Genomic DNA, 135,479 nt, shown 5'->3' with positions numbered 1-135,479 from the left:
CAGGCCTGAGTACAATAGTTGTGTTATAAATTCACTAAGTATCAAAGACAGAGTTCAAAATAGAACTGATTTATTTGTCATAGATATAGAACCAGAGAACACTACAGCACAGTACAGGCACTTCTGCCCTCGATGTTGTGCCAACCCATATAATCCCAAAAAAAAGTACTAAACCCACACTACCCCATAACCCTCTATTTTTCTTTCATCCATGTGCCTGTCCAAGAGGCTCTTAAATATCCCTAATGTTTTAGCCTCCACCACCATCCCTGGCAAGTCATTCCAGGCACCCACAACCCTATGTGTAAAAAACTTACCCCTGATGTCTCCCCTAAACTTCCCTCCCTTAACTTTGTACATATGCCCGCTGGTGTTTGCTATTTGTGCCCTGGGAAACAGGTACTGGCTATCCACTCTATCTATGCCTCTCATAATCTTGTAAACCTCTATCAAGTCCCCTCTCATCCTTCTACACTCCAAAGAGAAAAGTCCCAGCTCTGCTAACCTTGCCTCATAAGACTTGTTTTCCAATCCAGGCAACATCCCAGTAAATCTCCTCTGCACCCTCTCCATAGCTTCCACATCTTTCCTATAATGAGGTGACCAGAATTGAACACAATACTCTAAGTGTGGTCTCACCAGAGATTTGTAGAGTTGCAACATGACCTCTCTACTCTTGAACTCAATCCCCCTATTAATGAAGCCAAGCATCCAATAGGCCTTCTTAACTATCCTATCAACCTGTGCTGCAACCTTGAGGGATGTACGGATTTGAACCGCAAGGTCTCTCTGTCCATCCACACTCTTAAGTAACTGACCATTAACCCTGTACTCAGCCTTCTGGTTTGTCCTTCCAAAATGCATCACCTCACACTTATCCAGATTGAACTCCATCTGCCACTTTTCTGCCCAACCCTGCATCCTGTCTATACCTTCTTGTAACCTTCGACAACCTACAGCTCCATCCACAACTCTTCCGATCTTCGTGTCATCCGCAAACTTACTCACCCATCCTTCCACCTCTTCATCCAGGTCATTTATAAAAATCACAAAGAGCAGGGGTCCCAGGACAGATCCCTGCGGCACTCCACTAGTCACTGACCTCCAGGCAGAATACTTTCCTTCCACAACTACCCTCTGCTTTCTTCCTTTAAGCCAATTTTTTTTATCCAAACAGCCAAGGTTCCACTGATCCCATGCCCCTTGACTTTCTGGATGAGTCTCTCGTGGGGGACCTTGTCAAATGCCTTGCTAAAATCCATGTAGACCACATCTACCGACCTACCCTCATCAATTTCTTTTGTTACCTCTTCAAAAAACTCAATTAGGCTCGTGAGTCACGACCTTCCCTTCACAAAGCCATGTTGACTATCCTTGAGTAGACTGTACTTCTCCAAATGCTCGTAGATCCTATCCTTAAGAATCCTTTCCAATAGTTTGCAGACAACCGACGTAAGACTCACCGGTCTACAGTTCCCAGGATTCCCCCTATTACCTTTTTTAAACAAGGGAACTACATTTGCCATTCTCCAATCCTCCGGCGCCTCCGCTGCAGCCAAAGAGGTTTCAAAGATCATAGCTACTGCTCCAGCGATCTCTTCTCTCACTTCCCACAGCAACCTGGGTATATCATGTCTGGCCCTGGGGACTTATCAATCTTGATGTTTTTAAGATGATCCAACACTGCTTCTTCCTAAATCTCCACATTGTCCAGCACACAGGCCTGTTCTATTTCAACCTCACCCTGATCAAGGTCCTTTTCACTTGTGAATACTGAAGCAAAGTATTTATTTAGGACCTCCCCAACCTCCTCCACCTCCAGGCACATATTGCCCTCATTACCCTTTAGTGGCCCCACCTTCATTCTTGACATAGAATAGTACAGCACAGTACAGACCATTCGGCCCACAACATTGTGCTGACCCTCAAACCCTGCCTCTCATATAACCCCCTACCTTAAATTCCTCCATATACCTGTCTAGTAGTCTCTTAAATTTCACTAGTGTATCTGTCTCCACCACGGACTCAGTCAGTGCAGTCCACGCATCACCACTCTGAGTAAAAAATCTTCCTCTAATATCCCCCTTGAACTTCCCACCCCTTACCTTAAAGCCATGTCCTCTTGTATTAAGTAGTGGTGCCCTGGGGAAGAGGCACTGGCTGTCCACTCTATCTATTCCTCTTAATATCTTGCATACCTCTATCATGTCTCCTCTCATCCTCCTTCTCTCCAAAGAGTAAAGCCCGAGCTCCCTTAATCTCTGATCATAATGCATACTCTTTAAACCAGGCAGCATCCTGGTAAATCTCCTCTGTACCCTTTCCAATGCTTCCACATCCTTTCTATAGTGAGGTGACCAGAACTGGACACAGTACTCCAAGTGTGGCCTAACCAGAGTTTTATACAGCTACATCATTACCTCGCAACTCTTAAACTCTATCCCTCGACTTATGAAAGCAAACACCCCATAATCTTTCTTAACTACCCTATCTACCTGTGAGGTAACTTTCAGGGATCTGTGGACATGTAACCCCAGTTCCCTCTGCTCCTCCACACTACCAAGTATCCTGCCATTTACTTTGCACTCTGCCTTGGAGTTTGTCCTTCCAAAGTGTACCACCTCATACTTCTCCGGGTTAAACTCCATCTGCCACTTCCCAGCCCACTTCTGCATCCTATCAATGTCTCTCTGCAATTTTCAACAATCCTCTACACTATCTACAATACCACCAACCTTTATGTCGTCTGAAAACTTGCCAACCCACCCTTCTACCCCAACATCCAGGTCGTTAATAAAAATTACAAAAAGTAGAGGTCCCAGAACTGATCCTTGTGGGACACCATTAGTCTCAGCCCTCCAATCAGAATGTAACCCTTTGCTTTCTGCAGGCAAGCCAATTCTGAGTCCACCTGGCCAAACTTCCCTGGATCCCATGCCTTCTGACTTTCTGAATAAGCCTACCATGTGGAGCCTTGTCAAATGCCTTACTAAAATCCACATAGAGCACATCCACTCTACCTCCCTCATCTATATGCCTGGTCACCTCCTCAAAGAACTCTATCAGGCTTTTTAGACATGATATGTCCTTCACAAAGCCATGCTGACTGTCCCTGATCAGACCATGATTCTCTAAATGTCCAGAGGTCCTATCTCTAAGAATCTTTTCCAACAGCTTTCCCATCACAGACGCAAGGCTCACTGATCAATAATTACCCGGACTATCCCTACTACCTTTTTTGAACAAGGGGACAACATTTGCCTCCCTCCAATCCTCTGGTAACATACCCGTGGACAATGAGGACATAAAGATCCTAGCCAGAGGCTCAGCAATCTCTTCCCTCGCCTCGTGGAGCAGCCTGGGGAATATTCCGTCAGCCCCCGGGGACTTATCCATCCTAATGTATTTTAACAACTCCAACACCTCCTCTCCCTTAATATCAACATGCTCCAAAACATCAGCCTCACTCATATTGTCCTCACCGTCATTAAGTTCCTCCTCATTGGTGAATACCGAAGAGAAGTATTCATTGAGGACCTCACTCACTTCCACAGCCTCCAGGCACATCTTCCCACCTTTATCTCTAATCAGTCCTACCTTCACTCCCGTCAACCTTTCGTTCTTCACATAACTGAAAATTACCTTGGGGTTTTCCTTTACCCTACTTGCCAAGGCCTTCTCATGCCCCCTTCTTGCTCTCCTCAGCCCCTTAAGCTCCTTTCTTGCCACCCTATATTCCTCAATAGACCCATCTGATCCTTGCTTCCTAAACCTCATGTATGCTGCCTTCTTCCACCTGACTAGATTCTCCACCTCACTTGTCACCCATGGTTCCTTCACCCTACCATTCTTTATCTTCCTCACCGGGACAATTTTATCCCTAACATCCTGCAAGAGATCCCTAAACATCGACCACATGTCCATAGGACATTTCCCTGCAAAAACATAATCCCAATGCACACCCACAAGTTCTAGCCTTATAGCCTCATAATTTGCCCTTCCCCAATTAAAAAATTGCCTGTCCTCTCTGATTCTATCCTTTTCCATTATAATGCTAAAGGCCAGGGAGTGGTGGTCACTGTCCCCCAGATGCTCACCCACTGAGAGATCTGTGACCTGACCCGGTTCATTGCCTAATACTAGATCTAGTGTGGCATTCCCCCTGGTCACCCTGTCAACATACTGTGACAGGAATCTGTCCTGGACACACTTAATAAACTCTGCCCCATCTAAACCCTTGGAACTAATCAGGTGCCAATCAATATTAGGGAAGTTAAAGTCACCCATGATAACATAGAACATAGAACAGCACAGCACAGGCCCTTCAGCCCACATTGTTGTGCCGACCCTTAAACGCTGCCTCCCATATAACCCCCCCACCTTAAATTCCTCCAATTACTTGCAAGAGATCCCTAAACATCAACCTCATGTCCATATAACCCTGTTATTTTTGCACCTTTCCAAAATCTGCCTCCCAATCTGCTCTTCTGCATCTCTGCTGCTACCTGGGGGCCTATAGAATACCCGCAAGAGTAACTGCTCCCTTCCAGTTCCTGACTTCTACCCATACTGACTCAAAAGAGGATCCTGCTACATTACCCACCCTTTCTGTTACTGTAATAGTATCCTTGACCAGTAATGCCACCTCTCCTCCCCTCCCCTTCCCCCCCCCCCCCATTCCTTTTAAAGCATTGAAATCCAGGAATATTGAGAATCCATTCCTGCCCTGGTGCCAGCCAAGTCTCTGTAATGGCCACTACATCATAATTCCATGTATGTATCCAAGCTCTCAGTTCATCACCTTTGTTCCTGATGCTTCTTGCATTGAGGTACACGCATTTCAGTCCTTCTACCTTACTGCCTTTACACCGTTTATTCTGCTTCTCTTTCCTCAAAGCCTTTCTGTATGTTAGATCTGGCTTTACTCCATGCACTTCTTTCACTGCTCTATCACTCTGGGTTCCATCCCCCTTGCAAATTAGTTTAAACCCTTCCGAACCATGCCAGCAAACCTATCTGCAAGGACATTGCTCCCCCTTGAGTTCAGGTGCAACCCATCCAATCTGTACAGGTCCCACCTTCCCCAGAAAAGATCCCAGTGATCCAAAAGTCTAAAACCCTGCTCCCTGCACCAATTCCTCAGCCACGCATTCAACTGCCATCTCCTCCAATTCTTACCATCACTGTCACGTAGCACTGGCAGCAAACCTGAGAACACCACCCCTTGAGGTCCTGTTCTTCAGCCTTCTGCCCAGTTCCCGAAACTCACACTTCAGGACCTCATCCCTCTTCCCGCCTATGTCGTTGGTCCCAACATGTATCACGACTTCTGGTTGCTTTCCCTCTCGTACCAGGATGTTGTGCACCCAGTCGGAGACATCCTTCTGTTCTTCACATACGCATAGAACGCCTTGGGGTTCTCCTTAATCCAACATGCCAAGGCCTTCTCATGCCCCCTTCGAGCTCTCCTAAGTCCTGTCTTAAGCTCCTTCCTGGCTACCCAATATTCCTCATGAGCCCCTCCTGCTTCCTGCTTCTTATATCTAACATGTGCTTCCTTCATCCTCTTGACAAGTTGCCTCATATGTTTCATCAGCCACGGTTCCTTTTTCCTACCATTTTTTCCTTGCCTCAGTGGGACAAACCTATCCTGAACCCAGCACAAGTGGTCTCTAAACTTCCCCCACATTACTTTTGGATGAAAGGAGCAAAAAACAAGCAGCTCGTAGGATGGGGGAAGAGGCAGAACGGGCTTCTTGTTGCATTTGGAGTAGGCAAGAGGAGGGGAGCTGGAAGCTAGGAGCAGACAGGCAGTGATTTGGCCACACTGCTGGCCCACCAACTGGAGAGTGTCGTGGTTAAGGGTCGAAACACTCGGTGAAGGTTAGGAACCACCTGATGACATCTGCTCCTGGCTGAAGGCTACGGTTACCTTATAAGGTAACAGGAGAATGCACCCTAACAGGTGTATGTAACAAGTGTGCTTTCACCCGTGATCATGTTTCCAATTTGCTCTCACTAGTTCCTGCCTCATCCCTTCATAGTTAGCCCTTCCCAAGTTAAGCACTTTCCTATTTTGTCTGTTTTTATCCTTCTCCATAACTATGCTGAAGCTAAGGGAGTTGTGGCCACTCTCACCAAACGCTTTCCTTCCTATTTCTGACTTCCACCCACACCGACTCAGTGGACACTCCCTCTGCAGCGTCCTCCCTTTCTATAGCTGTATTACTATCCCTGACCAGTAATGCTACTCCCCCTTTTCTACCTCCCATCCTATTGCTTTTAAAACACCTAAACCTGGGTACCTGCATCAGCCAATCCTGCCCTTCCTCCAGCCAAGTTTCAGTAACGGCCATAACATCGTAGTTCCATGTACTGATCCACGCTCTAAGTTCATCCCCTTTATTCCTAATACTCCTAGCGTTGAAATAGACACATTTCAACCCTTCTAACTGGCTACATTGATGTTTTGTCCCCTGCCTGTCCTTCCTCACCAACTCAGAACACATAGCATCATGCCCTTGTCCTACTACCCCAATCTCTGCACTCACATTCTGATTCCCACCCCCCCCCCCCGCTAAACTAGTTTAAACCCTCTCCAACAGCTCTAGCAAACCTGCCCGACAGAATATTGGTCCCTTTCCAGTTCAGGTGCAGCCCGTCCTTTTTGTACAGGTCAGATCTTCCCCAGAAGAGATCCCAATGATCCAGAAATCTGAACCCCTTCCCCCTGCACCAACTCTTCAGCCACACATTCATCTGCCATAACTTCCTGTTCCTACCCTCTCTGTCTCATGGCACAGGCAGCAATCCTGAGATTACCACCCTTGAGGTCCTGCTTTTTAACTTCATTCCTAACTCCCTATATTCCTCCTTCAGGACCTCATCCCTACTCCTATCTATGTCATTGGTCCCCACGTGGACCACGACATCTGGCTGCTCACCCTCTCTCCTGAGAATACTGAGAACTCGATCCAAGATATCACTGACCCTGGCACCAGGGAGGCAACAGACCATCGGGGATTCTCGATCTCTTCCACAGAACCTCTTATCTGTCTCCCTAACTATCGAATCCCCTATCACTACTGCTGTCCTCTTTTCCCTCCTTCCTTTCTGAGCTGAGGGTCCCATCTCGGTGCCAGAGACGCAACCACTGTAACTTGTCCCTGGTAGGTTGTCCCCACCAACAGTATCCAAAACAGTATACTTACTGTTGATGAGAACGGCCACAGGGGTGCTCTGCTCTTTCGTCTATTTCCCTTCCCTCTCCTGACAGTCACCCAGTTACCTGCCTCCTGACTTTTAGGAGCAACTGTCTCCCTGAAACTCCGATCTATTACTGCCTCTGCCTCCCAAATGATCCGAAGTTTATCCAGCTCCAGCTCCATTTCCCTAATTTGGTTTGACAAAAGCTGCAGCTGGATGCACCTTTTGCAGGTGTGGTCATCAGAGACAATTGTGCTCGCCCTGACTTCCCACATCCTGCAATCAGAGCACTGGACTGCCCTATCTACTGCCTCCATTACCAACTCCCAAGTTAAATAAATTAATTAAAGAAACTTACCCGGCCTTCCCCTACTGGGAGCAAGCTCGTCCTCCACCTCTGCTCGCCAAAACCTCAAAGCTCCGCTCCTTCACTGGCTGCTCCACTTGAACTACCCCTCTTTTTATTTGTTTGTTGAGCTTTTCAATTTTCGATTGCCCAATTGAACTGCTTGGTCACCTGACCTCGATTGCCCAATCAGCTGCTTTCTGCTGAGTCTGAGCTATTCAAATCTTGATTGACTTGATTGCACAATCCAGCTGCCAAAACCTCTCAAGCCAAAGCCTCAAAGCTCCACTCCCTCACTGGCCACTCTCCACTCCAGTCCATATTAAACTCCAGTCCCATTAAAGGATCATGGGACAAGAGGCCCAGGGAGAATGATCCTCTCATATCCCTTTTGCCAATCACCTGTCCAGCTCTTGGCTCCATCCCTCCCCCTCCCGTCTTCTCCTATCATTTCGGATCTCCCCCTCCCCCTCCCACTTTCAAATCTCTTACTAGCTCTTCTTTCAGTTAGTCCTGATGAAGGGTCTCGGCCCAGAACGTCGACTGTACCTCTTCCTAGAGATGCTGCCTGGCCTGCTGCATTCACCAGCAAATTTGATGTGTGTTGCTTGAATTTCCAGCATCTGCAGAATTCCTTGTGTTTACGGGTGTATTTAAGGCAAATATTGATAGGTATCTGAGTAGCCAGGGCATCAAAGGTTATGGTGAGAAGGCAGGGAAGTGGGACTAAATGGGAGAATGGATCAGGTCATGATAAAATGGCGCAGACTCGATGGGCCGAATGGCCGACTTCTGCTCCTTTGTCTTATGGTCTCTGCCGAGCGCCTTCAAACTTGCTCCGGCCACTGAAACATGCAAAGCTGAGGATTTCGGGGCCTTCAGCTCTGGAGATTCCGGTTACCACACAGTAGCAGCGGCAGCGAAGCAGGCATTTCAAAAGTTTTCCAGATGTCCCTCTGTACTCTCACGTCTGTGTCCATCAAATCAGAATTGTGCATGGTCCCCTACTTGACAGATTACAGATATCATTCATTCACCAGAGAGGCCGCGTGCGCTGCCGTCGTGCCACCATCTTCTCCTCCTTCATCGCACCAAACTCAGCCATTTGATTACTGACTCTATCTGAGGTCTGAACAACATCTGACTGGTGTCAAGAAAACACCCTCTCTGCCATTGTCACAATAACAAAGGAGCTGACTGTGGACGACAGGAGGAATGGAGACAGGCTAACCCCAATTGATATCAATGGATCTGGGGTTGAGAGGGTGAACACCTTCACCAAACTTCACCAAGGATCTCACATGGTCTGTACATACTGGCTGTGATGTTAAGAAAGCACAACAGCACCTCTTTCACCTCAGATGGTTGAAGATGTCTGGGATGGGGCCCCAAATCCTAAGAGCTTTCTGCAGAACACAATCGAGAGCATCTTGACTGGCTGCATCACTGCCTGGTATGGGAACTGTACTTCCCTTAATCACAGGACCCTGCAGAGAGTGGTGCGGACAGCCCAGTGCATCTGTAGATGTGAACTTCCGACTATTCAGGAGATTTACAGAGACAGGTGTGAAAAAAGGGCCCAAAGGATATTAGGGACCCAATTCACCACAACCATAAACTGTTCCTGCTGCTACCATCCAGGAAAAGGTACCACAGCAAAAGGACCAACAGGCTCCGGGACATCATCTTCCACCAGGCCATCAGACTGATTAATTCATGCTGATACAATTGCATTTCTATGTTATATTGACTGCCGTATGTACAAACTATTTATAATAAATTACTATAAATTACACATTGAACATTTAGACAGAGACGTAACGTAAAGATTTGTACTCCTCATTTATATGAAGGATGCATGTAATAAAGTCAATTCAATTCAATTCAATTCACCCTCTCAACTATCTTTTCTGTCATTCTGGCTCCCATTCCCCCTGCAATTTATTTTAACCACATCACCCCCTCCGCCCACACTAGCACTAGCAAGCCTTACCACTAGGATATTATCCCCACTTGTTCTGTTCCCCTAACTAACGAATCCCCTGTCAGCCCTTTGACTTTCCTCTGCCAGGTAATCCTGCACCCCCCCCCCCATCAGTTTCTAAAGTGGTCCACCTGTTTTTGTGCAGGATGGCCACAAGAGTATTCTGCGATGGCTATTTAAGCTCATTCCCCTTCCTGACTCTCACCCAGTTTCCTGTGTCCTGCACCTTGGGTGTAACTCACCTCACTTCATGTCATATCTATCACCCCCTCCAATTCCTGGATGATCCAGAATTCATCCATTTCAAGTTCCAACTCCTTAAAGTGCAGGTTTACAAGCTACAGCTGGATGCACATCTTGTAGGTGAGGGCATCAAGGATACTGGAGGTCTCCCCACCTTCCTACCAATATCCCCTCTAATTTGCAATGACAAGTATGCACATAAATCTTGATACTGTGCATTTTTTACACAGTGACAACATGTGCACAGTATAGAGAGGTATTCGTTTTAACAGTTAGCAATTCACTGTCGATAAGAACTTTGATCTCCTCTGGGTTCGATCAAGTTCATCTGCACTCTCACACAACCTATGCATCAGGCCTGTAACAGATAATGAAGGATTTCTCACCAAAGCTTTTGCACATTGTCCATATGTGGTTTGCTTGCTAAATTACGCTTTAAAAAGTCAGATTTCCAAATATCACTCCACTTCTTCCCACTTGTAAATGCTCCAGCAACCTTTGCATCAGCAGAGTACACACAGGTAACACCAGTTTCTATATTGGAATAAATATTTCCCTAAACCCTCTTGAGGAACTGAGGATATATAAAAAAATCATTTTGAACCTATGCAGCCTCTGGCTAAAAGAATAATTGGGACTGAATAGGAATTTTTGAACTGAAGTAAACTCTGTCTTCAGTGGTTAGCTAAGACAGGCTCATTACCAGTTCTCTGTGGCTTGCAGAGAGACACACTGAGAGCTGATAACGTTATACATTGTACCCTCGTTACTTGATAACATTATAAATTGTACCCTCATTTGAGTAAAGGGAGGAGGATTCTCCGATAAGGACAGGAATGGACATCTGTCTGTAATTAAGTCAGGGCCTTGCAAAGGGATTAACTGATAAGGCCTGGAGAGTACATCCATCTGTAATTAAAACCTTGATTTAGCGAACTCTCTTAGCTAAGTAATTAAGATTGGCACCAACAGACTTGGTGGGCGTATCAGTTCAAATAACATCTTGCAAATAGTAATGTATGGGGCTTACTATGTATAAATATACAGCTGTAACCTAAGTCAGTCCACTTGTCAGATGGTGGCAGTGCTTACGTGCCTTCCCTTTGACAACTGGGTCTCAAACCCCTGCAGGAGAATGCGCAATAAACTGTGGTGACGATAAGAAGCTGGTCTCCTGAGTTTTATTCAGATTCAACTTTAACATTTGGTGTCACGAACAGGATCCCAATATAGGGAGTGCTAAGCAGACGGGCTGAATAAACGGCTGAACCACTCTGGGGACTGCGGAGACCGACTGGGTGTCCAGTAGGTATTTTACTTTTTGTCGCTGTCCATCAGTTCCTTTGGAGGTACAGTCCTTCGCCCAAGGCTGATCGCATACCTTGACGGGATCGGGAAAGAATCTGTCAGGAGACTCGTATAAGGTAAGTAAAATTTTACTAAGTGGCAGGAGGTGGTACCGGGTAAATTTTACTAAGTGAGCAGGAGGCAGACTTGCCGTGTAAATTTATTAACTGGGCAGGAGGTGCTAGTCGGGTAAATTTATCTGATTGTTAATTGAGCAGGAGGCTTTGTGCTGGGTATATTACCTAGAGAACATGGGTCAATCGCAGTCGATTGATACGAGTGGGCCAGGAGCAGCCCTACACAATATGTGTGACGGTTTTCCAGACAAGGAAAAGATTTGCGAATGTTGAATGCAGTGCTGAATAAGAAATTGGGGAACAAAATGTGGCCGGGGTTGGGGGGGGGTGGGGGAAGAACCCGGGATATTCCCTCATGAGAACAAGCAGTAAATTTAATATGGAAAAAGAACTGTGCAAAGAAGTGGAAATTGTTGAAAAAGGAATGGAAGGAAAAGGCAGATGTAAAATGGAACACTATATTAATAGCAAGCTGGAGGAGTAATTGCATGTGACAAAGGGATAGAGGTATGTACTGCAGAAGGAACGCCAAAGGTTGGGAGACGCTAAAGGCGTAGCGTGAATGGGTTGATGGGCGTCGAAAACAAGAGCAGGAAAAACAACTTAAGCAAACCAAAATCGGCCTAGATAGGAGAGAAGGGCAGGAACATCAGTCTAAAGTTCGAACTGATACGGAAATAAGGGATCCCGAACCCATGTCTGGCATACCAACCCTGTTTGAGGACAGTGACTGTGCTGAGGAGTGAGCACCCACCGTACCCCCCCCACCTTACCAGGGGCCAAGTGCACACGGTGCTCCCGAACCCCAATCCTCCCAGTACTCAGATACAGTGGCCGCTCGGGTAAAACAGCAGCGGCTGGGAAGGGGAGATCCTTATACCCTGAGATCCAGAAAGGGAATACCGAGGATTATTCTGAGACAGGGAGGGAAAAATCCAATAAAACCCCAGAGTTAATGGCTCCACAAAGACAATTGCCCACCCGAATGCTGCCCAATCCACGAGCAGGAGGAGGAACAGCCCTCAGTGATTCCTGTGTATGCACCCTGGAAGCCTCAAGAAATGATAATGATCATGAGTCAGGCCCCAGATAGAAAAGAAAAACCAGCACAGTTTGCTCAGTGTGTCCGCAGTACTATACAAGCGTATAATGCAACCCCACAAGTTTTATTCAGTCTCTGCTGCATGATTCTCTCAGCTGGTGGGGGCGGAAATGGAAGGCAGAATTAAGATACAAAACCTATCAGGAGTTACAGGCGGGAATCCATAATGAGAACGAACAGACAGACCAGATTATTCAAGCCTTGGAAAAGGTTGTCCAGCAACCTGTAAACATCACTAAAGTACTTGAATGCAAACCTAAGCCTGGGAATCGGGACCAGACCATTGGGAACAATATGTGGCCTGCTACAGCACTATCGCAGGAGATCAAGCCTTTAATGATGGGAATCCATCCCCCCAGTTTAGGGCCTCACTGCTCCAATGCTTACCAACTAAGTTAGCCAACATGATTAAAACAAATAATATAGATTGGCCTGACAATGACCAAAATCGAAAGCGACAAGCTTTGACATTTTATTGGGATCCAGCTTTCAAATCCCGATCAACCCCGAAGGGAACTAATATTAAAGGTGAATATGTTCAGCGGGAAGAAGGACGCAAGCAGGCTATATCTGGGGATCAGAAAGGGGAACAAAAACCTTCCAAGGGACAGGTGGGGACAACAACCCATTTAGAAATTGACAAGCAAGGATGCTTCCTACCATGAGTACCCCCCCCCCTCAGGAAGAGCCCAATTGTAATATTGCAAGTTGCTGGAATTCCAGTTCGGTTTATGATTGATATGGGGGCAACCACAACCACTCTCGATCAGGAAATAGTATCGGAAAAGGGATTCCAGCTTTCAGACACTACAATAACTCTGTCTGGGTTCGAAGGCACACAACATACGTATTTACGTACCCACGTACCCAGCCACTGCAGGTGGAATTCCAAGGGAATCAGTGTGAGTTTTCATTTATAGTCACCACCAGTCGGTGGTATAATCTAGCAGGGAGAGACTTGCTCTGTCCGTTGGAAGTCGAGATTCTATACACTGTTACGTGCCCCGTAACTGGGTTGCCAAACCAGCAGAAATGGAACGCTCGTTGGAGTCTGTGATTACTAGGAACTAATAAAGTTTTATTAAAGAAATAAGTAATACAGTACACTAATCGCAAGGATATAAATGTAACAGGTTAGCAATGATAATACAGAAATATACACAGAAATAGGGTAATAGGAATCAACCAAGCTCTATCGCAGTCTAGGGGTAAAATGATCAGCCTTAAGTAAAGCAAAGTTCAGTTCAGTGCAGTGCCATTTGAAGTAATCGCTGTTGTTGTACCGTTGGGGGGGGGGAGGGGAAGGGGAAGGGGAAGGGGAAGGGGAAGGGGAAGGGGAAGGGGAAGGGGAAGGGGAAGGGGAGAGAGAGAGAGATATAGATATAGATATAGATATAGATGCAGATGGTTTCGGGCAGACCTTTTGATGTCTTCTGATCCCGCTGTGGTCACCGACTGTGACCCCTCCATTCCGGATATGATCGTTCTTCCGCGGTGAACCCGGCACCTAAGCAAGGGTGGACACACACCCCAGGTTCTCACCAATCGTACCTTTTCACCCTGTGAGCCTCTGACCGATTCCCGCAAACCGGTCCTCCAAATTCTCACCAACTTGTGGGGGCGCACTGCTCTTTCCAGGGTCTCGTACCTTAGCAAACCTGCTCTTTTTATCCCCCTGCTGGGGTATCACCTGTCCATCAAACTTCAAACAGTTCAGGTTCAAAGCAAACGGTCTGTCAATATCTGAATTGTGTTTCTTTCTCGTTAATCTCTCCCTTCTTGTTAGCATTTTGAATGTTTCTCCATTGTCTTCCGTTATCTCTCTCATTAGCATCATCCGTTCGGTAGCTCTGCTTGGCGTCACACATGACAACACGGACAAGGGTATCACCTTGGGACGAGTGAAAAGCCAACAGGTTCCCCAGTTACCGACCCCCTAGTGGCGGGCATTTTATCTGGACTCCAGTGCATTTGAACTCCTTCTACCAGCGGCCGACTCTCATATGATTCTGTACTATGACCCTACGGGGTGCTCAACTGAGGAAAGCCAATATTAATCACCCCTGGAGGGAAAGAAGTTCCCCCTAGTCTCAGTGACTGGAGAGGTTAAAGGAAGAGAGGGCAGTGCATTTCTGGCCAAAGTTCTGGATTTCCTTTGGCGACAGACAGTACTGGTGGTTCCCCATACCACCGTTAGGGTTTGCCCTGGGTTCAAGCCAAAGAGCCGAGGGTTCATTGCCTACACCCTGACGAAACAAGCGTCCAGCACCGAGGGAGACTGGCAAGACTTGCCCGCGGGCCAACTCCGATACTGGAAGGAGTCTGAGGTGAAGTCGGGACATTTAGTAAGACACTTTTTTTAATATTGACCGAACTCAAGACGTTGTACCCCCTCTCTGGGCCATTTCAGGCCATGAAGTCAGTCACACCAACTGTCCCCCCGTCCGGATCACCGTGAAAGAAGGACAGACTCTTCTATCCATTCTGCAATACCTCCTCAAGCCTGAGGCAGCGTTTTATGAGGATGGAAGCTCTTTTGTAGATCCAGCAGGAAAACGATATTCTGGCAATGCGACAGTGACGGGCAGTGAAATAGTTGAGCAGGCCTCTTTTAAAGCAGCTGTCTCCGCCCAGAAGGCTGAGCTGTTTACTCTGATTCATGCCTCTATCCTAGCAACAGACAAAAGTGCAAATGTTTACACAGACTCCCATTATGCATTTGGAGTTGCACATCACTGCGGGGCTCTCTAGGAACATGGGGATTCCTGACTTCCTCTGGCCACCCCATTAGTAATGCCACCTTTGTAAACAACTTACTCACCGCTCTACAGCTACCTCGAGCTTTTGCTATTATTAAATGTGCAGCCCACACCCACATGTCCGACCGGGTCACTAAAGGCAATGCTTTAGCGGATAAGACAGCAAAAAGTCAATCCTCGGTAGTTGAGGTCCCCTCGGGTTCCCGTCAAGCAACCCTCTGTGACTTAAGCAGAACGGTTTTCCCAGACATGTGGGAGGTACGTACTTTCAGGGGGACGTCTCTGAGGAGGAGCACAAACTGTGGTCCCAGATGGGATCCAGAAAGGCCCCGACCTCGGCCTTTGGACCACCCCAGCGGTACAGGTTAGTGTTCCTACACAGTTTTTACCAATATTAGTTGACTGTATACATAATTATACACCCCTGTAGAAGAATAAGGGGACATTTGATAGAGGTGTACAAAATTATGAGGGGTATAGACAAAGTAAATGCAAGTAGGCTCTTTCCACAGATTAGGAGAGATAAATACGAGAGGATATGGCTTTAGGGTGAAAGGGGAAAGGTTTAGGGGGAACATTAGGGGGAACTTCTTCACTCAGAGAGTGGTGGGAGTGAGGAACGAGCTGCCATCTAACGTGGTAAATGTGGGCTCACTCTTAAGTTTTAAGAATAAATTGAATAGATACATGGATGGGAGAGGTCTGGAGGTAATGGACTGGGTGCAGGTCAATGGGACGAGCGGAACAAAGTTACAGCACAGACTAGAAGGGCCAAATGGCCTGTTTTCTGTGCTGTAGTGTTCTATGGTTCTGGGAAAGGAGGGAATGGTTGATAACCTGTATCCTGCACACTGGGTACAACTCCCTTACCAGGTGAACCTTCTTCGTGTCTACAAATTGATTTTATTGAATTGCCTAGAGTACATTGCTATAGATACTGCTTAGTTATTACAGATGTGTTTAGTAGATGGATTGAAGCTATTCCAGCTACCAATAATACTGTTATGACTGTGTGAAGGTATTATTACGGGAAATAATTCCCAGATATCCAAGCATACTGCGAAAGAGACTGACAGCATCAAGAAAGTAGGGCAGGATTTACACGGGTTCACCGAAGGGTTGAAATGGTGGTCTTCGAAGGCCTGTTCAGTAATATGTGGGGCATGATATTGCATTATGGCCTAATAGTTGTACATATCATTGTTTTAATTACTGTTGTACGCTGTTTTTACCCACTGATAAGTCAATGCTGTACTTGGTTGCTTCCTCTGTAAAAAATTACAGCTTTGTTGATCATGTAATGATCAAAAGGAGGGAAAGATAAAGTATGTAAAAGGGTTAAGACTTTGTTAAACAATAGCAGCCTGTTTTTCTGAAAGAAATTGCTGATGATCAACAGATGTGCTAAGCCATGCTGAGCCATATTTCTTCTTGAGGGTAGCTAGCTAGGGTTTCAGGGTACTTATCTCCTTGTGCACTCATGTGTAGAGATAGGACAGCTTCAGTCTGTTCTGTGTGTGTAAGCCACTATGACTATTTTGTAATTTTCTTTAGGGGCGGTCATGTAGTAAATAACTTTGGCTCCAGCCTGTCTTGTGGGGGTGGGAGGAGGTATCTGGACGGAAATATCTGTGGTGTAAGGGGAATTGTTAGTCAGTTAGTGGATTGGGCAGGAACAGTCAGATACTGTTCCTGTTTGAGGGACTAACTGAGTAAGCCCCGGGTGCTTGGAGTAAAGAGTTTGTACTTGTACGGTCTCTGAGTGACTTTACCCGGATTCGACTTCCACAGAATAGGAGTGGTTTTAAATGGCTGGGCTGCTGGAAGCACATTACCAGACCTGGCGTGATTACAACTGGGTCTGACAGAGGCATAACTGGTTCTTCTGGGCACATTCAGTCTCACTCCAACTATTTCCTACCTTCCTTTGTGCAGGTATGTAATACTGTATCCAAAGGACCAGTGCTTGAGTAAATGAGACTCACCAAACTTTCTCCTGACTGAATCACTGGAATCTCCGAGTCAGATGGGTCCTATCCAAATTGAGTTGATGCTCTCAATCCTTGAGCTGGTTCACTTGCTGTTGTTCCCTCGTCTTCAGAAGTGGTTTGCTTCCAGTTGGGGTTTTTCTTCCTATAAATCTCTCACTGCAGATCTAACTTTAACCAGAGAGATAATGAAGCACATTAACAGTAAAAAGGAGAACCAAACAATTCTGCTCCATAAACTCACTGAAATTTAAACGTTGAAAGTAAATATAATGATCTCAGTGAACAATCTTTTATTGTCCCTCACATCACAAAACGATATGGTGTAAGGAGGAACTATCATTCAGTCATGGTAAGACATAAGACACAGGAACAGAATTAGGTGATTCGATCCATCTGGTCTGCCTCACCATTCAACCATGGCTGAGTTTTATTCCAACACCATATTCCTGCCTTCCTCCTGTAACCCTGAAGCTAGTTAGCAATCAGGAATATATTAATCTTTGTCATAAATATACCCAAATGGCAGCCTCAACCAACCTCTGCGGCAACAAATTCCACATATCAGACATCTTTTGGCCAAAAAATTTTTCTCATTTCAGTTTTAAAGGGAAGCATCTTTATTCTGAGACTGTGCTGTCAGTTCACAGACTCTCCGTCTAATGGAAACATCCTCTCCATGTCCACGGTAAACAGGCTTTTCAGTATTCGGTAGGTTTACTTAACCATACATCCCTCCACCACCCCCACCATCCCTCTGAACTCCTTTGAGCACAGGTCCGGAACCATTAAATGCTCCTCATACATAAAGCCGATCATTCCTGAGGTTCGTCATGTGAACCTTGTTAGCAACAACTGTGCTAAACACATTTCCAGGAATAACAAATTGGTACCAGGATAATCTACAGGGAAAAGTTGTGCTTTCTTTACTGTTCTACTAACACAGAATGAGCTATTTCCGTGTCATGTTAAAATAGGTCAATTTCAGGAAATTTAAACCATTCCAGGGTGAATGTAATAAAAAGAAACTGGAATTACCAGAAACGCTCAGCAGGAAAGGAACAGCTGTGAGGAGAGGAACAAACTTTACAATTCAGGTTAACAACGTTTTGTCAGAATGACTTCAAACATTTTTTCTATCAAAGTGTGTCAGCCAGTCACAGTTCAAAAACTAGCACACCCACACCAATGCACAACAGAACTGGTACCCGATGACCCTCTGGCGTTCCAGCTAACAAAAACCGATTCTGGAAATAACTCAACGAGGCCAAAGGTGCAAAAGAACACTTCCCAATGAAGACAAGGGTCAGAAGAAAGACTGCTGATATATAACACTGAGGTGGTTGGATACAGGGTGTATCAGGGTTGAACCAGATGGTTGATGTACATCACTGAAGCGGGGAGGGGGGGAGGTGGGGTTGGGAGACTGGACAGAGGTTGAACAAGATGGGCAGGAATTAGCAGATGAAACCAGGTGGGAGAAGGGATCAACAATCACTGATGGTCCTCCAGCAATACACAGATAATGTATGAATAGTACATACTACTGTATAAAAGATTCTAAAATGACAAAGTTGGAACAAACAATAAGAACTTTGCCATATATACATTGACCCTGACCAAATTTTTATCAACACACCATAGAAAGTTTCCCATCCGGAGACTTCACACCTTTGCATGGTAACTACTCTGCCTGTGACTGCAAGGAACTGCAGAGACCTTTGGATACAGATCAGCACATCACAGAAACCATTCTCCCCCCTAGGCTTCCCAGTCCCTCGGTAAATCAGGCAGTGAAATCAAAGATCCCCACAACCTGGGACGTTCTCCTTTCTCACCCACCCCAATTGGGGAGAAGACACAACAGCCATAAAGCTCAAGGACAAATGTGAGAAGCCTCAGAAAGCGAGGCAATTCAGGGAAGTTAACGGGATTCAGTGGCCAACTATGGCACACACCACGTGTTAAATTGCCAATACACATCTCTGTGTTCATCAGCCCTTTAGTCACTGAATTACTCGAAAAATGTGGGTGTTGTTTACTTGGCCGCCCTATTGTAACCACAATCACCCAACGTCCCAGTTCTTTGCATTTCCTCGGGACAATCAAACACATGGGTGCGAGTCGTTTAATTACTCCTTCGGGGATTAAGGGAGAGACCTTATCAGTAGACCTGGCCAAAACAATAGCCTTCTCCCATCTGACCGATCCCATCCTAATCTTTTCAAAATGGTTTTTTCCTCTTATCAGGGGGCCCCTAGCTTCATTGATTTCCACGCTAACACCAACTAGGTTTGTTAGCATATCAAAAGCCGGTGACCGTCTCAGTTCGCGTCGGTCATGATCAATAACATTTTTCCCCCTGGGCAGCCGGTAAATCTCTTTCATGATTCCACCAACTGTTTCCTCCAGCACCGCAAAATGTCCACCGGGGGGTACCTCGTGGGCCATGTTAAAAACCTCATCCCCATAACTCTTTTGCACCACCCCCCACTCCTCATCTGCGGATGCTGTACTTGATTTCCCTTTCTTCCTTAGCACTTCCTCATCCGCACAATAGCTTGTCAAGGCTGTGTCAGAGAGAGCGGTCTCGGCAAAACCCATCAGCCCCTCGCCTCGCTCCTGCGTCTGCACAAATTCTTTCCTGGCTACTGCTACGTCCGTCCCAGCTCCCTCACTACCTCTTATCTCACTACACCCTGTCTCATACAAGGTTGGCAGAAATGTTTCAGCCAAATTCACCATCGCGGGCGGGGCCTCCATGCTGGCAGGCTGACCCGTCAATCTCACGACTGGGAACACGATTCCTCCGGCGATGTCATTACCGAGCAAGACTTCCACGTCTTTCATCGGTAATTCGGACCTCACCCCGATCGTGACTAGTCCAGAGACCAGGTTGCTCTGTAAATGTATCTGGTGCAAAGGGACTGACTCTGTCCCTTCCCCAACACCTTTGACCTCTACCTCCCCAGTCTGGGTCTCTGAGCTAAACTCTAATACACTCTTCAGTATTAGTGACTGACACGCTCCCGTGTCTCTCCAGATCCGCACTGGAACTGGTTTTAACCTCTTTTTCACTGACACCAATCCGGCCGAGATAAACCTCTCGCGCCCTTCCTGGACTTTTTCAGACCTGTCCTTCCCTAGCGGTTCGCTTAACAGCTCAATACAGCCATTCAAAATTTCCGCTTTTCCTTTCCCCGTCTCCTTCCTTGGGGCAAAGCACCTGGACGCAAAGTGTCCGACTTTCCCACAATTATAACAGACGACCCCAGGAGACTTCCTACCAGACTGCTCCCGGTCTACCTTATCCTTTTCACTAGTCCCCGGCTTACTTTCTGACTTTTCCGGCGGACTCTCCCCGCCGTCCTGACTACCCTTCTGGTAGCCTTTACTCGGGGCAACCTTCATTTTATGCGTCAACGCATACTCATCCGCTAACGTAGCAGTTGCGGCTAACGTGGCTGCCTCTTTCTCATCGAGGTAGGGTCTCATACCCTCAGGGACACAACCTTTAAACTGCTCAATCAGAACCAGTTGCAGCAGTCTGTCATAATCCCCCTCTACCCCTTTCGAGGCGCACCAACGCTCACAATATGTTTGCATCTCGCGAGCAAACTCCAAATACGTGCGGTCCCACCGCTTCCTCGCATTCCGGAACCTCTGCCGGTATGCCTCCGGGACCAACTCATAAATCCTGAGGATGGCCTCTTTCACCACCTCATACTTCTGGGCATCTTCCGCGGATAAAGCTGAGTAAGCTTGTTGGGCTTTCCCTTTCAGTACACTCTGAAGTAAAACAACCCACTTATCCCTTGGCCAGTCCTGACTTATGGCCACTTTTTCGAAATGGAGAAAGTACCGATCCACATCGGTATCGTCAAATGGGGGAACCAGCCTAACCTCCTGGGTCGCCCGGAACCCTCCACCTTGGTTCGGCACGAGCCCCTGCTCGGCCCTTATCTTTAACTTCTCCAACTCAAATTCCCTTTCCCTCTGTTTCTCCTCTCTCTCCAACTGTCTGTCCCTCTCTCTCTCTTCTCTCTCCAACTGTCTTACCCGGAACTCGTGCTCGAGTCTCAGTTTTTCAAGCTGTACCTGTACCGCGTCTCCAGCAGGTTTTTCAATAGACACCTCCCCCAGCTCACCTTGGGGAAACACACCTTTAGATACATAGTGCTCTACAATAGCTCTGTGTATCTCCTCTCTCCTCATTGTCGACTTCACCTTAGCAAGATTCACCCGTTTTGCCACAGCTATCAATTCCGATTTCCTGGCATCCTCTAATGCCTCCAAGGTCGGCGCCTTTATAAATTCCTCAACCTCCATTTCTGCTGTTTGTCTTTTCTTTCTTTCGGGAATTTTAACCCAATCAATTTACTCCGTCCCAAATTTAGCGTTCAAAATCGCGGACGAGAACCCCACTTATGTTACGTACCCCGTAACTGGGTTGCCAAACCAGCAGAAATGGATCACTCAGTTGGAGTCTGGAGTACTAGAACTAAGAAAGTTTTATTAAAGAAACAAGCAACACAGTAATCGAAAGGATAATAAATGCAACAGTTCAGTGATGATAAACACACATGTGCACAGAATTAAGATAACAGCATCAATCAAGCTCTATCGTTGTCTAGGGGTAAATGACCAATTTCAAAATGACTCAAAGTTCAGTCCAGTTTGTAGTTCAGTTCGCAGTAATCGTTGCCATGGCGATGGACAAGGTGGGGGAAGAGAGACAGAATAGGAACAACTGATCATTCAGAACACTGCTTCACTCACAGACCAGCGGGATGGCTCACAGACCAGCGAGATGGCTCACAAACAGCTTTTGGGCAGGTCCTTGGTGATGTCACCTGAGGTCACCGACTGTGACCCCTCCTCCAGATGCGGTCGATCCTCTGCAGTGAACCCGGCACCCAGGCAAGGGCGGACACACACCGGGTTCCCGCTGATCGTACCTTTCCACCCTGTGCGTTGTCCGATACTTCTCACCACTCGTGAGAGGCGCACCGCTTCCAGGGTCTCGTTACCTCGGGTGGCGTGTGTGTCCGTCCCAGCGAACCTGTCCCTTTCTATCCCCCTGCTGGGGCATCGCCTGTCCATCACTTCAAACAGTTCAGGGTTCAAAGGGGGGGGAGCCGCTCCAGACAGCTCTCCCTCCCACATCCCTTCATTACACATCTCCAGACGCTGCTCCATTGTTCCTTATCTCTCCTTCCCCTGAGGGCAGGTGGCAGACCAACTGCTGATGCCACTGATGCTAGCCCAGGCCAGCAAACATCTTAATTTTATGTGTATTCTCGTAACAGGTTAAACGGGAGGGGTGAACGGGATCACGTGACCGGTGGGGCCTCCCGCCCCAGGCAGAGCTTCCAGCTACCCACCAGTCTGTGGAAAGAAACAAACTTGCCGCTCACATCTCCTCTACCTTAAATGTATTAGACGTTTCAACCCCCAGGAAAAATATATCCTCTGTCCTCTCTATCTATTCCTCTCGTAATCTTGTAAACGTCCATCCAGTCTCACACCAGCCTGCGCCGCTCTGGAGAAAACAACCCAGATTTGTGCAACCTGTCATTATAGCTCATGCCCTCTAATCTAGACAGTATCCTGGTAAACCTCTTCTGCACCCTACCAAAGCCCCGACATCCTTCTGAGAATGGGGGCGACCAGAACTGTATGAAACACTCCAGATGTGGTCTAACAGTTTTATAAGGCTGTGCGAACTGTAACATTTTAGAAACGAACCAGCAGCAATAGAGTTCACACTGGACTCTGGTTTTGATGTTAAAGCCACTATCTTTATTGGTAACATACAGCAAAGTTGCTGGTGAACGCAGCAGGCCAAGCAGCATCTATAGGAAGAGGTGCAGTCGACGTTTCAGGCCGAGACCCTTCGTCTTTATTGGTATCTACTTATTATATAGTAACTTAACGAAATAAAGGAAAGTTTACAGTGTTATGTGTATATGTGTGTAAATATAACTCCCAAACTATCGAGCCTGACGGAACAAAGCTTAGAGTCTTGAGATGGTAAAGTCGGAAAGTTCAGCAATCCAAATGATGGGAGAGGGATATTTGTAATCCAGGGTGGAACGTAGAGAAAAGGCCGTTACTTCAAAATAACTTTCGTCGAAGTTCTTATCCATTGAATCTGTCCACATACAAGTTATCAGTCAAAGTGACCTGTCACAGGAATACCGTCTTCCAGGGGTTATCACAGGCAAGGGTTAACAAATCGGTCCCCAAAAATATTCCAAAATCCATTCCTATGGATTATACGAAGTGACAGCCACACGCATTCGTTGTGGTTCCGTGTACCGATGATCAACCCACTCTTGTGGGCATAGGAGAGTTCCAAGCCTCAGCTGCGACAAACTGAAGCTATCAGCTTTTCCAGTCCCTCTCTCTCTAGACTGGCCGACTGCCTGTCTGCAGATCACTCTCTCTCTGATGGTTAAATCAGAGCCATTTCTGTCCTGGGAAAAAGCCTGTGGCTATCCATACCATCAATGCCTCTCATCATCTTTTACAACTGCATGAATTCCCTGCATGATTTTCTCCAGGCTGAATAAGACAATGAGCTCACTGTGGTTTTGACGTTCCCCAGGGCGCTGGAGTAAGGTGTTTAAGCTCCTTCTTCCCTGCTCTTTTCAACGTTTTGGGTCATTTTCACTAATTTCAAAGGACTGTGCCTCAGACAGCACCTCTAAAGTCTGACAGCAGACTAGCGAGTGAATCTTCGATGGAACAGAGTCAGAAACCAACGACTTGCCAGCCTGAGTCAGGGCTTTGGGGCTCCAGAAAGAGATGGGGCCGAGAGTTTACAAGGAGGAGAAAGAAGAGGAATCAGACCAGCAGGATGTGGCTGCAAATGAACGATCAGAAACATTTGGAAACTGGTTGATCGAAAAAAAAAAGGTGCTTACTTTCTGCAAAGTACTGGTGGAAATCAACAGATCAGGCAGAAAATGTGAGAGGAATAAATAGACAACGTTTAGGCCGAGCCCCTTCAGCATGCCTAGACTGTGTACTCCTCTGCTTAGTTGCTGCCTGAACTGCAGAATTCCTCGAGAATTTTCTGTGTATGCATTTGGAAGAAGGTTCTACTTTGGCATCAAACATGCGGAATGTTTGCTGATATTAAGTGTATCGTTTATGGGAGCTGCTTTCTGCATTAAAAGAGCTGCTGAGTTTTCTACACAAAAAAACTGAGGTATGAATATGGAATCGGTGCTTGCAGAAACTTTTAATGGCACCGTGATTGCCCAGAAAGCTCTGCGAAACAATTTTCGCAAACACGAGGAATTCTGCAGATGCTGGAAATTCGAGCAACACACATCCTTCGTCAGGACTAACTGAAGGAACAGCTAGTAAAAGATTTGAAAGAGGGAGGGGGAGATCCAAAATGATAGGAGAAGACAGGAGGGGGAGGGATGGAGCCAAGAGCTGGACAGTTGATTGGCAAAATGGATATGAGAGGATCATGGACAGGAGGAACTAGGCGAAAGAAAAGGGGGGGGGGAACCCAGAGGATGGGCAAGGGGTATAGTCAGAGGGACAGAGGGAGAAAAAAGAGAGAGAGAGAGGAAGAATGTGTGTATATAAATAAATAACGGATGGGGTACAAGGAGGAGGTGGGGCATTAGCAGAAGTTTGAGAAGTTGATGTTCATGCCATCAGTTTGGAGGCTATTCAGACGGAATATAAAGTGTTGTTCCTCCAACCTGAGTGTGGCTTTGTCTTTACAGTAGAGGAGGCCGTGGATAGACATGTCAGAATGGGAATGGGATGTGGAATTAAAATGTGTGGCCACTGGGAGATCCTGCTTTCTCTGGCGGACAGAGCGTAGGTGTTCAGCAAAACAATCTTCCAGTCTGCATCGGGTCTCGCCAATATATAGAGGCCACATCGGGAGCATCGGACGCAGTAATCACCCCAGTCGACTCACAGGTGAAGTGTCGCCTCACCTGGAGGGACTGTCTGGGGCCCTGAATGGTGGTAAGGGAGGAAGTGTAAGGGCATGTGTAGCACTTGTTCCGCTTACAAGGATAAGTGCCAGGAGGGAGATCAGTGGGGAGGGATGGGGGGGGGGAACGAATGGACAAGGGAGTCTGCTCAGATTGTTGGGATGCCTCCCATGGAGGGTCCTACTCATTCCACTGGTTAATGTTTTCTTCTATATTGATGAATCATTTTTCTGAGTTGGCCTCTCATTTAAGTTTTCTGGTCTGTACTTCTTATCACAATTGCATATACACATGGAGCATTGAATCCTTTTCATTTCTGATGAACATATAAACTTAGAAGTGTAAGGGTTTTTTTCATGTTAACTGCTATAGCTAATAAAATGGCTTCTTTGTAATATTAACTGCTGATGTAAGGGGTTCTCAATAGCAGCATATTTGAGTTATAATTATAGATAACTTGACTTTGGAATGCCGTTGCTAAGCAACAGAATAGATATTATTCTTTCTTATGTGTGAAAGCTATTGCTTTTCGTGGACTTTGGTCAGAAGGCGCGATGGGGACAGAAAGGGGAGACGCGACCCGAGAGATGCTGTAAGCTGGGCGACTGAACGGATCCCGAGCAGGAGTCCGAGGCCCGGGGTCTTCGGTGAGGAGAGGAGACGAGGACAGCCTCGTGTGGAGTGTTTTGGCCGACCACCGAGAGTGGTGCCATTCGAGGGTCGGCAGAGTTCGGAGGACATCGACTGGAGGAGAGGATATCTGATTCGTGAGTTCCAACGAATTACTTGTGCAGAGAACTGATAGAGTTACTGACTTTTTGCCTTTATTGTATTTGTTTCTACTAACCCATCACCAAGAAGTACTTATAGAGTGTAATCATTTAATTGCATATGGTGTACTGTCTGTTATTTTTTTCATGTATCTATTCCTCTTCCACCTTCTGTCCATGGTAGTGTTAATCTTAAGTGGGTCTGAGTGGAAATAGACTTTTCTAAAGTTGTCATTTCAGTTCTTATTTATCTTTGTAAATTTTACTGATTGAAATGGGACCAAGATATTTTCATTAAAAAAAGTCAGTGTCAGTATTCATGAAAGTGTTTCTTGCCTTTGTTGTATTTGTTAACTATTAAGCTCTGTTTGGCAGGGTTTTTTTAGACTTGAACTAAGTTTTGTCAAAGGTTTTCCAGATTTCGAACTAGTTTCTATTTGCTGGTTGGTACGTGGGTACCGAGAGTCCCGAAGAAGGTTCTTGGCCCGAAATCCTCCAGCACTTTGTGTTTCTCTAGATATCCGGCATCTGCAGATTCTCGTTTCCCAGATAATTATGTCTCTTGAAAGAACAAGCTGGTAATAGGGTTGTATGGCTCTGCTGGTAAAATATTAAATAAAATCATTAGAAAGAGGTGGCATAGGGTTGGAAGGTGTTGTAGAATATCTGTGGGTAGAATTAAGGAACAGCAAATGTGAAAAAAATTCCCTGATGGGATGTCATGTACCCCGTGACGGGTTAAAGAATCAGCAGGAATTGAAAATACCTTGGAGTCTGGTGTTGTTGTAAACTAATAATATTTATTAGTAACTACGCAATACAGTAATATAAATGCAGATAAATCAAACAGGTTAGCAATGATTTTATATACATATATGGAAATATAACAACCAAGCTTCAAGCCTGGGGTAAATGGATACAGTCTTACGATGATGGGTAAAGTTCAATTCAGTTCGTGGTATTTAGTTGAGTAGTGATGGAGAGACAGAGGCGTTGTTGTTGTTCGAGCAAGCCGATGCCGTCAATTCTTTCCGTTGTCCTCCGAAATCCTTTAGAAGTCACCGGATGTGACCACAACAAGGGGACCGTTTTATGTGGTGGAGTTATCAACCCAGGCGAGGGTTGGACACATGAATTACTTCCCACTAGTCACCTTTTCCACACTGCGAGAGCCACTGACCGATTCTCCTGATCGATCCTGTAAAAACCCACCTTTCTGTGGGCACAACAAAGCTCAGCCAGTGTCCAAAATCATGTGTGTCTAACAACCAGCTGACCTGGTATTTATCCTAGCATGCTGAACACCAGCTGTCCATCAAGTAGCTCCTCCCTTCTCTTTCTGAAGGAACGCAGAAGCTGGCACTGTCCTTGCAGAAATTCCAAACTGTGAGCAGTGTTCACCTCTCTCTCTCTTAATAACAAGCTGTTTGTGCTGTACAGCTCTCCCTTTCTCTCTCTGTTTTTAAAAGCACAGTTCATAAGCGATACTTCAGGATCCCGTCACACCTTCCTCCTTTTGGGAAAAATTTTGATGAAGCAGCAAAATTTTCAGTCCAACTGTAGATTACAAAGTTTGAAACCATACATGTATAATTATCAGATAACAGCAAAACGTGTACAACTTCTAACTTAACATCTGGATAAACAATCAGCCATAATGTTGTCAGTACCTTTCACATGTTTAATTTTTAGGTCATATTCTTGCAAGATCAGACTCCAGTTTAATAACCTTCTATTCTTATCGTTCATCTTAGTTAGAAACACTAATGGATTATGGTCCGTGTAAACCACAGAAGGTTTCTGGGCAGGACAAACATAACTTCAAAACGTTGTAAAGCCAGAATAAGTGATAGCAACTCTTTTCAACAGTGGAGTAATTTTTCTGGTGCACATTAAATTTCTTTGAGAAATAAGCCACTGGATGTTTAATGTCATCCTCACCCTTCTGTAACAGTACCGCCCCAGCAGCTTCGTCACTAGCTTCTGTCGCTATAGAGAACATTTTTGAAAAATCAGGTGATTTGAGCACAGGATGATAACACAGGATGGTTTTCAGGCGTTCAAATGCCTCCTGGCAAAGGTCACTCCATACAAATCTTTCACTCTTCCCTAGAAGTTTCGTTAGGGGAAGAGAGATGTCTGCGAAGTTCTTACAAAACTTCTGATAATACGCAACCATTCCGAAAAACCTTCTTAAAGCTTTCTTGCCCGTCAGAACGGGAACCTCAGCAATAGCTTGAACCTTGGCCTGTACAAGAGCCAGTTGGCCCTGGCCTACGACATAGCCCAGAGAAACAACAGTAGCATGACCAAACTCACTTTTAGCAAGGTTCACAGTAAAATCAGCCCCGGAAAGCCTGTCAAAAAGCTTTTCTACAGCTGCAATATGCTCTTAGAAACATAGAGAATAGTTGCAGGAATAGGCCATTCGGCCCTTTGAGCCTGCATTGCCATTCAGTATGATCATGGCTCTTCCCACGTGTCACTCCTTACAACCAGATCATCAATATAAGCCCCTGTATTTTCTAAATCTTGAATCCCCGAATTGATCATCCTTTGGAATGTCCCTGGAGCATTTTTCATCCAAAAGGCTAAAACATTGTATTCATACAGTCCAGATGGGGTGACAAATGCAGATATTTCTTTAGCCCTTTCCATCAAAGGAACACCCCAGTATCCTTTTAACAGGTCAATCTTTGTGAGGTATTTAGCCTTTCCCACTTTATCAATACAGTCATCCACTCTCTTTGTTCTTTCTTGTTTCACCATTCTACTTTCCTCTAAATTCATTCTGTAGGGATGCTGTTTGATCGGCTTGGCTGAGCCTACAATGACGTCGTGCAGTGCAACCGTGCACTGTCTTGGAATGTCAGGAAATAAATCTTAATAATTGTCAATTAATTCTTTCAATTGTTTTTGCTGTGCAGGCTCCAAATAATGGACTTTATCATTAATATTTTTCAAAACAATCGTGTTTTCGAGTTTTGTGGAGACTACACTGAGTGCATTAAAATTATCTGGTATCTCGGTACCAGGCCCCACAGCTTCATTTGTTTTCATAACGGTACTCACAGGTGCTATCTGATCAAACCAGTGTTGCATTTTAATTTGGGAGTTTTGCAAATTCTGCTTTGCAAGGTCACAAGCCTTGTTAAGCCTTCCTTGAAATTTCAAACATAATTCAGCACACTGACACATACTTCCGGACCAGACCACTGTTCTCTGAGTAGTGTCAAAGGTCCTCTGGGCCTATGACCGAAAACAAGCTCAAACGAACTGCACCCCAGTGATTTTTGAATCGAATCCCTAACAGCAAATAAGAGTAGGGGAACCCACCCCACATCCCAGTTTTTTCTTTCATTTTCCACACAATATGTTTTAATCATGGTCGTAAGAGTGGAGGGGAACTATTCCAAGGCTCCTTCGGACTCTGGGTGATATGCAGATGACACAATGTGCTTAGCTCCCAGTTCTCCAACTATCCCCTGGCATGTTCTCGAAGTAAAGTTACTACCCTTGTCAGATTGAATTTCTTTGGGCAGACCTACCAGTCTGAGAAATTTGCTGGGTACTTTTACCATGGTCTTGGCCTGGATGTTTCTGAGAGGCACTGCTTCAAGGAACCTAGACGCAGCACACATAATTGTTAACAAGGACTGATGATCAGCTGCAGTCTTTGGACATGGGCCAACACAATCCACTATGACCCTAGAAAAAGGTTCCCCAAAAGCAAGTATGGGTTTAAGTGGTGCTACGTGAATAACGTGATTAGGTTTCCCCACAACCTAGCAGGTATGGAAACTCCTGCAAAAATTCACAACATCCTTTCTTAAATTAGGCCAGTTGAATTCCTACATAATCCTGTGCACTGTCTTCTTTACCCCAAAATGTCCACCTAAAGGCATACTATGAGCCATATTTAAGATCTCAGCCCTGCAAACCTTCGGAACCACTACCTGGTGCACAATAGCGCAAACCTCATTTGCAGGCGCACTAGGTGGTCTCCACCTCCTCAATAACACCCCATCTTTTAGGTAATATCCCACTGTCTCTTTCTGAATTTCATCCTCAGAGAGAGCTGTTTCTTTTAAAGCCACAATTTCAGGATCTTTATTTTGTTCCTCTATAAATTCCTTCCTCGATAAGGACAAGTCTCTCTCTCCTCTAAGTCCTGTTGGAATAGGGATGGTAGAAACGTCTCTGATAAATCATCATGGGCATCAGCAGACTTTCTAGACATGCTTCACCTTACTACGCAGGCAGGGTAAACATCAGTCTTTATGTGTGGGTCATTAACAGCAGCAAGCTTGCTCGTTAGCTGAACTGCTGGATAAACATTACCTTGGATAGGTGTCAACCTCTCCCCACTGTTTACTAAACTCAGCACTATCACCAGACTTATGAAAACCATGTGTATATTGTGAAAAATCCCAAACAATCCATTTATTTTATTTCTACAACCTTCATCTCGATTTGTCTCCATAGTAACCTCTTCAACTGGCTTCTCAAAACCAAAACAATCTTTTCTCTCCACATCACAATCATGAAAAGCAACTCCATAACCTTGAAGGTGTTTACATCCAAATATTAAAACAAAATTCAACAGAGTAGCACATACTTCTTCAGCAGGCCATCGTCCCAAAAGCAAGGTCAAAGATCGCGAAACCAATCCAACCTTCACATGTACTTTATTCAAAAGATCAGAAACAACACTTTTCTCAATAGCTGCAGTAATATTTACCTCACTAATTTTCATCTCATCGCTAAATTTTAGAACGCTGCCTAATACAAGTGACTGAGAATCCTCAATTTCCACTGGCACCAAGGTTAACCCCCTATTCACTGAACCAAGTCCATCTGACACAAAAGGACTGCATTCCTTATCAACCGAGTCCGACACCTCAGACCTTAACTGAGCTTCAACACAAAGTTCAGTACCCTGTGAATCCACAGGTACTTCAACGACCTGAACACAGGCAATCAGGACAGCTGCCTCTTCTGGGCTTTCATCACTTGTCCCAGTTTCAAATTCCAGGTTACCCTGATCCTCCCACCTACTCTTTGGGAAACTCTCATCCGGAGTAAACTTAACCTCGTGGGTTAAAACAAATCGTCTGCTGTCTTAGCAGACCCCCGCAGGGTGGCGGCAGCCTCTTCATCCAGGTATGCCCTTACATCATCTGGAACACACTTCTTAAAGTCTTCAATCACAACCAGCTCTTTCAAGCTGCAAAAATCACCAGGGTCCAACACTGGACCTCCCAGCTGCCACATCTCCCACATCTCCCTCTCAGACTCTCGCTGTGTTGCTGCCTCTCTAGCCTCCCTCTCGAGCTGTTTTAATTTCAATTCATGCTGCCTTTGCTCTTCCCTTAAATTTTCCAACTGAAGCTGAATCTCCGCCTCGGTAAATTTACCTTCAGCAAACATTTCCCACACATTCTCTTCAAACGTTCCCTTGGATAATTGCTGTGCTATTAACGCCTGTATTAACATCTTCCTCATTCTAGTGGTCACCATAAGGTTTAACCTTTGAGCAATTCCAAACAGCACACCCCTCTTAGCTTCATCCAATTCTTCAGGAGTTGGTTCTGCCATAAATCTTTCAATACTAGCCTCCATTTCTGCTGTTTTTCCACACAAACAAATCAAAAGGGATTTTCCCCAATCAATCCAAACAAGCCACCACACAATTTGTTCAAATCCTGGACAATTCCCAATTTTGTCATGTACCCCGTGATGGGTTAAAGAACCAGCAGAAATGGAAAACACCTTGGAGTCTGGTGTTGCTGCAAACTAATTAGTAACTACGCAATACAGTAATATAAATGCAGATAAATCAAACAGGTTAGCAATGATTTTATATACATATATGGAAATATAAAAACCAAGCTTCAAGCCTGGGGTAAATGGATACAGTCTTACGATGATGGGTAAAGTTCAATTCAGTTCTTGGTATTTGGTTGTGTAGTGGTGGAGAGACAGAGGTGTTGTTGTTGTTCGAGTAAGCCCATGCCGTCAATTCTTCTCGTTGTCCTCTAAAATCCTTTAGTAGTCACAAGATGTGACCACAACAAGGGGACCATTTTATGTGGAGTTATCAACCCAGGCGAGGGTTGGACACATGAATTACTTCCCACTAGTCACCTTTTCCACACTGCGAGAGCCACTGACCGATTCTCCTAATCGATCGTCTAAAAACCCACCTTTCTGTGGGCACAACAAAGCTCAGCCAGTGTCCAAAATCATGTGTGTCTAACAACCAGCTGACCTGGTATTTATCCCAGCATGCTGAACACCAGCTGTCCATCAAGTAGCTCAGAAGGAACTCAGAAGCTGGCAGTGTCCTTGCAGAAATCCCAAACAAACTGTGAGCAGTTTTCGCTTCTCTCTCTCTCAATAACAAGTTGTTTGTGCTGTACAGCTCTCTCTCTCTCTCTCTCTGTTTTTAAAAGCACAGTTCATAAGGGATATTTCAGGATCCCGTCACAGGGAATTGTATAGAGACCCCCAAACAGCAGTAAGTATGTGGTCCACAAATTACAAAGGGAGATAGAAAATGTGTTACAATAGTCATGGGGGATTGTCATGCAGGTGATTAGGAAAATTAGGATGGTGTTGGTGTCAAGAGAAGGAATTCCTAGAATGCCCGCAAGATGCTTTTTTGAGCAGCTCGTGGTTGAGCCCATGTGGAGATCAGCTATTCTGGATTGGGTGCTGTAATGAACCAGAATTAATTAGGTCACTTAAGTTCAAAGAACCCTTAGGGGCAAGTGATCTTATTATTATCAAGTTCACCCTGACATTAGAGAAGGAGAAGCTAAAGTCAGATATGGAATAAAGATAATTTGAGAGCATGAAAGAAGAATTGGTCAAAATTGATTTGAAAAGAACACAGCAGGGATGAAGACAGAGCAGCGACGGCTGAAATTTCTGGAAGAAATTCGGAAGGCACAAGATATACACATCACAAAGAGGAAGTAGTATTCTAAAGGTAAAGTGACAAAACCGTGGCTGATAAGAGAAATCAAAGACAACATAAAAACCAGGGAGAGGACATACAGCAAAAATTACTAGCAAGTGAGAGGATTGGGAAGCTTTTAAAAAACCAACAGAATGCAACTAAAATAATTAAGGAAAAAATGGAATATATAGGTGAGATAGCCAGTAATATTAAAGAGGATACCAAATTTTTCTTCAGGTATATATAGTGTAAAAGAGAGACGGAAGTGGATATAAAACCACTGAAAAATGATGCTGGAGAGGTAGTAATGGGGTGGGGATGCAAGGTGATGTCAGATGAACTGAATAAGCATTGTCCATCACACTTATCTGTGGAAGACCCTGCCAGGAATATGGAAGTCCCAGATGTCAGTGGTCAGAATGTGTAAAGTTATGTAATTTGGGAGAAGGTTCTTGAGGAACAGAGGTGGTCTGAAGGTAATTAGGTCACCTGGACCAAATGGTGTACACCACAGAGATCTGAAAGAGGTGGCTGAAGAGATGTGGAGGCATTAGCAATGATCTTTCGAGATTCGTTAAGGAAATTATACCCTAAGAAGTTTTTTTTCCTTTATTACTCCCTCTCTCCCAGTTTCACCTATCACCTACAACTTCTTCCACCCCTCTCACCCCCACACTTCTTCCTCTGACGTCTCATATTTTTCCCCAGTCCTGATGAAGGGTCTCGGCCAGAAATGTTGACTGTTTACTATTTCCCATATATGCTGCCTGGCCTCCTAGGTCCGTCCAGCATCTTGTGCATGTGTTGCTTGGATTTCCAGCATCCACAGATTTTCTCCTGTTTTGATAAAAGCAAAAGCTTCATATAATATAGCAAGAAAACAGTGGGAAGTTAGAGGATTGGAAAGCTTTTACATAACTAACAGGAGACAACTAAAAAAACACACAGGAGAGACAAGAATTAGTGGCTGAACGTAATAAGTACTTTGTGTCAATCTTCACTGTGTAAGACACCAGCAATATAAGACCGTAAGACATTGGAGCAGAATTAGGCCATTCAGCCCATCGAGTCTGCTCCGCCGTTCTATCATGTATGATCCCGGTTCTCACTCAACCCCATGTACCTGCCTCCTCGGCATATCCTGTAATGCCCTGACTGATCAGCAAACTATTAGCTTCTGCCTTAAATGTACCCACAGACTTGGCCTCCATCGCCGTCTGTGTCAGAGAATTCCACAGATTCACTGCTCTCTGACTAACTAAAATCCTCCTTAACTACTAAAAGGTCGCTCCTCAGTTTTGAGGCTGTGCCTCCTGTTATGGCTACCTGCACCATATGAAAAGTCCTCTCCTCATCCACCCAACACCACTCCCGTCCCCACTTTGCCCGGACCATTGGCCCCGCTTGCAGGGCAACAGTCTGCCGGTGTTTGCCGCCCAATGTGGTGAATCCCTCTGCTCGCCACCTCCGTGGGCTCAGACATTTCCACAGAGGAGCCCCTCCTGTCCCCACCGGGTCAAACATCCTGTCCGCCCCCTCTCTCACCATCTTCATCCTTTTAATAAAATATCATTCCTCCCACCCCGGGGAACCGGCATCAAACCGACCGGCCGAGCGGTCTCCTGCTACCTCTCAGCGATACATCAGACTCCGGTCGCAGGAGACGTTTCACAAACGCCCCCAACTTCCCTCGGAGGGAAATGGAAATAAATCAAAATGCGGGACATTTATTTTGGGTTTGTTCCGCTTTGACGGAGTGTCCAACGGGGTGTGACAGCGAGGTAACGCCCTTTCGGCTGATCCGCCTCCGCTACTGGGCGGAAACAGTGATTGACATCGCCTCGGGCCAATGACTATAGCGCCGCGGAGGTGGGGCGGGGTGGAGGGGTCTCGTGATCAGTAGCTCAGCCGTTAAACTGTTTCAGCGCGAGCGCAGCAGCGCGTGTGTGACGTCACCTGTGGGGAGCGCTTGTATTCAAAAACAGCTTAATGGCCGTTTCTTATGATTTCAGTGGGACAACAACATTAATCACGGGTTTCATCCCTGAATCCAGTGTTGTGAGATGTAAAGTGCCCTGTCATGTGTCCGGCTGTGCCGTGTTGTTGGTGGAGTGGGCAGCGTGGTGTTTGTCTCGATTCTGGTCACAACAGGAGAATTGCCAGCGGGGTCCACACACAGTGTATTAGTCAACAGAAAACCTCTCGTCCCTGCAGACTGTCTCCTGGTAAACTCAACACCCTGACAATGTGGACCATGAATACTCTTCCTTTTTAAAGTCAGTTATAATTCAGACCGCTGATAGCTGAGCGCTATTATATTTGTTGATCATTAACGTTCGCCCAGATTCGTTTGGATGGATTTGATGTGCAGTTCGGGGGTGTCACAGTGAAAGGGCGGCAAGACTGAACTCTCTCCGTTGTGCAAACAGTCTTTCCAGCTGAGGCAGCAATTCACAATTTACTTCCCCTGACCTTTCATTCCTCTCACCTGCTTTTCACTTCTCCCTGGGTCCACTCCTCCATCCCTTTCTCCTATTGTCTGATCTCCTCTCCTATTAGATTTTTTCCCCCCGCTCTTGAGATTTCCTACCGACCTGGCTTCAACTATCGTCTTCAGGCGAGCCTTTTCCTCACCCGCCCCGTTTTTATTCAGATATTTCCCCTTCTTTCTCAGTCCTGAAGAAGGATCTCAACCAGAAACGGCGACTCTTTTCGATAGATGATATCTGACCTGCTGGGTACCTTCAGCATTTTGCGAGGGTTGTTTTGGATCTCCAGCATCTCGGGTTTGTGATTTATTCTCCGTCGTCACTCCGGTCGCCAGTGGCGCTACGGAGACCTCCGACAACCGGTGGCGATGTGCAGACCTCCGGCCGCCAGTGGCGCTACGGAGACCTCCGACAACCGGTGGCGATGTGCAGACCTCCGGACGCCCGTGGCGCTGCGGAGACCTCCAACAACCGGTGGCGATGTGCAGACCTCCGGCCACCGGAGGCGCTGCGGAGACCTTCGACAACCGGTGACGATGTTCAGACCTCCCGCCGTCAGTGGCCCTGCGGAGACCTCCGAAACCGGTGGCGATGTGCAGACCTCCGGTCACCGGAGGTGCTGCGGAGACCTCCGACAACTGGTGGCGATGTGCAGACCTCCGGCCGCCAGGGGCGCTGTGGCAACCTCCCAGCTTCCTGCTGGACGCAGGCGCAGTGCCGACCCCAGGTGTCACCGTGGTTCTCCGGTGAGTGGGCGTCTGATGTCGAGTTCGTGTAAACCGGGGGCTGGTTGCAGTTGGAAAGAGTCAGGACCGAGCTCGGTCGAACGACTAGAGGCTTCGCCCTCTCCGGTATCGTAGCCGCGGTTTCAGCTCTGCTCTCGAGTCCGGGCTGTGGGATCAATTAGTTGTGGCTCCCAGAGCGGGGAAGGGGTTTGGGGTTTGGGGATCTCTTTGTGTGTGTGGGGGGGGGGGAGAGGTGGACGTGTGGGTGCGGAATGAGTGATCGGAAAGGTGTGGGACGGGAGGCGATTGGGGGTGAGGGGAGGGTGGTGATGTGAGAAAGTGGGATGATCGGACGTTCCGTGACCCGGGTCACATGAAGTAGGAGACAAGGGAGGATCTGGTCCATTGTATCGGACGCTCGCGTGTGCTTTCAGGAAGCAACAATTCTTCTCTTTATATCAATCACTGACTTGTTTTGCTGTTAACATTGTGTTTGTCACAAAGCCCCAGAGCTGGAAACAGTTGTCACCGTCCTGAGCTGCGAGTGCAGATCAGGAAGCTGGTGGGGAGTTGGGGGTGTCTGTGACTTCTGCGTCAAAGTTTGTACAGCGGGTTCAGATCTGTTGGCCTATCTGCAGTTACAATGGGAAAGGGAGAAAGTAAGGGGCTGAGAAGGGAGAGATTTAACCAGCGAAGCATGGTCAGGGGTGGAGGGGTACAGGAGCTGTCTGATAGATCGTTTTAATTGTTTTTGTTTTATATAATCTCACAGATGGTGGCTGAGGAAGAGGCTTGTTGAGGGAGGATACCCGGAGGTGAGCAGGTCAGACACGGTATCAGGAGAGTGACAGTGAAGTGATTTCCTGTGTCACCGATATAGACATTAGTCTCATGTGAGCAGTTGGGGAAGGTGCAATTGTCAGTTGTTTAGCAGCACTCGTTTGGTGTTTGTATTGTCCAGGTGATCTAAGGCCATGTGAAGAGTCATTGCGATCACATCTGCCGTAGACCTATTGTGGTGATGGGCAGATTGCAGTGGGTCCAGGTCTTTGCCGAGGCAGGAGTTCATTCTCACTATGACAAACCCTGCAACATTTCATCACCAGAGATGTGAGAGCCACTGGATGATAGTCATTAAGACAGCTCACACTGCTCTTCATGTTACTTGTCATCTGTAATCAGTAATTTGGCTGAGAATGTACAGTATAGTAAGTTTGCAGCAAGTAAGTTCAAACAATTCACAAAACAGTATGAATAAACACTCCCCTCTGTTTCCTTGTCCCCAATCAGCCTCACCCCCCTCCTTACTGCCTTCCCTCTCCACCCCGTCTTCCCTCTTACCCCCACATTGGACATAAGTTCAGGTGAAATATTTTAGAGGAATCTGAAAGGTAATTCACTCAGAGTTTGGTGAGAGTGTGGAATGAGCTGCCAGTGGAAGTGGAGGGTGTGGGTTCAATTTAGACACTAAAGAGAAATTTGGGTGATGACATGGATGGGAGGTGTATAGAGGCTATGGTGCAGGTAGTTGGAAACAGGCAGTAAAAACAAAAACAGGTTTGCATTGACTAGAAGGGCCGAAGGGCCTGTTTCAGTGCTGCTGGGCTCTGTGACTCTAATAATATTCTGATTTTTAATTTCCACAGTCAGTGCTTTGCTGCTAATGACTGAACCCAGAAATTTACAGTGTGGGTGAAGAGGCTGCCCAGTGACTGTCTCTGTGCTCAAAGTCACTGGGACGTCCCATCCCTGAGCAGATATTGTCTTCTCCATTCGCTTTCACTCAGTCTGTCACTCAACAAGTTCATTGTCTACAGGAAATCACAGAACTCACAGAGAAGGGAACCCCAACAGAGGATTCCCTGCTCTTCCTCAGCCTGGTGAGGGGGAAAGGCTCCCAGTCCCAGGGAGTGATGAGGGGATCCTTTGTGGAAATGAGGAATGGGTTGGCAAAGTTTGACAAAATGCTGAAAGAAGTTCTGGAATTTGGTATGTTAAAACAACACAGTGAACTGAAAATCACACTGACACATTGCAGACTGAACAATGTTATAGAATATAGATATAGAACATAGACAGTATAGTACAGGGACAGGTGAAATATTGTGCTGAATTGAATAAATTAGTAATCAAATGGTCAACTAAACTAATCCCTTCTGCCTACATAATGTCCATATCCCTCCATTTTCTCACATTCATATGTCCCTCTAAGCATTTCTCAGAAGTCTCTGATGTATCTGTCTCTCCCACCACCCCAGGCAAACTTGGGAAAGATCCAGTCTGCCAACTCTATCTATGCCTCTCATAACCTTATAAAACTATCAGAACTCCCCTCGGTCCCCACCGCTCCAGAGAAAACAACCCAGTTTGTCCAACCACGTGCCCGCTAATACAAGCAACATCCTTGTAAACCTCTCTTTGCACCCTCTTCAGTTCTTTCAGATCCTTCCTAGAATGGGGTGACCAGAACTGTGGGTAATACTCCAGATGTGGCCGAACCAGAGTTCGATAGAGTGCAACATGATTTCCCGACTTTTGAATTCAATGCCTCAACTAATAAAGGCGAGGAAGCCATTTTCCTTCTCAACCTCCCATATCAACCTGCATAGCCACTTCCATGGATCTGAAGATAGTACTGCCCCTAAGCCTGCTTGAGATGCATCACATGAGAGTTTGATGGGTCTCTCAGCATCATAGAGTTTCAACACAAGTTCTGTAGTGAGCACTTTCTTGAGATTTTGCCATGCCTTCTCCTGTTTGTGATTCCAGCTCCATTCGTTTTTCTTTTCTGTTAGCTACGTCAATGGAGCAAGCTGTTCCGAAAGATTGGGTATGAATTTTCCATGTAGTTGACCATTCCCATATACCTTTGAACATCCTTTTAACATTGCAGTCTTGGCATGTTCTCAATAGCAGAAGCCTTCAATGGATCAGGACACACACCCTCATTGCTGATGATATCACCCACAAAGCTAAGTTCAGTCACCCCTAGCTGACATTTGTCTTTATTCAACTTCAGGTTTGCCATGCATGTTGCTGCTAAGACTTGTCTGAGTCTGGCGCCATGCTCTTGTTGAGATGATCCCCAAACAATAATATCGTACATGGAAGTCCCAATGCCCTCAGTGCGCTCATATAGCATGTGAATGGTTTTATGGTGCACTTCAGGAGCTGATGCAGTTTCAAACGGAAGCCTAAGAAAACGGTATCTGGCAAAAGGAGTGTTAAGGGTACACAACTTTGAACTTAGTTCATCTAGTTTAAGTTGCCAGAATCCAGAGGATGCATCTAATTTACTAATGTACTTTGCATTAGCAAACTGTGACATAATTCCTTCACGAGTAGACAATTTGAAAGGCTCTCTTTTAATGGCTCGATTCAAGTCTCTTGGATCTAAGCAAATCCTCAGTTTTCCATTTTTCTTATCAATAATAACAAGCGAATTGACCCATTCAGTCAGCTCATCAATTTTTTTATGACTCCTAACCATTGCATTCTGTCAAGTTCTGTTTTCAGTTGATCATGTAATGCAAAAGGTACTTTTCTACAGGGATGTACTATGGGTGGCACTGTGTTGTTAATTTTAATCGTGTGCACTCCTGGAAGACAACCAAGCCCTTTGAACAAGTCCTCATACTCTTTCATCAAGTCACTGTATTCTGACTCTGTTACTGTCCAGGACTAATAGTCTTTTCACCAACTTTGGTCTCTCACAGGCAGGTAAGTCCAGTATTGACTGTACATTCCTTGGCACGACCACAAATGAAAGCGTGTGCACAATTTTTTTGCCACATATGTTCCTTGTACTGGAATGTCTGCACCTGAATACCCAGTCACTTTTATATTTGTCTGATGTAAATTTTGTCTTGGCTTTAATGCATTAAACTCATATTCTGCAAGAACATTTACTTCTGCTTCAGTACCAGTTTAAACAGAATATTGTTTTGGTTCACTGGCAATGGAATAGTCCAGTCATTCTTACTTTGTTTGTTTTCACAAAGCACATCTATATAAAACTCCTCAAGTTAATTCTCAAGCACTGCATTTACTCATTTTATTTTCTTTCTACTACTGCAACAGCATGAAAAATAATTACTCTTACCGCAGTTGCTGCACAATTTCTGATACGCTGGACACTTTTTTGGTCGGTGCTGCCACCCACAGCGATCACATGACATCTTGTTCTCTGTTGGTTTCATTGTTGCTTCATTATTTTTTCTAATGTCTTCGTGCTTCTTCACAGCATCTACGTTGTAGTTTTTAACAAAAAGTTCATTAGCCTGTGAGGTCACGGCTTCCGAAGCTTTGCAGAGCACCAAAGCCTTTTCCATGTCGATGTCTTGTTGTCTTAATAGTCCATTATCCAACAGTCTCAGACCATTATCCAAAATGCCGCAAACAATTCTGTCTTTAATGAGAGATTCTGTGAGTTCTGCAAACTTGCATGTTTTACTGTGGTGTCTCAATTCCATAACGAATTGATCAATCGTTTGACCAGGTCTCTGCTGACATTTGAAAAATTTGTACCATTCATACGTCACATTGTGCTTCGGTATACAAAATGCATCAAATTTGTCCATTATTGCTTTGAAATTTAAATTATCTCCATTTTCAAATGTAAAATGGTTATATACCTCAATTGCGTTGTCATCTATTACGTGGAGTAGAATTGCAGCTTTCATTTTTTCTGTTTTATTATCTGCTCCGATTGCCGATAAATAAATTTCAAAACGCTGTTTAAATCTTTTCTGGTTTTCAGCTACGTTTCCAGTCAGCTGAAGCATAGATGAGGGTTGCAAACCTTCAATTTTTAAAATTGTTAGCACACCAAAACAGCATGCGCGCTTTTTTTTTCCGATTATCTTTGCTTCTCTCGTGTTAGCAAAACGTATTATACTTCCAGACCGATTTCTGACACCATGTTGTGTTCTTTATACGTACCGTGGGTTACTAAGAGCAAACCATATTCTGGAAGAATTAAAACTAGAACTTCTATTTACAACAAACAAAACCAAACACGTTTTCACCATACACGTTTCTTGATCATTCTCTCATTTCTGCGCCTGCTCCAAACTCTGACCAATCACATTCTTACACATGACAAGTGATATCACCGCAGGAAAAAGGGAACAAGATCTTTTCCATCACCAGGTGAGAAAATCACCTTTGTTCCACCTCCAATCACAAACAAGAGAAAATCTGCAGATGTTAGAAATCCAAGCAACACACACAAAATGCTGGAGGAATTCAGCATTAGTACTCTTTTCCATAGATGCTGCCTGGCCTGCTGAGTTCCTCCAGCATTTTGTGTGTGTTGCTTGTTCTACCTCCTCTTGTTCTGGACTTTTCTACCCGTGAGAGCATGTGTTGACCCATTTTCTCTGGGTACATAATGATATCAAACACCTTTCACCTGAGCAACAAATAGCTTTCACATCACAAATGTGCCAGACTGCAATGAGACAGACTACTGCCCTTCCCTTCATATTCATTGGTATTGTCATCCATGAGTTCACCACCGTCAGTCACCTGGGAGAGGGTTCAGGGGAAATATTTATGTACAATATAGAAACTGGTGTTACCTGTGTGTATTGTGGCGATACAAAAGTTGCTGGAGAATTTACAAGTGGGAAGAAGTGGAGTGATATTTGGAAATCTGACTTTTTAAAGTGTAATTTAGCAAGCAAACCACCTACGGACAATGTGCAAAAGCTCTGGTGAAAAATCCTTCATTACCTGTTACAGGCCTGATACATAGGTTGTGTGAGAGTGCAGATCAACTTGATCGAACCCAGAGGAGATCAAAGTTCTTATCGACAGTGATTTGCTAGCTGTTAAAATGAATACTTCTCTCTATAAAATTCACTGTGCACATGTTGTCACTGGGTAAACAAATGCACAGTACAAGCTTTATGTGCACACTGGTCATTACAGATTAGAGGGGACATTGGTGGGAAGGCGGGGAGACCTCCAGTGTCCCTGATGCCTTCACATGCAGGATGTGCATCCAGCTGCAGCTTGTAACCCTGCACTAAGGAGTTGGAACTTGAAATGGATGAATTCTGGATCATCCAGCAGTTGGAGGGGGTGATGGATATGACATGAAGAGAGGTGAGTTACACCCAAGGTGCAGGACACAGGAAACTGGGTGAGAGTCAGGAAGGGGAATGAGGTTAAATAACCACCACAGAGTACTCTTGTGGCCATCCCACACAACAACAGGTGGACCACTTTAGAAACTGTTGGGGGGATTACCTGGCAGAGGAAAGTCAAAGGGGTGATAGGGGATTTGTTTGTTAGGGGAACTGGACAAGAGGGGACTAATATCCTAGTGGTATGGCTTGCTAGAGCTAGTGTGTTGGGGGGCATGATGTCGTTAAAATAAGTTTCCGGGGGAATAGGAGCCAGAATGACAGAACAGATAGTGGAGAGGGTGAATTGAATTGACTTCATTACATACATCCTTCATATAAATGAGGAGTACAAATCTTTACCTTATGTCTCCGTCTAAATGTTCAATGTGTAATTTATAGTACTTTATAATAGATAGTTTGTACATAGGACAGTCAATATAATATAGTAGTACAATTGTATCAGCATGAATTAATCAGCCTGAAGGCCTGGTGGAAGATGATGTCCCGGAGCCTGTTGGTCCTTTTACTGTGGTATCATTTCCTGGATGGTAGCAACAGGAACAGTTTGTGGTTGTGGTGAATTGGGTCCCCAGTGTCCTTTGGGCCCTTATTACACACCTGCCTCTGTAAATGTCCGGAATAGTGGAAAGTTCACATCTGCAGATGCGCTGGGCTGTCCACACCACTCTCTGCAGAGTCCTGCGATTGAGGGAAGTACAGTTCCCATACCAGGCAGTGATGCAGCCAGTCAGGATGCTCACAATTGTGTCCCTGTAGAAAGTTCTTAAGATTTCAGGCCCCATCCCAAACTTCTTCAACCCTCTGAGGTGAATGAGGTACTGTTGTGCATTCTTCACTACACAGCCAGTATGTACAGACCACATGAGGTCCTCGGTGATATTTATGCCGAGGAACTTAAATCTGTTCACCTTCTCAACCCCAGATCCATTGATGTCAATTGGGGTTTGCCTGTCTCCATTCCTCCTGTCGTCCACAATCAGCTCCTTTGTTTTTGTGACAATGGCGGAGAGGTTGTTTTCTTGACACCAGTCAGACGTTCAGACCTCAGACAGAGTCAGCAATCAAATGGCTGAGCATGGTGCGATGAATGTGCTCAACTGTGCATATCACAATGCAAGAAGCATCATAGGAAAGCCAATGAGCTCAGGACAGGGAGTTATGATATTGTAGCCATTATTGGGACTTGCTTGCACCCAACAGTCTGAGGGATTAAGAGGAACAAATTTGTAGAGAGATTGCAGACTATGCCAATAAAGAAAGGTTGATTCAGTAAGTGATTTTAACTTTCCATATATTGACTGGGGCACCCATACTGTAAAAGGACTAGAGGGGTAGAGTTTGTCAAATGTGCCCTTAATCAGTACATAGAATTCCTGATGTAGAAGTGTGCAGTAAACTGTTAGGAAATGATCCAGGGCTGGTGACAGAAATTAGTGATCATAATGCCATGAGATTCAAAGTAAATATGGAAAAAAGAGACGTCTGGACTACAGGTTGAGATTCTAAATTGGAGAATGGTAAATTTTGATGGAATCAGAAAGGATCTGTAAAGTGTGGTTTGGGACAGGCTGTTTTCTGGCAAAGGATTACTTGTAAGTGGGAGGCCTTCAGAAGTGTAATTTTGAGGATGTATAGTTTGTATGTGCCTGCCAAAATAAAAGTTGAAAGGTAGCTGGTGCAGGGAACCTTGCTTTTCCAGTGTTATTGAGGCCTGGAATATTTTGTTTCTCTAAATGCCTCAGACTGTTGGGTGCTACCAGGAGCCATTAATGACTACAATATCATGATTCCATGCACTGAGCTCATCTGACTTTTATTTTAGTTGTCTTCTGTTAGTTTCTAAAAGCTTTCCAATAGTTTTTGCCCTTTTGTTTGTCCTCTCTTTGACTTTTATGTTGGCTTTGGCTTCTCATTTCAGCCACGGTTGTGTCCTCCTGCCTTTCCAATGCTTCCACTTCTTTCGGAAGTATCGATCACTCAGCTCCTGAATTGCTCCCAGAAACTCCAGCCATTGCTGCTCTGTTGTCACTCCTACCTTTCCCTTCCAAACAAGTTTGGCCAGCTCCTCTGTCATAGAAACATGGAGAAGTTCAGTACAGAAACAGGCTATTTGTCCCATCTAGTCAATGCCGAAAAAAAGTTTAAGCTGTCTAATGCAACTACCTGCACTGGGACTATCTTCCTCCATACACCTACCATCCAGGTACCTATCAAACATTACTTAATGGTGAAACTGAGCTCATATTCACTACTTGTGCTGACATCTCATTCCACACTCTCACGACCATTTCAGTAAAGAGCTTTTTCAAATGTTCCTGTTAAATTTTCGCCTTCCCCACTTACCCATGACCTCTGGTTGTCAACTCACCCAACCTCAGTGGAAAAAGCTGCTTGCATTTACCCTATTTCTACCGTCATAATTTTGTATACTTCCAACAAATCCTCGAAGCAATGTACAATTTCTTTGCTTATGTTTGGAGCCTTTCTTTAGGTGTATAAGATGATGAGGGGCATTGATCGTGTGGATAGCCAAAGGTTTTTCCCCTGGGTTGAAATGGCTTGCATGAAGGGGCATAGTTTTAAGATGCTGGGAAATAGATACCGAGGGGATGTCAGGGGTAAGTTTTTTACGCAGAGTGGTGGGTGCATGGAATGCACTGCTGGCAGCGGTGGTCGAGGCAGATACAAGAGTGTCTTTTAACAGCCTCTTAAATAGGCACATGGAGCTCAGAAAAATAGAGGGCTATGCAGTAAGGAAATTCTAGGCAGTTTCTAGAGTAGGTTACATGGTTGGCACAACATTTTAGGCTGAATGGCCTGCAATATGCTGTAGATTTCTATGTTCCATGTTGAACAGTGAAATAACTTCTCTTCTTTAATCTGTACAGGGTCCACGATTTTAATGCTGCTTTTCCACACTCCCATAGACCCTTCGTCCATCTCCTGAGTAAATAGAGATGAAAAAATATTTAAGATCTCCCCCATCTGATTTGGTTCCACACGTGGATTGCCATTTCAGTCTTCCAGAGGACCAACTTTGTGCCTTGAAATCGTTTTGCTCTTAGAAAACCATAGAAAAGCTACAGCACAGAAACAGGCCCTTTGGCCCTTCTTGGCTGTGCTGAACCATTTTCTGCCTAGTCCCACTGACCTGCACACGGACCATATCCCTCCATACACCTCCCACCCATGTATCTGTCCAATTTATTCTTAAATGTTAAAAAACAACCCGCATTTACCACCTCGTCTGGCAGCTCATTCCATACTCCCACCACTCTCTGTGTGAAGAAGCACCCCCGAATGTTCCCTTTAAACTTTTCCCCCCTCACCCTTAACCCATGTCCTCTGGTTTTTTTTCTCCCATTGCCTCAGTGGAAAAAGCCTGCTTGCATTTATTCTTATCTATATCCATCATAATTTTATATACCTCTATCAAATCTCCCCTCATTCTCCTACGCTACAGGGAATAAGGTCCTAACCTAGTCATCCTTTCTCTGTAACTGAGTTTCTCAAGTCCCGTCAACATCCTTGTAAACCTTCTCTTCACTCTTTCAACCTTATTTATATCCTTCCTGTAATTTGGTGACCAAAACTGAACACAATACTCCAGATTCGGCCTCACCAATGCCTTATACAACCTCATCATAACATTCCAGCTCTTATACTCAATACATTGATTAATAATGGCCAATGTACCAAAAGCTCTCTTTACAACCCTATCTACCTGTGACGCCACTTTTAGGGAATTTTGTATCTGTATTCCCAGATCCCTCTGTTCTACTGCACTCTTCAGTGCCTTACCATTAACCCTGTATGTTCTACCTTGGTTTGTCCTTCCAACCTGCAATACCTCGCACTTGTCTGTATTAAACTCCATCTGCCATTTTTCAGCTCATTTTTCCAGCTGGTCCAAGTCCCTCTGCAGGCTCTGAAAACCTTCCTCAATGTCTACTACACCTCCAATCTTTGTATCATCAGCAAATTTGCTGATCCAGTTTACCACATTATCATCCAGATCATTGATATAGATGACAAATAACAATGGACCCAGCACTGATCGCTGTGGCACACCACTAGTCACAGGCCTCCACTCGGGGAAGCAATTCTCTACTACCACTCTTTGGCTTCTTCCATTGAGCCAATGTCTAATCCAATTTACCACCTCTCCATGTATACCTAGCGACTGAATTTTCCTAACTAACCTCCCATGCGGGACCTTGTCAAAGGCCTTACTGAAGTCCATGTAGAGAATATCCACTGCCTTCCCATCATCCACTTTCCTGGTAACCTCCTCGAAAAACTCCAATAGATTGGTCAAACATGGCATACCATGCACAAAGCCATGTTGACTCTCCCTAATAAGTCCCTGTCTATCCAAATGCTTGTAGATTCTGTCTCTTAGTACTCCCGCCAATAACTTACCTACTACCGATGTTAAACTTACTAGCCTATAATTTCCTAGATTACTTTTCGATCCTTTTTTAAACAATGGAACAACATGAGCCACTCTCCAATCCTCCAGCACCTCACCTATAGACAGCGACATTTTAAATATTTCTGCCAGGGCCCCTGCAATTTCAACACTAGTCTCCTTCAAGGTCCGAGGGAACACGCTGTCAGGTCCCGGGGATTTATCCGCTTTAATTTTCCTCAAGACAGCAAGGACCTCCTCCTTTTCAATCTATACAGTTTCCATGATCTCACTACTTGTTTCCCTTAATTCCATCGACTTCATGCCAGTTTCCTTAGTAAATACAGACGCAAAAAACCTATTTAAGATCTCCCCCATTTCCTTTGGTTCCACACATAGCCGACCACTCTGATCTTCAAGAGGACCAAATTTATCCCTTATATCCTTTTGCTCTTAATATGACTGTAAAAGCTCTTTGGATTATCCTTCACTTTGACTGCCAAGGCAACCTCATGTCTTCTTTTAGCCCTCCTGGTTTCTTTCTTAAGTATTTTCTTGCACTTCTTATACTCCTCAAGCACCTTATTTACTCCCTGCTTCCTATACATGTCATACAACTCCCTCTTCTTCTTTATCAGAGTTATCAGGCAATATCCCTTGAGAGCCAAGGTTCCTTATTCCTATTCACTTTGCCTTTAATCCTGACAGGAACATACAAACTCTGCACTCTCAAAATTTCCCCTTTGAAGGCTTCCCACCTACCGATCACATCTTTGCCAGAGAACAACCTGTCCCAATCCACGCTTTTTAGATCCTTGCTCATTTCTTCAAATTTGGCCTTCTTCCCAGTTCAGAACCTCAATCCTAGGACCAGATCTATCCTTCTCCATGATCAAGTTGAAACTAATGGTGTTATGATCACTGGAACCAAAATGCTCCCCTACACAGACTTCCATCACTTGTCCTAACTCGTTTCCTAACAGGAGATCCAATATTGCATCCCCTCTAGTTGGTCCCTCTATATATTGATTTGGAAAACTTTCCTGAACACATTTTACAAACTCTAAACCATCTAGACCCCTAACAGTATGGGAGTCCCAATCAATATATGGAAAATTAAAATCCCCTACCACCACAACTTTATGTTTCCTGCAGTTGCCTGCTATCTCTCTGCAGATTTGCTCTTCCAATTCTCGTTGACTATTGGGTGGTCTGTAATACAACCCCACTAATGTGGCCATACCGTTCCTGTTTCTCAGCTCCACCCATAAAGATTCAGTAGACAAGCCCTCTAATCTGTCCTGCCTGAGCACTGCTATAATATTTTCCCTGACAAGCAATGCTACTCCCCAACCTTTCATTCCTCTGCCTCTAGAATCATCTATCTCTAGAATCCCTGAGGATTCTCCTTCATCTTTTCTGCAACAGCAGCATCATGCCTTCTTTTAGCCATCCTGATTTATTTCTTATTTGTTCTCTTGCATTTCTTATACTCCATGAGAACCTGCCTGCCTATCGCTGTGCTGCAACTCCGTTTTGTGCTTCACCAGGATCTCAATATCTCTTGAAAACCAAGGTTCCCTACAGTTTCTATCTTTACCTTTTATTCTGACAAGCACATACCTGCTTTGCACTTCCAAAATTTCGCTTTGAAGGCCTCCTATTTACCAAGTACACCTTTGCCATAAAGCAGCCTGTCCCAGTCCACAGTTACCGGTTCCTAGTGTCATAATTCCAGGTGTTGATCCATGCCCTGAACACATCCGCCTTTCCTACACTGCTCCTTGTATTGAAATATACAGGGCTCAGCATATTCACTGCACTATGCTCAACTTTTTCGTTCCTGACTTTGTCTGAGGTCTGAACAACATCTGTCTCCACAACCCCTCCACTATCTGTTCTGTTTTTCAGGCTCCCATTCCCCCTGCAACTTTAGATTAACCCCCCCCCCCTTCCCCACCTCCCACCATGCAGCTCCGTCACCCCTTTGGCTTCCATCTCCCAGATCAATAAAAAGGAGGTGCATACTAGGTACAGGCAAATGGGAACAAATAGGGTACTTACGAAGTACAGGAAATTCAAGTGAACCCTATGAAAGAAATGAAAGAAGGCATGAGGTTGACCGAGCAGACAAGGTGAAGGAGAATCCTCACTGATTCTGCAGATATGTTAAGAGCAAAAAGATTGTAAGGGAAAAAAATAATCCTCTGGAAGATCAGAATGATAATCCATATGAGAAAACAAAATAGATGGGGGAGATTTTATTTTTGCATCTGATGGACAGAGTCTATAGAAGTGAGGCAAAGCAGCATCAACTTCATGGACAGATTATAGAGGTGGAGGTGTTCACTGTCTTAAGGCAAATTAGTGTGGATATATCCCCAGGGCCTGACAAGTTGTTCCCTAGGACCCCGCGGAAGACAACTGCAGAAATTGTCGGGGCCCAAGCACAGATAATTAAATTATCCTCAGTGACAGGCGAGGTACTGGAGGATTGGAGGCTAGACAATGTTGTTCCGCTGTTCAAAAAAGGCTTTAAAAATAAACTAAGAAATTGTACGTTGGTGAACTTGACATCAGTAGGGGAAAAGTTATTGGAACGCATGTGTAGGAACCAGATATATAAGATTTGGATCGATGTGGACTGATTAACAATAGGCAGCATGGCTTTGTGCATGTAGGTCTTAATAGAGTCTTATATCCGATCTTATAGAGTCTCTCTATGAAGTTATCAGGAAAGTGGATGAAGGCAAGGCAGTGGATGTTGTCGACATGGACTTTAGCAAAGCACTTGACAAAGTCTCATATGGGAGGTTGGTCAAGAAGGTTCAGTCACTCAGCATTCAAGATGAGATAGTCAATTGGATGAGACACTGTCTTTGGGAGAAGTCAGAGTGTGGTAGCAGATGGTTGCCTATCTGACCAGAGGCCTGTGACTAGTGGTGTGCCATAGGGATCAGTGCTGGATCTGTTGTTGTTTGTCACCTATATCAGTAATCTGGAAGATAGTGTGGTTAACTGGATCAGCAAATTTGTGGATGACACCAAGATTGGTGGTGTAGTGGACAGCGAGGAAGACCATCATGGTTTGCAGTGCAATCTGGACCCGCTGGGAAAATGTTTTGGAAACGGAAAATGGAATTTAATGCAGACAAGTGTGAGATGTTGCACTTTGGTAGGACCTAGGTCTTACACAGTGACTGGTAGGGCACTGAGGAGTGTTGTAGAAGAAAGCGATCTGAGAATAAAAGTCCTTAATTCACTGAAAGTGGTGTCACAGTTAGGTAAGGACAGAAAGAAAGATTTTGGCCCATTGGCCTTCATGAACCAAAGTAATGACAACCATTGATGGATGTTATGTTGACTTGTAGAAGACATTGTTGAGGCCTAATATGGAGTATTGTGTGCAGTTTTGGTCACCTACCTACATGAAAGATATAAAAGAGGTTGAAAGAGTTCAGAGAAAATTCACAAGGATGTTGCCAGGTGTGGAGGACTTGGGTTATAAGGAAAGGTGGAACAGGTCCGGACTTTATTCCTTGAAATGTAGAAGATTGAGGGGAGATTTGATTGTGGTAGTGGGGCATAGATAAGTTAAATGCAAGCTGGCTTTTACCACAGAGATGGGGTGGGACTACAACCAGAGGCCATGGGTTAAGGGTGAAAGGTGAGATGTTAAGGGAACATGAGGAGAAACTTCTTCACATAGATGGTCATCCGGATGTGGAATGAGCAGCCAGCACAAGTGGTGCATGCAAGCCCAATTTCAACATTTAAGAGGTTTGTACAGGTACCTGGATGGTAGGGGTATGGGAGTAGAAAGTTTAAATAGTTCAGCACAAACTAAATGGGCCAAAAGGCCTGTGTCTGTGTTGTACTTTTCCATGACAGTGACAAGAACCTTAAATAATACTAACATTCACTCGAATTCCTTTTAATAGCTGTGCGCACCAACCATTCATCTCAGCAGGAATTTTTTATATGGCGTTAAAACTGTGGCACTTTAAGTTAATAATACAAAAAAATCTCAGCTGCACGTTAACAAAGGCTATTTGTGTGAGAGTGTTTCAGTTACTGTGGGGCCAGGCACCCATGCAGCTCAGTGGGAACAGGGAATAATACCAATGGAGTCAGACTGAGCCAGGTCACAGATTGGAGATGGCAGAAATGCCCCATTCTTATAGAGACAGGAACAGCATCAGAGAATTTGATGGTCATTCCAGATACCAGCACTGTGCCCAGTTACAAGATGATTTCTCTCTCCAACTTGGATTGAACCTCACAGTAACAGTGTTATGTCAGATCACACCTTGACAACTAAAGTGATCTCATCTGAAATGTTGTCCTTCATCCATTGATGGATTTTGTAAATCTTTTTACAGGTTAAATACGAGAAGGAATTTGTCTCCGGGAATCTGGAACATGGCATGTCAGTTTTGCTGTCTCTGTCTAGATATTTAAGAAGTGGAGCAAAGGATTCAATCGACCATCCTTCCTGCTCAGACTGTGGGGAGGGATTCACTCGATCATCTGCCTGACTGGCACGCCCGTCATTTTACACAGGGGAGAGGCTGTTCACCTGCTCAGACAGTGGGAATGGATTCACTCAGTCATCTCAATTGAAGGTACATCAGCAAGTTCACACTGGGACAAGGCCATTCACCTGTTCTGTGGGTGAGAAGGGATTTTCAGTCGGTCTTCCCACCTGTGGATGCACCAGTCAGTTCACATTGGGCAGAGGCTGGTGATCTGCTGAATTTGTGGGGAAGGATTCACTCGGTCATCTGACCTAATGGCTCACCAGCGAGTTCACACCGGGGAGAAGCCATTCTCCTGCTCAGACTGTGGGAAGGGATTCACTCGGGCATCTCACCTACTGAGACACCAGTCAGTTCACACTGCAGAGAGGGAATTCACCTGCTCAGATTGTGGGAAGAGATTCCCTCACTCTTCCACTCTACACAGACACCAGTCAGTTCACACTGGGGAGAGGCCGTTCACCTGCTTAGACTGTGGTAAGAAATTCACTCAGTCATCCAACCTACAGAGTCACCAGCGAGTTCACACTGGGGAGAAGCCATTCACCTGTTCAGACTGTGGGAAAGGATTCACTTTGTTATCTCACCTAATGACACACCAGTTAGTTCACACGGGGGAGAAGCCGTTCACCTGCTCAATCTGTGGGACGAGATTCACTCAGTCATCCACCCTACAGAGACACCAGCGAGTTCACACTGGGGAGAAGCCATTCACCTGCTCAGACTGTGGGAAGAGATTCACTCAGTCATCCACCCTACAGAGACACCAGTCAGTTCACACTGGGGAGAGGGATTTCACCTGCTTAGACTGTGGGAAGAGATTCCCTCTCTCTTCCACCCTACAGAGACACCAGCGAGTTCACACTGGGGAGAGGCCATTCACCTGCTCAGACTGTGGGAAAGGATTCACTTCTTCATCTCACCTATTGACACACCAGTCAGTTCACACTGGGGAGAGGCCGTTCACCTGCTCAGTCTGTGGGAAGAGATTCACTCAGTTATCCACCCTACAGAGTCACCAGCGAGTTCATGCTGGGGAGAAGCCGTTCACCTGCTCAGACTGTGGGAAGAGATTCACTCAGTCATCCACTCTACAGAGTCACCAGCGAGTTCACACTGGGGAGAAGCCGTTCACCTGCTCAGTCTGTGGGAAGAGATTCACTCAGTCATCCAACCTACAGAGTCACCAGCGAGTTCACACTGGGGAGAAGCCGTTCACCTGCTCAGAATGTGGGAAGGGATTCACTCAGTCATCCAACCTACAGAGACACCAGTCAGTTCACATGGGAGAGGCCATTCACCTGCTGTGAATGTGGGAAAGGATTCAGGCAGTCATCTCATCTACAGAGACACCAGCGAGTTCAGACTGGGGAGAGGCCATTCACCTGGTCAGATTCTGGAAAGGGATTCACTCGGTCATCTGAGCTATTGGCACACTAATCAGTTCACAGTGGGGACAGGCCATTCACCCGCTCAGACTGTGGGAAGGGATTCACTCGGTCATCCCAACTACTGGCACACCAGTCAGTTCACACAGGGGAGAGGCCATTCACCTGCTGTGAATGTGGGAAGGGATTCACTCAGTAATCTAACCTTGTGACACACTACCGGGTTCACACTGGGGAGAAAGTTTCAATAAGCTGCATGCTGGATATTTGTCCATCACTGTGCTGAATGCGATTTTGAGAGTGACTGTCGGTGCTGAACTCTGCAATCATTGCTGCTGCTCACCACACCCAGTTCTGCACCCTGATCACTGGGCATGGGAGGAGTCTTTTCTGCTGCATATTCACCTTCCATGCGACTGGAGTGTAATATTCTGGATCTGAGACAAATAAATCAGTTCTATTTTAAACTCTGCCTCTGGTACTTAGTGAATTTATAACACAACTAGTGTACAGTAGAGAGTCAACTCAGGCCGGCTGGACCCGCCCAGTGATTCTGTTCCACGACAGTCCTTTTCAATCCTCCCCTGTTGTTCACCTTTCGCTCTCCCTGTGGCGATGGGTTCCAAACAGTCACTCTGTGGGTGAAGAGGTTCCCCTTGAATTTTCTGCAGATTGAAGAAGTCGAGTTGACTGCAGTTATGTCTGAAATGTTCTTCACCCCTTAAATATCTGGGCTGAGGAAGAATGACATTGGTAGTCAACCTCCTTATTCACGGCTCATTTCCACATTATGGGTCGTTTTCCCTGCTTCTGAAGGGTTAACATATAAAACCTGCAGCACAATAGAGTCCCTGCGGCCCACAAAATTCTGCTGAATATGTTCCCACCCTGGAAATTATTAGGTTACCCATAACCCTCTATTTTTCTAAGCTCCATGTACCGATCCAGAAGTCTCTTCTAAAGACTATCGTTTCCACCTTCACCACTGTTGCCGGCAGCTCATTCCATGCATTCATAGCTCTCTGCATAAAAAAATTTACCCCTGACATCTCCTCTGCACCTACTCCCAAGCACCTTAAACCTGTGCCCTTTTCAGCCCTGGGAAAAACCCCCCAACTATCCACACGATCAATGCCTCTCATCATCTTATATACCTGTATCAGGTCACCTCTCATCCTCCTTCACTCCAAGGAGAAAAGGCCGAGTTCACTTAACCTTTTCTCATAAGGCATGTTCCCCAATCCAGGCAACATCCTTGTAAATCTCCTCTGCACCCTTTCTATGGCTTCCACATCCTTCCTGTAGTGAGGCGACCAGAACTGAGCACAGTACTCCAGGTGGGGTATTCAATTCCACGATTGGTGAAGGCCAATACACTGTAGCCTTCTTAACCACAGAGTCAACCTGCGCAGTGCTTTGAGTGTCCTATGGATTTGGACCCCAAGATCCCTCTGATCCTCCACACTGCCAGGAGTCTTACCATTAATACTATATTCTGCCATCATACTTGACCTACCAAAATGAACCACTTCACACTTACCTATGTTCCATGCCTACACTGGTGTTACTCCCCAAATTTTCCTACGCTACATCGATGATTGCATTGGTGCTGTTTCCTGAACACATGCAGAGCTCGTCAAATCCGACTTCCACCCTGCCCTGAAATTTACCTGGTCCATTTCCGATACTACCCTCCAGGATCTCTCTGTCTCTATCCCAAGAGATAGTTTATCTGCTGTTGTCTATCATAAAGGCATCGACTCTCACAGCGACCTGGACTATACCTCTTTCCACGCTGTTAGTTGTAAAAATGCCAACCGCTGCTCTCAATTTCACGCATCTCCGCCGCTCATGCTCGCAGGATGAGGCTTCTCATTTCAGAACGAAGAAGATTTAAAGATTTAAATCCTTCTTCAAAGAAAGGGCTTCCCTTCCTCATCCATCAACGCTGTCCTCAACTGCAACTCTTCCATTTTGCGCAGGTCTGTCCTCACACCATCCTCCCGCCACCCCACCTAAGATAGTGACATCTTGTCCTCACCTACCATCCCAACAGCCTCTATGTGCAGCACATAATTCTCCATAAATTCGGCCATCACAACGGGATCCCACCAACAATCACATCTTCCCTTCCCATCCCCCCAGTTTGCACTTTCAACACGGATCGCTCACTACGTGACTCCCTTGTCCATTCTTCCCTCGCCACTGATCTCCCTCATGGCTCTACACCTACCCCTACACCGGGGACACTTCAACTTTGAGTCTGTTGTGGTCATCTATTGTGTCTACTGCTCACGGTGTGGCCTCCTCTGTATCGGTGAGACCCTACTTTGATTGGGAAACGGCTTCACTGAGCACCTCCGCTCCATCCATCAGAAAAAGCGGAACTTCCCAGTAGCCATCCACTTAAATTCTACTCCCATTCCCATTCCGGCATGTCTGTCCATGGCTGGTCTACTGTCGGGATGAGGCCACACTTATTTTGATGGCGTAACACCTTATATTTCGTTTGGGTCGCCTCCAACCTGATGGCATAAACATTAGTTTCTCGAACTCTGATAGTGCTCCCCCACTTCACCATTCCCCATTCCCATTTCCCTCTCTAACCATACCTCCACACCTGCCCCTCACCACCCTCCAGTCCTCCTCCCCCTTTTCCCTCTTTAGCCTTCTGTCCTCTCCTATTGGATTCCCCTCATCAGCCAGTACTACATTCACCAATCAACTTCCCAGCACTTTACCTCACCCCTGCCCGTATGTCCTTGTGGTTCTTCTTCTCAATCCCCCAGCTTCGAAATCAGTCTCCTCATCTTTTGTCTTCAGTCTCGATGAAGGGGCTCTTCAATCCACCTTTCCACGGATTCAGTGCTCCTCCGGAATTCTTTGTGTGTTTCTAAGGAGAATGCCGTGAAAATTTTCTGGGGGGAAGGGGTAGCGTGTAATACCCTGTTTCACATTATCACTGTTATGCTGTATTTATTCAATTTCGCAGTTCTGTAAAAACAGTCGGCATTGGATTAATGTTAAAGATTAGGGATAGTGAGGAATGTGGGCCATTCAATCAGGATGAGAAAACTGGAAGGAATCCGGAAACAGGACTCATAAGTTCAGTTGAATCTTTTATTTCTGAACTTTCTCCGGAATTAGAAACTTTCCTGCGGATCAATCCCACCTTTAAAGTACATATCCGATACCTCCATATGCAGCATTCCACCACTCCCTCCTTTGTCCCGGTTGCCAAATGGAATATCCTTCTATAATCCCTCGACGTTTTCATCCTCATCCACGCTCACGGCAGTCCTCTGTTCATTTTGAATCCTGATACATTCGGGAAACAGCTGGCGCCGATTCTTTCTTTCATGCATAAGTTCCCAATTCTGCGGGGGAGAAAAAGAAAATGCAAACATTAAGTGATGATCATCTTGGCACCTTGTTAGGCCAAATGTAAAGAGACAGTGCACTGGTAAATGCAGGACTCTGAACAGTGCTGATGAGCAGAGGGATCTTGGTGTCCAAGTTCATTGCTCGCTGAAAGTGGCTCAGAGAGATTGATAGGGTGGTTCGGAAAGCAAACGGCATGCTTGCCTTTGTAAGTCGAGACATTGCTTTCAAAACTCAGGAATATATGTTGCAGCTGTATAACACGCTAATTAGACCACAGCTGGAGAATTGCATACAGTTCTGGTCGCCTCATTCTCGGAAGAGTGTTGAGGCTTTGGGGAGGGTTACCAGGATTTGACGTCGATTAGAGGGCATGTCCTATAACGAGAGTTTGGGCAAACTTGGGTTGATTTATCTGGAGCGGCGCACTTATGGTGAGACTTGACAGAGGTTTATAAGATTATGAGAGGCATAGGTAGTGGTGACAGAGATGATCTTTTTTCCAAGTCTGAAAGGCCTAATGCAAGAGATCATGCATTCAATAATACGCACACGAGGAGGTAATTATAATTAAGATGTGGGTGCAAGTTTTTTTTACACAGAGTGGTGCGTTGCTGGAATATACTGGCTGGGGTGGTGGTAAAGGCAGATATATTGGTGATTTTTAAGAGACGTTTAGATCGGCACATGAATATCAGGAAAATGGAAGAATGTGGACATCGTGTCGGGTTTTGTTGGCCATTTGCTAGGTACTTTGATCCGTTCGGCACAATATTGTGAACTGAAGGAGATGCTCCTGTGCTACTCTATGGTCTGTGTCCCCTGTCGCGTGGTTTCGGAGTAAAATTAGTGAGTGGGAACAACAGGTTAGTTGCAACCCAATGAGAGAAATGTCAGTACATCCATTTCTGCAGAAGAGACAGCAAGGTTGGATGTGCTTAAATGGTGCAAGCTGAGGTGCGGTGGGTAGGGAGGGGGCACAAAGTTATTGTGCAATTATTGGACGAATTATTCCGGATCAGAGTGAAAAAGATGTTACCAATTACTTCGGTCATTGAAAAGTACAGAACAGAAACAGGCTCCTCTGCACATCCAGTCCGTGGAAACCCGTTTAAACTGCCCTCTCCCACCGATCTGCACCGGGTCCCGAGCCTTCAGTGTACTTACCATCCACGTACCTGTGCAAACTTCTCTTAACACTTACATACAGGGCCGAGATGGCCTGTTTCCGTGCTGTAATTGTTATATGGTTATATGGTTATACTGTTCATATTCTATACCTTCAGAGTATGATCCGGGTCAATTTTGACCCGGCCCAAGAATCCCCTCATAATAAGAGTCTATACCAAATTTTGAACCACAGATCTATTTAGAATATATAAGTAGCCTATCTGACATTAATAAATGGGTGATTAATCCTTAATTAATGTTTCAGAGAGCAGGGAGAGTGTATTTTTTTTAGGTTTTACACCACTCGTTTATAGAGAAAACACATCTACTATCACACAATATCATGTCCTATTTTACCTAAATAATGATTTAAATATATTTTATGAAACTGAAAATGGCAAGAACATTCTGGAACTGTGGGGTTTATTTTATAACCATTTATAACCATTCCAACCATCAAACACTGTCCTCACTGCTGTATCTTAAAAATCCTCATAATTACTATCTAATTATAACTATTAACTATTAATTCAACATTAATTAACATTTAACCAACAAACAAAACAAAAAGAAATTGCTATTTGCAAACTAGTCTTCACATTGAAAGCAGTGGGAGGAAACCTTGCGTGCGTGGCCCTTGCACTGTGTTTCCCACATTTGAAGCAAGTTGTCACTGTTTTGCAGTCCTTTTTTTGTAGAGCAAAATTTGCATCTCCTTCTCTTCTGTCCCTTGTGTTGGCTTCTTGTGGGACTTGTTTTTGTTCAGCGCCAGGTTCAGGTCGCTGCACTGCCCCTACCAGTGCTGCTGAGGCTACTGTGCGGAGAAGCTGGTGTCGCCTTTGCCTGAAAGGAGTTAAAAGGGTCTTTCCAGGCTACTCCAAAAAGAACCTCCTCCATTTCCTCTTACTTGCCCTCCAGGTAGGGTTCAGCTCACTCCATATGACAAAGGCATTGTAGGTCGATATGTCAATGCGAGAGGCTGCGGGCTGTTCTCCTCTTGCAGCCGTATGTGCCTGTTACTTTGCCAAGGTTGTCCGCTCCTCCTTTGTTGGCATTGTAGTCAAGGATGATGGCTGGTTTTCTGTGCTCCTGAGCGCTCATGTAAAGTGCTCATAAGGGTGATAATCTTGTTCGTCTTTTGCGTTATACGAGACAACTGTGGTGTCATAGGTGAAAGCAAACTTAAGGACCAGACGTCTCACCCCCCTTGTTGCAATCAGAGCATGTGGCAGCTCAGGTTTGTTCCGCCTCACAGTGCCCACCACGGTGATTTTCTACTTCAGGAGCGCCTGACCAAGCTCACGAAATGTGAAGAAGTTGTCACAGGTCACGCTGTGTCCTCTTAGCCCTTCCGTCATCTCTAACACGACACGCATGCCTTGTTTTCTCTCCGGGGCTCCCCCAGCTTGCTTCCCAGTATATACTTGCACATTCCCAGCATAACCGGAACGTGCATCACAGCCTGATCATAACTTTATTCCATATTGTCCTGGCTTGTTAGTCAGATACTGGCGGAAAGGACAGCGACCTGCAAAAACACAAAAAAGGGGAAACATCATTTGATATCACAACCAATAGCATTGCAGCAGTGATTAACTAGTCTAACAATAAAAGGGCAGCCATTTATTACCTTTGAATGGAACCAATCTTTCATACACTGTGACCTCAGGACCAGGTTGTACTTGAGAGGCGGCCCACTTGTGCCAGACACCCCTGATTGCTGCCAGTTTGCAAGTGACACCCCACGCAGGTCTTGTGTCACGGTTGTCAAATCTGAGCACCGCCGATATGGTACGGAACATTTCCAGGGACACGGTGGCACGAAAAATTGGTCTTCCCTTCTCAGCATTCCAAAGACTAGAAGCAGCCTCACCTCGGGACCTACACACACCAACCAGTATTAGAAGCCCCATGTAAGCATGTAGGTCAGTAACATCCATGGTCTTCTATTTTTGACCGTTTAATCCCTTCATTGTTTGTCATTTCAGTGACAATTTTTTTCAATGGCTGGAGGGAGGAAGAGCTGGAAAGTTGATCAAATGTCGGATGCACGGGAAGTAGCCAGTCTTGTGCGCCCTGGAGTCATTCGAATGACATTTTCCGCTGCTATCCTGCCTGCAACCTGATGTGGAAGTGAGGACCAACTGGTTGTGTTATCCTTGGACAAAAATGTCTCCTTTGCTGTCTGCTCCTCTCTCAGAGTCATCTTCATCTGAGGGACTGTAATCAGAGTTTTCCTCTGTGTTGTCCTCCTGCGCTGACGCTTCCTCCTCCAAATCGTTGTCTGCTTGTTCATCTTAGAAGACCAGATCAATGACCTCTTGGACACTAAGTCTTGCTGCCATAACCTCAGTCACTGAAATGGCAGCTCAGGTACCTCGTGACAGTGTCAAGCCCCCCCTTGAACTCTGTCACTACTTTCTCATAAAATATGTACACAGACATGGTATGTACGGTTTCACAGTTTCACGATTCCCTAAAAGCACCATTTTCCTTGATTTGACCCACACTGGGACCCGTATCTATTGAAAATCCATTTCAATGTATACGGGTGAAATTTGATTCGGAACAGCCTCAATGTACAAAAATTAGTAGCACCTGTACAAAAGTATAAAATTTTTAAATATATTAGTTTTTGCGCGTTTTGGTCACTTTACGAAAAGTCATCAGATTTCGGCTAAAAAATTGGTATTTGGGGTGTTTTTACTGCTGTCAAATGTCAAAACGGGCCAACAACCTATCTCTGAATGTGAACAAAACAAAAGAGATGGTTGTTGACTTCAGAGCACGTAGCGACCACTCTCCGCTGAACATCGACGGCTCCTCCGTTGAGATCGTTAAGTGCACCAAATTTCTTGGTGTTCACCTGGCGGAGAATCTCACCTGGTCCCTCAACACCAGCTCCATAGCAAAGAAAGCCCAGCAGCGTCTCTGCTTTCTGCGAAGGCTGAGAAAAGTCCATCTCCCACCCCCCATCCACACCACATTCTACAGAGGTTGTATTGAGAGCATCCTGAGCAGCTGCGTCACTGCCTGGTTCAGAAATTGCACCATCTCGGATTGCAATACCCTGCAGCGGACAGTGCGGTCAGCTGAGAAGATCATCGGGGTCTCTCTTCCCTCTATTACAGACATTTACACCACACGCAGCACTCGCAAAACTAACAGTATTGTGAAAGACCCCACGCACCCCCACCCAAACCGTCCTGCCATCTGGCAAAAGGTACCGAAGCATTCGGACTTTCATGGCCAGACTGTGCAACGGTTTCTTCCCCTAAGCCATCAGACTTGATGTCTGATACTCAATACTCAGAGTCTAGACTGACATCTATATCATTTATTATTATATTGTAATTTGTCCTCCACTGTGCCTATTGTCTTATTTATTAATTATTGTAGTGCCCTGCACTGTTTTGTGCACTTTATGTAGTCCTGTCTGTAGGTCTGTAGTCCAGTGCAGTTTTTATGTTGCTTTACGTAGTTTAGTGTAGCCCTGTGCTGTCTCACATAGTCTAGTGTAGTTTTGTGTCGTTTCATGGAGCACCATGGTCCCGGAGGAACATTGTTTCGTTTTTACTGTGTACTGTACCAGCAGCTTATGGTCAAAATGACAATAAACGAGACTTGACTTGACTTGAAATTTGACCCGAGCAGTATGTATGGGGTAATCTGTTGCCCACACTGGTACTTTATGTACATCAAATTGTAATAAGGGTCTCGGCCTGAAACGTCGACTGCACCTCTTCCTAAAGATGCTGCCTGGCCTGCTGCGTTCACCAACAACTTTGATGTGTGTTGCTTGAATTTCCAGCATCTGCAAAATTCCTGTTATTTGTGTAATAGCATTGTGCCAGTTTTGGTGAGGAACCAACTGGTATATGTAGCAGAGATCTATCTCAGTTTAATGCGTTCCCTCAGACATGGTCAAAGCGGTCAATAATCAAATTCATGGAAAGTTCAATGATGAGTTCCGACCAATTTTATTAGTCTGCATCTGATACTGATAATTTTTCCACTAAGGACTGTTTCAGGTTTTCTAACTCTGCTTTATCTAAGGAATTGACCATTGCAAATATTGATGCATAACATGCTTTCAATACTTCCACTTATTTTTCTCTTTTTTCACTTTTTGACCGACACAATCTCCTCCCTGCTTAATTGTCCTGAAAAAACTGTGAGTATATAATAGTCCGGTTCCATACAAGCGCCATTCGACTTCCCCGTTCTGCCATCTTCTCTCTTCACCTTCCGCCGAACAAAAGACCACGAATTCTTCGGTCGGGCACATAAGAAAGAACATCATCTCCCTTCATTGGCCAGCGCACATTCCAGAGCCTCGTTATCTCTAGTCATAACCCAAACAGTGCACTACAGAGAAACCATTACATCAGCACTGAAATCTTTCCCAGGTGTTACATGCAATTTATCATCTTAGTTACAGTTTTAAGATTCTATACTAAACCATCTTGTGTCCATAATTTCTCTATTCTTTCTAGTCCATCCAAGCCAGATTCTCAAATATCTTTGGACTCAAGTTATTCATCTGTTTTCCCCCTCCCATTTTCATTTCAGGATAGGGGAGGCAGGAAGCAGCGTGTTTTCCTTTCTTTTATTTTCTTCACAAAGCTTCCCTGCTTCTCAGAATGAGAGAATGAAAACATTGCTCCTTGGTCGAATCTGTCGCAATCGACTTGGAAAGCTGTTCCAATCATAACTCTTCCAAATAAGATTCGCCATGCACATCGACTGTGAAATCTCCGAAATTGGCACTATCATGTATATTAATTGTTACGTCATAGTTATAGTCATAGTCATAGTCATACTTTATTGATCCCGGGGGAAATTGGTTTTCGTTACAGTTGCTCCATAAATAATAAATAGTAATAGAACCATAAATAGTTAAATAGTAATATGTAATTTATGCCAGTAAATTATGAAATAAGTCCAGGACCAGCCTATTGGCTCAGGGTGTCTGACCCTCCAAGGGAGGAGTTGTACAGTTTGATGGCCACAGGCAGGAATGACTTCCTATGACGCTCTGTGTTGCATCTCGGTGGAATGAGTCTCTGGCTGAATGTACTCCTGTGCCCACCAGTACATTATGTAGTGGATGGGAGACATTGACCAAGATGGCATGCCAATGATGGTAACTTCCCTTTTTCTCCCCTAACAATTTCAACTAGGTGATGTGGTATATCCACTTTTAACTGTGTTTCATGTGTACTGATGGATTTGGTTTGTGTATAATTTCATAGGGCTCTGCAAACCTTGGTTACAAAATTGTGGTGGGCTGGTGTACTCTAATCATCACTCTTTGTTCTGGGCGTAATTCTCTGTAACCAACCTTTTAGTCAAGGCAAGCTTTAATCTCTTGTATCCTCTTTCCTGGTCGACAGGCTGCCACATAATTTGCCTATTTCACTGCCTCCACCAATTATTGTACACACTTTTCAGACACAATCACATCGATTTCCAGTTCTGACAAATCTAACAAAATTCTGACGAAACTCCTCTCACCCTCTCATGTTCCTTGGGTCATGAGTTTATAAGGGCTATAACCTGTTTAAATGCCACTGTATTCCTTATTATCATCAGTACATAAGGAAAACGACATGCCCTCGTATTCTATTTTGTTGGACAATTTCGGCCATCATTTGATTTAACGTTCGGTTCATCTTTTCCACAATTCCATCTGACTGTGGTCCACGGGTTAAATAAAATTCTACTTGATCTCCAAAAGGGCCAAAACCTCTTGCATTGTCTTCGCTGTTAAATATGTTTCTTAAACCGCCTCTATACTCCTAGGTAATCCCTAGCAAGTGATAACCATTTCCAATAAAATTTGTGCAGTTGTTTGGTCAATGTTTATCTCAGCCGCGAAAGCTTCCACCTGCGAGGTGTAAGTATCTACCACGATAAGGATATATTTGTACCCTCCTGGGGTCGATGGCAAACGTTAAACATAATCTATTTGCAAATTAGTGTCACACTGGGGTGCTGGGAACGGGCCAGAATCCAAGACACAGACACTGAAGTACAAGGAACAGGACTTGACTAGAGTAGGGACGTGACAGGATTCAGACCAGGAGCAGGGACAAGAACGCAGACTTGAGCTAGGGAAAGCGGGACCAGGACTAGAAACCATGGACTAGGAGACAAGGCTTCGACTCCGAGCCCGAGACTGGACAAGGACCCAGAACCTGGGTCTTGCCTCGGGCTCGGACCTCAGAACCAGGCAAGGACATGACATGGCTTCAGGACAGGACGTGGCTGGGGTCTAGAGGCCTGAGCTTGGAGACAGGCTGGGGTCTTTGCTCTTGAGGCTTGAGGCTGGGGTCTTGGATCTTGAGCTTGGCTGCGGGATCTTCGAGGCTTGGGTTCTTGGAGCTGAGAGACCGACTGGGAACTGAACATCAACATAGAGCCAGGACTTATCCTTCGACAAGCCGGGACTCATCTTTAACACGACACTAACATGAGACAGGACAGAACATAGACATAGAGCCGGGACTTATCCTAAGACAAACCGGGACTCATCTTCATCTCCACACTAAGGGGGACAGGTTCCTCCGTCAGGTAACGGCAGAACGGCCGGACTTACCTAACAGAGGCGAGGACAAGACAAGACCGATCCCCCCGCAGGGCAACGGCCAAACGGCCTGACTTACTCCACGGAGGCAAGGACAAGAAGAGACAAACACCACAGAACGACAGACAGTTCCATCTCTGCTTCGGGGTAGCTCCAAGTCTCAGTTCGGCCAGCAACCTCAGCTGGTTATGGAAACAGCCGGAGTGGCTGGCAGCCACTCAGCTGGCCCAGGAAACAGCCGAATCGATACCGCAAAGACTACTCCAGTGAGTGGCAACAAGGCTCCATGAAGCGGTGGTCCTCCAGGCCTAGAGATCACCAATGGTTTCGCTAACCTTCCATCAGCAGGTTGCTCCAAGGGGGACTGACAAGACAAACCAGCAGCCCACACTCAACCCCAAGGCTACTTATATTGCAAGCCCAAAGCTGGGAATCAGGTACGTATGATTAACTCAACCAAGCGAGGAAGACCCGGAGTCCTGAGTCCACGGACCGGACCGTGAACCGGAATGCGGACTTCATGGTCCGGACCATGACAGTTAGTCGAAGGCGCTCAGCTGGCATGGTATGTCGGAGGTCTCCTTTATTTACATATCTTCATTTTCTCCTTGTTGAAAGTTATACTTTACCGTTCCTGGCTGTCTGCATCGTCTAATTATATACTGCGCCCAGTTCTCCTCTCACACATCTGTACTGATGAGGGGCCGTTAATTTGAACATCCAGCAGTAGCTAGATAAATTCTGAAATGCCGTTTGTACCAGTCCTATATTGAAACCGAGCTTTCATTTGCACTTTACAAAACAAACCACTGGTTCCTTCAAATCTATTTTTTCAGGGAATCTGAAACTCAAAATCAATAAATTAAAAGACCTTAACAACATATGTTTTTATATATATTTTGTAAAATAAAGCTGTTTATTAGTGAAAACAGCTTTTAGTATTGTTCACCAAGTTTTCCAAATCTTCCCAATGTGTTAAATTCAAATTCAAATAAGCGATTTCCTTGAATGCCCATTTCTGTTTGAAACGTGGGCATTTCATATCATAAATGGAGATGCACAAATTTCCACCTTAACCAAGATTACATATAGCCAATGTGGAACATGCGTTCTCCTAAAGTCAATCCCATGGAAAGCAAAGAAACACAAACTGAAAACACAAGCAAAACAAAACACAAAAATCCATGCTGGCAACTGCTTTTCCTTCAGAGCCTTCCGAAAGTGACGGCAAAACTCAGAACAAGTAGTTAATTCATACCATGATAAAAGTTTTACACGTTTTCCAAAGAAAAATAATGTGCTCGAAGGGATTATGCAACCTCTTTAAACAAGCTTTGCAATCTTCCACGGAAACACAGTTTCCGAAGTGAACCCACACGTGGCCACATCTTACACATTTAAAACATAGAATTAATTTACATTTTAAACCATTCCAGAAAATCTCCTGTTCTGAAGAGTTAAGTCGTTGCCAAAATATTCAGTACCAATCCGATAAGATTGCGGAAATATGTTACTCAGCCTTTAAAAATAATGAAGTGTTGGAAGTTATTTATCATGGACAAGTAAACAATGTTCTAGAAATTTAAAGCAAGAAATCCACACATTAAGTAAAATTCCAACATATTCTGACATTTCAGTAACTCTACGTCCTGATTTTCGTTTGAATTTAAATTCCATGACCTGTCTGCTGTGCAGTTTAGAGTTGAATGACCCATGTGACCGCTTCTGAAACAGTATGTCTGAGCGCCCTGTGGCCCTCGCCAGCAGCCTTCATGATTGCGCAAAGACCCACTCCAGCGCTGTGTGACTTCCCCTTTGCAATCTCTCGGCAGGCTTCTGTCCTGACTAGAATTTTCCCCACACGATATCCCATGGAGTATTCCTAAAGTGAAAATCTAGTTCCCAACACTTCCTTATCCAATACTCTAATCAACTTCCCAAGCAGCCACTCCTCAGTATGTGGCGGGTCACTGGAGTCAACAGTTCCAGTTTCTCGACTCTAATGTTCCTAACTGACTGCGAGATGGCTGGTTTCAAATGAATGCGATCTAATTTCCATTCATACACCTCTTGAAACACCATCCGCAGACGGGACGCAAATACACCGGTCGTCCTTTCCTCTGGTAACAATTATTTGGCTCATCTATTGGGTACCCACTGTTGTCACCCAAAAATCGTGAATATTGCTTTCTTTAGTTCCACATTTGTTTCCCCAGCCTGTCGCTGTGTTTCTGGCGAAGCGGAGTAGATGGTCGGGCGCAAGCCGGGTAACGTTTCGTCCATGTATTTCTTTCTGGTAGCTAGTTGCTTAGAACAGTTTGCTCGGATCGTCCTCGGGCATATATGTCCCGATATCCTTAACAATAAACCTCAGCTGCTATACCTTGTGCGGTGAAGTGTGTTATATTCTGTTTTTTTTTATTTCTTGCCCCAGCACCTCCATCTCCATTAGTAACTAGAGGAGGCAATCGTACCGGTCAGGTTCTTTTTGAATGTTCAGTTGGCCCTGGTTACCACATCTGCTAAATCATGCCAATTCATGTCTCCATATCCATCTATCTTCCTTCTTTCAGATCCAAAAGCAAAAACCCCTCTGTGCAACAGGTTGGTCCTGTAGTTTTTGTGTCTGTTTTAAGCAAATTGTATGATAACTAGTCTTACTAGTTTCTTCGGAAACTGATTTCTGCAAGACATTTATAGCTGTTTTCTTAAAATCTTGCCACTGTTTCTTTAATTGCTCGTAGCTAGGTTACCATCTTCTTCCTGCTTTCTCCCCTCTCGATAACAATTTCCTCACACTTCACCTGCAATTGGTCCATATGCACCAAATCCATACCTCTCTGTCACTGTAAATCAGCAACGTTTCCCTTTAGGGTTTCTACCCACTTCTCTAATCTATCCCGCTCTATCTCGGTTTCCCGCCGATATTACAGCATTTCCTGTTGTAATCTATCCCGCTCGGCGTTAGTTTTTATCGACATTCCAGAAGTTCCTGTTGTAAACTTTCTCGCTCGGCAATTGCTTTTTGCCAATATACTTTTAAATCTTCAGTGAGGAAGGGTATTGCTTCTGGCTTCAGTAGCTGCTTAAATTCCTTGCCTGACAGTTTCCCTTCTGCAGCATACTCTCTGTATTGTGGCCATTTCCCCGGTGGATACCCCTAGAGGCATCTCCTCTGAACAAAATATTGGAAGTCCTGCCGCATTGTAGAACTACCCTGTACCAGCAAACTACCCATCGCTAGATCTCCCTGTTTCTCACTCATGTCGTCCAGCTCGAGTCTCCTGCTGACAAAACTGAGAATTCATTTCTAGCTTACCCAGCGACGTCAATTCTATTGTAGGGATCTACTCTTGTAATAATGATGAATTAGGCACAGAAAAGTCTGTATTTACCAACAAGTAATTTTATTTTCTCAACCCCTAATGAGTGAACTTACACAATCAAGTACCTGTGTGTGCACCTCCTATGTTTTCACAGACAAAGAGCAGAAAGAAAGATTTCAGTGGCAAATTGGATTTGATGATGCCACATCGATTCAGAGCGCGAGAGAAAGAGCTGGAAAAACGGGCGGGAGAATCGCAGATGGAACTTCTTGCAAACAATTGTGACCTTTTGCATTTTGGGAGAACCAAGCAGGGTATGACTTTCACAGTAAATGTTAGGGATTGAGGTGCCTGGGAGACAAAGGGAATCACAACCAAAATCAGCTTTACTATCACCGGCATGTGTGGTGACACTTGTTCACTTAGCAGCAGCAGTTCAATGCAATACATAATATAGAAACATAGAAACATAGAAAATAGGTGCAGGAGTAGGCCATTCGGCCCTTCGAGCCTGCACCGCCATTTATTATGATCATGGCTGATCATCCAACTCAGAACCCAGCCTTCCCTCCATACCCCGTGACCCCTGTAGCCACAAGGGCCATATCTAACTTCCTTTTAAACATAGCTAATGAACTGGCCTCAACAGTTTGCTGTGGCAGAGAATTCCACAGATTCACCACTCTCTGTGTGAAGAAGTTTTTCCTAACCTCGGTCCTAAAAGGCTTCCCCTCTATCCTCAAACTGTGACCCCTCGTTCTAGACCTCCCCAACATCGGGAACAATCTTCCCGCATCTAGCCTGTCCAATCCCTTTAGGATCTTATACGTTTCAATCAGATCCCCCCTCAATCTTCTAAATTCCAACGAGTACAAGCCCAGTTCATCCAGTCTTTCTTCATATGAAAGACCTGCCATCCCAGGAATCAATCTGGTGAACCTTCTTTGTACTCCCTCTATGGCAAGGATGTCTTTCCTCAGATTAGGGGACCAAAACTGCACACAATACTCCAGGTGTGGTCTCACCAAGGCCTTGTACAACTGCAGTAGTACCTCCCTGCTCCTGTACTCGAATCCTCTCGCTATAAATGCCAGCATACCGTTCGCCTTTTTCACCGCCTGCTGTACCTGCATGCCCACTTTCAATGACTGGTGTATAATGACACCCAGGTCTCGTTGCACCTCCCCTTTTCCTAATCGGCCACCATTCAGATAATAATCTGTTTTCCTATTTTTGCCACCAAAGTGGATAACTTCACATTTATCCACATTAAATTGCATCTGCCATGAGTTTGCCCACTCACCCAACCTATCCAAGTCACCCTGCATCCTCTTAGCATCCTCCTCACTGCTAACACTGCCACCCAGCTTCGTGTCATCCGCAAACTTGGAGATGCTGCATTTAATTCCCTCATCCAAGTCATTAATATATATTGTAAACAACTGGGGTCCCAGCACTGAGCCTTGCGGTACCCCACTAGTCACCGCCTGCCATTCTGAAAAGGTCCCGTTTATTCCCACTCTTTGCTTCCTGTCTGCTAACCAATTCTCCACCCACACCAATACCTTACCCCCAATACCATGTGCTTTAAGTTTGCACACTAATCTCCTGTGTGGGACCTTGTCAAAAGCCTTTTGAAAATCCAAATATACCACATCCACTGGTTCTCCCCTATCCACTCTACTAGTTACATCCTCAAAAAATTCTATGAGATTCGTCAGACATGATTTTCCTTTCACAAATCCATGCTGACTTTGTCCGATCATTTCACCGCTTTCCAAATGTGCTGTTATCACATCCTTGATAACTGACTCCAGCAGTTTCCCCACCACCAACGTTAGGCTAACCGGCCTATAATTCCCCGGTTTGTCTCTCCCTCCTTTTTTAAAAAGTGGGGTTACATTAGCCACCCTCCAATCCTCAGGAACTAGTCCAGAATCTAACGAGTTTTGAAAAATTATCACTAATGCATCCACTATTTCTTGGGCCACTTCCTTAAGCACTCTGGGATGCAGACCATCTGGCCCTGGGGATTTATCTGCCTTCAATCCCTTCAATTTACCTAACACCACTTCCCTACTAACATGTATTTCGCTCAGTTCCTCCATCTCACTGGACCCTCTGTCCCTTACTATTTCTGGAAGATTATTTATGTCCTCCTTAGTGAAGACAGAACCAAAGTAATTATTCAATTGGTCTGCCATGTCCTTGCTCCCCATAATCAATTAATATAGAAGAAGGAAAGAGAAAGTACAATAATAATAAAAAAAATTCAATTACAGTATGCGCATATTGAATAAATTAACATCGTGCAAAAAACAAAAATAATATGAATTAAAAAATAGAGGTAGTGTTCACGGGGTCAATGTCAATTTAGGAATTGGATGGCAGAGGGGAACAAGTTGTTCCTGAATCGCTAAGTTTGTGCCTTCAGGCTTCTGTACCTCGCACCTGATGGTAACAGTGAGCAAAGGACATGTTGTGTGTGCTGGATGTCATTAATCATGGAGGCTGCGTTTCTGAGACTCCGCTCCTTGAAGATATCATGGGTACATTGTAGGCAAGTACCCAAGATGGAACTGACTGAACTTACAGCCCTCTGCAGCCTCCTTCGGCCCTGTGCAGTAGAATACCAATACCAGACAGATATGGGAATGAAGTTCCATAATTTCTAGATAGAGGCATAAAGAAGGTTGTCCATTTTGGTCATCATAAATCAAAGTACTGTGTGTAGTCACTAATGTACAGGAACGATATCAATAAACATTTGATACTGATGTTCTCAGGAGTTATGGACCTGATTTAACGGGAAAGATTCAATGGGTTTAGTCTCAACCAAACTGAGTCTTTCCCCCTTCAGATTGGGTGGGACTAGAACAAGAGATCTTAGGTTAATGGTGAAAGGTGAAATGCTTAAAAAGAACATGAGAGAGAACTTCTTCACTAAGAAGACAGTGTCAGTGCGGAATTATTTTGCCATGGAAGTAGTGAATGCAGGTTCAATTTTAACATTTAGGAGACAGTTCGATAGGTGGATGGATGGGAAGTGTATGGAAAACTATGTCCCTGGTTCAGGTCGATGGAATAGGTAGAAAACAGGCCGTCACAGATTTTCCAAACAGCAAAGGGTCTGCCTATGTGCTGTTGTGTTCGATAACCCCACATACAATCCTCTCCAGTAAATTGCCTACTCCTGACGTGAGATTTAGCAATCTAAATATTTTCATGATTACAGATGTCGCTTCTTAAATAATAGAATAAAATTCATCATCGCGTTTATGTTTTTTTTTCCTTGTGCCTATAGAAAACACAATAATATTGATCAAGCCCCCAGGAATCTCATCTCCTGCCTCTCTCAATAATGTCCCGTACATTACACCAGGCTCTGAAAAATTATTCACCTCATGCTCTTTAAAAGATCGATCATTACTTACTTGCTGGTCCTGAACTTACACAACTTTCGAAGATATTTTGAATAACTGATGGTTAGGAAAGGCTTAGTCACAGACTCGTACAGGAGGCAAAAGTCCCTTTGGCTTCTGTGGCCATGCAAATGAGATGCACATTCAAGCTAATTCCTGTCCTAGAAGAGCTGGGTCAAACGCAGGCGGATGAAACAAGCTTGGATGAGCACCTGGTCAGCATGGAAGCGTTGGGCCGAAGGGCTTATGTTACTGCTGAAAGGAATGGTTTTCATCCGAAACGTCGTCTCCACTCCTCTCAGTAAATGCTGCGTGTCCTGCTATGTTTCTTGAAATGTTACTTTCAGTTCTGGTTAGCATTGGATACAAAGGATGTTTCATTCTGGAAGACTACAGAGAAGATTCACCATGATTGGGCGGGTTCGTGGCATGGCGCGCGATTGGAAACTGTTGTTTCCAGTGTTTTTCTGCAGAGTGATCTTGGCGCTGAGGGTGATGGGTTGGTAAAACTGGCGTAGGGTCTGCTTATCTTTAGTTGTCGAGGCACTGAGTTATAGTGTCAGGTAGTTATGTTGTAGCTTCATAAAATTCTAAGTTTTAACTATATCTGGGGAATTACATTATTATCCAAAAAATGTGAGGGTTTGGACGGTGAGTAGCAGAGGCTTAACAGGATATTGCTTGGATAAGAAGAAATTGGACAGTCTGGCGATGCTTTTTTCATGAGCGGCAAAGGCTGAGGAAGTTCTAACGGAAGTTGATAGGAATATGAGAGACACGGACAGAGTGGAGAGCTTGTATTTTACATGGAGGCGGAAATGCCTAATAACAGAAGACATGCACTTAAGGTGAAATGGGGAAGACTACCTCATTAGTCCTTTAGTTTTGCACTGTTTTTATATTTTGTAATTTAGTATAATTTTCTATCTTTTTATCCGACACTGCTCCTGTAAGAACAAAACAAAAAAAAAACAACGTATATAGGACAGTAATGTTAAACCTGACATAATTTTTTAAGGGGATGTGCGGTGCAGATTCTTTCCCACACTGCTAGTGGTGGGTGCCTGGAAAGCATGCCAGGGGTGGTGGTGAAGGCAGATGTGTTAGTGGCGCTATGAATATGTGGAGAATGAAGGGATGTGGATCTTGTGTTGTCAGAAGCGATTGGTTTTGTAAAGCAGGAAATGAAATGACTTACAAAATGACTCAATAAGTTCAGAACAGCACAGGGATCCGAGGGGCCCGTTCTTGTGCTGAAACATTCCACGTTGGTGAGACCACAGCTAGAGTCCTGGGTGCCCGCCTTTAGAGAGACATGATTAACCTATGTAACACAGGCTTCGACTAGTGGCTTAATATAGGGGGTGATAGCCCCAGGCCCGGCCAAACTTAAGAAATCTCGTTTGGGTGGATGCTGCACGATGTGTCCCCTGTTACAAATCAGTGCTCTGAAATAACAAACAGTACACAATATGCGATTGAACGATTAAGCTTTGTAATTTTTACTTTGACTATGTGGCTAGTAAAGAAACGAAAAAAAAAAGAAAAAAAAAGCCCAGTCTTATTAAGCAGTCTGTTGCGCAAAGCTGGAGGTCACAGATGCGACCATTCGTCCACCTCGACCTCCTCCGGTCGTCGCTGCCCTTCGGAACGTCGCTCCACGTCCACCCCGACCCGCCGGTCTACCCACTCTTTCCATTCGCGTCTTCTCTCCTCATCCCTCCCCGGCCAAAAAGACCGCGAAAATTCTCTCTTGCAGCTCACAAGAAAGAACAACAGCATTCCTAACCCCGTTATCCAAGCATTGCGGCTACAGAGAAACCATTACATTATCAGTGAAACCTTACAACAAGTTACACTTAGAAAGATGCAGTATGGATTCACGACTATTTTGTCGAAACTGGAGAAATCGAGTCACATAGAGATCGCATAGCGAATGTACACTGATCTCAAAACTGAGGGTAATGAAAAACCTATTATCCCCTCCGCCAGCGCAGGCCCCACTGTCACGATGCAATTGTAGGATAATATAAAGGGTGACAAATAACATAAATTGTCTGACGCAATGACGTCAGTGTAAGGTGATTGTTTTTGTTTTGTTCATAATGGAAGTAAAGAGCCGGAGATTTTGTTAAGCACATGAAATGACTACGGCACATTTTGTTCACAAAATCCAACGAGCTCAGGGTGCGCATTTATTAATGGTCAAACACCGATATGATCGGATATTTCACCGCGCTGATCACCTGCCCCCTGAATTTCGACTGCATCACCGCGTAAATAAATGTGTTTGTGCAGCAGCTGAAATTCCTCAGCAAATACCCGACGTAGTTAAAGATCCATTCAGAAACATTGAAATCGAATCCTTTTCCTGCGACCCGATAATATGTGAAATTAACAATGAAAGTCATCCATAGGAGGATGAAGCTGCCGGACAGGGTAAAAAGTAGAACCATAGACTTCTTCCTGCTTTCCATCTCCGGATCACTGCGATTGTTCCCATTGCTCTGACCCCTAAGTCCCTTACGGACCCGACTGGCCACTAAAACGTGTCTGACTGTCAGAGCGTTGAGCAGCAGGATCCCAGCGAAAGGCAGGGACAGAGTTAAAATCACATCCAACCAATCATATGCCACCCAAATGTGGTCAGAGAAGACGCTTTCCGTGGGCGGACAGACCCATGGTACGTTATTGATGATCTCCTGCGACTCCAACATGAAGTACCTGGGAACGTTTTTCAGACAGCAAAACGCCGGTTGCTGTTGGAACCACTGCCGCAGTTTTCCCGGTGCAATATTTTATTTTCCGCTTCTGGCACCAAAAGGCGACAAACTGATCAAAGCTGAAAGTGACGGTGAAGCAGGCAGAACAGTCTGTGGCGACGTAGGTCAGTACATTGATAACCCTGCACACAGGGGTGATGTCCAGAAAATTCCGAGGAAAGAAATACATTTTGATCCGATACAAAATGACCTCGGTGACAATAGTCAGTAGATCCGCCGCTGCCATGGCCACCAGGTAGCGAATGGTGCAGGTAGAGAGGCCGCACCTTCCCCGGGACAGGATCACAATCGCCATTAAATTCACTGGAGAGCGAAAAAGAGAGAGAGAGATGAGAGTTAATTGGAGGAAGAGAGAACAAACACTAGGCATTACTAAAAACATTGTTCTGAATTTAACAAGGTCGGGTTTCAACTAAAGTCTGTAGAGTCTTTGACTTGTCTTCTTCAGCAGGAAGGTAAGACGTCGTGATATAAACTGCCTGCATGAACAACGATCGGTGCCAATCCAGATTCCAGAATTGACCGTCATTGACCAGGCCTAGAAACTTCGCATCTGATGTGGCCGAGGAGAGATCCCGAGGGAAGTAACACTCACACAAAATGCTCGATGATCTCAGCAAGTCAGCATTGATGGAAACCTTTGAGGAGGGGACCATTTTCAGGACGAAGCGCTGCCCCAATTTACGACCGGTTTCAGACAGAATACAGCGAAAATTTAGTAACAACAGGCTGAGCGTCTCCATTAGTGGGTTAAATTTTCAACGCTGTTCAGTCCAAAAACATACTTCAGCAGATGGGTGGCCACTGGTTCAGGTGATCAGACCCAATCCGACCGTGACAGGTTCCACACCACCTGAACAACAGAAGCAGGGATTCACCCTGATCAATGACGCAGGAACACCGATCTTTACTCTCAGAAAATCATTTTCGCAGAGCTTCCTGTTCCTAGCACTGGGACAACATTAGACACGGTCGCATAGACTCACTCCCTGTCACCTCTCCACCGAAACCTCCTGTCCACAGCTCCGGTACAACACTCGGCAAATCCCATTAAATCTTCCCTAGTCACCGCTTGACGGAGAGCTGCCAGTGAGAAACGCTGCACAGCTCCGGACAGGTTCCCACTGAGACCCTCCCACTCACAGTTTGCAGGATAACTGCCTGTCCCCAGCTGTGATACCACACTGGACTGGGTGTCTTTAAAGGACCAATTATTCACTGTGATGAATAACTGAGAAACAGTGAACGTCACAATATAAAAGCGTCCCACCTCAGTGCCCAGGATAAAGCTGCGACACCCTACCACTGGTACAGCGCGGAACATGGTCCCACTAACACCGTCCTAGTAACACTTTTCAGGAGAGCTGATCGTCCCCAACACTGGGAAAAGTGAGACAAGGTCCCGCTAAAGTCCGTCTAATCACCCTTGTCCAAAACGCCGAGAATAGTCTTGACAAAGTCCGTTACAACCCTCCAAGCCATACATTCCTAGAAACGCTCCTGTCTCTAGCACTGGTTCAACTCTACACTCAACACTTCGACAAATCTGGACAAAGTTCGATTGAAACCTACTCTTGAAGCTTTCCCGGCTGTGGTACCACTCTGGACTAAATGTCAGTAAAGTTTATCCTTGTCTGATGATTAACTCAAAAAGAATGAACATCAGAATATAAAACGGATCAAGTCACAGCTTCCCCGAAAGCTGCCGGGCCCAGCGGCCGGTACAGCGCAGGAGCAGGTCCCTCTAATACCGTCCAAGTCACAACTTCCCCGAGGGCTGCCTGCCACCCAGTACTAGCGCCAATAAATCCCTCCCAGTCACACTTCACTGGAGAACTGCCTGTCCCCACCATTCGGACAACTCTGGGCAAGATGTCATTACTGGACAAGTTTTCCACTCTGACCTATGAGGGAGAAAGTGTCGATTGTATATTGTAGAACTCTATCAGTCACCCTTTCCGGAGAGCTGATTGTCTCCAGCACCTCTACCACTCAGGGCAAGATGTCATTCGAGAACATCGTTCGAGTGTGTTCCGTGAGTCAGAGGAGAGACAGAGGTTCACTTTCGTTTGTCATTAAATATGAAAAATCAGAATGAAGATTTGACGGGATCAATATCACTAGCGGATATTTGTGCAATGATCAGCAATTTGGAAGCTTGTAAAATGGTAATAAACAGGTTCACAGCGATTAACACTCAGAAATACCAACCACGAATTGCTCTGCTCACTCACCGGGAACTCCAATGAAGGCAATGAACACGTACAATATTTTCTCCACACTGATGTAACTGTACCACATTTCCCACGTTTTCTCCGTCTAGTGATTTGTCCTCCCTGTGCGACCGGCGATCTCTCGCAATGAAATGTTGATACAGTACATGACTGGGTTTTAATACCATTTAGCAAATCCACAGGGAGAATTTTCAACAGACTTAAAAATAAAGATTATTGCATTACATACAGACCAATTACGTCAGACAAGTGAGCAATCCCTGCGTGGTTAGATTGCGTTAATTTAGTGAATTATTTGTGAAACTGCAAACAATAGACATTGTGATGTTACTAACATATGTACGTTGTGAGTGGTACTGTTCCAGCAAAATTTGAATATTGATTCAAATGTGTCGGTGCGACCTGTTTTCCATCTATTGAGGAGATCTACTGAAATTGAAACGGCCGCTCCACTCTGATTCTCTGACCCAGCTCATTTCACTTCACTCAGATCCCTCTTTCCCGATTAGCAGTAACCGCCTTGAGATCGTTTGTGTGGTGGACTGAACCTCTACTGGGTCAAACTCATGTCGATGTTCATCACAATTGTGAGAAATACTGTATGTGCTCTCAGAAAAGAAACATTGCTGCCCTCTACCTGTAGAGAATGGAGACTGGTAAAACACAGGACAAGTCTCTTCGGTTCACAGTGTCTGTGCCAACCATGACACCACACTGAACGGATTCCATCAAACTGCACATGACCCGTCTCTTTACGTTCCCTGACTGTCCATATCTCAACCGTCAGAAACTAAAGGTTGGGCATCTAGATTCTCAGAAGCTTTTAGACCAGTAGTGTGAGTTAGTCTGCCCCAACAAATGTGTCTGAACTTTCCGTTGTGCCTTAGCAATTAAATGTGGTTTCACTGTAAATGTGTTCTTCAAAGGAACTATTTGTCAGACACAAAATGATGGAGTGCTTGTCTCTAGTTGTCTAGGCACTGAGTTATAGTGTCACCCATCAAAGTTGCTGGTGAACGCAGCAGGCCAGGCAACATCTATAGGAAGAGGCGCAGTCGACGTTTCAGGATGTTGCCTGGCCTGCTGCGTTCACCAGCAACTTTGATGGGTGTTGCTTGAATTTCCAGCATCTGCAGAATTCCTGTTGTTTGAGTTATAGTGTCAGGTAGTTATGCTGTTGCTTAATAAACTTCTCAGTTTAAACTACATCTGGGCCTATTGCATTTTATTATTGGAAAAAATTGGAGGTTTGGACGGTGAGTAGCAGAGACTTAACAGGATACTGCTTGGATAAGAAGAGATTGGGCAGTCTGGGAACGCTTTTCATTAGCGGAAGAGGCACATTACCTCATTAGTCTTTTATTTTTGCACTATTCATATATTTTGTAATTCTGCATCGTCTTTCCTACACTGCTGCTGTAAAAATAAATAAACAAATATAAAACAACGTATATTAGACAGTAATGCTAAACCTGACATTATTTTAAGGGTAAACACAAAATAATCTGCAGATGCTGTTGTCAAACGAACACTAACAATGCGCTGGAGGAACTCAGCAGCTCAGTCAGCAGCAGTTGAAAAGATTAGTCAACGTTTCGGGCTGAAACCCTTCGTCAGGACTGAAGGAAGAACTTTGGGGAGGGTTTGAAGAATGCTGGTAGTTGATAAATAACAGTAATTTTAAAGACAAAGGGGTGGGGGAGGGGCAGCAGGGAGGTGATTGGCAGAAGAACAATGCGAAGTAGAAGAAGGAGGCGGAACTATGAGGGAGGTGATGTAAAATAGGGATAGAGGAAGGGAGGGGGAAGGAATTACCGGAAGTTGGAGAATTCTATGTTCATACCAAGGGGCTGGAGACTACCTAGACGGTATATGAGGTGTTGTTCCTCCAACCTGAGTTTAGCCTCATCATGGCAGTAGAGGAGGCCATGTATGGGCATACCCGAATGGGAATGGGAAGCAGAGTTGAAGTGGGTGGCTACCGGGAGATCCTGTCTGTTGTGGCGGACGGAGCGGAGGTGCTCGACGAAGTGGTCCCCCAATCTGCATCGGGTTTCACCGATGTAGAGGAGGCCGCACCGGGAGCACCGGATGCAATAGATGAGCCCAACAGATTCACAAGGGAAGTGTTGCCTCACCTGGAAGGACTGTTTGGAGCCCTGAATGGTGGCAAGAGAGGAGGTGTAGGGACAGGTGTAGCACTTACGCTTACAGGGATAAGTGCCGGTTGGGAGGTCCGTGGGGCGCACGTCCATCCCCACGGATCTCCCACCCGGCACTTATCCGTCCGCCACAACAGACAGGATCTTCCGGTAGCCAGTCACTTCAACTCTGCTTCCCATTCCCATTCACATATGTCCATACATGGCCTCCTCTACTGCCATGATGAGGCTAAACTCAGGTTGGAGGAGCAACACCTGATATACCGTCTAGGTAGTCTCCAGCCCCTTGGTATGAACATAGAATTCTCCAACTTCCGGTAATTCCCTCCCCCTCCCTTCCTCTATCCCTATTTTACATCACCTCCCTCATAGTTCCGCCTCCTTCTTCTACTTCGCATTGTTCTTCTGCCAATCACCTCCCTGCTGCCCCTCCCCCACCCCTTTGTCTTTAAAATTACTGTTATTTATCAACTACCAGCATTCTTCAAACCCTCCCCAAAGTTCGTCTTTCAGTCCTGACGAAGGGTTTCGGCCCGAAACGTTGACTAATCTTTTCAACTGCTGCTGACTGAGCTGCTGAGTTCCTCCAGCGCATTGTGAGTGTTCATTATTTTAAAGGGATGTGCGGTGCAGGTTATTTTCCTCACGTATTGTGGTGGGTGTCTGGAAAGAATGCCGGGGTGGAGGTGGAGACAGATGTTTTTGCGGCGAAATGAAAGTGTGCACAATGGAGGGATGTGGATCTTGTGTCGTTTAATAACTTACTAAATGAAATGACTTACAAAATGAATCAATAAGCTCAGAGCAGCCCCGCGAGCCGAAGGGCCTGTTCCTGTGCTGAACGCTTGCACGCTGGTGAGACCACAGCTGGAATCCTGAGTCCATCTCTGACCGGCCGCCTTTGGAAGGACATGAGTAACCTAGAAAGGTGCTGTAAGGATTCGCCACTTCCTTTTTTGCCGGAACTGGGGAAATCGAGTCACATAGAGGTGGCATAGCGACTGTGCACTGATCCCAAAACTGAGGGTGATGAAACACTGATTATCGCCTCCGTCACCACAGGTTCCACTGCCACGATGCAATTGTAAGGTAATGCAAAGGGTGACAAATGACACAAATTGTTCATAATGGAAACTGTGCAGAAAATTGCCAAACATCGTCATCGAGTTGTGTTCGACAGGAGACCGTGTCTGACGTCATAACGTCGACGTAAGGCGATTGTTTTTGTTTTGTTCTTAATGGAAGTAAAGAGCTAGAGCTTTTGTTAAGCACATAAAAACACGATTGCACGTTTTGTTCACAAAATCCCACGAGCCAACTGTGACTGTGTACTGATCACAGAAATTATACCCCGCCACTGCAGCCCCACATTACACGATGTACAGATTACAGAACTACGTGGGTGAATGTGAATTGCGTCTCCTTCCCAACTCCAGCCCCGCTTTCGTATTTAGAAGCAAGAGGGTACACTCGATTGGAGGTGCATTATAGACCCTAATAATCATCGGGAACTTTAATTGTCACCTTGGAACTTACCTGAGCCTCTGATAATTTTAATCGTTTCCATTTGATTGTATCTCATTCTCCTATGTGCAAAGCAATAACGGCCCAGTCTGGCCAAACTTCCGCCGTATCACAGGCCCCCTAGTCCTGGCAACCTCCTCGTAAATCTTTTTTAAACTCTTTCCCGTTTAACCATATCTCTTTCTCTCTCTCACACACACACCGCACACATACACACCACACAGACAGACACACACCACACACACACGCACAGTCTTTTGCTATCTCCCCATCTCCCCTTCCCCACCCCGACTCGAGCCCAACTATCATCTAGCATCTCGCTCAGCCACTCTCTCGTGTCCCCTTTGCAAACATGTTCCTCTCTCCCTAGATCTCGATCCGATCTCCCAGATTGTCTTGTGGCCCACAGCCCTATCAATGAATGTGAGGTGCTGGAGACGCTGTGGACGCCTCTAGGTTTTTCTCAGTGTTACGTACCCCGTAACTGTGTTGCCAAACCAGCAGAAATGGACCACTCGTTGGAGTCTGGATTACTGGGTACGAAGAAAGTTTTATTAAAGAAATAAGTAACACTGTACTCTAATCGTAAGGATATAAATGCAACAGGTTAGCAATGATAATACACACATGTACACAGAACTAGGGTAATAGGAATCAAACCAAGCTCTATCGCAGTCTAGGGGTAAAATGATCAGTCTTAAGTGACGCAGAGTTCAATTCAGCTTAGTATAGTTCGCAGTAATCGCTGTTGTGCCGTTGGAGAGCGGGGGGGGGTGCAATTTGATTCAGGCAGACCTTCGATGTCTTCGCAGTTGGTTTTCGGGCGGACTCTTTTATGTCTTCTACGCCGCTGTGGTCACCGACTGTGATCCCTCCGTTCCGGATACGACCGTTCTTCCGCGGTGAACCTGGCACACACACCAGGTTCCCACCGATCGTACCGTTTCACCCTGTGAGTCTATGGTCGGTTTCCGCGAACCGGACCTCCAAACACTCACCAACTTGTGGGGGCACACCGCTCTTCCAGGGTCCCGTTATCTCGTGATCTCGTGGTGTGTCGTGCCTTAGCGAATCTGTTCTTTTTATCCCCCTGCTGGGGTATCGCCTGTCCATCAAACTTCAAACAGTTCAGGTTCAAAGCAACCGGTCTGTCAATATTCTGAATTGTGTCTCTTTTCCGTTAATCTCTCTCTTCTCTCTCATTAACATTTTGAACGTTTCTCCATTGTCTCCCTTATCTCTCTCATTAGCATCAATCGTCTGATAACTTGGTTTGGCGTCACATCAGGATGCGGCTTTGTTAAAAAACTCAAATACCGAGGTGACGGGAGAGAGAGAGAGAGAGCTGCTTTGAGCGTCCGATGGCCTCGAAACCCAAGATAACTCTGATCCTCCACACTGCCAAGAGTCTTACTATTAATACTATATTCTGCCATCATATTTGACCTACCAAAATGAACTACTTCACACTTATCTGGTTGAACTCCATCTGCCACTCCTCAGCCCAGTTTTGCATCTTATTAATGTCCTGCTGTAACCTCTGACAGCCCTCCACACTATCCACAACACCTCCAACCCTTGAGTCATCAGAAAACTTACTAACCCATCCCTCCACTTCCTCATCTAGGTCATTTATAAAACAAAGAGAAGGGGTCCCAGAACAGATCCCTGAGGCACACCACTGATCACTGACCTCCATGCAGAATACAACCACTCTTTGCCTTCTGTGGGCAAGCCAGTTCTGGATCCACAAAGCAATGTGCCCTTGGATCCCATGCCTCCTTACTTTGTCAATAAGCCTTGCATGGGGTACCTTATCAAATGCCTTGCTGAAATCCATATACACTACATCTACTGCTCTTTCTTCATCACTATGTTTAGTCAATCCTCAAAAATATTAAATTAGGCTCGTAAGGCACGACCTGCCCTTGATAAATCCATGCTGACTATTCCTAATCATATTATACCTCTCCAAATGTTCATAAATTCTGCCTCTCAGGATCATCTCCATCAACTTACCAACCACTGAAGTGAGACTCACTGGTCTATAATTTCCTGGGCTATCCCTACTCCCATCCTTGAATAAAGGAACAACATCCACAACCCTCCATTCCTCCAGAACCGCTCCTGTCCCCATTGATGATGAAAAGAACATCGCCAGAGGGTCAGAAATCTCTTCCCTCGCCTCCCACGGTACCCTGGGGTACATCTCGTCGGGTCCCGGTGACTTATCCAACTTGATGCTTTCCAACTTGATCCTCTTTCTTAATATATACCTGCTCAAGATTTTCAATTTGCTGCAAGTCTTCACTATTATCACCAAGATCCTGTTCCATAGTGAATACTGAAGTAAAGTATTCACTGAGTACCTCTGCTATTTCCTCCAGTTCCATACACACTTTCCCACTGTCACACTTGATAATGTGATAGGTCCTATTCTTTTACGTCTTATCCTCCTGCTCTTCACATACTTGTAGAGTGCCTTGGAGTTTTCCTTAATCCTGCCCACTAAAGCCTTCTCATGGCCCCTTCTGGCTCTCCTAATTTCCTTCTTAAACTCCTTCCTGTTAGCTTTATAATCTAATCTAGATCTCTAACATTAATACCCTAAAAAGTCACACCTTCCTAAAAACTTTCCTGTGTCCAGCAATGTTTCACTTTGCACTCAACACTTGGACAAATCTGTACACCGTTCAATTGAAACTCTCATCTTGAAGCTTTCTCCAGGAGCTGCCTGCTCCCGGCTGTGATCCCACTCTGGACTAGATGTCGTTAAATGACGAAATGTTTAGTCTGATAAATAATTCGGAGACAATGAGCATCACAATATAAAACCGTCCAAGTCAGACCTTCCCCGAGAGCTCCGGTCCTATCCACTGCTACAGCTCTGGACAAGGTCTCATCAATACTCTCCAGATCACACCTTCCCAGAGGGCTGCCTACCCTCCAACACTGTTGCTACACTGGTTAACATCCCGTTAAATCCCTCCCAGTCACACTCTCCCGGTGAACTGCTTGTCCCCAGCATTCGAACAAATCTGGGCAAGATATGATTAAAGAACAAGCTGTTCACTCTGGACAATAACTGAGAAAGTGTCAATTGCACAATATATAACTCTCCCAGTCGCACCTTTCCGGAGAGCTGACTGCCCCCAGCACCTGTACCAGTCAGGGCAAGTTGTCATTAAAGGCAAGAACATCGTTCGAGTCCGTTCCATGAGTTAGAGGAGGGTCAGAGGTTCACTTTGGTCTGTCATTAAATATGAAAAATTAGAATGATGATTTGACGGGATCAATATCACTGGCAGATATTTGTGCGAAGATCATCAAGTTGGAAGCTTGTAAAATGGTAATAAACAGGTTCACAGCGATTAACACTCAGAAATATCAAACACGAATTGCTCTGCTCACTCACCGGGAACTCCAATGAAGGCAATGAACACGTACAATATTTTCTCCACATCCCCTGTACCTGTACCACATTTCCCACATTTTCTCTGTCCGGTGATTCGTACTGCCTGTGCTACCGGCGATCTCTCGCAATGAAATGTTGACGCAATGCATGCCTGGGGTTTTAATACCATTTAACAATTCCACGGGGACAGATTTCAACAGACTTAAAAATAAAGATCTTTAAATTACTCACAGACCAATTACGTCAGACAAGTGGATCCTTGCGTGGACAGATTGTGTTAATTTAGCGAGTTATTTGTGAAACTGCAAACAATGGACATTGTGATGTTACTAAGAGATGTACAATGGGAATGATATTCTTCCAGCAAAAAGTGAATATTGATTCAGTCGCCATCATACCCTGTTCTCCCACTCATATTGTGTCGGTGCGGCCTCTTTTCCATCCATTGAGGGTATCATTCATCCCAGTTTGGCAAAAGAATAAATCAAGGAAGGTAGTGCACCCATGGCTGACAAGAGAAATTAGGGATAGTATCAATTCTAAAGAAGAAGCATACAAATTAGCCAGAAAAAGTGGCTCACCTGAGGAGTGGGAGAAATTCAGAGTTCAGCAGAGGAGGACAAAGGGCTTAATTAGGAAAGGGAAAAAAGATTATGAGAGAAAACTGGCAGGGAACATAAAAACTGACTGTAAAAGCTTTTATAGATATGTGAAAAGAAAAGGATTGGTTAAGACAAATGTAGGTCTCCCACAGACAGAAACAGGTGAATTGATTATGGGGAGCGAGGACATGGCAGACCAATTGAATAACTACTTTGGTTCTGTCTTCACTAAGGAGGACATACATAATCTTCCGGAAATAGTAGGGGACAGAGGATCCAGTGAGATAAGGGAACTGAGGGAAATACATGTTAGTAGGGAAGTGGTGTTAGGTAAATTGAAGGGATTAAAGGCAGATAAATCCCCAGGGCCAGATGGTCTGCATCGCAGAGTGCTTAAGGAAGTAGCCCAGGAACTAGTAGATGCATTAGTGATAATTTTTCAAAACTCTTTAGATTCTGGACTAGTTCCTGAGGATTGGAGGGTGGCTAATGTAACCCTATCTTTTAAAAAAGGAGGGAGAGAGAAACCGGGGAATTATACACCGGTTAGCCTAACATCGGTGGTGGGGAAAATGCTAGAGTCAGTTATCAAAGATGTGATAACAGCACATTTGGAAAGCGGTGAAATCATCGGACAAATTCAGCATGGATTTGTGAAAGGAAAATCATGTCTGACGAATCTCATAGAATTTTTTGAGGATGTAACTAGTAGAGTGGATAGGGGAGAACCAGTGGATGTGGTATATTTGGATTTTCAAAAGGCTTTTGACAAGGTCCCACACAGGAGATTAGTGTGCAAACTTAAAGCACACGGTATTGGGAGTAAGGTATTGATGTGGGTAGAGAATTGGTTGGCAGACAGGAAACAGAGAGTGGGAATAAACGGGACCTTTTCAGAATGGCAGGCAGTGACTAGTAGGGTATCGCAAGGCTCAGTGCTGGGACCCCAGTTGTTTACAATATATATTAGTGACTTAGATGAGGGAATTAAATGCAGCATCTCCAAGTTTGGGGATGACACGAAGCTGGGTGGCAGTGTTAGCTGTGAGGAGGATGCTAAGAGGATGCAGGGTGACTTGGATAGGTTGGGTGAGTGGGCAAATTCATGGCAGATGCAACTTAATGTGGATAAATGTGAAGTTATCCACTTTGGTGGCAAAAACAGGAAAACAGATTATTATCTGAATGGTGGCCGATTAGGAAAAGGGGAGGTGCAACGAGACCTGGGTGTCATTATACACCAGTCATTGAAAGTGGGCATGCAGGTACAGCAGGCGGTGAAAAAGGCGAATGGTATGCTGGCATTCATAGCAAGAGGATTCGAGTACAGAAGCAGGGAGGTACTACTACAGTTGTACAAGGCCTTGGTGAGACCACACCTGGAGTATTGTGTGCAGTTTTGGTCCCCTAATCTGAGGAAAGACATCCTTGCCGTAGAGGGAGTACAAAGAAGGTTCACCAGATTGATTCCTGGGATGGCAGGACTTTCATATGAAGAAAGACTGGATGAACTGGGCTTGTACTCGTTGGAATTTAGAAGATTGAGGGGGGATCTGATTGAAACGCATAAGATTCTAAAGGGATTGGACAGGCTAGATGCAGGAAGATTGTTCCCGATGTTGGGGAAGTCCAAAACGAGGGGCCACAGTTTGAGGATAGAGGGGAAGCCTTTTAGGACCGAGATTAGGAAAAACCTCTTCACACAGAGAGTGGTGAATCTGTGGAATTCTCTGCCACAGGAAACAGTTAAGGCCAGTTCATTGGCTATATTTAAGAGAGAGTTAGATATGGCCCTTGTGGCTAAAGGGATCAGCGGGTATGGAGGGAAGGCTGGTACAGGGTTCTGAGTTGAATGATCAGCCATGATCATACTGAATGGCGGTGCGGGCTCGAAGGGCCGAATGGCCTACTCCTGCACCTATTTTCTATGTTTCTATGTTTCTATGCACTGAAATTAAAACGGCCGCTCCACTCTGATTTTTCACCAGTTGTGATAGCAGATCATTTCACTCGAGCCAGATAACTCTTTCCCGATTAACAGTAACCACCTTGAGCATATTTGTGTGGTGTACTAAACCTACACTGGGTCGAAGACATGTCGATGTTCATCACCATTGTGAGAAATATGTGCTCCCAGTAAGGAAATATTGTTGCCCTCTATTCGCCGTACTCCTACCTAGATCATAGAACGGTGAAACTCAGGATGTGACCAAACACACATTAATGCTGGTGGAGCGGTAGATGCAGTGTATATGGATTTCAACAAGGCATTTGACAAGGTACCCTGTAACAGCGACAGATAAAGTGCAGTGTAGTTACACACACACACACACACACACACACACATATATTTCTCACGGAAAGGAACGAAGTAAAAGAAAAAAACAACATGAAAGGGACTCAGAGAAAAAGGTCAAATTCAAATCCACACCCCCCGTTCAAAAAGAGCAGCATGCCGATAACCCCACCCCTCACACTGCGGGAAACGGATGAGGAACATTTGCCTGGTGTTCCGAAAGAAACAATCTCTCGCCGCGCAAAAAAAAACTATAAGAATACTAACTGAACATCGACCCCCCCCCACCCCGCCAAACACCCTCCCCTCGCACAACAAAACGGAAAAGGAACGGGCGATAAAAAACACAAAGTATAAAACCATAACTCTGACAAAGTCCGGAGTCCACAGCGACGATACCATCCTCATGGGCATTCATCGGAAGAGAGGAGCACCACACGACAGGCCCACCCGCCATCGGCAGAGGGTCACACTGCGATCGGCCATTTACAGATTCCTTCTCTGGCAGCGATTAAAAGGCGAGCAGTCGGCGCTGAACTCTCGCTCGCCTTCGGCATTCGCCTCGATGTCTCAATATTCCTGGTCGTTTTAATCGCCGTTCAATGGACTAGTTAAACGCCGAATAAGAAACGAGCGTCGGCTCCCGCCACGCCTCAAAGTTTCTTCTCATCGATGCCCTCCGGGTACACGCTCGTTTCCCAGAACCTTCTCGGAATAAACAAAACTCTGGATCACGCTAGCGATCTCCAAACTAATCGCAGGCTCCAACAGTCCCAGAAGCACATTTCAGGTAAATAAAGACGCAAACGAAGTGTAAAAAAAACGATTCATGTGTTATCAGAGAGATGTCGACTGAGGGATCATTTCCTTCGCATTTTTGACTCTTTTACAAGAGGTCACTGCACCACCGACCGGATAGACAATAAGGTGCAAGATCAGAATCCAGCAGATTGAATTCTTCCCATATGAGAGAATATACTTATGGCATCAGAATATTATAGAACATATTCACTGTCCTTATAACAGTGGGCAGAAGCTCTTCTTGACGCTGCTAGAATGAGCTTTCAGGTTTTGTTATCTACTGCCCGATTAGACGGCAGAAGATGTTTGGGATGGGTGGGGCCCCTGATTATACTGGCTGCTTTGACAATGCAGTGGGAATTCAAGAGAGAGTCCACAGTGGGGAGGCTAGTTGCTGTGGAGTGTTGAGTTGCGTCCAAACTCTCTGCAGTTTCTCTCAGTCACGGGAGGAACAGTTTCCGGTACCACGCTGTGATATGTCAGGTCAAAATTCCTCCTGACAAGGTGAAGGTGCATGTGGCTACAGGAGTGTGAGCCGCATCGTTTCCCTGTCTGCGCTGGTGGGGCGGGCGGGGCTGCACGATGGTGGTCCCACAGATGCCTCCGTGGCGGGGGACGGTGGTTTTGCGCCTGGTTCATTAGGGAGGGGATCTCTCATTTCCCGACGTTAGTACAGCTCCTTGTGCTTGAGGGAGGAAGTTATATTTCCGTCTACTCCGGCTGATAAGTGTGCCGAACTGGCCCGATGCTGAGCAAACGGCTGAACCTTTTCGAGCAGCTCTCCCACTTACTACTTCTCGGGATATCGCAGAACCTGCCCACTCCCGTCAGTTCCTCCTTGCTGGTTGTCTATAGAACTCTGGTTAGGTTGCATCCGGAGTTTGGTCGTTCCATTAAAGCGGGAGGAGAAGATGGCGGCGTAGCGCAGGGCGCGCACCTCTCCGGTGAAATGATATATCGCATTCGTTAAATAGGGGTCGTGGACAATTCTGATTTGATGGAGAGGGACGTGAAAGCACAGGGGAACATCTGGAGAAACTTCTGAAACGGAGGTTCGCTGCCGCTGTTACTGAGCGATCGAGAATCTTCCGGAGGGAAGGCCCCCAAATCCCCGGCTTTGCCTGCTGCTGGCGACCGAGGCTGTGGTCGAATCGTTCGGATAGAGATGGTGCTCGGTACTCGGTGTCAGAGGGCTGATCGGAGGCTCGAAGTTTTCGGACGACTCAGAGTCGGACTGTGGTCGGGCATGGCAGGGAGAGTTTTCTTCCTTCTCCCGTCTGCGTGAGATGTGTGGACCTTCGAGAGATTTTGAACTTTTTTACTTTGCCATAGCCTGTTCTACATCAAGTTATGGTATTGTTGCACTGTTGTAACTATATGTTATATTTATGTGGTTTTTGTTACTTTTTCAATCTTGGTCTGTCCTGTGTTTTTGTGATATCACACCGGAGGAATATTGTATCATTTCTTAATGCATGCATTACTAAATGACAATAAAAGAGGACTGCGTGTCCTCATAATCTAATAATCTAATTATAGGAAGGATGTCGAGGATTTGGAAAGGGTAGAGAAGAAGTTATAAGGAGGAAATCTAGAAGAATTTATTATTTATGGAGCAACTGTAACGAAAACCAATTTCCCCCGGGATTAATAAAGTATGACTATGACTATGACTATAAGAAGGAGTTGCACAACCTTGGATTGCTATTTCTGGACTGGCGGAAGACAAAGGGAGAACTGAGATGATTTTTATTGTCATAATTGGAGAAGGAAACTATTATTTTTCTCACAGCTTCGAAACACCGAGTACCGGAGGACATGCAGTTAGGGAGACTGGGAAAATAGTTCAAAGGAAATGTGCAGAGAAATGTTTAAAAGAAAACAAAACAGAGAGTTCTGGTTGTCTAAAATGCATTTCTGGTGTGGTGTTGGAGGTCGGATAAACAGCGGCATTTGTGAGGCACAGACAGGCAAATAAATGCACAGAGAACGGAGGGACACAGGCAAGAAGATGGGTTAGATTCATTAGACACCACTGGATTAATCGTGTCAGCCCAACATCACAGACCAAATGGTCGGCTCCCGCCCTGCTCTGTTGAACGTCCTGAACTGGGGAAAGCATCACTGATTAAGGAAATTTATTTTCCACTCCGTCCTGAATATCCTTAGTAACAGAATTCTCATTCTGTGGAAACATCCCTGCAATTGGTCTGAATGACTTAGCCATTACTTCTTCCTAGAATTCCCGAGAACACAGGCCCAGCTCACTCACTCCTTCCTCCCAGAGCCGGCCTGCCATTCCTGGGAACAGTCCAGTCAGTATGGGAAACACTTCCGCACTCTCTCTGCTGCAGGTGGAACTTTCCTGAGGAAGTGTGACTGGGCCTGGAATTTTGTGTCATCACCCCCACCCAGCTCTATCCAGAGGGCTGTACGTCTTGCCGCGGCGAACGTCTACTGGGAAATCAGCTGGATTTCGTAGTACTGTTTTGAACTTAAGGGAATTAGTAGAATCGGGAACAGCAAAAGTCACTGATAGTATTATAGCTCTCAGGCCGACTGTCTGAGAACTTTGCTCCGATATTGAAGATCCCGGACAGCAGGTCACAGGCCATGACTTCAATGGTAGGGATAAAAAGTGACTGAAATGGTTTCTTCCCAGACACAAAGGTACGTTCATTGGCCACTGGATACTTCCCCCTTGTGTGCATACGTGGCAGCAGGAAGAAATAGGTGATGGGAGACAGGGGGTTACCGTGGTCAGCATTAGAGCCTCATCCTGAATAGTTATGTTCGTCTGTGACTGAGCCCCCATTCATGGTCAGAATGGAGGACGTGCTTTTGGACTTGGAGCAGACGGAGCTAGCGCTGGATTCTTAGCGAAGCTCTCACCGATCCCGGGACCAGTCGAGTTGCTTCACTATGACTGTGTGGGAATGTTTTACTGGAAATGCGACTAGACCCAATGACATCGTTTCTGCTGTTGTGTCCTGCCCTAGGTCAGGGAGAGAGCTCTCAGTGGAACGAGAATTATACCCATTTCCGGTCAGTTCTTGTAGGAAGAGCAATTTCATCGCGGAGAATGCCGAGAAGTTATGTTACTCTGGCACTGGGTGTTTCCATCACCCACGCAACATGTACAAATGACAGGAACTCCCTCCATTGCTGATCACAGTGTCCCTTTAGCCACCGTCACCGAAACTCGCGGTTTCTGACTACTCGTCATGCACTACGGCACATTTCGGCCGCCGTGCAACCATATCTTTTACTGGGCGATGGACAGGGGCTGCATCACATTCTCACCATCCCCGTGGTCATTCGGAACAAACATTGACTTAACATTAATAATCAGATGTGAATGGGTGTTCTCATAGTATTTACCTTGTCTTACTTTGTTTTCCCTTAAGCGAAAGTAGGTGTGCATGATACTTGAAATTTAAAACATCGCGCAGTTCATAAACACGGATAATGGGATACTTTCCCATCTCATTCAGGAGGGTACGTGTCCATGCCGTGGTGAGGTGATGCAAGCAGAGATTCTAAACAAGGCCAGGAGATACATAACAAATAGCGGAATTGGACCGTCCTGACGAAGGGTCTCGGCCTGAAACGTCGACTGTACCTCTTCCTAGAGATGCTGCCTGGCCTGCTGTGTTCACCAGCAACTTTGATGTGTGTAGCGGAATTAGATGTTCTGATGCAAGCCATCCCTCTTGTACAACACGTGATTCCAGTGGAAAACACGTTGTCAAGTCCGTGAAGATAGGGGCTTAGAGCGGTCGGTCATTTAACAGATGGATGGGTGAAGGTTCAGAATGTCAGAGCAGGTAGCTCTGCCGGATCTATACAAACACAAGTTGGGCCACAGCTGATGAGCTGTGTCCAGTCCTGGTCATTACACCACAGGGACACACAACACACCGGTATTAAAGTTAGGAGGAGGAATTTTGCAAGAACAATTCTCCTTTCAATATTAGATATGAATTCAGAAGAAACGCAACTCCATGTCCCCATATACCTACTGTATCCGTTTACCACTTTATTTGTAGAAATGAGATGTCCATGAATGTCTCCCAACAGCAGCTACATACGACACTAACCATCTCTGTCGGTGTTGCCTTGGTTTTCCAACATATGCAGATTCTCTGTATATTCTTTATCGAATCGCATCTGTGTTCCTGTGTATGTGCGTGCGTGTCTGTGTGTGTGCATTTGTATGTATGCGTTTGCGTATCTGTAAGCGTGTGTGAGTATTTGTGTGCATGTGAGTGTGTGTGTTCGTGTGCATGTCCGCCTACGTGTGTGCATCTGTGCGTGAGTGTGTGTTTGTGTGCGTGTTTTCTATCTGTATGTGTGTGTGTGTGTGTTTCTGTGTGTGAATGTGTGTATCTGTGTGTGTGTGTGTGTGTGTGTGTGTTTCCGTGTGTGTGTGTATCTGCGTGTGTGTGTGTGTTTGTGTGTGTGTGTGTGTGTGTGTTTCTATGTGTGTATCTGTGTGTGTGTGTGTGTGTGTGTGTTTCTATGTGTGTGTATCTGTGTGTGTGTGTGTGTGTGTTTCTGTGTGTGTGTATCTGTGTGTGTGTGGGTGTGGGTGTTTCTATGTGTGTGTGTGTGTTTCTGTGTGTGTGTGTGTGTGTGTGTGTGTGTGTGTATGTTTCTATGTGTGTGTGTGTGTGTGTTTCTATGTGTGTGTGTATGTGTGTGTGTGTGTGTGTGTGTGTGTGTTTCTGTGTGCTTCTGTCTGTGTGTGTGTGTGTGTGTGTGTGTGTGTGTGTTTCTGTGTGCTTCTGTCTGTCTGTGTGTGTTCGGCGAGGATGGAGTTGAAAGATGAAGGACAGTTCAGGATGGGAAACCGCAGGTACAGAAGTTAGGGGTCTGTCGGCGTCGGTGAACTCCATTTACAGATGAATAATTAGCCAACAAAGATGTGAAATCTGTAAATGTGGCTGCTCCGTCACACAGCCCAGTCTTTCTCATTAAAGCTCCGGCATTATTTCCACCAAATGAGTAACTGCTAAGGCGATGGCCAAGGATATTGATGTACGCGAGATCAATCGGTCCAATATTTATATCAGAGACAACCGTGTTTATTCAGGTAGCTCTAACTCAGGAAGTTAGTCAGGGGTACAACCGTTCCTATGGAGACCGATCCTCTGTATAAATTGGGGACGTTTTTGTATGCATCAGCTCAGAGTGTCTGCTGGAGCTTTGAGTTCAGGAGCAACAGCAGTCACGGATTCTCACTGAAATGGAGTGCCCAGTCATTTCAGGAATCGAATGGAAACACGCAGACTGTTGTTTCTGGGATCTGGATGTTAAAAGAATCCGCTGCAGGAATTCATCAAATCCGCCTATATTGCTGGCTTTCTTCCAGCCAGGTAGCGTTCTATCAGACGTTTGTGTTCACTATTATGATTCTTGGCTCCTGTGTTTTTGGTCTTTCAGCAGCTGCACTGTATCTGCATACATGGTGTTTACACAGCCCGCGGAGATTATACTGTACCAGTCGATCGTCTGCATTGTACGTGAGCGGATGCCCGAGTTAGCGGTAACGATCAAACCATCGACAGGTCGTGGCTCCTTAGAAAATGTGAGGTGTTTCATGTAGTAGCATGAAACTTATGTATTTTTAATATCTGTGTGATATGACTGAATGTGAAACAATTGAAGGATAACGCAGGGAAATGGTTGCTGAGCCAGTTAACACAACCGAGTTGTTGTTTCATAGCTATCAATTCTGTGAAATGTATTCAATTATACCTACAACTGATACCATTACAAACATCTGACTGCGTCACCGAGCTCGCTGCTGGACGTTGAATTCCTCTCCCCTGCTTCTCTGGGAGGTGTCATGGCTGCGTGTGAGGATGTGTCAGACCTCGTTGTTTCTGCTGGATTAGTCAATGATCTTTTGTCAAGTCAGGCGAGTAGCAAATGCTGGAAGATGAAACAGACCAGAGGAATGATGAAAACACTAAGCCCCAAGCAACCTGAATAGCAAGAGGAACCAGTTAACACACGTGTCACGGGTCTCTCCCGGAACAGTTCTGAGGACAGGTAATTTAAATCTTTCTTCCCTCTTTTCCGGATGAGTGCTTCCAGCATTTCCTGTTCTTGTTCCGTCACTGACAGGGAGCGCAGGAAAGCTGACGATTGTCTAATTGAGGAATTCCGCCGCCAGCGCCGGGATTCATTCGTTTCACCCAAACGGGATCGGGAGGGGTAGAAAATGTTCCATCCAGTATTACCTCTGAATAGGTAGTTAGCCAGTATTAGCTTTCCGCTGCCACTTCACATTTCGGTCATCAGCGAGAAATATGTATGCAGATGATGTTGGCTTCACTTTACTGTGTAAACTTGTTCTCTCTCCCCGTCAGCTCTGCGCCCTCTCTCGACCGCTAAATGCAACGGTAAAGTAGAAATATGACTGGATCCTCTCAAACTGCTGCATTGACTTCTGCTAAGTATTTTTTTCTAAACTTCCTGTTCCCTGTTTCTTTCCAGCGAGTTGGGTAGCGACTGTGTTCATGTCCCGGGGGAAGGTCGGTCAATCCAGATGTGTCTCTAGCTGCCTGGCGGGAATGGCAGCAGCCGACCTTTTCGTCGTTATCTCGGATCGGCTGCTGAAGTGTGCAGTTCTGCTATAATGTAAATCAATAAACCCCCGAGCACTAATCCCTGCACCCTGCACAATGTCCATGTCCCTGCAAAATACTTACCTCTCACACCCACCTTTAACCTATCACCTCTTACCTTTAATGCAGTCACTGTGGTGTTAGACATTTCTAACCAGGGAGAAATATACTCCGTGTCTTCTCGATCTATGCCTCCCATCATCTTATAAACTTCAGTCAGATCTCCCCCCAGCCTCCGCCATTACAAAGAAAACAAGCCAAGTTTATCCAGCTTCTCATGATAACACATGCCCACTAAATAGTCATAGTCATACTTTATTGATCCCGGGGGAAATTGGTTTTCGTTACAGTTGCACCATAAATAATAAATAGTAATAGAACCATAAATAGTTAAATAGTAATATGTAAATTATGCCAGTAAATTATGAAATAAGTCCAGGATCAGCCTATTGGCTCAGGGTGCTGACCCTCCAAGGGAGGAGTTGTAAAGTTTGATGGCCACAGGCAGGAATGACTTCCTATGACGCTTTGTGTTGCATCTCGGTGGAATGAGTCTCTGGCTGAATGTACTCCTGTGCCCAACCAGTACATTATGTAGTGGATGGGAGACATTGACCAAGATGGCATGCAACTTGGACAGCATCCTCTTTTCAGACACCACCGTCAGAGAGTCCAGTTCCAACCCCACAACATCACTGGCCTTACGAATGAGTTTGTTGATTCTGCTGGTGTCTGCTACCCTCAGCCTGCTGCCCCAGCACACAACAGCAAACATGATAGCACTGGCCACCACAGACTCGTAGAACGTCCTCAGCATCGTCCGGCAGATGTTAAAGGACCTCAGTCTCCTCAGGAAATAGAGACGGCTCTGACCCTTCTTGTAGACAGCCTCAGTGTTCTTTGACCAGTCCAGTTTATTGTCAATTTGTATCCCCAGGTATTTGTAATCCTCCACCATGTCCACACTGACCCCCTGCATGGAAACAGGGGTCATCGGTACCTTAGCTCTCCTCAGGTCTACCACCAGCTCCTTAGTCTTTTTCACATTAAGCTGCAGATAATTCTGCTCACACCATGTGACACAGTTTCCTACCGTAGCCCTGTACTCAGCTTCATCTCCCTTGCTGATGCATCCAACTATGGCAGAGTCATCCGAAAACTTCTGAAGATGACAAGACTCTGCAGTAGTTGAAGTCCGAGGTGTAAATGATGAAGAGAAAGGGAGACAAGACAGTCCCCTGTGGAGCCCCAGTGCTGCTGATCACTCTGTCGGACACACAGTGTTGCAAGCACACGTACTGTGGTCTGCCAGTCAGGTAATCAAGAATCCATGATACCTGCATCGCTGTCAGCTTCTCCCGCAGCAGAGCAGGGCGGATGGTGTTGAACGCACTGGAGAAGTCAAAAAACATGACCCTCACAGTGCTCGCTGGCTTGTCCAGGTGGGCGTAGACACGGTTCAGCAGGTAGACGATGGCATCCTCAACTCCTAGTCGAGGCTGGTAGGCGAACTGGAGGGGATCCAAGTGTGGCCTGACCATAGGCCGGAGCAGCTCCAGAACAAGTCTCTCTAGGGTCTTCAAGATGTGGGAGGTCAATGCCACCGGTCTGTAGTCATTGAGGCCGCTGGGGCGTGGCGTCTTCGGCACAGGGACGAGGCAGGATGTCTTCTACAGTACAGGAACCCTCTGGCGCCTCAGGCTCGGGTTGAATACATGGCGAAGTACTCCACATAGCTGAGGGGCACAGGCTTTGAGCACCCTGGTACTGACACCATCCAGTCCTCCAGCCTTGCTTGGGTTGAGACGTTTCAGCTGTCTTCTCACCTGTTCAGCTGTGAAGCCCACCGTGGTGGTTTCGTGTGGGGAAGGAGTATAGTCATGAGAGCAGCGTGGGGGACTGTGAGGAGGGGTAGGAGGGGAGAGTGGAATATGTGTTGGTTGGGGGCCGACAACAGATGGCTCATGTGGGGGACGGGCAGGGGCCACAATGTCAAATCTGTTAAAGAACAGGTTAAGTTCATTGGCCCTGTCCACACTGCCTTCAGCTCCTCTGTTGCTAGTTTGCCGGAACTCAGTGATGGTCCTCATCCCACTCCAGACCTCTCTCATGTTGTTCTGGCAGGCAGCATGCCGGCATATCTCTTTTTCTCCCTCTCCAACGCCTTTACATCTTTCCTATAATGGGCGACAAGCACTGCTGGAAACCATGACAGCCTTCCTCACGTTACACCACCAACCTTGGTGACATCGACAAATTTGCTGATCCTATTACCCACATCATCATCCAGATGGTTGATGAAGATGATCACAACAACGGACCCGGCACCGATCATTCCGCCAATCCACCAGTCACAGGCCTCCTATCTGATCTGACAGAGCACGCTGCTTCTCACAAAAGCTACTTCGTGAGTGTCGGTGGATTTGGGGTTGTGCCGATTCTCAAGCTCGTTTCACTTACAGATACTTTAACAATAAATAGCTTTTGAAATTCGAATTTGTTCGTGCAAATTTTTAAGTTGGAGGCAGCTATGTTAGGAACTCTGAATGATTCTTGTTTTGGAATAATCTAAAGTGCATGTGGGGGGGTCAGCCGGCTTGGGATGCACACTGCTTTGGGAGCACACACGGATTTAGGGGTGCCTGTTGATTTAGACTACAGTATGCGAAAATTTACGTGTGTATCGGCGAATTTGGGGGTGCATGCCGATTTGGTGTTCTGAACAGATATGCTGCTGCACACGGATTTGCAGCGAAATTGGCTCTATGACGAAACGGAAGATTGTTTCTTTTATAGATCGTTTGATAATAATTACAGTTTGAAGTTTGAACTCTGTTCTTGGCAGTTAAGGTGGGGGCATTTTGTGAAATATTTGCTTTAGGATAATCTAATTTGCATGTGGGGGTGTCTGCAAACTTGGGGCGCGGACGGACTTGGGGCTGCACATAGATTTGGAAATATGCGCAGACTTGCGGATATCTGCGGATATAGCGGTATATACAGATTTGGTAATGTCAGTGCATTGCATGCGTGTCTGTGGTGCATACTGGTGTCGCAGTACAGAAGGTGGGCTGTTATGTTCAATTTGCATCAGACGTTGACGAGTCCTAAATTGGAGTATGTGTGCTGCTTTTGTTATCTGACAAAAGGAAAATTATCAAAAATGAAACAGTACTGAGAAAATATACAATACTTTTACTGGGGCTTGTGCATCTGAGTTGTAGAGGAAGTATAATTAAATTAGGATTTTATTTCCTGGAACTTAGAAAATGATGGGAGATTTCACTGAGCTGTGCAAAATAATGTGTTCTATAGATACTGGTAATACGTTTTCTTTTTTTTTTCCTCCTCGGGGGCTATGTGAGACTGCAACTAGAGGTGACAATTTAAAGGTGAAACGGAGAAAGATTTTAGTGACAGCTGAGTGGGAATTTCTTCTCGCAGAGGGTGGTACGAGTGTAGGCCTGATGGATCGCATTGAAGACAGGTTTGGACAAGTACTTGGTCAAAACAGGCTTGAGGGCAACGGTCCATCTGCGGCTATGACTCTCGGCAGAATAACAATTTCGCAGAGGATAAATGGGGACGACGGTCTCTTTGCCTATTGCAGTGCGTTCTGACTCCAGACAAAGTGTAAGACAGAGGGGAACTAGTTGGGCTGACGTCGACAAGCTCGCGGAGTTTTTAAGACCTTCTAGAAGGAGGATGAAACTGCATAGGTACTGGACACATAGGGTCAAAACAAGTCGATTAAGGATTTGAAAGCTGTTGAGGGGTTCGAAATGATGTGAATTTCGCGGAAATGGACGGGAAGGGACTGAGTCCAGGTCGATAAAGTGAATTAAAAGTATGCGGACATTCGTTCAGTCGGGCAGGGTCTGGGAAACACAATAGGCCGACTTAACACAGACACAGAAAGACATCCATACACACCAACGCACATAGACAGACACAACGATAGACAAGCGCAAAAGAAAAACAAACAGATAGACACAAACGCAGAAGGGCAAGAGAGAGAAACAGATACCCACGGAGACCCAGATAGAAACAAACGCACATTCACACAGACATACAGATGGAAACAAACGCACAGACACAGACACACACACACACACACACACACACACACACACACACACACACACACACATACAGACACACACATATACACAAGGGCTCGGACATAAACACATACACAAGTTCCAGACACATACGAACACTCACAGGCACACACACACACACAAATACACGACTGCCCACACAGACACAAATACTTTACAAATACTTTACTTTATTGTCGCCAAACAATTGATACTAGAGCGTACAATCATCACAGCGATATTTGATTCTGCGGTTCGCGCTCCCTGGAGTACAAATCGATAGTAAATATTAAAAATTTAAATTATAAATCATAAATAGAAAATAGAAAAGGGAAAGTAAGGTAGTACAAAAAAAACCGAGAGACAGGTCCGGATATTTGGAGGGTACGGCCCAGATCCGGGTCAGGATCCGTCCAGCAGTCTTGTCACAGTTGGAAAGAAGCTGTTCCCAAATCTGGCCGTACGAGTCTTCAAGCTCCTGAGCCTTCTCCCGGAGGGAAGAGGGACGAAAAGTGTGTTGGCTGGGTGGGTGGTGTCCTTGATTATCCTGGCAGCACTGCTCCGACAGCGTGCGGTGTAAAGTGAGTCCAAGGACGGAAGATTGGTTTGTGTGATGTGCTGGTCTGTGTTCAATACAGAGAGACATAGACATAGACGTGTATAGACACGCACAAGCACACATCCATCCTAACACAAATACACTGAGACACACACATACTCGCACAGGCACAGAGACGGCAAACGGTCTCACACACACAGAAGCACAGACAGACAGACAAGCGAACACTCATACATAGACATACTCACACGCATACACACAGACAACGACAGAAGCACATGAACACATTCACGTGCAGACCGACAGAAACACACTGAGATACACAGGCTAACAACAGGAATTCTGCAGATGCTGGAAATTCAAGCAACACACATAAAAGTTGCTGGTGAACGCAGCAGGCCAGGCAGCATCTCTAGGAAGAGGTGCAGTCGACGTTTCAGGCCGAGACCCTTCGTCAGGACTAACAGTTAACATTTGATTGGAGACACTCTCGGTAGAGACCCCCAAGCACAATCTACATCAAGGGTTTATCCTCTGGAGGAGATTGGTAACAGTAGGTGATTTAATACAATTTTACAAGGTTCAATATCGTGCTTTACTTCAAAATGCTGAGTCTGACAAATGGTTCCTGTGAGGTAGATAGTTACAGTGTAAGCACATTTGATCGATTTGACACCTTTTCAGTCAAAATAACGCACACAAATGGTCCAATCAATAATTCGCTAAATTCATCACCAGATGTCACCACGGGGATTGTACTAATCTGACGTAATCGGTTTATAAACAAGTTAAAAAAAGTCTTTACTTTTAAATTTGTTGAAATCCGTCCCTGTGGAGTCGCTATATGGTATTTAAAGGCCCAGGCACATTTCATTCCGGGAGATCGCCTGTCGCTCAGGGGGACAAATCACAGAAGGAAATGTCTGCAATGTTGGATCGATACCTAAGTGTGCAGAAACTATTGTACCTGATCATCGCCGTCATCGGAGTTCCTGGTGAGTGAGCAGTGCAATTCATATTTGATATTCCTCTGTATTTATCCGTGAAAACCCGTTTAAGATTATTTTACTAACGATCATTGCACAAATATCCGATAGGTATATCAATTGAACATTTTGATTTGTCACCGTTTATGACAAACGAAACTTAAACTCTGCCTCTCCTCTAACGCACGGGATGGGTTCTAACATTGCTTTTGCTTTTAATGACATCTTAATCAGATTTGTACCAGTGCTGGGAACAGGCAGTTCTCCGGGAAGGTGATACTGGGAGTGTTTTACAGGGATTTTTTCCACTGCTGTCGCGGTGCTGAGAGTGGAAGCTCGCCGTGAGGCGATGATTCGGAGAGTTTCACATTGTGAAATTCACTTTTCCCGAGTTATTGATCAGAGTGAACCCCTGGTCCTGTGTTTCACGTCTCCCTGCGGAGTCTGTCACAGCCGGATCCCAAAGCCTCTCGGTCAATAATAGGGTCTGATCCCTTGCACCAGTGTCCACGGAACTGCTGAGGTGTTATCGAAATGAACTGTGCTGTCGAATTCATCTGTTAAAAGAACCACTCAGCCTCCGGTCACTAAGTTGTCTCTGCTTTCACTCTGCAATCCGTCTTTAAGTTGGGTTCCACTTCGTCCTGAAGGCTGGTCTTGGCTGAAATGCGTTTCCTCAAATCCTTGAGTGCTGCCTGGGCTGCTGAGTTCCTCCAGTACTTCGTGTGTATTGATTTCCTCCGGATCCCTTCGAGTCCACACTGTAGCGCTCCTCATCTTTAGGTAAAACCCGATCCTTTCTGGAGATTGTGTTCACTAATGCCCAGTATCTATTCTATTCTCTGTGTCTCTCTCTCGCTTTCCCTCTCCCTCTGCCCTGCCTCTCGCCCTGCAGTGAATTTAGTGGCGATTGGTATCCTGTCCCGGGGAAAATGCGGCCTCTCTACCGGCACCACTGGCTACCTGGTGGCCATGGCAGCGGCGGATCTACTGACTATTGTCACCCAGGTCATTTTCTCCCGAATCAATTTGTATTTCTTCCCGAGGAATTTTCTGGACATCACCCTTGTGTGCAGTGTTATCGATGTACTGAAGTTCATAGCCTCAGACTGTTCCGTCTGGTTCACCGTCACCTTCACGCTTGATCGGTTTGTCGCCATTTGCTGCCAGAAGCTGAAAACAAAATATTGCACGGCAAAAACTTCGGCAGTGGATCTGACAACAACAGGCATGCTGTTCTGTTTAAAAAATATTCCCCGCTACTTCATGTTTGAATCCAGAGAGATCATCGATAATGTGCCTTGGTTCTGCGATCTCGTGGACAATATTTTCACTGACCCTGGGTGGGTAGGGTATGACTGGCTTGATACGGTTTTAACTCCGTTCCTCCCTTTCGCTGGGACCCTGCTGCTCAACGCTCTGACAGTCAGACACATTTTAGTGGCCAGTCGGGTCCGTAAGGGGCTGAAGGGTCAGAGCAAGGGGAAGAACCGCAGTGACCCGGAGATGGAGAGCAGGAGGAGGCCTGTGGTTTTACTCTTCACTCTCTCCGGCAGCTTCATCCTCCTGTGGCTGACGGACGTTGCATGCTTCATATATGATCAGATCATAGGAAGAGGATCCGATTTCAAAGATTCTGACTTGATATTTCACTACATCGGGGTTTTGCTGAGGGATTTCAGCTGCTGTACAAACACATTTATTTACGCGGTGACTCAGTCGAAATTCAGGGAGCAGGCGATCAGCGCGGTGAAATACCCGGTCACCGCGGTGTTGCAGGTCATTAATCAAGCCACAGCCCGAGCACAAGCAAAAGAAGGCAAAGTACGCCCAAGTGTCTCCACCCCTTGATCTCCCAGCTCGTGTGTGTGTGTGTGTGTGTGTGTGTGTGTGTGTGTCAGTGTTTGTGTGTGTGTGTGTCTGTGTGTGTGTGTGTGTGTGTGTGTGTGTGTGTCTGTGTGTGTCAGTGTGTGTGTGTGTGTGTGTGTGTGTCAGTGTTTATATGTGTGTGTGTGTGTGTGTGTGTGTGTGTCTGTGTGTGTGTCAGTGTTTGTGTGTGTGTGTGTCTGTGTGTGTGTGTGTGTGTGTGTGTGTGTGTGTGTGTGTGTGTGTGTTGGGGTGGGTTGAGGATCAAAAAGCCGTCCTAGCGACGCGGTACCTCTTTGGCCCCGCCTGGTATCAGTCAAAGATCAAAGAACTACTCCGGATTGCCACTCCACTCGCACATGGTTTGTTGATAAATCTATTCTCATTCACGCCCATTAACTCCATTAACCTTGCAGACTAACGATCCCAGAGGACGGCGGCGCACTAGGCCGATGCTGTTTGGACAATCAAATGTCAATCACACCCGTCTCCGCCTTCCCCTTGAATGATTGGCTAACGTGAAGATATAGGTCGGGTTTGTTAAACAGCAGATGACACTCCAATTTAAAGGCGCATTCCCGACATCGAGTGGACTCGAGTGTGCTGAAGCTAATTGTGAAATAAAACCCTTACCACTTAACCTTTTTCTTTCTTTTTCGAATGAAAACTAAATTACGCCAAAAAAATCTCTATTTGTAAGTAATGATTGGAATGATTGGAATAATGAAACACACAAAGTGACTTAAATGTAAATCACTCCCATAAGTTAGTACAGTTTTACACTAAATCTATCAACCCCCAAAGATTGCAATGATGACTGCATTCGCTTCCCTTCAACCTGACTTGCTTTACACTGTAATATTATACGTTCAACTTTCTCAGAAAGACATAACCTACACAATGCAGAATGATGATTTCAAAAAAAGGAATAATTAAGCATAGTATGCCGAATACTTAGTTGTGTCAATATAACTCCTTCCATTCTTTTTTACCCCCTTCTCCCATAAACCCAACAGTATTATGCATTCTGTGAAATTGTCTCCCAATATTCCGGAATTTTGACATGACCCTCCAATTCTTGACCGCTTAGCTTCTGATTTGCTTAGTGGATGGTTCATAGTCATAGTCAAAGTCATACTTTATTGATCCCGGGGGAAATTGGTTTTTGTTACAGTTGTACCATAGTCATAGTCATAGTCATAGAACCATAAATAGCTAAATAGTAATGTGTAAATTATGCTAGTAAATTATGAAATAAGTCCAGGACCAGCCTATTGGCTCAGGGTGTCTGACCCTCCAAGGGAGGAGTTGTAAAGTTTGATGGCCACAGGCAGGAATGACTTCCTATGATGCTCAGTGCTGCATCTTGGTGGAATGAGTCTCTGGCTGAATGTACTCCTGTGCCCAACCAGTACATTATGTAGTGGATGGGAAGCATTGTCCAAGATGGCATGCAACTTAGACAGCATCCTCTTTTCAGACACCACCGTCAGAGAGTCCAGTTCCATCCCCACAACATCACTGGCCTTACGAATGAGTTTGTTGATTCTGTTGGTGTCTGCTACCCTCAGCCTGCTGCCCCAGCACACAACAGCAAACATGATAGCACTGGCCACCACAGACTCGTAGAACATCCTCAGCATCGTCCGGCAGATGTTAAAGGACCTCAGTCTCCTCAGGAAATAGAGACGGCTCTGACCCTTCTTGTAGACAGCCTCAGTGTTCTTTGACCAGTCCAGCTTATTGTCAATTCGTATCCCCGGGTATTTGTAATCCTCCACCATGTCCACACTGACACCCTGGAATGAAACAGGGGTCACCGGTACCTTAGCTCTCCTCAGGTCTACCACCAGCTCCTTAGTCTTTTTCACATTAAACTGCAGATAATTCTGCTCACACCATGTGACAAAGACACATTTCAAATTTTAACAGCTTTTGTAGCCGAAGAGTCAACGCTCGCATTCTCTTGAACACCTCTATATCTTAATAGGGGGAGGTGTAAACCAATAATTTGTATACGAAATAAAGTTTGATGAGCTTCTGACCATAAATCTGACGTCCTGCGAGGATGATTTGATAATCTCTTTGCCACCTCAAATTAATCCAGTAAATTAACATCGAATTCAACGTCTACAGTTGTAAGGGTAATTGTCCCATTTCAACCAATGAAGCCTAAACAGTGAGCGACGATATTGCACCACAACACAAACTTAAAGTCTGTGCTTGCATCACACCCAAATAGTTTAAATTTAATTTTGAAGCTAATCCACAAACAACACCGGTATAATAAAGGAAAGATCTAATTAAGCAAATATACAAGAATACCCACATAGACTCCACATAACATTTAATGTTCATTTATATTTTTCAGTTGGTTGTTCCATGTCAGCTGATTGTCTTTCCACGTGTCTGGGAATCTGAGCACTGACATTACAAGTGTTTGCCGTGCCCCCAGTCTTAGCAAAATAATTCGCGAATCCTTACTGTCACTCTAGCTTACTCAACCCCGCCCTGATGCACACGGTACTCCATCTGTGGTCTCACCAACATAGAACACTACATCAGGGAAACAAGCCTTTCTGCTCATTGGGTTGTTCTAAACCAATTGAACTGGTCTTTTCATACCCTAGTAAAGCAATCCCTTCTGCCTACATAGGTCCACATCCCCTCATTCTTCACACACTCATGTAGTATCTAATAGCTTCTATCTATCTGCATCCACTGTCTCCCTGACATTCAGTCCAGACACCCAAATCTATGAGAATGAAAAAAAAAACAAATGAAATGCAAACGCACATCTCTTTTGAACATTCCCAGTCAGATTACATTACTGTCTAATCTACGATATTTTTTACAGCAGCAGTGTGGGGAACAGATACAAAAAACACCCCTAAATCACAGAATAAATAAATAGAGCAAAATGACTAAGGAGGTATTTCTCCAACTTTGACCTTAACTGCATGCCCTCTGGTTTTACGCATTCCCCCTTAAGGAAAAGTACTGGCTGTCCAGACTCTCTGTACCTCTCATATTATTTTGTCTGGCTTCCCTCAGCTTCTACCACTCCCACCAAAATATCCTGAAGTCGTCGAAACTCTCTTCAACGCAACGTCCAAAGTCTCCACAATGCCCGCGTAACAGAATGCAATTGTTCAGATGTGGTTAAATTGGAAATTTATAAACTTGTATCATTACTTGCATCATCGACAGCCACATCTGCATCAGGTGCGTCGAGCTGCAGCTCCTTAGAGACCGTCTTAGGGAACTGGAGCTGCAGCTCGACGACCTTCGTCTGGTCAGGGAGAGCGAGGAGTTGATAGAGAGGAGCTATTGGCAGGTAGTCACTCCGGGACCTCGGGAGACAGATGAGTGGGTAACCTTCAGGAAAGGGAAGGGCAAGAACCAGATGCTAGAGACTACCCCTGTGGCTGCCACTCTAAACAATAAGTACTCCTGTTTGAGTACTGTTAGCGGAGACGGTCTACCTGAGCGAAGCAACAGTGGTCGCGCCTCTGGCACAAGAGTCCGGCCCTGTGGCTCAGAAGGGTAGGGAAAGGAAGAGGATAGCAGCAGTGATAGGGGACTCTACAGTCAGTGGGTCGGTCAGACAGGCGATTCTGTGGACGTAGGAAAGAAACGAGGATGGTTGTTTGCCTCCCAGGTGCGAGGATCCGGGATGTTTCTGATCGCGTCCACGATATCTTGAAGTGGGAAGGACAACAGCCGGAGATCGTGGTACATATTGTTACCAACGACATTGATAGGAAAAAGGAGGTGGTCGTGAAAACAGACTACTGGGAGTTAGCAAGGAAGTTGAGAAGGAGGTCCTCAAAGGTAGTAATCTCGGGATTACTGCCTGTGCCACGTGACAGTGAGTATAGGAATAGAGTGAGGTGGAGGATAAATGCGTGGCTGAGGAATTGGAGCAGGGGGCAGGGATTCAGATTTCTGGATCATTGAGACCTTTCCTGGGGCAGGTGTGACCTGTACAAAAAGGACGGGTTGCACTTGAATCCCAAGGGGACCAATATCCTGGCGGGAAGGTTTGCTAAGGCTATTGTGGAGAGTTTAAATTAGAATTTCATGGGGTTCGGAACCGAACTGAAGTGACGGAGGAAAGAGAGGCTGGCTCACAAATACAGAAAACTTAGGGACACTGCGAAAGAGGATAAGACGTTGAGAGAATAAGACCAATCAAGTGTGACAGTGGAGAAGTGTGTATGGAACCGAAGGAGATAGCAGAGGTAAATAATGAATACTTTGCTTCAGTATTCAGAACGGAAAAGGATCTTGGAGATTGTAGGGATCGAGGCTTAACTACAAGGAATTTGAAAAACTACCATTAGCAGCTCCTGTCTGAATACCCCATTCTTCCAATCTTAGGTAGTGTCTGGTTTGTTTGGAAGCACAAAGAAAAGTTCAGTCAGTGCGGGCTGCGTCGCTGCGTTTGTGCTGGGGACAATAACGGACTGGAATCTCGTTGGGTTGGCAATTTTCCGTCAGCTTTTTGCGAGACATCTAATATCGCCGATTCACTTACCGGTGACCGCACGATTGATAGCATTTCCATTATGAATGGCGAAACAGCTGAAGGGATTTTTCGTTAGTGGTAACAAAGTGGAATGAGGAAGACATAAAGCACAAGCTTTGATTTAGTAATTTATGGAAGAACAGACCTATGTGTGGAAAATAAACTGCCCAGTCATCTGAATAAGCTGCTATGTTGTTGTTGCTGTGAGGTGTCTGTATTGATAGGAACTCCGACCTAGAAAACGTATGTCAGAATCGCTTCAGAAACCCGAGCAAGGTGCAATTATGAAACAATGCCAATATCGCCACCAACTTAACTGGTAAAAAAAAATCACATCGGCTGAAATACGGAAAATGGAAATAAAACTATCAGATGCTGCAATATTCCATTCTGTAAACACGTTTCAGACGAGGGTAGGATTTGTGCTGAGTAAAACTCCGAACAGTGCAGTGGAACAAAAGCAAGACAACAGCACCAGACATAGATTGACCAGCTCAGTTACCGGGGACACCAATTGCTACAAGGGCAGGATAGAAAATGCCCGCGATACAGTATAGTAAATCGTTAGATGTCCCACATTCAGTCAGAAGCAGCGCTCTGTTGTACGGAACGTTCCAAGTCTCGTATGGATTTGTCATCAGTCTTACAGAGTTACCTGCAAGTGAGAACAATTCCTCTGTGTCAGTTCGTGTGGTTATCTCATCAGTCACGTTAGTGCAACCAGCTGCACAAACACTAAATTAAACTGTTTTTGCTCACTCTGTCACCGTACCGTGAATTTGACTCCTCTGGGATATTTCAATCTCTGTTCTCTGAAACAAACTATAATGTGCATCTTGTCAGTTTAAACATAGAAAATAGGTGCAGGAGTAGGCCGTTCGGCCCTTCGAGCCTGCACCGCCGTTCAGTATGATCATGGCTGATCATCCAACTCAGAACCCTGGCTTAAATCCCATGACACCTGGCTTCAGCTACTTAAATACGACATTTTTATATCGGGTGTTGTTTTTTACATAGGCAATCATCTTGAAGTATATTTATTTTGTATCATTTGGTGTAGCACATTCGCTTTTGAAATTGAGGGAACGAGCAGAAACCTCGCAGATGAAATGGAGAACATTTCTTTGTTAAAGCCGAACATTCGTTCATTCCCGACATTTGGGGTGGTTTGTGTGATGGAAGTCGCGGTAACAGCTGGTGGCATATATCACGATAAAATACATTGTACTTATATTCCTCCATACATTAAAAAAAGATTCACAGCGATATTCCAAGGACTTGTCATAAAAAAGATTCTGCGTCTTCACGAAATTAGCAAGGGTTGTGGACAGTTTGAAGAATAATGTTTTCCCACACTCACATAGCCGTTCAGCATGAAGACTCTGACCTCTCCCAGTGAATGACTTGACCACTCCATATCTTTGACATTCGGTGCAATCTATTTAACGATAAAGACAATAATCAAACTGCCCCAATTCCACCGTTAGTTCCTCAACCCCTTCTCTGTTCGAACAAAAGTTACAATTCTGTTCTTAGGCTATTCTATTATTTGCCACACAGTTTTTAAAATTTTTTCCCTGATTTACTTTGAGGTAATTTGCCTTTTGATCGTCGATAGCCTGAATATATTCAGAATCGCCAAAATGAGTGGCCATCAAATGTTTATACGTTATATAGAATTCGCTTTATTAAATTTGTGTGCTGTAAATCCGAAGTGCTCCTTATGTCTCGGGAGTCACTGCTGAGTCATTACATATTTTCACATCGTGTGAAAATCGCACGTTGACTTCCACGTTTCATTCAGACACATCAGACTAAAACAACATGGATCCAACGCTGGTCTTGCGGAAGAAGCCAGAGAGCGGATGGTTGGTTCTTTGACTGTGACTAGTATGCTGCAAGGATTGGTGTTAGGTCCGTTGTTATTTATCATCTATATTAATTATTTAAATGTCAATGTAAAATAAAAACTGGATCAGAAAAAAATGAGGAGCGTTGTGTACAGACAGGAAGGTCATCCCGGCTTATAGCGTGATGTCGACCGGCTGGGAATTTGTTTGAAAAATGACAGATGGAATTGAACGCACGCAAGAGTGAGGTGGTCTGCGTTGGGTGGAAAGAAGTAAAGCAGAGTAAAACGCACATGTTGAATGGTGAGACGTTGCTGTACAGTTTGTAAAAACAAGAGAGCCCTGAGAGTACAGATCCGTAATTTCAGGAGAGCGACGTCAGAGGCAGATCGGGCTTTATTACTACTTCCAATCACATTGGCGTTCACAATCCGTTCAGTGAGCTCAGGAGTTGGCACCATATGTTTAAGCTGTACAACACCTTGGTGAGGAAGTACAATATGTGTAACGTGTGCTGTTCTTGTCACCTACCTACAGTTTTCAAAAAATAACAAACTTCAAAATGTGCAGTGATCCTTTACAAGGAAGATTTCGGGAATTGAGGACAAGATTTAGAAGGAAAGGTTGAATAGGTTAACAATTTATTCCCTGGAGAGCCAGAAAACGAGTGTAGATCTGACAGAAGTATACAAAATTGTGACAGTTATAAACCGGGTGAATGCCCGCAGATTTTCCCCATCTACTGAATAAATAAGACCATAAGACCATAAGACCATAAGATATTGGAGCAGAAGTTGTTTTTTCGGCCCGTTGAGTTTGCTCTGCCATTCAATCATGGGCTGATCCTATTCTTCCAGTCATCCCCACTCCCCTGCTTTCACCCCTTACCCTACAACTAGAACCTTAACCTACAGTTCATGGAGAAAGATGAAACATGCAAGAGGGGTATGTGGGAATTCCTATTCTCTCAGATGGTCGAGCAACTTTGGAAGGAACTCTCCACGTAAGTGGTAGATAGGATGCAGTTGTAACATTTCAGAGAAGGCTGTGTAGCTACGTGGATAAAGAGGACCGATGGTACAGATAGATGTGAGTAGGCAGAAGATCACAGTGGGTTGATCAGGAGGGGCGGAAGAGCCCATTTTTCTGTAGTAATAATATATGACCCCATGACGACCTCTGTCCAATTTCTCCATTCAGTGTCTTCTCATTTTCCACTTCGTCACCAATATAAGTATGTGCAGAACTGCGGATGTGTTCAAGCTCACCTTTCCATGACAATTCCTTCTGCTTTTGCAGTACACAACTCCGTACCTATTGTGGAATTCGTACCAATGAGCGGCTCTTAGCTTATTGGAAAAATAGAGTCTCGCCATTCTACTTCTATTGTGGAACTGGTATCGACGTCCGGCCCTCGGCTCACTGTAGGGTGAGTCACTTCTTTGTGTCCATTGTGGATCTGGTTTCGGTTTGCAGGCGACGGCTCACTGGAGGTTGACTCACCACTCTGTGTCCACGTGGAACTCGCACTGATGCGTAGCCCTCGGTTCATTTGAGAATATCTCAGCACTGAAAACGTGCTTTACTTTCTCACACCTTGAATACCATGTGTGAGGCTGACTGCGTCAGTCTCATCATTTGACTCACCTTTTCTTCTGAATTGCTTTTATTCCTATTTCGTAAACAACTGCCCTTTGTTGCGATAGCAGTTCATTTCAATTCCTGTTCAGCCACTTTATTGTCAACAGCGCCATTAATCAATACATCGGTTCATCGTATCAACGCTCGCACTGTTTTTTTTAATTCCTTTGCGATATATGCGTTGTTACCCAGGTACACTGGTATGCAAATGTTTGGGCACCCCGGTCAAAATTTCTTTTACTTTGAATAGCTAAGCGAGTAAAAGATGACCTGATTTCCAAAAGCCATAAAGTTAAAAATGACACATTTCTTTAATATTTCAAGCGAGATTACTTTTTTTATTTCCATCTTTTACAGTTTCAAAATAACAAAAAAGGAAAAGGGCCTGAAACAAAAGTTTGGGCACCCTGCATGGTCTGTACTTATTAACACCCCGTTTGGAAATTATTACAGCTTGTAAACGCTTTCTGTAGCCAGATAAGAGTCTTTGAATTCTTGTTTGAAGGATTTTCGACCATCCTTCCTTGCAAAAGGCATCTAGTTCTGTGAGATTCTTGGGCTGTCTTGCATGCACTGCTCTTTTGAGGTCTATCCACAGACTCTCGATGATGTTTAGGTCGGGGGACTGTGAGGGCCATGGCAAAACCTTCAGCTTGTGCCTCTTGGGGTAGTCCATTGTGGATTTTGAGATGTGTTTAGGATCATTATCCTGTTATAGAAGCCGTCCTCTTTTCATCTTCAGCATTTTTACAGACGGTGTGATGTTTGCTTTCAGAATTTGTTGGTATTTAATTGAATTCATTCTTCCCTCTACCAGTGAAATGGTCCACTTACTGCAACACAACCCCAAAGTATGATCGATCCACACTCGGGCTTAGCAGTTGGAGAGGGGTTCTTTTCATGAAATTCTGCACCTTTTTTTTTCCCAAACATACCTTTGCTCATGGCAGCCAAAAAGTTCTTGTTTAGGTATTCCTTTGCAAACTTCTGACACTGAATTTTGTGGTGAGGATGCATGAAAGGTTTTCTTCTTATGACTCTTCCATAAAGGTCATATTTGTGCAGGTGTTGCTGTACAGTAGAACAGTGCACCACCACTCCAGAGTCTGCTAAACCTTCCTGAAAGTCTTTTTCAGTCAAACAGGGATTTTGATTTGCCTTCTAGCAATCCTACAAGCTTGGAAAGTTTTCTTGGTTTTCCAGACCTCAACTTGACCTCCACCCTTCCTGTTAACTGCCATTTCTTTTTCAATCTTTTTTATTAGCTTCATAATGATAAATATAACACGGAAACAACAGGAATTCTGCAGATGCTGGAAATTCAAGCAACACACATCAAAGTTGCTGGTGAACGCAGCGGGCCAAGCAGCATCTATAGGAAGAGGCGCAGTCGACGTTTCAGGCCGAGACCCTTCGTCAGGACTAACTGAAGGAAGAGTGAGTAAGGGATTTGAAAGCTGGAGGGGGAGGGGGAGATGCAAAATGATAGGAGAAGACAGGAGGGGGAGGGATAGAGCCGAGAGCTGGACAGGTGATAGGCAAAAGGGGATACGAGAGGATCATGGGACAGGAGGTCCGGGAAGAAAGATGGGGGGGGGTGACCCAGAGGATGGGCAAGAGGTATATTCAGAGGGACAGAGGGAGAAAAAGGAGAGTGAGAGAAAGAATGTGTGCATAAAAATGAGTAACAGCTGGGGTACGAGGGGGAGGTGGGGCCTAGCGGAAGTTAGAGAAGTCAATGTTCATGCCATCAGGTTGGAGGCTACCCAGACGGAATATAAGGTGTTGTTCCTCCAACCTGAGTGTGGCTTCATCTTTACAGTAGAGGAGGCCGTGGATAGACATGTCAGAATGGGAATGGGATGGAGAATTAAAATGTGTGGCCACTGGGAGATCCTGCTTTCTCTGGCGGACAGAGCGTAGATGTTCAGCAAAGCGGTCTCCCAGTCTGCGTCGGGTCTCACCAATATATAAAAGGCCACATCGGGAGCACCGGACGCAGTATATCACCCCAGTCGACTCACAGGTGAAGTGATGCCTCACCTGGAAGGACTGTTTGGGGCCCTGAATGGTGGTAAGGGAGGAAGTGTAAGGGCATGTGTAGCACTTGTTCCGCTTACACGGATAAGTGCCAGGAGGGAGATCAGTGGGGAGGGTTGGGGGGGACAAATGGACAAGGGAGTTGTGTAGGGAGCGATCCCTGCGGAATGCAGAGAGAGGGGGGAGGGAAAGATGTGCTTAGTGGTGGGATCCCGTTGGAGGTGGCGGAAGTTACGGAGAATAATATGTTGGACCCGGAGGCTGGTGGGGTGGTAGGTGAGGACCAGGGGAACCCTATTCCTAGTGGGGTGGTGGGAGGATGGAGTGAGAGCAGATGTACGTGAAATGGGGGAGATGCGTTTAAGAGCAGAGTTGATAGTGGAGGAAGGGAAGCCCCTTTCTTTAAAAAATGAAGACATCTCCCTCGTCCTAGAATGAAAAGCCTCATCCTGAGAGCAGATGCGGTGGAGACGGAGGAATTGCGAGAAGGGGATGGCGTTTTTGCAAGAGACAGGGTGAGAAGAGGAATAGTCCAGATAGCTGTGAGAGTCAGTAGGCTTATAGTAGACATCAGTGGATAAGCTGTCTCCAGAGACAGAGACAGAAAGATCTAGAAAGGGGAGGGAGGTGTCGGAAATGGACCAGGTAAACTTGAGGGCAGGGTGAAAGTTGGAGGCAAAGTTAATAAAGTCAACGAGTTCTGCATGCGTGCAGGAAGCAGCGCCAATGCAGTCGTCGATGTAGCGAAGGAAAAGTGGGGGACAGATACCAGAATAGGCACGGAACATAGATTGTTCCACAAACCCAACAAAAAGGCAGGCATAGCTAGGACCCATACAGGTGCCCATAGCTACACCTTTAGTTTGGAGGAAATGGGAGGAGCAAAAGGAGAAATTATTAAGAGTAAGGACTAATTCCGCTAGACGGAGCAGAGTGGTGGTAGAGGGGAACTGATTAGGTCTGGAATCCAAAAAGAAGCGTAGAGCTTTGAGACCTTCCTGATGGGGGATGGAAGTATATAAGGACTGGACATCCATGGTGAAAATAAAGCGGTGGGGGCCAGGGAACTTAAAATCATCGAAAAGTTTAAGAGCGTGAGAAGTGTCACGAACATAGGTCGGAAGGGATTGAACAAGGGGTCCTCGACACTGTTTTATCACCCCTTGTTCAATCCCTTCCGACCTATGTTCGTGACACTTCTCACGCTCTTAAACTTTTCGATGATTTTAAGTTCCCTGGCCCCCACCGCTTTATTTTCACCATGGATGTCCAGTCCTTATATACTTCCATCCCCCATCAGGAAGGTCTCAAAGCTCTACGCTTCTTTTTGGATTCCAGACCTAATCAGTTCCCCTCTACCACCACTCTGCTCCGTCTAGCGGAATTAGTCCTTACTCTTAATAATTTCTCCTTTTGCTCCTCCCATTTCCTCCAAACTAAAGGTGTAGCTATGGGCACCTGTATGGGTCCTAGCTATGCCTGCCTTTTTGTTGGGTTTGTGGAACAATCTATGTTCCGTGCCTATTCTGGTATCTGTCCCCCACTTTTCCTTCGCTACATCGACGACTGCATTGGCGCTGCTTCCTGCACGCATGCAGAACTCGTTGACTTTATTAACTTTGCCTCCAACTTTCACCCTGCCCTCAAGTTTACCTGGTCCATTTCCGACACCTCCCTCCCCTTTCTAGATCTTTCTGTCTCTGTCTCTGGAGACAGCTTATCCACTGATGTCTACTATAAGCCTACTGACTCTCACAGCTATCTGGACTATTCCTCTTCTCACCCTGTCTCTTGCAAAAACGCCATCCCCTTCTCGCAATTCCTCCGTCTCCGCCGCATTTGCTCTCAGGATGAGGCTTTTCATTCTAGGACGAGGGAGATGTCTTCATTTTTTAAAGAAAGGGGCTTCCCTTCCTCCACTATCAACTCTGCTCTTAAACGCATCTCCCCCATTTCACGTACATCTGCTCTCACTCCATCCTCCCACCACACCACTAGGAATAGGGTTCCCCTGGTCCTCACCTACCACCCCACCAGCCTCCGGGTCCAACATATTATTCTCCGTAACTTCCGCCACCTCCAACGGGATCCCACCACTAAGCACATCTTTCCCTCCCCCCTCTCTCTGCATTCCGCAGGGATCGCTCCCTACACAACTCCCTTGTCCATTCGTCCCCCCCATCCCTCCCCACTGATCTCCCTCCTGGCACTTATCCGTGTAAGCGGAACAAGTGCTACACATGCCCTTACACTTCCTCCCTTACCACCATTCAGGGCCCCAAACAGTCCTTCCAGGTGAGGCATCACTTCACCTGTGAGTCGACTGGGGTGATATACTGCGTCCGGTGCTCCCGATGTGGCCTTTTATATATTGGTGAGACCCGACGCAGACTGGGAGACCGCTTTGCTGAACATCTACGCTCTGTCCGCCAGAGAAAGCAGGATCTCCCAGTGGCCACACATTTTAATTCCACATCCCATTCCCATTCTGACATGTCTATCCACGGCCTCCTCTACTGTAAAGATGAAGCCACACTCAGGTTGGAGGAACAACACCTTATATTCCGTCTGGGTAGCCTCCAACCTGATGGCATGAACATTGACTTCTCTAACTTCCGCTAGGCCCCACCTCCCCCTCGTACCCCAGCTGTTACTCATTTTTATGCACACATTCTTTCTCTCACTCTCCTTTTTCTCCCTCTGTCCCTCTGAATATACCTCTTGCCCATCCTCTGGGTCACCCCCCCCCCCCGTCTTTCTTCCCGGACCTCCTGTCCCATGATCCTCTCGTATCCCCTTTTGCCTATCACCTGTCCAGCTCTCGGCTCTATCCCTCCCCCTCCTGTCTTCTCCTATCATTTTGCATCTCCCCCTCCCCCTCCAGCTTTCAAATCCCTTACTCACTCTTCCTTCAGTTAGTCCTGACGAAGGGTCTCGGCCTGAAACGTCGACTGCGCCTCTTCCTATAGATGCTGCTTGGCCTGCTGCATTCACCAGCAACTTTGATGTGTGTTGCTTAAATATAACACGGCATTTTTTGGGGTTTTTTTAGGTTTTTTGCGTCTGTATTTACTAAGGAAACTGGCATGAAGTCTATGGAATTAAGGGAAACAAGTAGTGAGATCATAGAAACTGTACAGATTGAAAAGGAGGAGGTGCTTGCTGTCTTGAGGAAAATTAAAGTGGATAAATCCCCAGGACCTGACAGGGTGTTCCCTCGGACCTTGAAGGAGACTAGTGTTGAAATTGCAGGGGCCCTGGCAGAAATATTTAAAATGTCGCTGTCTACAGGTGAGGTGCCAGAGGATTGGAGAGTGGTTCATGTTGTTCCGTTGTTTAAAAAAGGATCGAAAAGTAATCCGGGAAATTGTAGGCCGGTAAGTTTAACGTCGGTAGTCGGTAAGTTATTCGAGGGAGTACTAAGAGACAGAAACTACAAGCATTTGGATAGACAGGGGCTTATTAGGGAGAGTCAACATGGCTTTGTGCGTGGTAGGTCATGTTTGACCAATCTATTGGAGTTTTTCGAGGAGGTTACCAGGAAAGTGGATGAAGCGAAGGCAATGGATATTGTCTACATGGACTTCAGTAAGGCCTTTGACAAGGTCCCGCATGGGAGGTTAGTTAGGAAAATTCAGTCGCTAGGTATACATGGAGAGGTGGTAAATTGGATTAGACATTGGCTCAATGGAAGAAGCCAAAGAGTGGTAGTAGAGAATTGCTTCTCTGAGTGGAGGCCTGTGACTAGTGGTGTGCCACAGGGATCAGTGCTGGGACCATTGTTATTTGTCATCTATATCAATGATCTGGATGATAATGTGGTAAATTGGATCAGCAAATTTGCTGATGATACAAAGATTGGAGGTGTAGTAGACAGTGAGGAAGGTTTTCAGAGCCTGCAGAGGGACTTGGACCAGCTGGAAAAATGAGCTGAAAAATGGCAGACAAGTGTGAGGTATTGCACGTTGGAAGGACAAACCAAGGCAGAACATACAGGGTAAATGGTAAGGCACTGAGGAGTGCAGTAGAACAGAGGGATCTGGGAATACAGATACAAAATTCCCTAAAAGTGGCGTCACAGGTAGATAGGGTCATAAAGAGAGCTTTTGGTACATTGGCCTTTATTAATCAAAGTATTGAGTATAAGAGCTGGTTTGTTATGATGAGGTTGTATAAGGCATTGGTGAGGCTGAATCTGGAGTATCGTGTTCAGTTTTGGTCACCAAATTACAGGAAGGATATAAATAAGGTTGAAAGAGTGCAGAGAAGGTTTACAAGGATGTTGCCGGGACTTGAGAAACTCAGTTACAGAGAAAGGTTGAATAGGTTAGGACTTTATTCCCTGGAGCGTAGAAGACTGAGGGGAGATTTGATAGAGGTATATAAAATTATGATGGGTATAGATAGAGTGAATGCAAGCAGGCTTTTTCCACTGAGGCAAGAGGAGAAAAAAACCAGAGGACATGGGTTAAGGGTGAGGGGGAAAAAAGTTTAAAGGGAACATTAGGGGGGACTTCTTCATACAGAGAGTGGTGGGAGTACGGAATGAGCTGCCAGACGAGGTGGTAAGTGCGGATTCTTTTTTAACATTTAAGAATAAATTGGATAGATACATGGATGGGAGGTGTATGGAGGGATATGGTCCGTGTGCGGGTCAGTGGGACTAGGCAGAAAATGGTTCGGCACAGCCAAGAAGGGCCAAAGGCCTGTTTCTGTGTTGTAGTTTTTCTATGGTTTCTATCGTTCGTAGCATTAATACGAAGTTTCTGGGATTACATTGCTGTAGTTAACATATTTAAATATAAACCCAGTCGACACATGGGTATTAAACCTTCCAATTGTACAGGATACAAATATAATATACAAAAAAACATGAAAAAGGAAAAAATATATACCCCAAAAGAAAAGCTAACCTAAATAATACTAACCAACTAAACTAAAGAAAGAAAAACATGGGCTGTTGTGTAACATTAAAAAAAAGAACCATTAGTGTCTTTGACTCCGCTCCTCTCGACATATATTAAAAAGAAATAGAATAGGTTTGGAAAAGGTCAAATTACATCATATGGAAGTGTTGAATAAATGGCCTCCAAGTCTTTTCGAATTTAATAGAGGGGTCATAAATAACACTTCTAATTTTTTTGTAAGTTTAAACAGAACATAGTTTGAGAGAACCAATGAATTGTGGTGGGAGGATTGATCTCTTTCCAATTCAGCAAAATGGATCTTCTAGCCATCAATGTAAGAAATGCAATCATCCGACGAGCTGAAGAGGTTAAATGATTTGGTTCTATCATTGGTAGCCCAAAACTTGCGGTAATAGGGTGAGGTTGTAAATCAATATTCAGAACAGTTGAAATAATATCAAAAATATCGTTCCAGTATTTTTTTAAAAAAGGACATGACCAAAACATATGAGTTAAAGAAACTATCTCAGAGTGACATCTATTGCATATAGGATTTATATGAGAGTAATAACGAGCTAATTTATCCTTGGATATATGAGCCCTGAGCACTACTTTAAACTGTATCAACGCATGTCTGGCACATATAGAGGATTAGCTAACTAATTGGAGAATATTTTTCCCAGTTTTCAATGTAAATTTGAAGGCAGAGTAGAGTCAATGACATGGTTTTTAGCAGTATGGAGGAACAGAGGGATTTTAGAATCCAGATCCATAGATCCCTCTAAATTTCTATGCAAGTTGATAGGGTTGAAATGAAGGCGTATGGGGTGTTGGCTTTCATTACTCAGCGATTGAAGAAATAACAAGCAAGATAGACAAAGGAAAATCAGTTGATATTGTGTTCTTGGAGTTTCTAATAGAGTTTTGAGGAAGTAGAGCGGCTACAGAAGGACAAACAAATTAGGAGAATCAGCAAAGTAGCAGCAGATGGAATGTAGTGTGGGGTCATGCCCTTTGGTAGAAGAAATAAAAGCACTGACTATTTTCTAAATGGAGAGAAAACAGAAAATTTGCAGGGTGAATTAATGTTGAGGATAGCAAATGTGATGTCAGAATCAGAATCAGGTTTATTATCACCGGCATGTGTCATGAAATTTGTTAACTTAGCAGCAGCAGTTCAATGCAATACAAAATATAGAAGAAAAAAATAATATTGAGTAAAGCTATTAATTACAGTATACATATATTGATTAGATTAAAAATAGTGCAAAAAAAAGAAATAATATATATTTAAGAAGTGAGGTAGTGTCCAAGGGTTCAATGTCCATTTAGGAATTGGATGGCAGAGGGGAAGAAGCTGTTCCTGAATCACTGAGTGTGTGCCTTCAGGCTTCTGTATCTCCTACCTGATGGTAACAGTGAGAAAAAGGCATGCCCTGGGCGGTGGAGGTCCTTAGTACTGGACGCTGCCTTTCTGAGACACCGCTCCTTGAAGATGTCCTGGGTACTTTGTAGGCTAGTATCCAAGATGGAGTTGACTAAATTTACAACCCTCTGCAGCTTCTTTTGGTCCTGTTCAGTAGCCCCCCACCCCCATACCAGACAGTGATGCAGCCTGTCAAAATGCTCTCCAAGGTACATCTATAGAAGTTTTTGAGTGTATTTGTTGACATACCAAATCTCTTCAAACTCCTAACAAAGTATGGCCACTGTCTTGCCTTCTTTATAACTGCATCAATATGTTGGGACCAGGTTAGATCCTCCGAGACCTTGACACCCAGTAACTTGAAACTGCTCACTCTCTCCACTTCTGATCCCTCTACGAGGATTGATATGTGTTCCTTCGTCTTACCCTTCTGGAAGTCCATAATCAGCTCTTTCGTCTTATTGAGTGTCAGGTTGTTGCTGCAGCACCACTCCACTAGTTGGTATAACTCACTCCTGTACGCCTTCTCATCACCACCTGAGATTCTACCAACAATGGTTGTATCGTCAGCAAAGTTATAGATAGAATTTGAGCTATACCTAGCCATGGGTATATAGAGAGTAGAGAAGTGTGCTAACCACACACACCTGAGGTGCACCAGTGTTGACCATCATCGAGGAGGAGGAGATGTTATCACCAATCTGCACAGACTACGGTCTTCCAGTTAGGAAGTTGAGCGTTCAATGTGACCATTCATTTCAAGAGAACTAGAACATAAAAACATGAATGTAATGTTGAGACTTCATAAAGCAGTGGGAGTATTGTGAGCAGATTTGTGCTCCTATCTTAGCAAATTAACCCTAATCCTAAAACTACCTGTCCCTTCAACTATTTTTGTATCATCTGCAAACTTTGCAACAAACTCATCAATTCCATCATCCAAATCATTGATGTATAAGGTAAAAAATAATCAGAGCTAATACAGACCCCTGTGGAATACCACTAGTCTCTGGCAGCCAACCAGAAAAGGCTCCCTTTATTCTCACTCTTTGCCTTCTGCCCACCAGCCCCTGCTCTATCCATGTTGGAACCTTTCCTGCTTGTTAAGCAGCCTCATGATTGGCACCTTGTCAAAGGCCTTCAGTAACTCGAAGTACACAGTATCAACCAATTTTCCTTTGTCTATCCTGTTGTTATTTCTTCAGTCCCTGAGTAATGAAAGCAAACACCCCGCATGTCTTTTGAACCACCCTATCAACTTGCGTGGAAACTTAAAGGGATATCTGATGTGAACCCTAATATTCCTCTGTTCCTCCACGTGGCTAAAAATCCTGTCATTAACTCCGTACCCTGCCTTCAAATTTGTACTTCCAAAGTAAATCACTGCACTTTACTGGAGCACGAAGCATATGTAAGCATCAAGACGTGTTTGAACCTCCTGGCCACTTGGGGTGCAGCAGTGAGAGTAATGTTGTTACAGTGGCAGAAATCCATGTAAACGTTACATTGTGGTTTACAAATCTCTCCGGCCTCCTATCTCTCCTCACCTGCCTCTCACATCCCCCTGAGTTTCCTCCTTCTTTCCTTCCTCCCATGGCCCACTCTCCTCCCCCATTACATTTCTTCATCTCCAGCCCTTTTCCCACCCAGCTGGCTTCACTTATCACATCTTAGCTATCCCTCACCCCAACCCCCTGATTCCGACGTCTTCTCCCTTCACTTTCAATCCGAAGAAAAGTCACTGTTCGAAATGTAAAGGTGGGAAGTATGTTCCCACTGCGACCCAGTTAGCGTGCACACCCTCAAAACCTTTTGCTTCACGGATCTGGACTGTCTTATGCTGCTACGTCGAGCTCTCTGGCTGCCTAGAGAATTCATGCCTGTTATTATTACAGCTGTGTATATCCCACCTCAGGCTAATGCCATCCTGGCTCTCAATGAACTTTGCAAAGCTATCAATTTCCATGAGACCACACACCCAGAGGCTGCTTTTACCACCGCTGGAGACTTTAAACAGGTTTCGCTGACCAGAGCTTACCTGAAGTTATGCCAACACGTCGAGGTGAGCACACGGGGAGGAAGCATACTCGACCACTGCTACTGTCTCTTCCATAACACTTACAAAGCATTTCTCCGTCCTCCGTTTGGGAAGTCTGACCATTCCTCCATCTGGTTCCTGCCCACCTACAGGAAGAAACTCAAACAGGAAGCAGCCACAGAGAAAACCATCCACTGCTGGTCCAGCCAATCAGACTCAATGTTACCACTGCTTTGATAGCATCACTTGGGAGGTATTTTGAGTCAAGAACATCTCCAAATACACGGAGGTGATCACAAGCTTCACTCAGAAGCGCACTGAAGCTATTGTTCCCCAAAAATAGGTCTGGGTCTATCCGAACCAGAAGCCTTGGGTAAATAACTGTGTGTGTGTTGCTCTCAGCGCGAGGGATAACCCCTTCACCTCCAGAGAGCAACAGGAGCTCAGGGGTTCCACTATGATTTACGTAGAGCCATCAAGCTGGCAAAATGGCAACACAGGGACAAAATCCAGTCACAACTCTGCGACAGTAACACAAGCAGCGTATGGCGAGGACTGCGCGCCGTCGTGGAAGTGCAGCCAACGTTGCCACCTCGCTACCAGATGAGCTAAATGTTTTTTACGCTCAGTTCAAGGTCGATAGGACTGAACCCCCCAGAGCCGCCGAAGAGACTTGCATCTTGGTCATCTTCGAGCCTGAGGTATGTACAACATACTAACATGTCAACAGCCACATCCGAGGGCACGTCCTCAAAGTGTGTGCCGAACAGCTGGCTGGTGTGTTTATGGACATTTTTAATCTCTCCCTCTCCCAGAGTGCAGTGCTCTCCTATTTCAAATTGTCTATCATTGTCCCTGTACGTAAGAAAACCAAGGTAGCATGCCCGAACGACTGGCGCCCTGTCACACTCACTTCAGTTATAAGCAAACGCTTTGAGAGGCTGGTTAAAGACTACATCTGCAGCATGCTACCACCCACACTGGACCCCCTACAATTCACCTACCGAAGGAACCAGTCTACCGAAACGCCATAGCCACAGCACTACACACCGTCCTCACTCACCTGGAGAAGAGGAATGCATACGTTAGAATATTGTTCCTGGACTACAGTTCAGCATTCAACACCATAATTCCCCCTGGACTTGACAGGAAGCTCAGAGACTTCGGCCTGCACACCTTGTGCAGCTGGATCTTAGACTTCCTATTGTATTGCCAACAGGTGGTCAGGATAGGCTCCCTCACCTCTGCCCCTCAACACGGGTTTAGTCCCTTTACACCCACATATAGCTCCAATCTGCTGATCAAATTCGCAGATGACATGACATTGAGCGGTCTTATTCCTAGCAGTGATGAGACAGCCTACAGAGGAGAGGTTAACACCCTGACACAGTGGTGCCAAGATAACGATGTCCAAAAAGCAAAAAGAGCTGATTGTGGACTACAGGAGGAACGGAGACAGGCTTGCCCCGATCAACATCAATGGGTCTGCAGTTAAGAGGGTGAGTAATCTCAAGTTCCTCGGTATACACATCACCGATTATCTCACCTGGACTGTACACACCACCGGCTTTGTGGCAAAAAAGCACACCAGCGTCTCTTTCACCTCAGCGACTGAAGAAGTTTGACATGGACCCCCAGATCCTCAAGACCTTCTACAGGGGCACCACTGACAGCATACTGACTAAAAAGGCAATACAGAGAGAAAAAATGAGGTATGAACGCAAGCTAGCTAGGAAAATAAAGGAGGATAGCAAAAGTTTTTTTAGGTATGTGAAGAGAAGGAAGATAGTTAAGAACAATGTTGGGCCCTTGAAGAATGAATTGGGAGAAATTATTATGGGAAACAGAGAAATGGCAGACGAATTTAATAAGTACTTCGGATCTGTCTTCACTAGGGAAGACACAAGCATCTCCCAGATGTATGGATGGGCCAAGGACATAGGGTAACAGAGGAACTGAAACAGATTGACATTAGGAAGGAAATTGTGATGAGTAGACTGATGGGACTGAAGGCTAACAAATCCCCGGGTCCAGATGGTCTGCATCCTAGGGTACTAAATGAGGTGGCTCTGGAAATTGTGGATGCATTGGTGATCATTTTCCAATGTTCCTTAGATTCAGGATCAGTTCCTGAGGATTGGCGAATGGCTAATGTTATCCCACTTTTTAAGAAAGGAGGGAGGGAGAAAACAGAGAACTATTGCCCTGTTAGCCTGACATCAGTAGTGGGGAAGATGCTAGAGTCCATTATTAAAGATGAAATAGCGGCATATCTTGATAGCAGTGATAGGATTGGGCCGAGCCAGCATGCATTTACCAAGGGCAAATCACGCTTGACTAATCTATTGGAATTTTTCAAGGATGTAACCAGGAAGATAGACGCGGGAGATCCAGTGGACGTGGTGTACCTTGACTTTCAGAAGGCATTCGATAAGGTACCACATAGGAAATTGGTGGGTAAAATCAGAGCTCATGGCATTGGGGGGAGGATATTGACATGGATAGAAAACTGGTTGGCAGATAGAAAGCAAAGGGTAGCAGTGAATGGGTGTTTCTCGGAATGGCAGGTGGTGACTAGTGGGGTGCCACAGGGCTCGGTATTGGGACCACAGCTGTTTACGATTTACGTCAATGATTTAGAGGAAGGCATTGTGAATAGCATCAGCAAGTTTGCTGATGATACTAAGCTGGGTAGCAGTGTGACATGTGATGAGGGTGTTAGGAGAATTCAAGGTGAATTGGATAGGCTGTGTGAGTGGGCAGAAACTTAGCAGATGGCATTTAATGTGAATAAGTGTGAGATTATTCACTTTAGGAGCAAGAACAGGAAGGCAGATTATTATTTGAACAGTGTGGAGTTAGGTAAGGGAGAAATACAAAGAGATCTAGGAGTACTTGTTCATCAGTCTCTGAAGGTGAATGAGCAAGTGCAGCAGGCAGTGAAGAAGGCTAATGGAATGTTGGCCTTTATTACAAAGGGAATTGAGTACAAGAGCAAGGAAATCCTTTTGCATTTCTACAGGGCCCTGGTGAGACCACACCTGGAGTATTGTGTGCAGTTTTGGTCTCCAGGGTTAAGGAAGGACATCCTGCTGTGGAGGAGGTGCAGCGTAGGTTCACTAGGTTAATTCCTAGGATGTCCGGACTGTCTTACGCAGAGAGGTTAGAGAGTTAAGGAGATTGAGGGGGGATCTGATTGAGACATATAAGATTATTAAGGGATTGGACAAGATAGAAGCAGGAAATATGTTCCCGATGCTGGGAGAGTCCAGTACCAGAGGGCATGGTTTAAGAATAAGGGGTAGGTCATTTAGGACAGAGTTGAGGAGGAACTTCTTCTCCCAGAGAGTTGTGGAGGTGTGGAACGCGCTGCCTCAGAAGGCAGTGGAGGCCAATTCTCTGGATGCTTTCAAGAAGGAGCTAGATAGGTATCTTATGGATAGGGGAATCAAGGGTTATGGGGACAAGGCAGGAACCGGGTATTGATAGTAGATGATCAGCCATGATCTCAGAATGGCGGTGCAGGCTCGAAGGGCCGAATGGTCTACTTCTGAACCTTTTGTCTATTGTCTATTGACTAGCTGTATCACTGCCTGGTTTGGGAACTGCACCAACCTGGATCGCTGGCTACTGCAGAGAGTGATACGAACAGCCCATCGCATCTGTGGATGTGAACTTCCCTGAGGACATTTATAGCAGCAGGTGCAGAAAGAAGGCCTGGAAGATCATCGGGGACACCAGTCACCCAACCATAAGTTGTTTCGGCTGCTTCCGTCTGGCAAACAGTACCGCAGCATTAAAGCCAGGGCCAACAGCTTCTTTCTACAAGACTAAGGAGCTGGTGGTAGACCTGAGGAGAGCTAAGGCACCAGTTACCCCTGTTTCCATCCAGGGGGTCAGTGTGGACATGGTGGAGGATTACAAATACCCGGGGATACGAATTGACAATAAACTGGACTGGTCAAAGAACACTGAGGCTGTCTACAAGGAGGGTCAGAGCCGTCTCTATTTCCTGAGGAGACTGAGGTCCTTTAACATCTGCCGGACGATGCTGAGGATGTTCTACGAGTCTGTGGTGGCCAGTGCGATCATGTTTGCTGTTGTGTGCTGGGGCAGCAGACTGAATGTAGCAGACACTAACAGAATCAACAAACTCATTTGTAAGGCCAGTGATGTTGTGGGGATGGAACTGGACTCTCTGACGGTGGTGTCTGAAAAGAGGATGCTGTCCAAGTTGCATGCCATCTTAGACAATGTCTCTCATCCACTACATAATGTACTGCTTGGGCACAGGAGTACATTCAGCCAGAGACTCATTCCACCGAGATGCAACACAGAGTGTCATAGGAAGTCATTCCTGCCTGTGGCCATCAAACTTTACAACTCCTCCCTTGGAGGGTCAGACACCCTGAGCCAATAGGCTGGTCCTGGACTTATTTCCTGGCATAATCTACATATTACTATTGTGACGAGAATACACATAAATTAAGATGTTTGCTGGCCTGGGCTTGCACCAGTGGCATCAGCAGTTGGTCTGCCACCTGTCCTCAGGGGAGGGAGAGATAAGGAACAATGAAGCAGCATTTGGAGATGTTAATGAAGGAGCCATCAGTCTGGTTATTGTCCAGAGCGGCTCCCGCTTTGAACCCTGAACTGTTTGAAGTGATGGACAGGCGATCTGGAGATGTGTAGTGAAGGGATGGGAGAGAGAGAGCTGTCTGGAGCGGCTCCCCCTTTGAACCCTGAACTGTTTGAAGTGATGGACAGGCGATACCCCAGCAGGGGGATAAAAAGGGACCGGTTCGCTAAGGCAGGGACACACGACACCCGCGGTAACGAGACCCTGGAAGCGGTGCGCCTCTCACGAGTCGGTGGGCAGTATCGGACAACGCACAGGGTGGAAAGGTATGATCAGCGGGAACCCGGTGTGTGTCCGCCCTTGCTTGGGTGCCGGGTTCACTGCAGAGGATCGACCGCATCTGGAGGAGGGGTCACAGTCGGTGACCTCAGGTGACATCACAAAGGACCCGCCCGAAAGCTGCTTGTGAGCGATATCGCCGGTCTGTGAGTGGAGCCGTGTCTGAATGATCAGTCGTTCTCTCTCTCTCTCCCCCCACGTTGTCCATCGCCACGCAACGATTACTGCGAACTGAACTAAATTGGACTGAACTTTGTGTCACTTTGAAATTGGTCATTTACCCCTAGACAACGATAGAGCTTGATTGATGCTGTTATCTTAATTCTGTGCACATGTGTGTTTATCATTGCTGAACTGTTGCATTTATTATCCTTTCGATTACTGTGTTGCTTGTTTCTTTAATAAAACTTTCTTAGTTCTAGTAATCCAGACTCCAACTGAGTGATCCATTTCTGCTGGTTTGGCAACCCAGTTACAGGGTACGTAACACTATTTAACTATTTATGGTTTTATTACTATTTAATTATTTATAGAAACATAGAAAATAGGTGCAGGAGTAGGCCATTCGGCCCTTCGAGCCTGCACCGCCATTTATTATGATCATGGCTGATCATCCAACTCAGAACCCCGCCCCAGCCTTCCCTGCATACCCCCTGACCCCTGTAGCCACAAGGGCCATATCTAACTCCCTCTTAAACATAGCCAATGAACTGGCCTCAACAGTTTCCTGTGGCAGAGAATTCCACAGATTCACCACTCTGTGTGAAGAAGTTTTTCCTAATCTCGGTCCTAAAAGGCTTCTCCTCTATCCTCAAACTGTGACCCCTCGTTCTGGACTTCCCCAACATCGGGAACAATCTTCCTGCATCTAGCCTGTCCAATTCCTTTAGGATCTTATACGTTTCAATCAGGTCCCCCCTCAATCTTCTAAATTCCAACGAGTACAAGCCCAGTTCATCCAGTCTTTCTTCATATGAAAGTCCTGCCATCCCAGGAATCAATCTGGTGAACCTTCTTTGTACTCCCTCTGTGGCAAAGATGTCTTTCCTCAGATTAGGGGACCAAAACTGCAAACAATACTCCAGGTGCGGTCTCACCAAGGCCTTGTACAACTGCAGTAGTACCTCCCTGCTCCTGTACTCGAATCCTCTCGCTATAAATGCCAGCATACCATTCGCCTTTTTCACTGCCTGCTGTACCTGCACGCCCACTTTCAATGACTGGTGTATAATGACACCCAGGTCTCATTGCACCTCCCCTTTTCCTAATCGGCCACCATTCAGATAATAATCTGTTTTCCTATTTTTGCCACCAAAGTGGATAACTTCACATTTATCCACATTAAATTGCATCTGCCATGAATTTGCCCACTCACCCAACCTATCCAAGTCACTCTGCATCCTCTTAGCATCCTCCTCACAGCTAACACTGCCAACCAGCTTCGTGTCATCCGCAAACTTGGAGATGCTGCATTTAATTCCCTCATCCAAGTCATTAATATATATTGTAAACAACTGGGGTCCCAGCACTTAGCCTTGCGGTACCCCACTAGTCACCGCCTGCCATTCTGAAAAGGTCCCGTTTATTCCCACTCTTTGCTTCCTGTCTGCTAACCAATTCTCCACCCACACCAATACCTTACCCCCAATACCGTTTGCTTTAAGTTTCCACACTAATCTCCTGTGTGGGACCTTGTCAAAAGCCTTTTTAAAACCCAAATATACCACATCCACTGGTTCTCCCCTATCCACTCTACTAGTTACATCCTCAAAAAATTCTATGAGATTCGTCAGACATGACTTTCCTTTCACAAATCCATGCTGACTTTGTCCGATCATTTCACCGCTTTCCAAATGTGCTGTTATCACATCCTTGATAACTGACTCCAGCAGTTTCCCCACCACCGACATTAGGCTAACCGGTCTATAATTCCCTGGTTTTTCTCTCCCTCCTTTTTTAAAAAGTGGGGTTACATTAGCCACCCTCCAATCCTCAGGAACTAGTCCAGAATCTAACGAGTTTTGAAAAATTATCACTAATGCATCCACTATTTCTTGGGCTACTTCCTTAAGCACTCTAGGATGCAGACCATCTGGCCCTGGGGATTTATCTGCCTTCAATCCCTTCAATTTACCTAACACCACTTCCCTACTAACATGTATTTCACTCAGTTCCTCCATCTCACTGGACCCTCTGTCCCTTACTATTTCTGGAAGATTATTTATGTCCTCCTTAGTGAAGACAGAACCAAAGTAATTATTCAATTGGTCTGCCATGTCCTTGCTCCCCATAATCAATTCACCTGTTTCTGTCTGCAGGGGACCTACATTTGTCTTTACCAGTCTTTTCCTTTTTACATATCTATAAAAGCTTTTACAGTCCGTATAAAAGCTGTTACAGTCCATAAAGCTTTTATGGTGCAACTGTAACGAAAACCAATTTCCCCCGGGATCAATAAAGTATGACTATGACTATTAGTCTTTTAAATTACCATGTCGCACAGATTTTCACTCCCTTGCGTTGTAAGTTTAACTAGGTTCTAATTCTAATTCTGTTTACTCATTTCCACAGATGCTGCCAAACCCGCTGAGCGCCCTGCGGGGCTTCAGCATGCGGCAACCGGCCCAGGCCCTCGCTATCAGGTGCGCATGTGCAGGAATCGCGGCCAGTTCCGGGCTATTGCGCGCATCACTTCTCGCGCATGCGCTCAGTAGACGATAGGTTCTGGCGAATCAGCAGCAGGTAAGAGCGAATCTCCGGTCGGGTTTTTCATCTGCACCGACATCCGAACCGCGACTGAGGGACAATTGTTACGAGCTACGGACACATCGTGGCCCCACACCCCGGGACGTTCCTGCTCCTTTCCTTCTCTCAGCCCCGCGATCCGTACCAGGGCCTGGGGAAGCTGTCTGCTGATGAGGGCAGCAGCTGGCGCAATCTCTGAGACGCATGCGCCTCTCTGGGCCCGTCCGATAGACGGGTCTCTCGTTTGAGGGATTTCTGGGTAAAGAGGCAGCCATGGGTGACAATCCCTTGTATTCGTGCTTGAGAACGCAGGTGAAATGATTGGAATGGAAAGCTGTTGGGTCTCTCAGACACAGCCTGCCTCCAGCTTTCTAAATCCCTACGATTAGGAAGTTGATACAAGAATATATTCACAAATAAAAGAAAATCTGCAGATAAATCCAAGCAACACCCACAAAATACTGAAGGAACTCAGCAGGCTAGGCAGCATCTATAGAAACGAGTGCAGTCGACGAACAAGTGCTACGCCTGCCCCTTCACTTTCTCCCTCACTACCATTCAGGGCCCCAAACAGTCCTTCCAGGTGAGGTGACACTTCACCTGTGAGTCTGTTGGGGTCATATACTGTGTGCAGTGCTCCTGGTGTGGCCTTCTGTATATCAGTGAGACCCGAGGCAGATTGGGAGACCACCGAGTACCAGAAAAAGTGGGATATCCCAGTGGCCGCCCATTTTAATTCCATTTCCCATTCCCTTTCCAATATGTCTATCCATGGCCTCCTCCACTATCGTGATGAGGCCACACTTAGTTGGAGGAACAACACCTTGTACACCATCTGGGATTCTCCAAACTAATGGTATAAACATCAATTTCCCCATCCCCTTTTCCCTCTCTCATTTTATCTCCTTGCCTACCCATCGCCTCCTTCTGGTGCTCCTCTCCTCTTTTCTTTCTTCCATGGCTTTCTGTCCTCTTCTATCAGTCACCCCCTTCTCCAGCCCTGTATCTCATTCACCAATCAAATTCCCAGCTCTTTACTTCATCCCTCCCCTTCAAGCTTCACCTTTCACCTTGTGTTTCTCTCTCCCCTTCCCCCACCTTCCAAATCTACTCCTCCAGTCTTGCCAAAAGAGACTTGGCCTGAAACGTTAGCTGTACTCTTTTACATAGATGCTACCTGGCCTGCTGAGTTCCTACATTTTGTATGTGTTACAAGAATATGTTTCTGAGTTAATCTTGGATGAAGAGTTTTCCAGTCAATGAAAATGTGAAAGGGTTGCATGGGGGGGGGGGGACAACAAAATATTTAAAACAGATTTAGTTCTTGAGAAAATCACTTTTTTTGTACCTCATCTTGTTGAGAACATGTTTTCTACCATTCTCTTTGGATACATAACAATATAAACAGCTTTATTGTGGATAACAAGTCACCCGTAGCTTTCACATCACAAAAATGCCATACTGCAAATGGAAATGCTACTGCTCTCCACTTCATATTCATTAGCATTGCCATAATTGATGCATCCAGTACCATCAGTGGGGCAGAGCGCGCAGAGTCATCATAAACTCTCCAGGTTCCACAATGTAATACCATGTGCTCTTTGTAGATAGACAGATAATTTATTCATCCCAAAGGAAATTAAAATGCCACAGTAACATTACAAGTGCACAGATATACAAGAATACAAATATTAGAAGAGAAGTATGGAAGAATAAAAATGAAGTTACCTCTAATAGGAGGGGGGCATCACATCCCGGTTGACTCCTTAGCGAGCCTAATGGCCGAGGGTAAGAATGACCTCATATAGTGCTTTTTGGAGCAGTGCAATTGTCTCAGTCTATTGCTAAAAGTGCTCCTCTGCTCAGCCAAGGTGGCATGCAGAGGGTGAGAAACATTGTCCAGAATTGTCAAGATTATGTGGCACATGAACAGAAGTTGAAATAATACAAAGGAGAGAGCCAGCCTGAGCTACTTCACAGATTGAAGACGGGCAGAAATGGCCCGTTCTGATATGGACAGAAAAACAGTCAGAACTGGATGGTCAGTTCAGATCCCTGATCGGTCCCAGTTAGAAGATCAGGAGTGGTTTCTCAAACTTCGATTAAACCTCGCTGTAATAGTGTGAATTCAGACATCGCCATAGAGACTAAAATTATCTCATCTGAAATGTCCTTCACCCATTGATGCCTTTTGCAAATCTTTTTACAGGTTGGAAATGACAAAGAATTTTTGTGCAGGAATCGCACACAACAGCAGCATTAGGTTTGTGAGCTTTAATGCCTCTGTCCAGATATTTATGGAGTGATCAGATACCAATAATGAAGAAGTATCTCATCCCTGTTGGAAACATGCTTTGTGCCTGAAGTGAAGTTTTATGTTGTAACTCTGTGAAATCCACTGGAAGCGGGTTGCTGAGAACACGCTGACATTTGATCACTTGAATTTTCTCAGTGTGGGGTTCTCTCACTCAGCGAGCCACAGAAACACAAGTGAATTCACAGAGAAGAGAGGCCATTCACCTGATGTTTGTGTTGGACAGGATCTGCTCAGTCACTCAGCCTGAAGATACATCAGCAAGTTCTTATTACAGTGAGATGGTTCATCTGTTCTGTCTGCAGGAAGCAATTCATTCAGTCACCCAAGCTGACGATACATTAGAAAATTCACGTCAGTGAGGGACTGTACACTTGCTTCGTGTGTAGGAAGAGATTTACTCAGTCTGCCAACCCCGACACACACCATTCAGTTCAGAAAGGACAGAGACTTCAACGGTTCCGTGTGTGGAAAGAGATTCACTCGGTCGTCTGATCGCATTGGTGAGAGACTGTTCACCTGCTTAGACTGTAGGAAGGCATTGATTTTTCATCTGATCTATTAGCACACCTGTCACTTCACACTGGGGAGATGTTCACCTGCTCAGACTGCGGGAAGAGATTCAACCGATCATCTGCCCTATTGGTACACCAGCGAGTTCACACTGGGGAAAAGCCATTCAACTGTTCAGTGTGTGGGAAGGGATTCACTCTGTCATCTAACCTATTAGCACATCAGCGAGTTCATACTCGAGAGAGGCCATTCACTTGTTCAGTGTGTGGGAAGGGATTCACTCGATCATCTGCCCTGTTGGTTCATCAGCGAGTTCACACTGGGGAGAGGCCATTCACTTGTTCAGACTGTGGGAAAGGATTCACTCAGTTATCTCACCTACAAGCACATCAGCGAGTTCACACTGGGGAGAGGCCGTTCACCTGTTCAGTGTGTGGGAAGGGATTCAGTCGATCATCTGCTCTATTGGTACATCAGCGAGTTCACAGTGGGGAGAGGCCGTTCACCTGTTCAGTGTGTGGGAAGGGATTCACTCAATCATTTCCCCTATTGGTACACCAGCGAGTTCACACTGGGGAGAGGCCATTCACCTGTTCAGACTGTGGGAAGGGATTCACTCAATCATTTGACCTACAGGCACACCAGTCAGTTCACACTGGGAAGTGGCCATACACCTGCTCAGACTGTGGGAAGGGATTCATTACGCCATCTAAGCTAAAGATACATCAGCGAGTTCACACTGGGGAGAAGCCTTTCACCTGTTCAGACTGTGGGAAGCAATTTACTTGGTCATCTGACCTATTGGCACACCAGTCAGTTCACACTGGGGAGAGACCTTTCACCTGTTTGGACTGTGGGAAGGCATTCACTCAATACTCCCACCTACAGACACACCAGCGAATTCACATGGTAGAGACGCCGTTCACCTGCTCAGACTGTGGGAAGGCATTTTCTCAGTCATCCCACCTAAAGACACATCGGCGAGTTCACACTAGGGAGAGGCCATTCACCTGTTCAGTGTGTGGGAAGGGATTCACTCGGTCACGTCACCTACAGGGACACCAGCGAGTTCACACTGGGGAGAGGCCTTTCACCTGTTCAGTGTGTGGGAAGGGATTCACTCGATCATCTGTGTTATTGGCACACCAGCGACTTCATACTGGAGAGAGGCCGTTCATCTGTTCAGTCTGTGGGAAGCGATTCACTCGATCATGGGACCTACAGGCACACCAGCAAGTTCACACTGGTGAGAGGCCATTCACCTGTTCAGTGTGTGAGAAGGGATTTACTCAGTTATCTTCCCTGCAGGCACACCAGCGTATTCACACTGGGGAGAGGCCATTCACCTGTTCAGTGTGTGGGAAAGGATTTACTCGATCCTCTGTGTTATTGGCACATCAGCGACTTCACACTGGGGAGAGGCCGTTCACCTGTTCAGAATGTGGGAAGCGATTCACTCGATTATGTGGCCTACAGGCACACCAGGGAGTTCACACCGGGGAGAGGCCATTCACCTGTTCAGTGTGTGGGAAGGGATTTACTCGATCACATGACCTACAGACACACCAGCGTATTCACACTGGGGCGAGGCCATTCACCTGTTCAATTTGTGGGAAGGGATTCACACAGTCATCTTCCCTGCAGGCCCACCGACGAGTTCACACTGGAGAGAGGCCGTTCACCTGTTCAGTGTGTGGAAAGGGATTCACTCAATTATCTTCCCTACAGGCACACCAGCGAGTTCACACTGGGGAGCGGCCGTTCACCTGTTCAGTGTGTGAGAAAGGATTCACTCAATTGTATTCCCTAAAGACACACCAGCGAGTTCACACTGGGGAGAAGCCATTCACCTGTTCAGTGTGTGGGAAGGGATTCACTCGATCACATGACCTGCAGACACACCAGAGAGTTCACACTGGGGAAAGGCCTTTCACCTGTTCCGTATGTGGGAAGGGATTCATTCGATCGTCTAATCTCAAGGTACATCAGCGAGTTCACACTGGGGAGAGGCCATCTACCCGCTAAGAATGTGGGAAGGGATTCCCTTGGTCATTGGACTTGACGCAGCAGTCAGTTCACACTGGGGAGAGGCCATTCACCAGTTCTCACTGTGTGAAGAGGTTTATTCTATCATATGATCTACAGGCACATCAGTCATTTCAAACTGGGGAGTGGCTTAACACATGCTCAGACTTTGGGAAGCGATTCACTAAGCCATCTAAACTGAAAGTACATCAGGGAATTCACAGTGGGGAAGGGTTGTTCACCTGCTTTGACTGTGGGAAGGGATTCACTTGGTCATCTACTGGCACACCAGCCAATTCACACTGGGGAGATGCAGTTACCTGCTCAGACTGTGGGAAAGCTTTGACTCAGTCATATCACCTGCAGACACTCCAGTAGTTGCTGAATACAGAGGCAAGTTCAAAAGTGACTTGATGGTGAATTCTGCAATTATTGCTGCTGCTCTTCACACCCAGTTCTGCACCTGAGTTTCAGCTTTTGGACAGCTAAGACCATATGACGAAGGAAACAGAGTGGGAAGGAAGGGGTGTCAAGGCATTGAATGACAGTGTAGCAATGTTTGGAAGTTGATTGAGAAAATAAATTAGGGTTACTTAGACTGTTGACACATTCAATGCCTGTTGACATGGAGTGTATTGCTTGTGGAAGCTCGCTGTGTTGAACTGGCTACTGAATTCTTACAAAAGGAGTGGCTGGATTGGTGTCATTTGGTAAAGGGTGACAATGCTTGAAAATGCTTTCAATGGCACTGTTCTTACCCAGAAGTCTCTGAGCTTAAGAATATACTATCACTGTGAATCGAGTGCGGAGCTGCTAACAGTCCAAATGTTGTGCCAAAGGACACGCTTGCGTTCAGTGGAGAAAATATTCCGGAAATCGGTGCACTGGACCACCCAGGCGCAGTTGAGATGTTGCTATCTAAAGCTAAGGATTTGTGACTCAGACGAAAAGTATAGTTCTGCACTGGTAAGAGCACACTGGGGGTACGTTATTCACCTGCTCCATCTGTGGGAAGGGATATATTCAGTCTCCCAATTTACAGAAACACCAGTGAATTCATGGGAGGCAGTTTAAATAATTGTGTTGAATTTTGAACCATCAAAATTGGTGAATCTAGTTGCAAGTTCAAGACTGACTGTTGGTGTCAGATTCTACAGTTATTGCTGCTGTTCATCACACCTGGAACTGAACACGAGGGGTTTGCTCTAATAATATTAGTCTTTCATTGGACTTGAGTCAAATATTGTGGATTTGTCTGAATAAATCTGTCCAGCAACACTTTGATTTATGTGCTAACACAGAAAATGTTCTGTGAAGAGCTCAAGAATGCAGTGAGCTATCCCGTGGAATTAATAAAATCAGAATGTCATCATGAGTGAATTGGTGTTTAGTAGGTTCTGGTTAATTGGCGCACCATTTGGCACAATTAAGAGGCTATCCCAATTAGCTGAAGTTTACCATAGAACATAGAATAGTACAGCACAGTACAGGCCCTTCAGCCCACAATGTTGTGCTGACCGTCAAACCCTGCCTCCCATATAAACCCCCACCTTAAATTCCTCCATATACCTGTCTAATAGTCTCTTAAACTTCACTTGTATATCTGACTCAGGCAGTGCATTCCACGCACCAACCACTCTCTGAGTAAAAACCCGTCCTCTAATATCCCCCTTAAACTTCCCACCCCTTACCTTGAAGCCATGTCCTCTTGTATTGAGCAGTGGTGCCATGGTGAAGAGGCGCTCGCTATACACTCTATCTATACCTCTTAATATCTTATACACCTCTATCATGTCGCCTCTCATCCTCCTCCTCTCCAAAGAGTAAAGCCCTAGCTTCCTTAATCTCTGATCATAATCCATACTCTCTAACCCAGGCAGCATCCTGGTAAATCTCCTCTGTACCCTTTCCAATGCTTCCACATCCTTCCCATAGTGAGGTGACCAGAATTGGACACAGTACTCCAAGTGTGGCCTAACCAGAGTTTTATAGAGCTGCATCATTACCTCGCGACTCTAAAACTCTGTCCCTCGACTTATGAAAGCTAATACCCCATAAGCCTTCTTAACTACCTTATCTACCTGTGAGGCAACTTTCAGGGATCTGTGGACATATACCCCCAGAACCCTCTGCTCCTCCACACTACAAAGTATCCTGCCATTTACTTTGTACTCTACCTTGGAGTTTGTCCTTCCAAAGTGTACAACCTCACACTTCTCCGGGTTGAACTCCATCTGCCACTTCTGCATCCTATCAATGTTTCTCTGCAATCTTCAACAATCCTCTACACTATCTACAACTCCACCAACCTTTGTGTCGTCTGCAAACTTGCCAACCCACCCTTCTCCCACATCCAGGTCGTTAATAAAAATCACGAAAAGTAGCGGTCCCAGAACAGATCCTTGTGGGACACCACTCGTCACAACCCTCCAATCCAAATGTAGTCCCTCCACCACGACCCTCTGCCTTCTGCAGGCAAGCCAATTCTGAATCCACCTGGCCAAACTTCCTTAGATCCCATGCCTTCCGACTTTCTGAATAAGTCTACCGTGTGGAACCTTGTCAAATGCCTTACTAAAATCCAGATCACATCCACTGCACTACCCTCATCTATATGCCTGGTCACCTCCTCAAAGAACTCCATCTGACTTGTTAGACACAATCTGCCCTTCACAAAGCCATGCTGACTGTCCCTGATCAGACCATGATTCTCTGAACACCCATAGATCCTATCCCTAAGGATCTTTTCCAACAGCTTTCCCACCACAGACGTAAGGCTCACTGGTCTATAATTACCCAGACTAGCCCTACTACCTTTTTTGAACAAGGGGACAACATTCGCCTCCCTCCAGTCCTCCAGTACCATTCGGACATATAGATCCTAGCCAGAGGCTCAGCAATCTCTTCCCTCGCCTCATGGAGCAGCCTGGGGAATGTTCCGTCAGGCTCTGGGGACTTATCCGTCCTAATATACTTTAACAACTCCAACACTTCCTCTCCTTTAATATCAACATGCTCCAGAACATCAACCTCACTCATATCGTCCTCATCGTCATCAAGTTCCCTCTCATTGGTGAATACCGAAGAGAAGTATTCATTGAGGACCTCGCTCACTTCCACAGCCTCCAGGCACATCTTCCCACCTTTATCTCTAATCGGTCCTACCTTCACTCCTGTCATCCTTTTGTTCTTCACATAATTGAATGCCTTGGGGTTTTCCTTTACCCAACTCACCAAGGCCTTCTCATGCCCCCTTCTTGCTCTTCTCAGCCCCTTTTTAAGCTCCTTTCTTGCTACCCTATATTCCTCAATAGACCCATCTGATCCTTGCTTCCTAAACCTCATGTATGCTGCCTTCTTCCACCTGACTAGATTTTCCACCTCACTTGTCACCCATGGTTCCTTCACCCTACCATTCTTTATCTTCCTCACTGGGACAAATTTATCCCTAACATCCTGCAAGAGATCCCTAATCATCCACCTCATGTCCATAGGACATTTCCCTGCATAAACATCATCCCAATTCACACCCACAAGTTCTAGCCTTATAGCCTCATAATTTGCCCTTCCCCAATTAAAAATTTTCCAGTCCTCTCTGATTCTGCCCTTTTCCATGATAATGCTAAAGGCCAGGGAGCGGTGGTCACTGTCCCGCAGATGCTCACCCATTGAGAGATCTGTGACCTGACCCGGTTCATTACCTAATACTAGATCTAGTATGGCATTCCCGCAGTCAGCCTGTCGACATACTATGACAGGAATCCGTCCTGGACACACTTAACAAACTCTACCCCGTCTAAACCCTTGGAACTAATCAGGTGCCAATCAATCAATATTAGGGAAGTTAAAGTCACCCATGATAACAACCCTGTTATTTTTGCACCTTTCCAAAATCTGCCTCGCAATCTGCTCCTCGGTATCTCTGCTACTACCAGGGGGCCTATAGAATACCCCCAGTAGAGTAACTGCTCCCTTCCTGTTCCTGACTTCCACCCATACTGACTCAAAATGGGATCCTGCTACATTACCCAACCTTTCTGTAGCTATAATAGTATTCCTGACCAGTAATGCCACCCCTCCTCCCCTTTCCCCCCCCCCCTCTATCCCTTTTAAAGCACTGAAATCCAGGAATATTGAGAATCCATTCCTGCCCTGGTGCCAGCCAAGTCTCTGTAATGGCCATAAATACATCATAATTCCATGTATGTATGCAAGCTC

At 45.5% G+C, this 135,479-nt stretch overlaps 2 protein-coding genes and 1 pseudogene across 3 annotated transcripts; all 3 read left to right on the top strand.

Annotated features, from left to right (window-relative positions):
* The first annotated feature begins 25,586 nt into the window (after positions 1 to 25,586).
* LOC134357007 (gastrula zinc finger protein XlCGF26.1-like) lies at positions 25,587 to 132,923 on the top strand. Its single transcript, XM_063068310.1, has 4 exons — positions 25,587 to 25,789; positions 124,081 to 124,143; positions 126,236 to 126,406; positions 128,619 to 132,923. The coding sequence occupies exon 4, from the start codon at positions 129,315 to 129,317 to the stop codon at positions 131,259 to 131,261; it is 1,947 nt and encodes a 648-aa protein (XP_062924380.1). The 5' UTR covers positions 25,587 to 25,789; positions 124,081 to 124,143; positions 126,236 to 126,406; positions 128,619 to 129,314; the 3' UTR covers positions 131,262 to 132,923.
* LOC134357008 (zinc finger protein 235-like) lies at positions 34,668 to 61,715 on the top strand. 2 transcript variants are annotated; one of them, XM_063068311.1, is made up of 2 exons: positions 34,668 to 35,991; positions 50,919 to 61,715. In XM_063068311.1, the coding sequence occupies exon 2, from the start codon at positions 51,329 to 51,331 to the stop codon at positions 52,382 to 52,384; it is 1,056 nt and encodes a 351-aa protein (XP_062924381.1). In that variant the 5' UTR covers positions 34,668 to 35,991; positions 50,919 to 51,328; the 3' UTR covers positions 52,385 to 61,715. The 2 variants fall into 2 exon arrangements, with proteins under 2 accessions (XP_062924381.1, XP_062924382.1); XM_063068312.1 differs by lacking the exon at positions 34,668 to 35,991 and adding an exon at positions 36,001 to 36,096.
* LOC134357151 (probable G-protein coupled receptor 139) lies at positions 97,569 to 100,562 on the top strand (annotated as a pseudogene).
* Positions 132,924 to 135,479: the final 2,556 nt, after the last annotated feature.

This window comes from Mobula hypostoma, chromosome 15 (assembly GCF_963921235.1).
Source record: "Mobula hypostoma chromosome 15, sMobHyp1.1, whole genome shotgun sequence".
In the NCBI taxonomy this organism is placed as follows: domain Eukaryota; kingdom Metazoa; phylum Chordata; class Chondrichthyes; order Myliobatiformes; family Myliobatidae; genus Mobula; species Mobula hypostoma.
This window is presented reverse-complemented; position numbering and strand designations above follow the sequence as displayed.

Bases quoted from the DNA above. Each gene is read 5' to 3' on its own strand.
- LOC134357008 (XM_063068311.1), top strand. From the start codon at position 51,329: ATGGCTCACCAGCGAGTTCACACCGGGGAGAAGCCATTCTCCTGCTCA.
- LOC134357007 (XM_063068310.1), top strand. From the start codon at position 129,315: ATGTTCACCTGCTCAGACTGCGGGAAGAGATTCAACCGATCATCTGCC.